Consider the following 142520-nt stretch of genomic DNA (forward strand, 5'->3'; position numbering starts at 1 on the left):
ACAGCAGGTTGCACAGGATGACCTCCAGGCGGGTTTTGAATGTCTCTGGGGTGGGAGACTCTACCGCCTCCCTGGGCAGCCTGTTCCAGCGCTCTGCCACCCTCAAAGTAAAGAAGTTCCTCCTCATGCTTTGATAGAAGTTCCTACGTTCCAGTTTGTACCCGTTACATCTTGTCCTGGATCATCAAAAATCATCTTTGATGATCCAGGACAAGAGGTAACGGGCACCAATTGGAACGTAGGAACTTGAACTTGAACTGGAAGGTAGGAACTTGAACTTGAACATAGGATTATCCTTGATGATTCAGGATAGCTGTGTGTCTGACCAGTCTGTCTTTCGAAGGAGGTCCTGGGCCAGCTCCAGCCATGCTGTGCTGAGCAGAGCCCCTGGCAGCAGCCCCACAGCTCACTCCCAGTGTGCCTGAATGGAAAAGGTACCAAAGTTGCTCCAACACTTTCTGAAAAACTCTATAGTGTTACCCCACAAGCGCAAAGCGACGGCAAAGCCCGTGAAATGACACCGGTGCTTCCAGAAAACGTCAAGCTTCCTGCCCAAGGGTGACATGCCATGCGGTGGGGTCAGGGCCACGCGCTGAGCACCCGGTGCGCTGGGGTTGCCCCAGCGGTTCCTGAGCAGCTCCTGCAGTGCTGCCACCGGTACCGTTCTGGCGGCTATAGTTGTTTAAAAAGCCGTTGTTGTTTCCGGCGTAATCTGACGGCAGTTTTCTCGGGCATTTGGGCCTCTTCTAATAAGTGTGCTGTGAGTACATCTGCAAGCATTCACCTGTCGAGGTCAAATGACTGGTGGTGCTCATCTGCCCCCGTGCTACTGCTTCTGCCTCCCGTGAATGCTCATGTGCCTGCGTGCCCCTGTACAGGCACAGATGCACGCGCGCAACACCTGATCCCGCATCCTAATTATTTTTCGCCCGGTTCTCGGAGTTGTTCTGCTTCCGGCTGATGAATGGGAAAGTGTAGTAGTGCTGTTTCATTTCACCAGCCTCTCAAGTGTGGAAATTATGGTAAATTTGAGAACAAGCCAGATTAGATTAATAGTTACACCTCCTCCTTTAATTAGCCAACCACAGGATCTGTGGAGGCAAAGGCCGGGGGGGTGTGTCGGTGTATATAAGGTGTATTGTCTATGTGAAAGATTAATCAAAAGGAGTTGCTTGAGGTGGGAAGGCTTTTCCGGAGAGGTTCCACATGTTGTCAGGTAGTCCCTCTGAATGGCAGCTTCCGGTTCGGTCCCTTAGCTTTCGGAAGTGACATTTAGTCTGATATGTGCCAGCCGTGCAATCTACCTAGCCCCGCAAAGTGCAAATATTAACATAAATGCATATTAAGATACTGTGTGTTAGCTCCTGAACTGAAATAGAGAGCGGGTGTTCCAGCGGAGGCAAGCAAATCGTGTTGATTTAGAGTGGCTTGCGGATTTGGCCCATTACCGCTTCTTTATACACTTTTAAAAAGAAATGCCAACTCGATAGTTTAGGCTTTAACTGGAACATGGCAAGTAATTGTATGTTTTGGCGGACCCCTAGTAATGTTGCAGAATCTTTCTCAGAAGTTGTTCCATGGGATAGCCGATTCCTCAGGTAAGAGCTACTTGTTTGTTCAATCCTCCATCTTAGGCCTGCTCCTCAGGTGCATCCTCCTTCTCGCAGCGATTTCCTACGAACAGATTTCGAAGAACAGCTCTGATCACAGAATCACAGATTGGTTAGGGTTGGAAAGGAGCTCTGGAGATCATCCAGCTAAACCCCCCTGCCAGAGCAGGGTCACCTACAGCAGGTTGCACAGGATGACCTCCAGGCGGGTTTTGAATGTTTCTGGGGTGGGAGACTCTACCGCCTCCCTGGGCAGCCTGTTCCAGCGCTCTGCCACCCTCAAAGTAAAGAAGTTCCTCCTCATGCTTTGATAGAAGTTCCTACGTTCCAGTTTGTACCCGTTACCTCTTGTCCTGGATCATCTTTGATGATCCAGGACAAGAGGTAACGGGCACCAATTGGAACGTAGGAACTTGAACTTGAACTGGAACGTAGGAACTTGAACATAGGATTATCCTTGATGATTCAGGATAGCTGTGTGTCTGACCAGTCTGTCTTTCGAAGGAGGTCCTGGGCCAGCTCCAGCCATGCTGTGCTGAGCAGAGCCCCTGGCAGCAGCCCCACACCTCACTCCCAGTGTGCCTGAATGGAAAAGGTACCAAAGTTGCTCCAACACTTTCTGAAAAACTCTATAGTGTTACCCCACAAGCGCAAAGCGACGGCAAAGCCCGTGAAATGACACCGGTGCTTCCAGAAAATGTCAAGCTTCCTGCCCAAGGGTGACATGCCATGCGGTGGGGTCAGGGCCACGCGCTGAGCACCCGGTGCGCTGGGGTTGCCCCAGCGGTTCCTGAGCAGCTCCTGCAGTGCTGCCGCCGGTACCGTTCTGGCGGCAGTAGTTGTTTAAAAAGCCGTTGTTGTTTCCGGCGTAATCTGACGGCAGTTTTCTCGGGCATTTGGGCCTCTTCTAATAAGTGTGCTGTGAGTACATCTGCAAGCATTCACCTGTCGAGGTCAAATGACTGGTGGTGCTCATCTGCCCCCGTGCTACTGCTGCTGCCTCCCGTGAATGCTCATGTGCCTGCGTGCCCCTGTACAGGCACAGATGCACGCGCGCAACACCTGATCCCGCATCCTAATTATTTTTCGCCCGGTTCTCGGAGTTGTTCTGCTTCCGGCTGATGAATGGGAAAGTGTAGTAGTGCTGTTTCATTTCACCAGCCTCTCAAGTGTGGAAATTATGGTAAATTTGAGAACAAGCCAGATTAGATTGATAGTTACACCTCCTCCTTTAATTAGCTAACCACAGGATCTGTGGAGGCAAAGGCCGGGGGGGTGTGTCGGTGTATATAACGTGTATTGTCTATGTGAAAGATTAATCAAAAGGAGTTGCTTGAGGTGGGAAGGCTTTTCCGGAGAGGTTCCACATGTTGTCAGGTAGTCCCTCTGAATGGCAGCTTCCGGTTCGGTCCCTTAGCTTTCGGAAGTGACATTTAGTCTGATATGTGCCAGCCGTGCAATCTACCTAGCCCCGCAAAGTGCAAATATTAACATAAATGCATATTAAGATACTGTGTGTTAGCTCCTGAACTGAAATAGAGAGCGGGTGTTCCAGCGGAGGCAAGCAAATCGTGTTGATTTACAGTGGCTTGCGGATTTGGCCCATTACCGCTTCTTTATACACTTTTAAAAAGAAATGCCAACTCGATAGTTTAGGCTTTAACTGGAACATGGCAAGTAATTGTATGTTTTGGCGGACCCCTAGTAATGTTGCAGAATCTTTCTCAGAAGTTGTTCCATGGGATAGCCGATTCCTCAGGTAAGAGCTACTTGTTTGTTCAATCCTCCATCTTAGGCCTGCTCCTCAGGTGCATCCTCCTTCTCGCAGCGATTTCCTAGGAACAGATTTCGAAGAACAGCTCTGATCACAGAATCACAGATTGGTTAGGGTTGGAAAGGAGCTCTGGATATCATCCAGCCCAACCCCCCTGCCAGAGCAGGGTCACCTACAGCAGGTTGCACAGGATGACCTCCAGGCGGGTTTTGAATGTCTCTGGGGTCGGAGACTCTACCGCCTCCCCGGGCAGCCTGTTCCAGCGCTCTGCCACCCTCAAAGTAAAGAAGTTCCTCCTCATGCTTTGATAGAAGTTCCTACGTTCCAGTTTGTACCCGTTACCTCTTGTCCTGGATCATCTTTGATGATCCAGGACAAGAGGTAACGGGCACCAATTGGAAGGTAGGAACTTGAACTTGAACTGGAAGGTAGGAACTTGAACTTGAACATAGGATTATCCTTGATGATTCAGGATAGCTGTGTGTCTGACCAGTCTGTCTTTCGAAGGAGGTCCTTGACCAGCTCCAGCCATGCTGTGCTGAGCAGAGCCCCTGGCAGCAGCCCCACAGCTCACTCCCAGTGTGCCTGAATGGAAAAGGTACCAAAGTTGCTCCAACACTTTCTGAAAAACTCTATAGTGTTACCCCACAAGCGCAAAGCGACGGCAAAGCCCGTGAAATGACACCGGTGCTTCCAGAAAATGTCAAGCTTCCTGCCCAAGGGTGACATGCCATGCGGTGGGGTCAGGGCCACGCGCTGAGCACCCGGTGCGCTGGGGTTGCCCCAGCGGTTCCTGAGCAGCTCCTGCAGTGCTGCCGCCGGTACTGTTCTGGCGGCTGTAGTTGTTTAAAAAGCCGTTGTTGTTTCCGGCGTAATCTGACGGCAGTTTTCTCGGGCATTTGGGCCTCTTCTAATAAGTGTGCTGTGAGTACATCTGCAAGCATTCACCTGTCGAGGTCAAATGACTGGTGGTGCTCATCTGCCCCCGTGCTGCTGCTGCTGCCTCCCGTGAATGCTCATGTGCCTGCGTGCCCCTGTACAGGCACAGATGCACGCGCGCAACACCTGATCCCGCATCCTAATTATTTTTCGCCCGGTTCTCGGAGTTGTTCTGCTTCCGGCTGATGAATGGGAAAGTGTAGTAGTGCTGTTTCATTTCACCAGCCTCTCAAGTGTGGAAATTATGGTGAATTTGAGAACAAGCCAGATTAGATTAATAGTTACACCTCCTCCTTTAATTAGCCAACCACAGGATCTGTGGAGGCAAAGGCCGGGGGGGTGTGTCGGTGTATATAAGGTGTATTGTCTATGTGAAAGATTAATCAAAAGGAGTTGCTTGAGGTGGGAAGGCTTTTCCGGAGAGGTTCCACATGTTGTCAGGTAGTCCCTCTGAATGGCAGCTTCCGGTTCGGTCCCTTAGCTTTCGGAAGTGACATTTAGTCTGATATGTGCCAGCCGTGCAATCTACCTAGCCCCACAAAGTGCAAATATTAACATAAATGCATATTAAGATACTGTGTGTTAGCTCCTGAACTGAAATAGAGAGCGGGTGTTCCAGCGGAGGCAAGCAAATCGTGTTGATTTACAGTGGCTTGCGGATTTGGCCCATTACCGCTTCTTTATACACTTTTAAAAAGAAATGCCAACTCGATAGTTTAGGCTTTAACTGGAACATGGCAAGTAATTGTATGTTTTGGTGGACCCCTAGTAATGTTGCAGAATCTTTCTCAGAAGTTGTTCCATGGGATAGCCGATTCCTCAGGTAAGAGCTACTTGTTTGTTCAATCCTCCATCTTAGGCCTGCTCCTCAGGTGCATCCTCCTTCTCGCAGCGATTTCCTACGAACAGATTTCGAAGAACAGCTCTGATCACAGAATCACAGATTGGTTAGGGTTGGAAAGGAGCTCTGGAGATCATCCAGCTAAACCCCCCTGCCAGAGCAGGGTCACCTACAGCAGGTTGCACAGGATGACCTCCAGGCGGGTTTTGAATGTCTCTGGGGTCGGAGACTCTACCGCCTCCCTGGGCAGCCTGTTCCAGCGCTCTGCCACCCTCAAAGTAAAGAAGTTCCTCCTCATGCTTTGATAGAAGTTCCTACGTTCCAGTTTGTACCCGTTACCTCTTGTCCTGGATCATCTTTGATGATCCAGGACAAGAGGTAACGGGCACCAATTGGAACGTAGGAACTTGAACTTGAACTGGAACGTAGGAACTTGAACATAGGATTATCCTTGATGATTCAGGATAGCTGTGTGTCTGACCAGTCTGTCTTTCGAAGGAGGTCCTGGGCCAGCTCCAGCCATGCTGTGCTGAGCAGAGCCCCTGGCAGCAGCCCCACAGCTCACTCCCAGTGTGCCTGAATGGAAAAGGTACCAAAGTTGCTCCAACACTTTCTGAAAAACTCTATAGTGTTACCCCACAAGCGCAAAGCGACGGCAAAGCCCGTGAAATGACACCGGTGCTTCCAGAAAATGTCAAGCTTCCTGCCCAAGGGTGACATGCCATGCGGTGGGGTCAGGGCCACGCGCTGAGCACCCGGTGCGCTGGGGTTGCCCCAGCGGTTCCTGAGCAGCTCCTGCAGTGCTGCCGCCGGTACCGTTCTGGCGGCTGTAGTTGTTTAAAAAGCCGTTGTTGTTTCCGGCGTAATCTGACGGCAGTTTTCTCGGGCATTTGGGCCTCTTCTAATAAGTGTGCTGTGAGTACATCTGCAAGCATTCACCTGTCGAGGTCAAATGACTGGTGGTGCTCATCTGCCCCCGTGCTACTGCTGCTGCCTCCCGTGAATGCTCATGTGCCTGCGTGCCCCTGTACAGGCACAGATGCACGCGCGCAACACCTTATCCCGCATCCTAATTATTTTTCGCCCGGTTCTCGGAGTTGTTCTGCTTCCGGCTGATGAATGGGAAAGTGTAGTGGTGCTGTTTCATTTCACCAGCCTCTCAAGTGTGGAAATTATGGTAAATTTGAGAACAAGCCAGATTAGATTGATAGTTACACCTCCTCCTTTAATTAGCCAACCACAGGATCTGTGGAGGCAAAGGCCGGGGGGGTGTGTCGGTGTATATAACGTGTATTGTCTATGTGAAAGATGAATCAAAAGGAGTTGCTTGAGGTGGGAAGGCTTTTCCGGAGAGGTTCCACATGTTGTCAGGTAGTCCCTCTGAATGGCAGCTTCCGGTTCGGTCCCTTAGCTTTCGGAAGTGACATTTAGTCTGATATGTGCCAGCCGTGCAATCTACCTAGCCCCGCAAAGTGCAAATATTAACATAAATGCATATTAAGATACTGTGTGTTAGCTCCTGAACTGAAATAGAGAGCGGGTGTTCCAGCGGAGGCAAGCAAATCGTGTTGATTTACAGTGGCTTGCGGATTTGGCCCATTACCGCTTCTTTATACACTTTTAAAAAGAAATGCCAACTCGATAGTTTAGGCTTTAACTGGAACATGGCAAGTAATTGTATGTTTTGGCGGACCCCTAGTAATGTTGCAGAATCTTTCTCAGAAGTTGTTCCATGGGATAGCCGATTCCTCAGGTAAGAGCTACTTGTTTGTTCAATCCTCCATCTTAGGCCTGCTCCTCAGGTGCATCCTCCTTCTCGCAGCGATTTCCTAGGAACAGATTTCGAAGAACAGCTCTGATCACAGAATCACAGATTGGTTAGGGTTGGAAAGGAGCTCTGGAGATCATCCAGCCCAACCCCCCTGCCAGAGCAGGGTCACCTACAGCAGGTTGCACAGGATGACCTCCAGGCGGGTTTTGAATGTCTCTGGGGTCGGAGACTCTACCGCCTCCCCGGGCAGCCTGTTCCAGCGCTCTGCCACCCTCAAAGTAAAGAAGTTCCTCCTCATGCTTTGATAGAAGTTCCTACGTTCCAGTTTGTACCCGTTACCTCTTGTCCTGGATCATCTTTGATGATCCAGGACAAGAGGTAACGGGCACCAATTGGAACGTAGGAACTTGAACTTCAATTGGAACGTAGGAACTTGAACATAGGATTATCCTTGATGATTCAGGATAGCTGTGTGTCTGACCAGTCTGTCTTTCGAAGGAGGTCCTGGGCCAGCTCCAGCCATGCTGTGCTGAGCAGAGCCCCTGGCAGCAGCCCCACAGCTCACTCCCAGTGTGCCTGAATGGAAAAGGTACCAAAGTTGCTCCAACACTTTCTGAAAAACTCTATAGTGTTACCCCACAAGCGCAAAGCGACGGCAAAGCCCGTGAAATGACACCGGTGCTTCCAGAAAACGTAGAGCTTCCTGCCCAAGGGTGACATGCCATGCGGTGGGGTCAGGGCCACGCGCTGAGCACCCGGTGCGCTGGGGTTGCCCCAGCGGTTCCTGAGCAGCTCCTGCAGTGCTGCCACCGGTACCGTTCTGGCGGCTGTAGTTGTTTAAAAAGCCGTTGTTGTTTCCGGCGTAATCTGACGGCAGTTTTCTCGGGCATTTGGGCCTCTTCTAATAAGTGTGCTGTGAGTACATCTGCAAGCATTCACCTGTCGAGGTCAAATGACTGGTGGTGCTCATCTGCCCCCGTGCTACTGCTGCTGCCTCCCGTGAATGCTCATGTGCCTGCGTGCCCCTGTACAGGCACAGATGCACGCGCGCAACACCTGATCCCGCATCCTAATTATTTTTCGCCCGGTTCTCGGAGTTGTTCTGCTTCCGGCTGATGAATGGGAAAGTGTAGTAGTGCTGTTTCATTTCACCAGCCTCTCAAGTGTGGAAATTATGGTAAATTTGAGAACAAGCCAGATTAGATTAATAGTTACACCTCCTCCTTTAATTAGCCAACCACAGGATCTGTGGAGGCAAAGGCCGGGGGGGTGTGTCGGTGTATATAAGGTGTATTGTCTATGTGAAAGATTAATCAAAAGGAGTTGCTTGAGGTGGGAAGGCTTTTCCGGAGAGGTTCCACATGTTGTCAGGTAGTCCCTCTGAATGGCAGCTTCCGGTTCGGTCCCTTAGCTTTCGGAAGTGACATTTAGTCTGATATGTGCCAGCCGTGCAATCTACCTAGCCCTGCAAAGTGCAAATATTAACCTAAATGCATATTAAGATACTGTGTGTTAGCTCCTGAACTGAAATAGAGAGCGGGTGTTCCAGCGGAGGCAAGCAAATCGTGTTGATTTACAGTGGCTTGCGGATTTGGCCCATTACCGCTTCTTTATACACTTTTAAAAAGAAATGCCAACTCGATAGTTTAGGCTTTAACTGGAACATGGCAAGTAATTGTATGTTTTGGCGGACCCCTAGTAATGTTGCAGAATCTTTCTCAGAAGTTGTTCCATGGGATAGCCGATTCCTCAGGTAAGAGCTACTTGTTTGTTCAATCCTCCATCTTAGGCCTGCTCCTCAGGTGCATCCTCCTTCTCGCAGCGATTTCCTAGGAACAGATTTCGAAGAACAGCTCTGATCACAGAATCACAGATTGGTTAGGGTTGGAAAGGAGCTCTGGAGATCATCCAGCCCAACCCCCCTGCCAGAGCAGGGTCACCTACAGCAGGTTGCACAGGATGACCTCCAGGCGGGTTTTGAATGTCTCTGGGGTGGGAGACTCTACCGCCTCCCTGGGCAGCCTGTTCCAGCGCTCTGCCACCCTCAAAGTAAAGAAGTTCCTCCTCATGCTTTGATAGAAGTTCCTACGTTCCAGTTTGTACCCGTTACCTCTTGTCCTGGATCATATTTGATGATCCAGGACAAGAGGTAACGGGCACCAATTGGAACGTAGGAACTTGAACTTCAATTGGAACGTAGGAACTTGAACATAGGATTATCCTTGATGATTCAGGATAGCTGTGTGTCTGACCAGTCTGTCTTTCGAAGGAGGTCCTGGGCCAGCTCCAGCCATGCTGTGCTGAGCAGAGCCCCTGGCAGCAGCCCCACAGCTCACTCCCAGTGTGCCTGAATGGAAAAGGTACCAAAGTTGCTCCAACACTTTCTGAAAAACTCTATAGTGTTACCCCACAAGCGCAAAGCGACGGCAAAGCCCGTGAAATGACACCGGTGCTTCCAGAAAATGTCAAGCTTCCTGCCCAAGGGTGACATGCCATGCGGTGGGGTCAGGGCCACGCGCTGAGCACCCGGTGCGCTGGGGTTGCCCCAGCGGTTCCTGAGCAGCTCCTGCAGTGCTGCCACCGGTACCGTTCTGGCGGCTGTAGTTGTTTAAAAAGCCGTTGTTGTTTCCGGCGTAATCTGACGGCAGTTTTCTCGGGCATTTGGGCCTCTTCTAATAAGTGTGCTGTGAGTACATCTGCAAGCATTCACCTGTCGAGGTCAAATGACTGGTGGTGCTCATCTGCCCCCGTGCTACTGCTGCTGCCTCCCGTGAATGCTCATGTGCCTGCGTGCCCCTGTACAGGCACAGATGCACGCGCGCAACACCTGATCCCGCATCCTAACTATTTTTCGCCCGGTTCTCGGAGTTGTTCTGCTTCCGGCTGATGAATGGGAAAGTGTAGTAGTGCTGTTTCATTTCACCAGCCTCTCAAGTGTGGAAATTATGGTAAATTTGAGAACAAGCCAGATTAGATTAATAGTTACACCTCCTCCTTTAATTAGCCAACCACAGGATCTGTGGAGGCAAAGGCCGGGGGGGTGTGTCGGTGTATATAAGGTGTATTGTCTATGTGAAAGATTAATCAAAAGGAGTTGCTTGAGGTGGGAAGGCTTTTCCGGAGAGGTTCCACATGTTGTCAGGTAGTCCCTCTGAATGGCAGCTTCCGGTTCGGTCCCTTAGCTTTCGGAAGTGACATTTAGTCTGATATGTGCCAGCCGTGCAATCTACCTAGCCCTGCAAAGTGCAAATATTAACCTAAATGCATATTAAGATACTGTGTGTTAGCTCCTGAACTGCAATAGAGAGCGGGTGTTCCAGCGGAGGCAAGCAAATCGTGTTGATTTACAGTGGCTTGCGGATTTGGCCCATTACCGCTTCTTTATACACTTTTAAAAAGAAATGCCAACTCGATAGTTTAGGCTTTAACTGGAACATGGCAAGTAATTGTATGTTTTGGCGGACCCCTAGTAATGTTGCAGAATCTTTCTCAGAAGTTGTTCCATGGGATAGCCGATTCCTCAGGTAAGAGCTACTTGTTTGTTCAATCCTCCATCTTAGGCCTGCTCCTCAGGTGCATCCTCCTTCTCGCAGCGATTTCCTAGGAACAGATTTCGAAGAACAGCTCTGATCACAGAATCACAGATTGGTTAGGGTTGGAAAGGAGCTCTGGAGATCATCCAGCACAACCCCCCTGCCAGAGCAGGGTCACCTACAGCAGGTTGCACAGGATGACCTCCAGGCGGGTTTTGAATGTCTCTGGGGTCGGAGACTCTACCGCCTCCCCGGGCAGCCTGTTCCAGCGCTCTGCCACCCTCAAAGTAAAGAAGTTCCTCCTCATGCTTTGATAGAAGTTCCTACGTTCCAGTTTGTACCCGTTACCTCTTGTCCTGGATCATCTTTGATGATCCAGGACAAGAGGTAACGGGCACCAATTGGAACGTAGGAACTTGAACTTGAACTGGAACGTAGGAACTTGAACATAGGATTATCCTTGATGATTCAGGATAGCTGTGTGTCTGACCAGTCTGTCTTTCGAAGGAGGTCCTGGGCCAGCTCCAGCCATGCTGTGCTGAGCAGAGCCCCTGGCAGCAGCCCCACAGCTCACTCCCAGTGTGCCTGAATGGAAAAGGTACCAAAGTTGCTCCAACACTTTCTGAAAAACTCTATAGTGTTACCCCACAAGCGCAAAGCGACGGCAAAGCCCGTGAAATGACACCGGTGCTTCCAGAAAATGTCAAGCTTCCTGCCCAAGGGTGACATGCCATGCGGTGGGGTCAGGGCCACGCGCTGAGCACCCGGTGCGCTGGGGTTGCCCCAGCGGTTCCTGAGCAGCTCCTGCAGTGCTGCCGCCGGTACCGTTCTGGCGGCTGTAGTTGTTTAAAAAGCCGTTGTTGTTTCCGGCGTAATCTGACGGCAGTTTTCTCGGGCATTTGGGCCTCTTCTAATAAGTGTGCTGTGAGTACATCTGCAAGCATTCACCTGTCGAGGTCAAATGAGTGGTGGTGCTCATCTGCCCCCGTGCTACTGCTGCTGCCTCCCATGAATGCTCATGTGCCTGCGTGCCCCTGTACAGGCACAGATGCACGCGCGCAACACCTGATCCCGCATCCTAATTATTTTTCGCCCGGTTCTCGGAGTTGTTCTGCTTCCGGCTGATGAATGGGAAAGTGTAGTAGTGCTGTTTCATTTCACCAGCCTCTCAAGTGTGGAAATTATGGTAAATTTGAGAACAAGCGAGATTAGATTGATAGTTACACCTCCTCCTTTAATTAGCCAACCACAGGATCTGTGGAGGCAAAGGCCGGGGGGGTGTGTCGGTGTATATAAGGTGTATTGTCTATGTGAAAGATTAATCAAAAGGAGTTGCTTGAGGTGTGAAGGCTTTTCCGGAGAGGTTCCACATGTTGTCAGGTAGTCCCTCTGAATGGCAGCTTCCGGTTCGGTCCCTTAGCTTTCGGAAGTGACATTTAGTCTGATATGTGCCAGCCGTGCAATCTACCTAGCCCTGCAAAGTGCAAATATTAACCTAAATGCATATTAAGATACTGTGTGTTAGCTCCTGAACTGCAATAGAGAGCGGGTGTTCCAGCGGAGGCAAGCAAATCGTGTTGATTTACAGTGGCTTGAGGATTTGGCCCATTACCGCTTCTTTATACACTTTTAAAAAGAAATGCCAACTCGATAGTTTAGGCTTTAACTGGAACATGGCAAGTAATTGTATGTTTTGGCGGACCCCTAGTAATGTTGCAGAATCTTTCTCAGAAGTTGTTCCATGGGATAGCCGATTCCTCAGGTAAGAGCTACTTGTTTGTTCAATCCTCCATCTTAGGCCTGCTCCTCAGGTGCATCCTCCTTCTCGCAGCGATTTCCTAGGAACAGATTTCGAAGAACAGCTCTGATCACAGAATCACAGATTGGTTAGGGTTGGAAAGGAGCTCTGGAGATCATCCAGCCCAACCCCCCTGCCAGAGCAGGGTCACCTACAGCAGGTTGCACAGGATGACCTCCAGGCGGGTTTTGAATGTCTCTGGGGTCGGAGACTCTACCGCCTCCCCGGGCAGCCTGTTCCAGCGCTCTGCCACCCTCAAAGTAAAGAAGTTCCTCCTCATGCTTTGATAGAAGTTCCTACGTTCCAGTTTGTACCCGTTACCTCTTGTCCTGGATCATATTTGATGATCCAGGACAAGAGGTAACGGGCACCAATTTGAACGTAGGAACTTGAACTTGAACTGGAACGTAGGAACTTGAACATAGGATTATCCTTGATGATTCAGGATAGCTGTGTGTCTGACCAGTCTGTCTTTCGAAGGAGGTCCTGGGCCAGCTCCAGCCATGCTGTGCTGAGCAGAGCCCCTGGCAGCAGCCCCACACCTCACTCCCAGTGTGCCTGAATGGAAAAGGTACCAAAGTTGCTCCAACACTTTCTGAAAAACTCTATAGTGTTACCCCACAAGCGCAAAGCGACGGCAAAGCCCGTGAAATGACACCGGTGCTTCCAGAAAATGTCAAGCTTCCTGCCCAAGGGTGACATGCCATGCGGTGGGGTCAGGGCCACGCGCTGAGCACCCGGTGCGCTGGGGTTGCCCCAGCGGTTCCTGAGCAGCTCCTGCAGTGCTGCCGCCGGTACCGTTCTGGCGGCTGTAGTTGTTTAAAAAGCCGTTGTTGTTTCCGGCGTAATCTGACGGCAGTTTTCTCAGGCATTTGGGCCTCTTCTAATAAGTGTGCTGTGAGTACATCTGCAAGCATTCACCTGTCGAGGTCAAATGACTGGTGGTGCTCATCTGCCCCCGTGCTACTGCTGCTGCCTCCCGTGAATGCTCATGTGCCTGCGTGCCCCTGTACAGGCACAGATGCACGCGCGCAACACCTGATCCCGCATCCTAATTATTTTTCGCCCGGTTCTCGGAGTTGTTCTGCTTCCGGCTGATGAATGGGAAAGTGTAGTAGTGCTGTTTCATTTCACCAGCCTCTCAAGTGTGGAAATTATGGTAAATTTGAGAACAAGCCAGATTAGATTAGTAGTTACACCTCCTCCTTTAATTAGCCAACCACAGGATCTGTGGAGGCAAAGGCCGGGGGGGTGTGTCGGTGTATATAAGGTGTATTGTCTATGTGAAAGATTAATCAAAAGGAGTTGCTTGAGGTGGGAAGGCTTTTCCGGAGAGGTTCCACATGTTGTCAGGTAGTCCCTCTGAATGGCAGCTTCCGGTTCGGTCCCTTAGCTTTCGGAAGTGACATTTAGTCTGATATGTGCCAGCCGTGCAATCTACCTAGCCCTGCAAAGTGCAAATATTAACCTAAATGCATATTAAGATACTGTGTGTTAGCTCCTGAACTGAAATAGAGAGCGGGTGTTCCAGCGGAGGCAAGCAAATCGTGTTGATTTACAGTGGCTTGCGGATTTGGCCCATTACCGCTTCTTTATACACTTTTAAAAAGAAATGCCAACTCGATAGTTTAGGCTTTAACTGGAACATGGCAAGTAATTGTATGTTTTGGCGGACCCCTAGTAATGTTGCAGAATCTTTCTCAGAAGTTGTTCCATGGGATAGCCGATTCCTCAGGTAAGAGCTACTTGTTTGTTCAATCCTCCATCTTAGGCCTGCTCCTCAGGTGCGTCCTCCTTCTCGCAGCGATTTCCTAGGAACAGATTTCGAAGAACAGCTCTGATCACAGAATCACAGATTGCTTTGGGTTGGAAAGGAGGTCTGGAGATCATCCAGCCCAACCCCCCTGCCAGAGCAGGGTCACCTACAGCAGGTTGCACAGGATGACCTCCAGGCGGGTTTTGAATGTCTCTGGGGTGGGAGACTCTACTGCCTCCCTGGGCAGCCTGTTCCAGCGCTCTGCCACCCTCAAAGTAAAGAAGTTCCTCCTCATGCTTTGATAGAAGTTCCTACGTTCCAGTTTGTACCCGTTACCTCTTGTCCTGGATCATCTTTGATGATCCAGGACAAGAGGTAACGGGCACCAATTGGAACGTAGGAACTTAAACTTGAACTGGAAGGTAGGAACTTGAACTTGAACATAGGATTATCCTTGATGATTCAGGATAGCTGTGTGTCTGACCAGTCTGTCTTTCGAAGGAGGTCCCGGACCAGCTCCAGCCATGCTATGCTGAGCAGAGCCCCTGGCAGTAGCCCCACAGCTCACTCCCAGTGTGCCTGAATGGAAAAGGTACCAAAGTTGCTCCAACACTTTCTGAAAAACTCTATAGTGTTACCCCACAAGCGCAAAGCGACGGCAAAGCCCGTGAAATGACACCGGTGCTTCCAGAAAATGTCAAGCTTCCTGCCCAAGGGTGACATGCCATGCGGTGGGGTCAGGGCCACACGCTGAGCACCCGGTGCGCTGGGGTTGCCCCAGCGGTTCCTGAGCAGCTCCTGCAGTGCTGCCGCCGGTACCGTTCTGGCGGCTGTAGTTGTTTAAAAAGCCGTTGTTGTTTCCGGCGTAATCTGACGGCAGTTTTCTCGGGCATTTGGGCCTCTTCTAATAAGTGTGCTGTGAGTACATCTGCAAGCATTCACCTGTCGAGGTCAAATGACTGGTGGTGCTCATCTGCCCCCGTGCTACTGCTGCTGCCTCCCGTGAATGCTCATGTGCCTGCGTGCCCCTGTACAGGCACAGATGCACGCGCGCAACACCTGATCCCGCATCCTAATTATTTTTCGCCCGGTTCTCGGAGTTGTTCTGCTTCCGGCTGATGAATGGGAAAGTGTAGTAGTGCTGTTTCATTTCACCAGCCTCTCAAGTGTGGAAATTATGGTAAATTTGAGAACAAGCCAGATTAGATTGATAGTTACACCTCCTCCTTTAATTAGCCAACCACAGGATCTGTGGAGGCAAAGGCCGGGGGGGTGTGTCGGTGTATATAACGTGTATTGTCTATGTGAAAGATTAATCAAAAGGAGTTGCTTGAGGTGGGAAGGCTTTTCCGGAGAGGTTCCACATGTTGTCAGGTAGTCCCTCTGAATGGCAGCTTCCGGTTCGGTCCCTTAGCTTTCGGAAGTGACATTTAGTCTGATATGTGCCAGCCATGCAATCTACCTAGCCCTGCAAAGTGCAAATATTAACCTAAATGCATATTAAGATACTGTGTGTTAGCTCCTGAACTGCAATAGAGAGCGGGTGTTCCAGCGGAGGCAAGCAAATCGTGTTGACTTACAGTGGCTTGAGGATTTGGCCCATTACCGCTTCTTTATACACTTTTAAAAAGAAATGCCAACTTGATAGTTTAGGCTTTAACTGGAACATGGCAAGTAATTGTATGTTTTGGCGGACCCCTAGTAATGTTGCAGAATCTTTCTCAGAAGTTGTTCCATGGGATAGCCGATTCCTCAGGTAAGAGCTACTTGTTTGTTCAATCCTCCATCTTAGGCCTGCTCCTCAGGTGCATCCTCCTTCTCGCAGCGATTTCCTAGGAACAGATTTCGAAGAACAGCTCTGATCACAGAATCACAGATTGCTTTGGGTTGGAAAGGAGGTCTGGAGATCATCCAGTCCAACCACCCTGCCAGAGCAGGGTCACCTACAGCAGGTTGCACAGGATGACCTCCAGGCGGGTTTTGAATGTCTCTGGGGTGGGAGACTCTACTGCCTCCCTGGGCAGCCTGTTCCAGCGCTCTGCCACCCTCAAAGTAAAGAAGTTCCTCCTCATGATTTGATAGAAGTTCCTAGGTTCCAGTTTGTACCCGTTACCTCTTGTCCTGGATCATCTTTGATGATCCAGGACAAGAGGTAACGGGCACCAATTGGAACGTAGGAACTTGAACTTGAACTGGAACGTAGGAACTTGAACATAGGATTATCCTTGATGATTCAGGATAGCTGTGTGTCTGACCAGTCTGTCTTTCGAAGGAGGTCCTGGGCCAGCTCCAGCCATGCTGTGTTGAGCAGAGCCCCTGGCAGAAGCCCCACAGCTCACTCCCAGTGTGCCTGAATGGAAAAGGTACCAAAGTTGCTCCAACACTTTCTGAAAAACTCTATAGTGTTACCCCACAAGCGCAAAGCGACGGCAAAGCCCGTGAAATGACACCGGTGCTTCCAGAAAATGTCAAGCTTCCTGCCCAAGGGTGACATGCCATGCGGTGGGGTCAGGGCCACGCGCTGAGCACCCGGTGCGCTGGGGTTGCCCCAGCGGTTCCTGAGCAGCTCCTGCAGTGCTGCCGCCGGTACCGTTCTGGCGGCTGTAGTTGTTTAAAAAGCCGTTGTTGTTTCCGGCGTAATCTGACGGCAGTTTTCTCGGGCATTTGGGCCTCTTCTAATAAGTGTGCTGTGAGTACATCTGCAAGCATTCACCTGTCGAGGTCAAATGACTGGTGGTGCTCATCTGCCCCCGTGCTACTGCTGCTGCCTCCCGTGAATGCTCATGTGCCTGCGTGCCCCTGTACAGGCACAGATGCACGCGCGCAACACCTGATCCCGCATCCTAATTATTTTTCGCCCGGTTCTCTGAGTTGTTCTGCTTCCGGCTGATGAATGGGAAAGTGTAGTAGTGCTGTTTCATTTCACCAGCCTCTCAAGTGTGGAAATTATGGTAAATTTGAGAACAAGCCAGATTAGATTGATAGTTACACCTCCTCCTTTAATTAGCCAACCACAGGATCTGTGGAGGCAAAGGCCGGGGGGGTGTGTCGGTGTATATAACGTGTATTGTCTATGTGAAAGATTAATCAAAAGGAGTTGCTTGAGGTGGGAAGGCTTTTCCGGAGAGGTTCCACATGTTGTCAGGTAGTCCCTCTGAATGGCAGCTTCCGGTTCGGTCCCTTAGCTTTCGGAAGTGACATTTAGTCTGATATGTGCCAGCCATGCAATCTACCTAGCCCTGCAAAGTGCAAATATTAACCTAAATGCATATTAAGATACTGTGTGTTAGCTCCTGAACTGCAATAGAGAGCGGGTGTTCCAGCGGAGGCAAGCAAATCGTGTTGACTTACAGTGGCTTGAGGATTTGGCCCATTACCGCTTCTTTATACACTTTTAAAAAGAAATGCCAACTTGATAGTTTAGGCTTTAACTGGAACATGGCAAGTAATTGTATGTTTTGGCGGACCCCTAGTAATGTTGCAGAATCTTTCTCAGAAGTTGTTCCATGGGATAGCCGATTCCTCAGGTAAGAGCTACTTGTTTGTTCAATCCTCCATCTTAGGCCTGCTCCTCAGGTGCATCCTCCTTCTCGCAGCGATTTCCTAGGAACAGATTTCGAAGAACAGCTCTGATCACAGAATCACAGATTGCTTTGGGTTGGAAAGGAGGTCTGGAGATCATCCAGTCCAACCACCCTGCCAGAGCAGGGTCACCTACAGCAGGTTGCACAGGATGACCTCCAGGCGGGTTTTGAATGTCTCTGGGGTGGGAGACTCTACTGCCTCCCTGGGCAGCCTGTTCCAGCGCTCTGCCACCCTCAAAGTAAAGAAGTTCCTCCTCATGATTTGATAGAAGTTCCTACGTTCCAGTTTGTACCCGTTACCTCTTGTCCTGGATCATCTTTGATGATCCAGGACAAGAGGTAACGGGCACCAATTGGAACGTAGGAACTTGAACTTGAACTGGAACGTAGGAACTTGAACATAGGATTATCCTTGATGATTCAGGATAGCTGTGTGTCTGACCAGTCTGTCTTTCGAAGGAGGTCCTGGGCCAGCTCCAGCCATGCTGTGTTGAGCAGAGCCCCTGGCAGAAGCCCCACAGCTCACTCCCAGTGTGCCTGAATGGAAAAGGTACCAAAGTTGCTCCAACACTTTCTGAAAAACTCTATAGTGTTACCCCACAAGCGCAAAGCGACGGCAAAGCCCGTGAAATGACACCGGTGCTTCCAGAAAATGTCAAGCTTCCTGCCCAAGGGTGACATGCCATGCGGTGGGGTCAGGGCCACGCGCTGAGCACCCGGTGCGCTGGGGTTGCCCCAGCGGTTCCTGAGCAGCTCCTGCAGTGCTGCCGCCGGTACCGTTCTGGCGGCTGTAGTTGTTTAAAAAGCCGTTGTTGTTTCCGGCGTAATCTGACGGCAGTTTTCTCGGGCATTTGGGCCTCTTCTAATAAGTGTGCTGTGAGTACATCTGCAAGCATTCACCTGTCGAGGTCAAATGACTGGTGGTGCTCATCTGCCCCCGTGCTACTGCTGCTGCCTCCCGTGAATGCTCATGTGCCTGCGTGCCCCTGTACAGGCACAGATGCACGCGCGCAACATTTGATTCCGCATCCTAATTATTTTTCGCCCGGTTCTCTGAGTTGTTCTGCTTCCGGCTGATGAATGGGAAAGTGTAGTAGTGCTGTTTCATTTCACCAGCCTCTCAAGTGTGGAAATTATGGTAAATTTGAGAACAAGCCAGATTAGATTGATAGTTACACCTCCTCCTTTAATTAGCCAACCACAGGATCTGTGGAGGCAAAGGCCGGGGGGGTGTGTCGGTGTATATAACATGTATTGTCTATGTTAAAGATTAATCAAAAGGAGTTGCTTGAGGTGGGAAGGCTTTTCCGGAGAGGTTCCACATGTTGTCAGGTAGTCCCTCTGAATGGCAGCTTCCGGTTCGGTCCCTTAGCTTTCGGAAGTGACATTTAGTCTGATATGTGCCAGCCGTGCAATCTACCTAGCCCTGCAAAGTGCAAATATTAACCTAAATGCATATTAAGATACTGTGTGTTAGCTCCTGAACTGAAATAGAGAGCGGGTGTTCCAGCGGAGGCAAGCAAATCGTGTTGATTTACAGTGGCTTGAGGATTTGGCCCATTACCGCTTCTTTATACACTTTTAAAAAGAAATGCCAACTCGATAGTTTAGGCTTTAACTGGAACATGGCAAGTAATTGTATGTTTTGGCGGACCCCTAGTAATGTTGCAGAATCTTTCTCAGAAGTTGTTCCATGGGATAGCCGATTCCTCAGGTAAGAGCTACTTGTTTGTTCAATCCTCCATCTTAGGCCTGCTCCTCAGGTGCATCCTCCTTCTCGCAGCGATTTCCTAGGAACAGATTTCGAAGAACAGCTCTGATCACAGAATCACAGATTGGTTAGGGTTGGAAAGGACCTCTGGAGATCATCCAGCCCAACCCCCCTGCCAGAGCAGGGTCACCTACAGCAGGTTGCACAGGATGACCTCCAGGCGGGTTTTGAATGTCTCTGGGGTGGGAGACTCTACCGCCTCCCTGGGCAGCCTGTTCCAGCGCTCTGCCACCCTCAAAGTAAAGAAGTTCCTCCTCATGCTTTGATAGAAGTTCCTAGGTTCCAGTTTGTACCCGTTACCTCTTGTCCTGGATCATCTTTGATGATCCAGGACAAGAGGTAACGGGCACCAATTGGAACGTAGGAACTTGAACTTGAACTGGAACGTAGGAACTTGAACTTGAACATAGGATTATCCTTGATGATTCAGGATAGCTGTGTGTCTGACCAGTCTGTCTTTCGAAGGAGGTCCTGGGCCAGCTCCAGCCATGCTGTGCTGAGCAGAGCCCCTGGCAGCAGCCCCACACCTCACTCCCAGTGTGCCTGAATGGAAAAGGTACCAAAGTTGCTCCAACACTTTCTGAAAAACTCTATAGTGTTACCCCACAAGCGCAAAGCGACGGCAAAGCCCGTGAAATGACACCGGTGCTTCCAGAAAATGCCAAGCTTCCTGCCCAAGGGTGACATGCCATGCGGTGGGGTCAGGGCCACGCGCTGAGCACCCGGTGCGCTGGGGTTGCCCCAGCGGTTCCTGAGCAGCTCCTGCAGTGCTGCCGCCGGTACCGTTCTGGCGGCTGTAGTTGTTTAAAAAGCCGTTGTTGTTTCCGGCGTAATCTGACGGCAGTTTTCTCGGGCATTTGGGCCTCTTCTAATAAGTGTGCTGTGAGTACATCTGCAAGCATTCACCTGTCGAGGTCAAATGACTGGTGGTGCTCATCTGCCCCCGTGCTACTGCTGCTGCCTCCCGTGAATGCTCATGTGCCTGCGTGCCCCTGTACAGGCACAGATGCACGCGCGCAACACCTGATCCCGCATCCTAATTATTTTTCTCCCGGTTCTCGGAGTTGTTCTGCTTCCGGCTGATGAATGGGAAAGTGTAGTAGTGCTGTTTCATTTCACCAGCCTCTCAAGTGTGGAAATTATGGTAAATTTGAGAACAAGCCAGATTAGATTGATAGTTACACCTCCTCCTTTAATTAGCCAACCACAGGATCTGTGGAGGCAAAGGCCGGGGGTTGTGTCGGTGTATATAACGTGTATTGTCTATGTGAAAGATTAATCAAAAGGAGTTGCTTGAGGTGGGAAGGCTTTTCCGGAGAGGTTCCACATGTTGTCAGGTAGTCCCTCTGAATGGCAGCTTCCGGTTCGGTCCCTTAGCTTTCGGAAGTGACATTTAGTCTGATATGTGCCAGCCGTGCAATCTACCTAGCCCTGCAAAGTGCAAATATTAACCTAAATGCATATTAAGATAGTGTGTGTTAGCTCCTGAACTGAAATAGAGAGCGGGTGTTCCAGCGGAGGCAAGCAAATCGTGTTGATTTACAGTGGCTTGAGGATTTGGCCCATTACCGCTTCTTTATACACTTTTAAAAAGAAATGCCAACTCGATAGTTTTATAAATACTCCAAATTTTAATTGACTCTGTCTCACGTCAATTTTGTGAGATCAACTTATAACACAAATATTAACCTAAATGCATATTAAGATACTGTGTGTTAGCTCCTGAACTGAAATAGAGAGCGGGTGTTCCAGCGGAGGCAAGCAAATCGTGTTGATTTACAGTGGCTTGAGGATTTGGCCCATTACCGCTTCTTTATACACTTTTAAAAAGAAATGCCAACTCGATAGTTTAGGCTTTAACTGGAACATGGCAAGTAATTCTGTGTTTTGGCGGAACCCTAGTTATGTTGCAGAATCTTTCTCGGAAGTTGTTCCATGGGATAGCCGATTCCTCAGGTAAGAGCTACTTGTTTGTTCAATCCTCCATCTTAGGCCTGCTCCTCAGGTGCATCCTCCTTCTCGCAGCGATTTCCTAGGAACAGATTTCGAAGAACAGCTCTGATCACAGAATCACAGATTGGTTAGGGTTGGAAAGGAGCTCTGGAGATCATCCAGTCCAACCCCCCTGCCAGAGCAGGGTCACCTACAGCAGGTTGCACAGGATGACCTCCAGGCGGGTTTTGAATGTCTCTGGGGTGGGAGACTCTACCGCCTCCCTGGGCAGCCTGTTCCAGCGCTCTGCCACCCTCAAAGTAAAGAAGTTCCTCCTCATGATTTGATAGATGTTCTTAGGTTCCAGTTTGTACCCGTTACCTCTTGGCCTGGATCATCTTTGATGATCCAGGCCAAGAGGTAACGGGCACCAATTGGAACGTAGGAACTTGAACTTGAACTGGAAGGTAGGAACTTGAACTTGAACATAGGATTATCCTTGATGATTCAGGATAGCTATGTGTCTGACCAGTCTGTCTTTCGAAGGAGGTCCTGGGCCAGCTCCAGCCATGCTGTGCTGAGCAGCGCCCCTGGCAGCAGCCCCACAGCTCACTCCCAGTGTGCCTGAATGGAAAAGGTACCAAAGTTGCTCCAACACTTTCTGAAAAACTCTATAGTGTTACCCCACAAGCGCAAAGCGACGGCAAAGCCCGTGAAATGACACCGGTGCTTCCAGAAAATGTCAAGCTTCCTGCCCAAGGGTGACATGCCATGCGGTGGGGTCAGGGCCACGCGCTGAGCACCCGGTGCGCTGGGGTTGCCCCAGCGGTTCCTGAGCAGCTCCTGCAGTGCTGCCGCCGGTAGTGTTCTGGCGGCTGTAGTTGTTTAAAAAGCCGTTGTTGTTTCCGGCGTAATCTGACGGCAGTTTTCTCGGGCATTTGGGCCTCTTCTAATAAGTGTGCTGTGAGTACATCTGCAAGCATTCACCTGTCGAGGTCAAATGACTGGTGGTGCTCATCTCCCCCCGTGCTACTGCTGCTGCCTCCCGTGAATGCTCATGTGCCTGCGTGCCCCTGTACAGGCACAGATGCACGCGCGCAACACCTGATCCCGCATCCTAATTATTTTTCGCCCGGTTCTCTGAGTTGTTCTGCTTCCGGCTGATGAATGGGAAAGTGTAGTAGTGCTGTTTCATTTCACCAGCCTCTCAAGTGTGGAAATTATGGTAAATTTGAGAACAAGCCAGATTAGATTGATAGTTACACCTCCTCCTTTAATTAGCCAACCACAGGATCTGTGGAGGCAAAGGCCGGGGGGGTGTGTCGGTGTATATAAGGTGTATTGTCTATGTGAAAGATTAATCAAAAGGAGTTGCTTGAGGTGGGAAGGCTTTTCCGGAGAGGTTCCACATGTTGTCAGGTAGTCCCTCTGAATGGCAGCTTCCGGTTCGGTCCCTTAGCTTTCGGAAGTGACATTTAGTCTGATATGTGCCAGCCGTGCAATCTACCTAGCCCTGCAAAGTGCAAATATTAACCTAAATGCATATTAAGATACTGTGTGTTAGCTCCTGAACTGAAATAGAGAGCGGGTGTTCCAGCGGAGGCAAGCAAATCGTGTTGATTTACAGTGGCTTGAGGATTTGGCCCATTACCGCTTCTTTATACACTTTTAAAAAGAAATGCCAACTCGATAGTTTAGGCTTTAACTGGAACATGGCAAGTAATTGTATGTTTTGGCGGACCCCTAGTAATGTTGCAGAATCTTTCTCAGAAGTTGTTCCATGGGATAGCCGATTCCTCAGGTAAGAGCTACTTGTTTGTTCAATCCTCCATCTTAGGCCTGCTCCTCAGGTGCATCCTCCTTCTCGCAGCGATTTCCTAGGAACAGATTTCGAAGAACAGCTCTGATCACAGAATCACAGATTGGTTAGGGTTGGAAAGGAGCTCTGGAGATCATCCAGTCCAACCCCCCTGCCAGAGCAGGGTCACCTTCAGCAGGTTGCACAGGATGACCTCCAGGCGGGTTTTGAATGTCTCTGGGGTGGGAGACTCTACCGCCTCCCTGGGCAGCCTGTTCCAGCGCTCTGCCACCCTCAAAGTAAAGAAGTTCCTCCTCATGATTTGATAGATGTTCTTAGGTTCCAGTTTGTACCCGTTACCTCTTGGCCTGGATCATCTTTGATGATCCAGGCCAAGAGGTAACGGGCACCAATTGGAACGTAGGAACTTGAACTTGAACTGGAAGGTAGGAACTTGAACTTGAACATAGGATTATCCTTGATGATTCAGGATAGCTATGTGTCTGACCAGTCTGTCTTTCGAAGGAGGTCCTGGGCCAGCTCCAGCCATGCTGTGCTGAGCAGAGCCCCTGGCAGCAGCCCCACAGCTCACTCCCAGTGTGCCTGAATGGAAAAGGTACCAAAGTTGCTCCAACACTTTCTGAAAAACTCTATAGTGTTACCCCACAAGCGCAAAGCGACGGCAAAGCCCGTGAAATGACACCGGTGCTTCCAGAAAATGTCAAGCTTCCTGCCCAAGGGTGACATGCCATGCGGTGGGGTCAGGGCCACGCGCTGAGCACCCGGTGCGCTGGGGTTGCCCCAGCGGTTCCTGAGCAGCTCCTGCAGTGCTGCCGCCGGTACTGTTCTGGCGGCTGTAGTTGTTTAAAAAGCCGTTGTTGTTTCCGGCGTAATCTGACGGCAGTTTTCTCGGGCATTTGGGCCTCTTCTAATAAGTGTGCTGTGAGTACATCTGCAAGCATTCACCTGTCGAGGTCAAATGACTGGTGGTGCTCATCTCCCCCCGTGCTACTGCTGCTGCCTCCCGTGAATGCTCATGTGCCTGCGTGCCCCTGTACAGGCACAGATGCACGCGCGCAACACCTGATCCCGCATCCTAATTATTTTTCGCCCGGTTCTCTGAGTTGTTCTGCTTCCGGCTGATGAATGGGAAAGTGTAGTAGTGCTGTTTCATTTCACCAGCCTCTCAAGTGTGGAAATTATGGTAAATTTGAGAACAAGCCAGATTAGATTGATAGTTACACCTCCTCCTTTAATTAGCCAACCACAGGATCTGTGGAGGCAAAGGCCGGGGGGGTGTGTCGGTGTATATAAGGTGTATTGTCTATGTGAAAGATTAATCAAAAGGAGTTGCTTGAGGTGGGAAGGCTTTTCCGGAGAGGTTCCACATGTTGTCAGGTAGTCCCTCTGAATGGCAGCTTCCGGTTCGGTCCCTTAGCTTTCGGAAGTGACATTTAGTCTGATATGTGCCAGCCGTGCAATCTACCTAGCCCTGCAAAGTGCAAATATTAACCTAAATGCATATTAAGATAGTGTGTGTTAGCTCCTGAACTGAAATAGAGAGCGGGTGTTCCAGCGGAGGCAAGCAAATCGTGTTGATTTAGAGTGGCTTGAGGATTTGGCCCATTACCGCTTCTTTATACACTTTTAAAAAGAAATGCCAACTCGATAGTTTAGGCTTTAACTGGAACATGGCAAGTAATTGTATGTTTTGGCGGACCCCTAGTAATGTTGCAGAATCTTTCTCAGAAGTTGTTCCATGGGATAGCCGATTCCTCAGGTAAGAGCTACTTGTTTGTTCAATCCTCCATCTTAGGCCTGCTCCTCAGGTGCATCCTCCTTCTCGCAGCGATTTCCTAGGAACAGATTTCGAAGAACAGCTCTGATCACAGAATCACAGATTGGTTAGGGTTGGAAAGGAGCTCTGGAGATCATCCAGTCCAACCCCCCTGCCAGAGCAGGGTCACCTTCAGCAGGTTGCACAGGATGACCTCCAGGCGGGTTTTGAATGTCTCTGGGGTGGGAGACTCTACCGCCTCCCTGGGCAGCCTGTTCCAGCGCTCTGCCACCCTCAAAGTAAAGAAGTTCCTCCTCATGCTTTGATAGAAGTTCCTACGTTCCAGTTTGTACCCGTTACCTCTTGTCCTGGATCATCAAAAATCATCTTTGATGATCCAGGCCAAGAGGTAACGGGCACCAATTGGAACGTAGGAACTTGAACTTGAACTGGAAGGTAGGAACTTGAACTTGAACATAGGATTATCCTTGATGATTCAGGATAGCTGTGTGTCTGACCAGTCTGTCTTTCGAAGGAGGTCCTGGGCCAGCTCCAGCCATGCTGTGCTGAGCAGAGCCCCTGGCAGCAGCCCCACAGCTCACTCCCAGTGTGCCTGAATGGAAAAGGTACCAAAGTTGCTCCAACACTTTCTGAAAAACTCTATAGTGTTACCCCACAAGCGCAAAGCGACGGCAAAGCCCGTGAAATGACACCGGTGCTTCCAGAAAATGTCAAGCTTCCTGCCCAAGGGTGACATGCCATGTGGTGGGGTCAGGGCCACGTGCTGAGCACCCGGTGCGCTGGGATTGCCCCAGCGGTTCCTGAGCAGCTCCTGCAGTGCTGCCGCCGGTACCGTTCTGGCGGCTGTAGTTGTTTAAAAAGCCGTTGTTGTTTCCGGCGTAATCTGACGGCAGTTTTCTCGGGCATTTGGGCCTCTTCTAATAAGTGTGCTGTGAGTACATCTGCAAGCATTCACCTGTCGAGGTCAAATGACTGGTGGTGCTCATCTGCCCCCGTGCTACTGCTGCTGCCTCCCGTGAATGCTCATGTGCCTGCGTGCCCCTGTACAGGCACAGATGCAGGCGCGCAACACCTGATCCCGCATCCTAATTATTTTTCGCCCGGTTCTCGGAGTTGTTCTGCTTCCGGCTGATGAATGGGAAAGTGTAGTAGTGCTGTTTCATTTCACCAGCCTCTCAAGTGTGGAAATTATGGTAAATTTGAGAACAAGCGAGATTAGATTGATAGTTACACTTCCTCCTTTAATTAGCCAACCACAGGATCTGTGGAGGCAAAGGCCGGGGGGTGTGTCGGTGTATATAACGTGTATTGTCTATGTGAAAGATGAATCAAAAGGAGTTGCTTGAGGTGGGAAGGCTTTTCCGGAGAGGTTCCACATGTTGTCAGGTAGTCCCTCTGAATGGCAGCTTCCGGTTCGGTCCCTTAGCTTTCGGAAGTGACATTTAGTCTGATATGTGCCAGCCGTGCAATCTACCTAGCCCTGCAAAGTGCAAATATTAACCTAAATGCATATTAAGATACTGTGTGTTAGCTCCTGAACTGAAATAGAGAGCGGGTGTTCCAGCGGAGGCAAGCAAATCGTGTTGATTTAGAGTGGCTTGAGGATTTGGCCCATTACCGCTTCTTTATACACTTTTAAAAAGAAATGCCAACTCGATAGTTTAGGCTTTAACTGGAACATGGCAAGTAATTGTATGTTTTGGCGGACCCCTAGTAATGTTGCAGAATCTTTCTCAGAAGTTGTTCCATGGGATAGCCGATTCCTCAGGTAAGAGCTACTTGTTTGTTCAATCCTCCATCTTAGGCCTGCTCCTCAGGTGCATCCTCCTTCTCGCAGCGATTTCCTAGGAACAGATTTCGAAGAACAGCTCTGATCACAGAATCACAGATTGGTTAGGGTTGGAAAGGAGCTCTGGAGATCATCCAGCCCAACCCCCCTGCCAGAGCAGGGTCACCTACAGCAGGTTGCACAGGATGACCTCCAGGCGGGTTTTGAATGTCTCTGGGGTGGGAGACTCTACTGCCTCCCTGGGCAGCATGTTCCAGCGCTCTGCCACCCTCAAAGTAAAGAAGTTCCTCCTCATGCTTTGATAGAAGTTCCTAGGTTCCAGTTTGTACCCGTTACCTCTTGGCCTGGATCATCTTTGATGATCCAGGACAAGAGGTAACGGGCACCGATTGGAACGTAGGAACTTGAACTTGAACTGGAAGGTAGGAACTTGAACTTGAACATAGGATTATCCTTGATGATTCAGGATAGCTGTGTGTCTGACCAGTCTGTCTTTCGAAGGAGGTCCTGGGCCAGCTCCAGCCATGCTGTGCTTAGCAGAGCCCCTGGCAGCAGCCCCACAGCTCACTCCCAGTGTGCCTGAATGGAAAAGGTACCAAAGTTGCTCCAACACTTTCTGAAAAACTCTACAGTGTTACCCCACAAGCGCAAAGCGACGGCAAAGCCCGTGAAATGACACCGGTGCTTCCAGAAAATGTCAAGCTTCCTGCCCAAGGGTGACATGCCATGCGGTGGGGTCAGGGCCACGCGCTGAGCACCCGGTGCGCTGGGGTTGCCCCAGCGGTTCCTGAGCAGCTCCTGCAGTGCTGCCGCCGGTACTGTTCTGGCGGCTGTAGTTGTTTAAAAAGCCGTTGTTGTTTCCGGCGTAATCTGACGGCAGTTTTCTCGGGCATTTGGGCCTCTTCTAATAAGTGTGCTGTGAGTACATCTGCAAGCATTCACCTGTCGAGGTCAAATGACTGGTGGTGCTCATCTCCCCCCGTGCTACTGCTGCTGCCTCCCGTGAATGCTCATGTGCCTGCGTGCCCCTGTACAGGCACAGATGCACGCGCGCAACACCTGATCCCGCATCCTAATTATTTTTCGCCCGGTTCTCTGAGTTGTTCTGCTTCCGGCTGATGAATGGGAAAGTGTAGTAGTGCTGTTTCATTTCACCAGCCTCTCAAGTGTGGAAATTATGGTAAATTTGAGAACAAGCCAGATTAGATTGATAGTTACACCTCCTCCTTTAATTAGCCAACCACAGGATCTGTGGAGGCAAAGGCCGGGGGGGTGTGTCGGTGTATATAAGGTGTATTGTCTATGTGAAAGATTAATCAAAAGGAGTTGCTTGAGGTGGGAAGGCTTTTCCGGAGAGGTTCCACATGTTGTCAGGTAGTCCCTCTGAATGGCAGCTTCCGGTTCGGTCCCTTAGCTTTCGGAAGTGACATTTAGTCTGATATGTGCCAGCCGTGCAATCTACCTAGCCCTGCAAAGTGCAAATATTAACCTAAATGCATATTAAGATACTGTGTGTTAGCTCCTGAACTGAAATAGAGAGCGGGTGTTCCAGCGGAGGCAAGCAAATCGTGTTGATTTACAGTGGCTTGAGGATTTGGCCCATTACCGCTTCTTTATACACTTTTAAAAAGAAATGCCAACTCGATAGTTTAGGCTTTAACTGGAACATGGCAAGTAATTGTATGTTTTGGCGGACCCCTAGTAATGTTGCAGAATCTTTCTCAGAAGTTGTTCCATGGGATAGCCGATTCCTCAGGTAAGAGCTACTTGTTTGTTCAATCCTCCATCTTAGGCCTGCTCCTCAGGTGCATCCTCCTTCTCGCAGCGATTTCCTAGGAACAGATTTCGAAGAACAGCTCTGATCACAGAATCACAGATTGGTTAGGGTTGGAAAGGACCTCTGGAGATCATCCAGTCCAACCCCCCTGCCAGAGCAGGGTCACCTTCAGCAGGTTGCACAGGATGACCTCCAGGCGGGTTTTGAATGTCTCTGGGGTGGGAGACTCTACCGCCTCCCTGGGCAGCCTGTTCCAGCGCTCTGCCACCCTCAAAGTAAAGAAGTTCCTCCTCATGCTTTGATAGAAGTTCCTACGTTCCAGTTTGTACCCGTTACCTCTTGTCCTGGATCATCAAAAATCATCTTTGATGATCCAGGCCAAGAGGTAACGGGCACCAATTGGAACGTAGGAACTTGAACTTGAACTGGAAGGTAGGAACTTGAACTTGAACATAGGATTATCCTTGATGATTCAGGATAGCTGTGTGTCTGACCAGTCTGTCTTTCGAAGGAGGTCCTGGGCCAGCTCCAGCCATGCTGTGCTGAGCAGAGCCCCTGGCAGCAGCCCCACAGCTCACTCCCAGTGTGCCTGAATGGAAAAGGTACCAAAGTTGCTCCAACACTTTCTGAAAAACTCTATAGTGTTACCCCACAAGCGCAAAGCGACGGCAAAGCCCGTGAAATGACACCGGTGCTTCCAGAAAATGTCAAGCTTCCTGCCAAAGGGTGACATGCCATGCGGTGGGGTCAGGGCCACGCGCTGAGCACCCGGTGCGCTGGGGTTGCCCCAGCGGTTCCTGAGCAGCTCCTGCAGTGCTGCCGCCGGTACCGTTCTGGCGGCTGTAGTTGTTTAAAAAGCCGTTGTTGTTTCCGGCGTAATCTGACGGCAGTTTTCTCGGGCATTTGGGCCTCTTCTAATAAGTGTGCTGTGAGTACATCTGCAAGCATTCACCTGTCGAGGTCAAATGACTGGTGGTGCTCATCTGCCCCCGTGCTACTGCTGCTGCCTCCCGTGAATGCTCATGTGCCTGCGTGCCCCTGTACAGGCACAGATGCACGCGCGCAACACCTGATCCCGCATCCTAATTATTTTTCGCCCGGTTCTCGGAGTTGTTCTGCTTCCGGCTGATGAATGGGAAAGTGTAGTAGTGCTGTTTCATTTCACCAGCCTCTCAAGTGTGGAAATTATGGTAAATTTGAGAACAAGCGAGATTAGATTGATAGTTACACCTCCTCCTTTAATTAGCCAACCACAGGATCTGTGGAGGCAAAGGCCGGGGGGGTGTGTCGGTGTATATAACGTGTATTGTCTATGTGAAAGATTAATCAAAAGGAGTTGCTTGAGGTGGGAAGGCTTTTCCGGAGAGGTTCCACATGTTGTCAGGTAGTCCCTCTGAATGGCAGCTTCCGGTTCGGTCCCTTAGCTTTCGGAAGTGACATTTAGTCTGATATGTGCCAGCCGTGCAATCTACCTAGCCCTGCAAAGTGCAAATATTAACCTAAATGCATATTAAGATACTGTGTGTTAGCTCCTGAACTGAAATAGAGAGTGGGTGTTCCAGCGGAGGCAAGCCAATCGTGTTGATTTACAGTGGCTTGAGGATTTGGCCCATTACCGCTTCTTTATACACTTTTAAAAAGAAATGCCAACTCGATAGTTTAGGCTTTAACTGGAACATGGCAAGTAATTGTATGTTTTGGCGGACCCCTAGTAATGTTGCAGAATCTTTCTCAGAAGTTGTTCCATGGGATAGCCGATTCCTCAGGTAAGAGCTACTTGTTTGTTCAATCCTCCATCTTAGGCCTGCTCCTCAGGTGCATCCTCCTTCTCGCAGCGATTTCCTAGGAACAGATTTCGAAGAACAGCTCTGATCACAGAATCACAGATTGGTTAGGGTTGGAAAGGAGCTCTGGAGATCATCCAGTCCAACCCCCCTGCCAGAGCAGGGTCACCTTCAGCAGGTTGCACAGGATGACCTCCAGGCGGGTTTTGAATGTCTCTGGGGTGGGAGACTCTACCGCCTCCCTGGGCAGCCTGTTCCAGCACTCTGCCACCCTCAAAGTAAAGAAGTTCCTCCTCATGCTTTGATAGAAGTTCCTACGTTCCAGTTTGTACCCGTTACCTCTTGTCCTGGATCATCAAAAATCATCTTTGATGATCCAGGACAAGAGGTAACGGGCACCAATTGGAACGTAGGAACTTGAACTTGAACTGGAAGGTAGGAACTTTAACTTGAACATAGGATTATCCTTGATGATTCAGGATAGCTGTGTGTCTGACCAGTCTGTCTTTCGAAGGAGGTCCTGGGCCAGCTCCAGCCATGCTGTGCTGAGCAGAGCCCCTGGCAGCAGCCCCACAGCTCACTCCCAGTGTGCCTGAATGGAAAAGGTACCAAAGTTGCTCCAACACTTTCGGAAAAACTCTATAGTGTTACCCCACAAGCGCAAAGCGACGGCAAAGCCCGTGAAATGTCACCGGTGCTTCCAGAAAATGTCAAGCTTCCTGCCCAAGGGTGACACGCCATGCGGTGGGGTCAGGGCCACGCGCTGAGCACCCGGTGCGCTGGGGTTGCCCCAGCGGTTCCTGAGCAGCTCCTGCAGTGCTGCCGCCGGTACCGTTCTGGCGGCTGTAGTTGTTTAAAAAGCCGTTGTTGTTTCCGGCGTAGTCTGACGGCAGTTTTCTCGGGCATTTGGGCCTCTTCTAATAAGTGTGCTGTGAGTACATCTGCAAGCATTCACCTGTCGAGGTCAAATGACTGGTGGTGCTCATCTGCCCCCGTGCTAGTGCTGCTGCCTCCCGTGAATGCTCATGTGCCTGCGTGCCCCTGTACAGGCACAGATGCACGCGCGCAACACCTGATCCCGCATCCTAATTATTTTTCGCCCGGTTCTCTGAGTTGTTCTGCTTCCGGCTGATGAATGGGAAAGTGTAGTAGTGCTGTTTCATTTCACCAGCCTCTCAAGTGTGGAAATTATGGTAAATTTGAGAACAAGCCAGATTAGATTGATAGTTACACCTCCTCCTTTAATTAGCCAACCACAGGATCTGTGGAGGCAAAGGCCGGGGGGGTGTGTCGGTGTATATAACGTGTATTGTCTATGTGAAAGATGAATCAAAAGGAGTTGCTTGAGGTGGGAAGGCTTTTCCGGAGAGGTTCCACACGTTGTCAGGTAGTCCCTCTGAATGGCAGCTTCCGGTTCGGTCCCTTAGCTTTCGGAAGTGACATTTAGTCTGATATGTGCCAGCCGTGCAATCTACCTAGCCCTGCAAAGTGCAAATATTAACCTAAATGCATATTAAGATAGTGTGTGTTAGCTCCTGAACTGAAATAGAGAGTGGGTGTTCCAGCGGAGGCAAGCAAATCGTGTTGATTTAGAGTGGCTTGAGGATTTGGCCCATTACCGCTTCTTTATACACTTTTAAAAAGAAATGCCAACTCGATAGTTTAGGCTTTAACTGGAACATGGCAAGTAATTGTATGTTTTGGCGGACCCCTAGTAATGTTGCAGAATCTTTCTCAGAAGTTGTTCCATGGGATAGCCGATTCCTCAGGTAAGAGCTACTTGTTTGTTCAATCCTCCATCTTAGGCCTGCTCCTCAGGTGCGTCCTCCTTCTCGCAGCGATTTCCTAGGAACAGATTTCGAAGAACAGCTCTGATCACAGAATCACAGATTGGTTAGGGTTGGAAAGGAGCTCTGGAGATCATCCAGTCCAACCCCCCTGCCAGAGCAGGGTCACCTACAGCAGGTTGCACAGGATGACCTCCAGGCGGGTTTTGAATGTCTCTGGGGTGGGAGACTCTACCGCCTCCCTGGGCAGCCTGTTCCAGCGCTCTGCCACCCTCAAAGTAAAGAAGTTCCTCCTCATGCTTTGATAGAAGTTCCTAGGTTCCAGTTTGTACCCGTTGCCTCTTGTCCTGGATCATCTTTGATGATCCAGGACAAGAGGTAACGGGCACCAATTGGAACGTAGGAACTTGAACTTGAACTGGAAGGTAGGAACTTGAACTTGAACATAGGATTATCCTTGATGATTCAGGATAGCTGTGTGTCTGACCAGTCTGTCTTTCGAAGGAGGTCCTGGGCCAGCTCCAGCCATGCTGTGCTGAGCAGAGCCCCTGGCAGCAGCCCCACACCTCACTCCCAGTGTGCCTGAATGGAAAAGGTACCAAAGTTGCTCCAACACTTTCTGAAAAACTCTATAGTGTTACCCCACAAGCGCAAAGCGACGGCAAAGCCCGTGAAATGTCACCGGTGCTTCCAGAAAATGTCAAGCTTCCTGCCCAAGGGTGACACGCCATGCGGTGGGGTCAGGGCCACGCGCTGAGCACCCGGTGAGCTGGGGTTGCCCCAGCGGTTCCTGAGCAGCTCCTGCAGTGCTGCCGCCGGTACCGTTCTGGCGGCTGTAGTTGTTTAAAAAGCCGTTGTTGTTTCCGGCGTAATCTGACGGCAGTTTTCTCGGGCATTTGGGCCTCTTCTAATAAGTGTGCTGTGAGTACATCTGCAAGCATTCACCTGTCGAGGTCAAATGACTGGTGGTGCTCATCTGCCCCCGTGCTACTGCTGCTGCCTCCCGTGAATGCTCATGTGCCTGCGTGCCCCTGTACAGGCACAGATGCACGCGCGCAACACCTGATCCCGCATCCTAATTATTTTTCGCCCGGTTCTCGGAGTTGTTCTGCTTCCGGCTGATGAATGGGAAAGTGTAGTAGTGCTGTTTCATTTCACCAGCCTCTCAAGTGTGGAAATTATGGTAAATTTGAGAACAAGCCAGATTAGATTGATAGTTACACCTCCTCCTTTAATTAGCCAACCACAGGATCTGTGGAGGCAAAGGCCGGGGGGGTGTGTCGGTGTATATAGCGTGTATTGTCTATGTGAAAGATGAATCAAAAGGAGTTGCTTGAGGTGGGAAGGCTTTTCCGGAGAGGTTCCACATGTTGTCAGGTAGTCCCTCTGAATGGCAGCTTCCGGTTCGGTCCCTTAGCTTTCGGAAGTGACATTTAGTCTGATATGTGCCAGCCGTGCAATCTACCTAGCCCTGCAAAGTGCAAATATTAACCTAAATGCATATTAAGATACTGTGTGTTAGCTCCTGAACTGAAATAGAGAGCGGGTGTTCCAGCGGAGGCAAGCAAATCGTGTTGATTTACAGTGGCTTGAGGATTTGGCCCATTACCGCTTCTTTATACACTTTTAAAAAGAAATGCCAACTCGATAGTTTAGGCTTTAACTGGAACATGGCAAGTAATTGTATGTTTTGGCGGACCCCTAGTAATGTTGCAGAATCTTTCTCAGAAGTTGTTCCATGGGATAGCCGATTCCTCAGGTAAGAGCTACTTGTTTGTTCAATCCTCCATCTTAGGCCTGCTCCTCAGGTGCGTCCTCCTTCTCGCAGCGATTTCCTAGGAACAGATTTCGAAGAACAGCTCTGATCACAGAATCACAGATTGGTTAGGGTTGGAAAGGAGCTCTGGAGATCATCCAGTCCAACCCCCCTGCCAGAGCAGGGTCACCTACAGCAGGTTGCACAGGATGACCTCCAGGCGGGTTTTGAATGTCTCTGGGGTGGGAGACTCTACCGCCTCCCTGGGCAGCCTGTTCCAGCGCTCTGCCACCCTCAAAGTAAAGAAGTTCCTCCTCATGCTTTGATAGAAGTTCCTAGGTTCCAGTTTGTACCCGTTGCCTCTTGTCCTGGATCATCTTTGATGATCCAGGACAAGAGGTAACGGGCACCAATTGGAACGTAGGAACTTGAACTTGAACTGGAAGGTAGGAACTTGAACTTGAACATAGGATTATCCTTGATGATTCAGGATAGCTGTGTGTCTGACCAGTCTGTCTTTCGAAGGAGGTCCTGGGCCAGCTCCAGCCATGCTGTGCTGAGCAGAGCCCCTGGCAGCAGCCCCACACCTCACTCCCAGTGTGCCTGAATGGAAAAGGTACCAAAGTTGCTCCAACACTTTCTGAAAAACTCTATAGTGTTACCCCACAAGCGCAAAGCGACGGCAAAGCCCGTGAAATGTCACCGGTGCTTCCAGAAAATGTCAAGCTTCCTGCCCAAGGGTGACACGCCATGCGGTGGGGTCAGGGCCACGCGCTGAGCACCCGGTGAGCTGGGGTTGCCCCAGCGGTTCCTGAGCAGCTCCTGCAGTGCTGCCGCCGGTACCGTTCTGGCGGCTGTAGTTGTTTAAAAAGCCGTTGTTGTTTCCGGCGTAATCTGACGGCAGTTTTCTCGGGCATTTGGGCCTCTTCTAATAAGTGTGCTGTGAGTACATCTGCAAGCATTCACCTGTCGAGGTCAAATGACTGGTGGTGCTCATCTGCCCCCGTGCTACTGCTGCTGCCTCCCGTGAATGCTCATGTGCCTGCGTGCCCCTGTACAGGCACAGATGCACGCGCGCAACACCTGATCCCGCATCCTAATTATTTTTCGCCCGGTTCTCGGAGTTGTTCTGCTTCCGGCTGATGAATGGGAAAGTGTAGTAGTGCTGTTTCATTTCACCAGCCTCTCAAGTGTGGAAATTATGGTAAATTTGAGAACAAGCCAGATTAGATTGATAGTTACACCTCCTCCTTTAATTAGCCAACCACAGGATCTGTGGAGGCAAAGGCCGGGGGGGTGTGTCGGTGTATATAGCGTGTATTGTCTATGTGAAAGATGAATCAAAAGGAGTTGCTTGAGGTGGGAAGGCTTTTCCGGAGAGGTTCCACATGTTGTCAGGTAGTCCCTCTGAATGGCAGCTTCCGGTTCGGTCCCTTAGCTTTCGGAAGTGACATTTAGTCTGATATGTGCCAGCCGTGCAATCTACCTAGCCCTGCAAAGTGCAAATATTAACCTAAATGCATATTAAGATACTGTGTGTTAGCTCCTGAACTGAAATAGAGAGCGGGTGTTCCAGCGGAGGCAAGCAAATCGTGTTGATTTACAGTGGCTTGAGGATTTGGCCCATTACCGCTTCTTTATACACTTTTAAAAAGAAATGCCAACTCGATAGTTTAGGCTTTAACTGGAACATGGCAAGTAATTGTATGTTTTGGCGGACCCCTAGTAATGTTGCAGAATCTTTCTCAGAAGTTGTTCCATGGGATAGCCGATTCCTCAGGTAAGAGCTACTTGTTTGTTCAATCCTCCATCTTAGGCCTGCTCCTCAGGTGCGTCCTCCTTCTCGCAGCGATTTCCTAGGAACAGATTTCGAAGAACAGCTCTGATCACAGAATCACAGATTGGTTAGGGTTGGAAAGGAGCTCTGGAGATCATCCAGTCCAACCCCCCTGCCAGAGCAGGGTCACCTACAGCAGGTTGCACAGGATGACCTCCAGGCGGGTTTTGAATGTCTCTGGGGTGGGAGACTCTACCGCCTCCCTGGGCAGCCTGTTCCAGCGCTCTGCCACCCTCAAAGTAAAGAAGTTCCTCCTCATGATTTGATAGAAGTTCTTAGGTTCCAGTTTGTACCCGTTACCTCTTGTCCTGGATCATCTTTGATGATCCAGGACAAGAGGTAACGGGCACCAATTGGAACGTAGGAACTTGAACTTTAACTGGAAGGTAGGAACTTGAACTTGAACATAGGATTATCCTTGATGATTCAGGATAGCTGTGTGTCTGACCAGTCTGTCTTTCGAAGGAGGTCCTGGGCCAGCTCCAGCCATGCTGTGCTGAGCAGAGCCCCTGGCAGCAGCCCCACAGCTCACTCCCAGTGTGCCTGAATGGAAAAGGTACCAAAGTTGCTCCAACACTTTCTGAAAAACTCTATAGTGTTACCCCACAAGCGCAAAGCGATGGCAAAGCCCGTGAAATGTCACCGGTGCTTCCAGAAAATGTCAAGCTTCCTGCCCAAGGGTGACATGCCATGCGGTGGGGTCAGGGCCACGCGCTGAGCACCCGGTGCGCTGGGGTTGCCCCAGCGGTTCCTGAGCAGCTCCTGCAGTGCTGCTGCCGGTACCGTTCTGGCGGCTGTAGTTGTTTAAAAAGCCGTTGTTGTTTCCGGCGTAATGTGACGGCAGTTTTCTCGGGCATTTGGGCCTCTTCTAATAAGTGTGCTGTGAGTACATCTGCAAGCATTCACCTGTCGAGGTCAAATGACTGGTGGTGCTCATCTCCCCCCGTGCTACTGCTGCTGCCTCCCATGAATGCTCATGTGCCTGCGTGCCCCTGTACAGGCACAGATGCACGCGCGCAACACCTGATCCCGCATCCTAATTATTTTTCGCCCGGTTCTCGGAGTTGTTCTGCTTCCGGCTGATGAATGGGAAAGTGTAGTAGTGCTGTTTCATTTCACCAGCCTCTCAAGTGTGGAAATTATGGTAAATTTGAGAACGAGCGAGATTAGATTGATAGTTACACCTCCTCCTTTAATTAGCCAACCACAGGATCTGTGGAGGCAAAGGCCGGGGGGGTGTGTCGGTGTATATAAGGTGTATTGTCTATGTGAAAGATGAATCAAAAGGAGTTGCTTGAGGTGGGAAGGCTTTTCCGGAGAGGTTCCACATGTTGTCAGGTAGTCCCTCTGAATGGCAGCTTCCGGTTCGGTCCCTTAGCTTTCGGAAGTGACATTTAGTCTGATATGTGCCAGCCGTGCAATCTACCTAGCCCTGCAAAGTGCAAATATTAACCTAAATGCATATTAAGATAGTGTGTGTTAGCTCCTGAACTGAAATAGAGAGCGGGTGTTCCAGCGGAGGCAAGCAAATCGTGTTGATTTACAGTGGCTTGCGGATTTGGCCCATTACCGCTTCTTTATACACTTTTAAAAAGAAATGCCAACTCGATAGTTTAGGCTTTAACTGGAACATGGCAAGTAATTGTATGTTTTGGCGGACCCCTAGTAATGTTGCAGAATCTTTCTCAGAAGTTGTTACGTGGGATAGCCGATTCCTCAGGTAAGAGCTACTTGTTTGTTCAATCCTCCATCTTAGGCCTGCTCCTCAGGTGCATCCTCCTTCTCGCAGCGATTTCCTAGGAACAGATTTCGAAGAACAGCTCTGATCACAGAATCACAGATTGGTTAGGGTTGGAAAGGAGCTCTGGAGATCATCCAGTCCAACCCCCCTGCAAGAGCAGGGTCACCTTCAGCAGGTTGCACAGGATGACCTCCAGGCGGGTTTTGAATGTCTCTGGGGTGGGAGACTCTACCGCCTCCCTGGGCAGCCTGTTCCAGCGCTCTGCCACCCTCAAAGTAAAGAAGTTCCTCCTCATGATTTGATAGAAGTTCTTAGGTTCCAGTTTGTACCCGTTACCTCTTGTCCTGGATCATCTTTGATGATCCAGGACAAGAGGTAACAGGCACCAATTGGAACGTAGGAACTTGAACTGGAAGGTAGGAACTTGAACTTGAACATAGGATTATCCTTGATGATTCAGGATAGCTGTGTGTCTGACCAGTCTGTCTTTCGAAGGAGGTCCTGGGCCAGCTCCAGCCATGCTGTGCTGAGCAGAGCCCCTGGCAGCAGCCCCACACCTCACTCCCAGTGTGCCTGAATGGAAAAGGTACCAAAGTTGCTCCAACACTTTCTGAAAAACTCTATAGTGTTACCCCACAAGCGCAAAGCGACGGCAAAGCCCGTGAAATGACACCGGTGCTTCCAGAAAATGTCAAGCTTCCTGCCCAAGGGTGACATGCCATGCGGTGGGGTCAGGGCCACACGCTGAGCACCCGGTGCGCTGGGGTTGCCCCAGCGGTTCCTGAGCAGCTCCTGCAGTGCTGCCGCCGGTACCGTTCTGGCGGCTGTAGTTGTTTAAAAAGCCGTTGTTGTTTCCGGCGTAATCTGACGGCAGTTTTCTCGGGCATTTGGGCCTCTTCTAATAAGTGTGCTGTGAGTACATCTGCAAGCATTCACCTGTCGAGGTCAAATGACTGGTGGTGCTCATCTGCCCCCAGCTACTGCTGCTGCCTCCCGTGAATGCTCATGTGCCTGCGTGCCCCTGTACAGGCACAGATGCACGCGCGCAACACCTGATCCCGCATCCTAATTATTTTTCGCCCGGTTCTCGGAGTTGTTCTGCTTCCGGCTGATGAATGGGAAAGTGTAGTAGTGCTGTTTCATTTCACCAGCCTCTCAAGTGTGGAAATTATGGTAAATTTGAGAACAAGCCAGATTAGATTGATAGTTACACCTCCTCCTTTAATTAGCCAACCACAGGATCTGTGGAGGCAAAGGCCGGGGGGGTGTGTCGGTGTATATAACGTGTATTGTCTATGTGAAAGATGAATCAAAAGGAGTTGCTTGAGGTGGGAAGGCTTTTCCGGAGAGGTTCCACATGTTGTCAGGTAGTCCCTCTGAATGGCAGCTTCCGGTTCGGTCCCTTAGCTTTCGGAAGTGACATTTAGTCTGATATGTGCCAGCCGTGCAATCTACCTAGCCCTGCAAAGTGCAAATATTAACCTAAATGCATATTAAGATACTGTGTGTTAGCTCCTGAACTGAAATAGAGAGCGGGTGTTCCAGCGGAGGCAAGCAAATCGTGTTGATTTACAGTGGCTTGAGGATTTGGCCCATTACCACTTCTTTATACACTTTTAAAAAGAAATGCCAACTCGATAGTTTAGGCTTTAACTGGAACATGGCAAGTAATTGTATGTTTTGGCGGACCCCTAGTAATGTTGCAGAATCTTTCTCAGAAGTTGTTCCATGGGATAGCCGATTCCTCAGGTAAGAGCTACTTGTTTGTTCAATCCTCCATCTTAGGCCTGCTCCTCAGGTGCATCCTCCTTCTCGCAGCGATTTCCTAGGAACAGATTTCGAAGAACAGCTCTGATCACAGAATCACAGATTGGTTAGGGTTGGAAAGGAGCTCTGGAGATCATCCAGTCCAACCCCCCTGCCAGAGCAGGGTCACCTACAGCAGGTTGCACAGGATGACCTCCAGGCGGGTTTTGAATGTCTCTGGGGTGGGAGACTCTACCGCCTCCCTGGGCAGCCTGTTCCAGCGCTCTGCCACCCTCAAAGTAAAGAAGTTCCTCCTCATGCTTTGATAGAAGTTCCTACGTTCCAGTTTGTACCCGTTACCTCTTGTCCTGGATCATCTTTGATGATCCAGGACAAGAGGTAACGGGCACCAATTGGAACGTAGGAACTTGAACTTGAACTGGAACGTAGGAACTTGAACATAGGATTATCCTTGATGATTCAGGATAGCTGTGTGTCTGACCAGTCTGTCTTTCGAAGGAGGTCCTGGGCCAGCTCCAGCCATGCTGTGCTGAGCAGAGCCCCTGGCAGCAGCCCCACAGCTCACTCCCAGTGTGCCTGAATGGAAAAGGTACCAAAGTTGCTCCAACACTTTCCGAAAAACTCTATAGTGTTACCCCACAAGCGCAAAGCGACGGCAAAGCCCGTGAAATGACACCGGTGCTTCCAGAAAATGTCAAGCTTCCTGCCCAAGGGTGACATGCCATGCGGTGGGGTCAGGGCCACACGCTGAGCACCCGGTGCGCTGGGGTTGCCCCAGCGGTTCCTGAGCAGCTCCTGCAGTGCTGCCGCCGGTACCGTTCTGGCGGCTGTAGTTGTTTAAAAAGCCGTTGTTGTTTCCGGCGTAATCTGACGGCAGTTTTCTCGGGCATTTGGGCCTCTTCTAATAAGTGTGCTGTGAGTACATCTGCAAGCATTCACCTGTCGAGGTCAAATGACTGGTGGTGCTCATCTGCCCCCAGCTACTGCTGCTGCCTCCCGTGAATGCTCATGTGCCTGCGTGCCCCTGTACAGGCACAGATGCACGCGCGCAACACCTGATCCCGCATCCTAATTATTTTTCGCCCGGTTCTCTGAGTTGTTCTGCTTCCGGCTGATGAATGGGAAAGTGTAGTAGTGCTGTTTCATTTCACCAGCCTCTCAAGTGTGGAAATTATGGTAAATTTGAGAACAAGCCAGATTAGATTGATAGTTACACCTCCTCCTTTAATTAGCCAACCACAGGATCTGTGGAGGCAAAGGCCGGGGGGGTGTGTCGGTGTATATAACGTGTATTGTCTATGTGAAAGATTAATCAAAAGGAGTTGCTTGAGGTGGGAAGGCTTTTCCGGAGAGGTTCCACATGTTGTCAGGTAGTCCCTCTGAATGGCAGCTTCCGGTTCGGTCCCTTAGCTTTCGGAAGTGACGTTTAGTCTGATATGTGCCAGCCGTGCAATCTACCTAGCCCTGCAAAGTGCAAATATTAACCTAAATGCATATTAAGATACTGTGTGTTAGCTCCTGAACTGAAATAGAGAGCGGGTGTTCCAGCGGAGGCAAGCAAATCGTGTTGATTTACAGTGGCTTGAGGATTTGGCCCATTACCACTTCTTTATACACTTTTAAAAAGAAATGCCAACTCGATAGTTTAGGCTTTAACTGGAACATGGCAAGTAATTGTATGTTTTGGCGGACCCCTAGTAATGTTGCAGAATCTTTCTCAGAAGTTGTTCCATGGGATAGCCGATTCCTCAGGTAAGAGCTACTTGTTTGTTCAATCCTCCATCTTAGGCCTGCTCCTCAGGTGCATCCTCCTTCTCGCAGCGATTTCCTAGGAACAGATTTCGAAGAACAGCTCTGATCACAGAATCACAGATTGGTTAGGGTTGGAAAGGAGCTCCGGAGATCATCCAGTCCAACCCCCCTGCCAGAGCAGGGTCACCTACAGCAGGTTGCACAGGATGACCTCCAGGCAGGTTTTGAATGTCTCTGGGGTGGGAGACTCTACCGCCTCCCTGGGCAGCCTGTTCCAGCGCTCTGCCACCCTCAAAGTAAAGAAGTCCCTCCTCATGCTTTGATAGAAGTTCCTACGTTCCAGTTTGTACCCGTTACCTCTTGTCCTGGATCATCTTTGATGATCCAGGACAAGAGGTAACGGGCACCAATTGGAACGTAGGAACTTGAACTTGAACTGGAACGTAGGAACTTGAACATAGGATTATCCTTGATGATTCAGGATAGCTGTGTGTCTGACCAGTCTGTCTTTCGAAGGAGGTCCTGGACCAGCTCCAGCCATGCCGTGCTGAGCAGAGCCCCTGGCAGCAGCCCCACAGCTCACTCCCAGTGTGCCTGAATGGAAAAGGTACCAAAGTTGCTCCAACACTTTCTGAAAAACTCTATAGTGTTACCCCACAAGCGCAAAGCGACGGCAAAGCCCGTGAAATGACACCGGTGCTTCCAGAAAATGTCAAGCTTCCTGCCCAAGGGTGACATGCCATGCGGTGGGGTCAGGGCCACGCGCTGAGCACCCGGTGCGCTGGGGTTGCCCCAGCGGTTCCTGAGCAGCTCCTGCAGTGCTGCCGCCGGTACCGTTCTGGCGGCTGTAGTTGTTTAAAAAGCCGTTGTTGTTTCCGGCGTAATCTGACGGCAGTTTTCTCGGGCATTTGGGCCTCTTCTAATAAGTGTGCTGTGAGTACATCTGCAAGCATTCACCTGTCGAGGTCAAATGACTGGTGGTGCTCATCTGCCCCCGTGCTACTGCTGCTGCCTCCCGTGAATGCTCATGTGCCTGCGTGCCCCTGTACAGGCACAGATGCACGCGCGCAACACCTGATCCCGCATCCTAATTATTTTTCGCCCGGTTCTCGGAGTTGTTCTGCTTCCGGCTGATGAATGGGAAAGTGTAGTAGTGCTGTTTCATTTCACCAGCCTCTCAAGTGTGGAAATTATGGTAAATTTGAGAACAAGCCAGATTAGATTGATAGTTACACCTCCTCCTTTAATTAGCCAACCACAGGATCTGTGGAGGCAAAGGCCGGGGGTGTGTGTCGGTGTATATAAGGTGTATTGTCTATGTGAAAGATTAATCAAAAGGAGTTGCTTGAGGTGGGAAGGCTTTTCCGGAGAGGTTCCACATGTTGTCAGGTAGTCCCTCTGAATGGCAGCTTCCGGTTCGGTCCCTTAGCTTTCGGAAGTGACATTTAGTCTGATATGTGCCAGCCGTGCAATCTACCTAGCCCTGCAAAGTGCAAATATTAACCTAAATGCATATTAAGATACTGTGTGTTAGCTCCTGAACTGCAATAGAGAGCGGGTGTTCCAGCGGAGGCAAGCAAATCGTGTTGATTTACAGTGGCTTGCGGATTTGGCCCATTACCGCTTCTTTATACACTTTTAAAAAGAAATGCCAACTCGATAGTTTAGGCTTTAACTGGAACATGGCAAGTAATTCTGTGTTTTGGCTAACCCCTAGTAATGTTGCAGAATCTTTCTCAGAAGTTGTTCCATGGGATAGCCGATTCCTCAGGTAAGAGCTACTTGTTTGTTCAATCCTCCATCTTAGGCCTGCTCCTCAGGTGCATCCTCCTTCTCGCAGCGATTTCCTAGGAACAGATTTCGAAGAACAGCTCTGATCACAGAATCACAGATTGGTTAGGGTTGGAAAGGAGCTCTGGAGATCATCCAGTCCAACCCCCCTGCCAGAGCAGGGTCACCTACAGCAGGTTGCACAGGATGACCTCCAGGCGGGTTTTGAATGTCTCTGGGGTGGAAGACTCTACCGCCTCCCTGGGCAGCCTGTTCCAGCGCTCTGCCACCCTCAAAGTAAAGAAGTTCCTCCTCATGCTTTGATAGAAGTTCCTACGTTCCAGTTTGTACCCGTTACCTCTTGTCCTGGATCATCTTTGATGATCCAGGACAAGAGGTAACGGGCACCAATTGGAAGGTAGGAACTTGAACTTGAACTGGAAGGTAGGAACTTGAACTTGAACATAGGATTATCCTTGATGATTCAGGATAGCTGTGTGTCTGACCAGTCTGTCTTTCGAAGGAGGTCCTGGGCCAGCTCCAGCCATGCTGTGCTGAGCAGAGCCCCTGGCAGCAGCCCCACAGCTCACTCCCAGTGTGCCTGAATGGAAAAGGTACCAAAGTTGCTCCAACACTTTCTGAAAAACTCTATAGTGTTACCCCACAAGCGCAAAGCGACGGCAAAGCCCGTGACATGACACCGGTGCTTCCAGAAAATGTCAAGCTTCCTGCCCAAGGGTGACATGCCATGCGGTGGGGTCAGGGCCACGCGCTGAGCACCCGGTGCGCTGGGGTTGCCCCAGCGGTTCCTGAGCAGCTCCTGCAGTGCTGCCGCCGGTACCGTTCTGGCGGCTGTAGTTGTTTAAAAAGCCGTTGTTGTTTCCGGCGTAATCTGACGGCAGTTTTCTCGGGCATTTGGGCCTCTTCGAATAAGTGTGCTGTGAGTACATCTGCAAGCATTCACCTGTCGAGGTCAAATGACTGGTGGTGCTCATCTGCCCCCGTGCTACTGCTGCTGCCTCCCGTGAATGCTCATGTGCCTGCGTGCCCCTGTACAGGCACAGATGCACGCGCGCAACACCTGATCCCGCATCCTAATTATTTTTCGCCCGGTTCTCTGAGTTGTTCTGCTTCCGGCTGATGAATGGGAAAGTGTAGTAGTGCTGTTTCATTTCACCAGCCTCTCAAGTGTGGAAATTATGGTAAATTTGAGAACAAGCCAGATTAGATTGATAGTTACACCTCCTCCTTTAATTAGCCAACCACAGGATCTGTGGAGGCAAAGGCCGGGGGGGTGTGTCGGTGTATATAACGTGTATTGTCTATGTGAAAGATGAATCAAAAGGAGTTGCTTGAGGTGGGAAGGCTTTTCCGGAGAGGTTCCACATGTTGTCAGGTAGTCCCTCTGAATGGCAGCTTCCGGTTCGGTCCCTTAGCTTTCGGAAGTGACATTTAGTCTGATATGTGCCAGCCGTGCAATCTACCTAGCCCTGCAAAGTGCAAATATTAACCTAAATGCATATTAAGATACTGTGTGTTAGCTCCTGAACTGCAATAGAGAGCGGGTGTTCCAGCGGAGGCAAGCAAATCGTGTTGATTTACAGTGGCTTGCGGATTTGGCCCATTACCGCTTCTTTATACACTTTTAAAAAGAAATGCCAACTCGATAGTTTAGGCTTTAACTGGAACATGGCAAGTAATTGTATGTTTTGGCGGACCCCTAGTAATGTTGCAGAATCTTTCTCAGAAGTTGTTCCATGGGATAGCCGATTCCTCAGGTAAGAGCTACTTGTTTGTTCAATCCTCCATCTTAGGCCTGCTCCTCAGGTGCATCCTCCTTCTCGCAGCGATTTCCTAGGAACAGATTTCGAAGAACAGCTCTGATCACAGAATCACAGATTGGTTAGGGTTGGAAAGGACCTCTGGAGATCATCCAGCCCAACCCCCCTGCCAGAGCAGGGTCACCTACAGCAGGTTGCACAGGATGACCTCCAGGCAGGTTTTGAATGTCTCTGGGGTGGGAGACTCTACCGCCTCCCCGGGCAGCCTGTTCCAGCGCTCTGCCACCCTCAAAGTAAAGAAGTTCCTCCTCATGCTTTGATAGAAGTTCCTAGGTTCCAGTTTGTACCCGTTACCTCTTGTCCTGGATCATCTTTGATGATCCAGGACAAGAGGTAACGGGCACCAATTGGAACGTAGGAACTTGAACTTGAACTGGAAGGTAGGAACTTGAACATAGGATTGTCCTTGATGATTCAGGATAGCTGTGTGTCTGACCAGTCCGTCTTTCGAAGGAGGTCCTGGGCCAGCTCCAGCCATGCTGTGCTGAGCAGAGCCCCTGGCAGCAGCCCCACAGCTCACTCCCAGTGTGCCTGAATGGAAAAGGTACCAAAGTTGCTCCAACACTTTCTGAAAAACTCTATAGTGTTACCCCACAAGCGCAAAGCGACGGCAAAGCCCGTGAAATGACACCGGTGCTTCCAGAAAATGTCAAGCTTCCTGCCCAAGGGTGACATGCCATGCGGTGGGGTCAGGGCCACGCGCTGAGCACCCGGTGCGCTGGGGTTGCCCCAGCGGTTCCTGAGCAGCTCCTGCAGTGCTGCCGCCGGTACCGTTCTGGCGGCTGTAGTTGTTTAAAAAGCCGTTGTTGTTTCCGGCGTAAGCTGACGGCAGTTTTCTCGGGCATTTGGGCCTCTTCTAATAAGTGTGCTGTGAGTACATCTGCAAGCATTCACCTGTCGAGGTCAAATGACTGGTGGTGCTCATCTGCCCCCGTGCTACTGCTGCTGCCTCCCGTGAATGCTCATGTGCCTGCGTGCCCCTGTACAGGCACAGATGCACGCGCGCAACACCTGATCCCGCATCCTAATTATTTTTTGCCCGGTTCTCTGAGTTGTTCTGCTTCCGGCTGATGAATGGGAAAGTGTAGTAGTGCTGTTTCATTTCACCAGCCTCTCAAGTGTGGAAATTATGGTAAATTTGAGAACAAGCCAGATTAGATTGATAGTTACACCTCCTCCTTTAATTAGCCAACCACAGGATCTGTGGAGGCAAAGGCCGGGGGGGTGTGTCGGTGTATATAACGTGTATTGTCTATGTGAAAGATTAATCAAAAGGAGTTGCTTGAGGTGGGAAGGCTTTTCTGGAGAGGTTCCACATGTTGTCAGGTAGTCCCTCTGAATGGCAGCTTCCGGTTCGGTCCCTTAGCTTTCGGAAGTGACATTTAGTCTGATATGTGCCAGCCGTGCAATCTACCTAGCCCTGCAAAGTGCAAATATTAACCTAAATGCATATTAAGATAGTGTGTGTTAGCTCCTGAACTGAAATAGAGAGCGGGTGTTCCAGCGGAGGCAAGCAAATCGTGTTGATTTACAGTGGCTTGAGGATTTGGCCCATTACCGCTTCTTTATACACTTTTAAAAAGAAATGCCAACTCGATAGTTTAGGCTTTAACTGGAACATGGCAAGTAATTGTATGTTTTGGCGGACCCCTAGTAATGTTGCAGAATCTTTCTCAGAAGTTGTTCCATGGGATAGCCGATTCCTCAGGTAAGAGCTACTTGTTTGTTCAATCCTCCATCTTAGGCCTGCTCCTCAGGTGCATCCTCCTTCTCGCAGCGATTTCCTAGGAACAGATTTCGAAGAACAGCTCTGATCACAGAATCACAGATTGGTTAGGGTTGGAAAGGACCTCTGGAGATCATGTAGTGCAACCCCCCTGCCAGAGCAGGGTCACCTACAGCAGGTTGCACAGGATGACCTCCAGGCGGGTTTTGAATGTCTCTGGGGTGGGAGACTCTACCGCCTCCCTGGGCAGCCTGTTCCAGCGCTCTGCCAACCTCAAAGTAAAGAAGTTCCTCCTCATGCTTTGATAGAAGTTCCTAGGTTCCAGTTTGTACCCGTTACCTCTTGTCCTGGATCATCTTTGATGATCCAGGACAAGAGGTAACGGGCACCAATTGGAACGTAGGAACTTGAACTTGAACTTGAAGGTAGGAACTTGAACTTGAACATAGGATTATCCTTGATGATTCAGGATAGCTGTGTGTCTGACCAGTCTGTCCTTCGAAGGAGGTCCTGGGCCAGCTCCAGCCATGCTGTGCTGAGCAGAGCCCCTGGCAGCAGCCCCACAGCTCACTCCCAGTGTGCCTGAATGGAAAAGGTACCAAAGTTGCTCCAACACTTTCTGAAAAACTCTATAGTGTTACCCCACAAGCGCAAAGCGACGGCAAAGCCCGTGAAATGACACCGGTGCTTCCAGAAAATGTCAAGCTTCCTGCCCAAGGGTGACATGCCATGCGGTGGGGTCAGGGCCACGCGCTGAGCACCCGGTGCGCTGGGGTTGCCCCAGCGGTTCCTGAGCAGCTCCTGCAGTGCTGCCGCCGGTACCGTTCTGGCGGCTGTAGTTGTTTAAAAAGCCGTTGTTGTTTCCGGCGTAATCTGACGGCAGTTTTCTCGGGCATTTGGGCCTCTTCTAATAAGTGTGCTGTGAGTACATCTGCAAGCATTCACCTGTCGAGGTCAAATGACTGGTGGTGCTCATCTGCCCCCGTGCTACTGCTGCTGCCTCCCGTGAATGCTCATGTGCCTGCGTGCCCCTGTACAGGCACAGATGCACGCGCGCAACACCTGATCCCACATCCTAATTATTTTTCGCCCGGTTCTCGGAGTTGTTCTGCTTCCGGCTGATGAATGGGAAAGTGTAGTAGTGCTGTTTCATTTCACCAGCCTCTCAAGTGTGGAAATTATGGTAAATTTGAGAACAAGCCAGATTAGATTGATAGTTACACCTCCTCCTTTAATTAGCCAACCACAGGATCTGTGGAGGCAAAGGCCGGGGGGGTGTGTCGGTGTATATAACGTGTATTGTCTATGTGAAAGATTAATCAAAAGGAGTTGCTTGAGGTGGGAAGGCTTTTCCGGAGAGGTTCCACATGTTGTCAGGTAGTCCCTCTGAATGGCAGCTTCCGGTTCGGTCCCTTAGCTTTCGGAAGTGACATTTAGTCTGATATGTGCCAGCCGTGCAATCTACCTAGCCCTGCAAAGTGCAAATATTAACCTAAATGCATATTAAGATAGTGTGTGTTAGCTCCTGAACTGAAATAGAGAGCGGGTGTTCCAGCGGAGGCAAGCAAATCGTGTTGATTTACAGTGGCTTGAGGATTTGGCCCATTACCGCTTCTTTATACACTTTTAAAAAGAAATGCCAACTCGATAGTTTAGGCTTTAACTGGAACATGGCAAGTAGTTGTATGTTTTGGCGGACCCCTAGTAATGTTGCAGAATCTTTCTCAGAAGTTGTTCCATGGGATAGCCGATTCCTCAGGTAAGAGCTACTTGTTTGTTCAATCCTCCATCTTAGGCCTGCTCCTCAGGTGCATCCTCCTTCTCGCAGCGATTTCCTAGGAACAGATTTCGAAGGACAGCTCTGATCACAGAATCACAGATTGGTTAGGGTTGGAAAGGAGCTCTGGAGATCATCCAGTCCAACCCCCCTGCCAGAGCAGGGTCACCTACAGCAGGTTGCACAGGATGACCTCCAGGCGGGTTATGAATGTCTCTGGGGTCGGAGACTCTACTGCCTCCCTGGGCAGCCTGTTCCAGCGCTCTGCCACCCTCAAAGTAAAGAAGTTCCTCCTCATGCTTTGATAGAAGTTCCTAGGTTCCAGTTTGTACCCGTTACCTCTTGTCCTGGATCATCTTTGATGATCCAGGACAAGAGGTAACGGGCACCAATTGGAACGTAGGAACTTGAACTTGAACTGGAACGTAGGAACTTGAACATAGGATTATCCTTGATGATTCAGGATAGCTGTGTGTCTGACCAGTCTGTCTTTCGAAGGAGGTCCTGGACCAGCTCCAGCCATGCTGTGCTGAGCAGAGCCCCTGGCAGCAGCCCCACAGCTCACTCCCAGTGTGCCTGAATGGAAAAGGTACCAAAGTTGCTCCAACACTTTCTGAAAAACTCTATAGTGTTACCCCACAAGCGCAAAGCGACGGCAAAGCCCGTGAAATGACACCGGTGCTTCCAGAAAATGTCAAGCTTCCTGCCCAAGGGTGACATGCCATGCGGTGGGGTCAGGGCCACGCGCTGAGCACCCGGTGCGCTGGGGTTGCCCCAGCGGTTCCTGAGCAGCTCCTGCAGTGCTGCCGCCGGTACCGTTCTGGCGGCTGTAGTTGTTTAAAAAGCCGTTGTTGTTTCCGGCGTAATCTGACGGCAGTTTTCTCGGGCATTTGGGCCTCTTCTAATAAGTGTGCTGTGAGTACATCTGCAAGCATTCACCTGTCGAGGTCAAATGACTGGTGGTGCTCATCTGCCCCCGTGCTACTGCTGCTGCCTCCCGTGAATGCTCATGTGCCTGCGTGCCCCTGTACAGGCACAGATGCACGCGCGCAACACCTGATCCCGCATCCTAATTATTTTTCGCCCGGTTCTCTGAGTTGTTCTGCTTCCGGCTGATGAATGGGAAAGTGTAGTAGTGCTGTTTCATTTCACCAGCCTCTCAAGTGTGGAAATTATGGTAAATTTGAGAACAAGCCAGATTAGATTGATAGTTACACCTCCTCCTTTAATTAGCCAACCACAGGATCTGTGGAGGCAAAGGCCGGGGGGCGTGTCGGTGGGGGGGTATACGATTTTACCATGGCGAGATTGCTGGAGGTTCTTTCTTGTCTGTTCTTTCTTGTCTTGTAAATTGGTATGAGGTTCTGCCAGTCTTCCTCACGTAGCACAATCGCTCTTGATTTCTGGAGGTTGCTCACAGGGTAAGCTAATGTTTAACATCAATAAGGGTTACCGAATCTTGTCCTTGAGAAGCAGGAGTCTGGAAGCTGTTGTCAATCCAACTGCTGTATTCCTGACCAGCAAGCCCGCTCGATTCAGGGTTAATTAACTGATTACTTAGAACGGAAGTGTTGTGGAAGAGCCCGATCATTACCATTTCTATTCATTCTAATATGATGTATTTCAACTCCCCCTCCCTCACGCCTTCCAGAGAGTGATCTGGTGAAGGAGGATGACAAGTCTTTGTGAAACCATCTCGAGTTCTCCCAGATACTCGTAGTTGAAGTTGTCTAGCGGTGCGAGATTAGACACCGTGTGAAAGGCAATACTGCACAGATTCTTTATTCCAGACCATTTTGTAAGTTCGCATGATACAAAACCTCACGGTTACTGGGCAGCTCTCCCACTTTTCACGTCAACCTTTGCTACCTCGCCTGCTGCAACGTGCAGGAAAGAAACATTGATTTGAATTGCGCCGTGGTGCCGTGCATCTTAATGACACTCTGGAGTGACTGGCAGTGTGTCTGGGTCCTGGGGTTGGACCCGGTCTAGCTGCCAGGAGGCAACATTGCAGAGAGGGGCTACAGCTGTGGTCTCTGAAGGGACCTGGCTACTCTATGTAGGCCTTCTCTCCCTGCGTCTCAGAGTGCTTGAAGATGCTAATTGGTTCACATTTTCCTCTGTTCGTTAAGGTATTCTGTCCTTAAAAATTCAGCTTTTTAAAATAGTAACGTGTATTGTCTATGTGAAAGATTAATCAAAAGGAGTTGCTTGAGGTGGGAAGGCTTTTCCGGAGAGGTTCCACATGTTGTCAGGTAGTCCCTCTGAATGGCAGCTTCCGGTTCAGTCCCTTAGCTTTCGGAAGTGACATTTAGTCTGATATGTGCCAGCCGTGCAATCTACCTAGCCCCGCAAAGTGCAAATATTAACCTAAATGCATATTAAGATAGTGTGTGTTAGCTCCTGAACTGAAATAGAGAGCGGGTGTTCCAGCGGAGGCAAGCAAATCGTGTTGATTTACAGTGGCTTGCGGATTTGGCCCATTACCGCTTCTTTATACACTTTTAAAAAGAAATGCCAACTCGATAGTTTAGGCTTTAACTGGAACATGGCAAGTAATTGTATGTTTTGGCGGACCCCTAGTAATGTTGCAGAATCTTTCTCAGAAGTTGTTCCATGGGATAGCCGATTCCTCAGGTAAGAGCTACTTGTTTGTTCAATCCTCCATCTTAGGCCTGCTCCTCAGGTGCATCCTCCTTCTCGCAGCGATTTCCTAGGAACAGATTTCGAAGAACAGCTCTGATCACAGAATCACAGATTGGTTAGGGTTGGAAAGGACCTCTGGAGATCATCCAGCCACACCCCCCTGCCAGAGCAGGGTCACCTACAGCAGGTTGCACAGGATGACCTCCAGGCGGGTTTTGAATGTCTCTGGGGTGGGAGACTCTACCGCCTCCCTGGGCAGCCTGTTCCAGCGCTCTGCCACCCTCAAAGTAAAGAAGTTCCTCCTCATGCTTTGATAGAAGTTCCTAGGTTCCAGTTTGTACCCGTTACCTCTTGTCCTGGATCATCTTTGATGATCCAGGACAAGAGGTAACGGGCACCAATTGGAACGTAGGAACTTAAACTTGAACTGGAAGGTAGGAACTTGAACTTGAACATAGGATTATCCTTGATGATTCAGGATAGCTGTGTGTCTGACCAGTCTGTCTTTCGAAGGAGGTCCTGGGCCAGCTCCAGCCATGCTGTGCTGAGCAGAGCCCCTGGCAGCAGCCCCACAGCTCACTCCCAGTGTGCCTGAATGGAAAAGGTACCAAAGTTGCTCCAACACTTTCTGAAAAACTCTATAGTGTTACCCCACAAGCGCAAAGCGACGGCAAAGCCCGTGAAATGACACCGGTGCTTCCAGAAAATGTCAAGCTTCCTGCCCAAGGGTGACATGCCATGCGGTGGGGTCAGGGCCACACGCTGAGCACCCGGTGCGCTGGGATTGCCCCAGCGGTTCCTGAGCAGCTCCTGCAGTGCTGCCGCCGGTACCGTTCTGGCAGCTGTAGTTGTTTAAAAAGCCGTTGTTGTTTCCGGCGTAATCTGACGGCAGTTTTCTCGGGCATTTGGGCCTCTTCTAATAAGTGTGCTGTGAGTACATCTGCAAGCATTCACCTGTCGAGGTCAAATGACTGGTGGTGCTCATCTCCCCCCGTGCTACTGCTGCTGCTGCCTCCCGTGAATGCTCATGTGCCTGCGTGCCCCTGTACAGGCACAGAAGCATGCGTGCAACACCTGATCCCGCATCCTAATTATTTTTCGCCCGGTTCTCTGAGTTGTTCTGCTTCCGGCTGATGAATGGGAAAGTGTAGTAGTGCTGTTTCATTTCACCAGCCTCTCAAGTGTGGAAATTATGGTAAATTTGAGAACAAGCCAGATTAGATTGATAGTTACACCTCCTCCTTTAATTAGCCAACCACAGGATCTGTGGAGGCAAAGGCCGGGGGGGTGTGTCGGTGTATATAACGTGTATTGTCTATGTGAAAGATTAATCAAAAGGAGTTGCTTGAGGTGGGAAGGCTTTTCCGGAGAGGTTCCACATGTTGTCAGGTAGTCCCTCTGAATGGCAGCTTCCGGTTCGGTCCCTTAGCTTTCGGAAGTGACATTTAGTCTGATATGTGCCAGCCGTGCAATCTACCTAGCCCTGCAAAGTGCAAATATTAACCTAAATGCATATTAAGATACTGTGTGTTAGCTCCTGAACTGAAATAGAGAGCGGGTGTTCCAGCGGAGGCAAGCAAATCGTGTTGATTTACAGTGGCTTGAGGATTTGGCCCATTACCGCTTCTTTATACACTTTTAAAAAGAAATGCCAACTCGATAGTTTAGGCTTTAACTGGAACATGGCAAGTAATTGTATGTTTTGGCGGACCCCTAGTAATGTTGCAGAATCTTTCTCAGAAGTTGTTCCATGGGATAGCCGATTCCTCAGGTAAGAGCTACTTGTTTGTTCAATCCTCCATCTTAGGCCTGCTCCTCAGGTGCATCCTCCTTCTCGCAGCGATTTCCTAGGAACAGATTTCGAAGAACAGCTCTGATCACAGAATCACAGATTGGTTAGGGTTGGAAAGGACCTCTGGAGATCATGTAGTGCAACCCCCCTGCCAGAGCAGGGTCACCTACAGCAGGTTGCACAGGATGACCTCCAGGCGGGTTTTGAATGTTTCTGGAGTCGGAGACTCTACTGCCTCCCTGGGCAGCCTGTTCCAGCGCTCTGCCACCCTCAAAGTAAAGAAGTTCCTCCTCATGCTTTGATAGAAGTTCCTAGGTTCCAGTTTGTACCTGTTACCTCTTGTCCTGGATCATCTTTGATGATCCAGGACAAGAGGTAACGGGCACCAATTGGAACGTAGGAACTTGAACTTGAACTGGAAGGTAGGAACTTGAACATAGGATTATCCTTGATGATTCAGGATAGCTGTGTGTCTGACCAGTCTGTCCTTCGAAGGAGGTCCTGGACCAGCTCCAGCCATGCTGTGCTGAGCAGAGCCCCTGGCAGCAGCCCCACAGCTCACTCCCAGTGTGCCTGAATGGAAAAGGTACCAAAGTTGCTCCAACACTTTCTGAAAAACTCTATAGTGTTACCCCACAAGCGCAAAGCGACGGCAAAGCCCGTGAAATGACACCGGTGCTTCCAGACAACGTCAAGCTTCCTGCCCAAGGGTGACATGCCATGCGGTGGGGTCAGGGCCACGCGCTGAGCACCCGGTGCGCTGGGGTTGCCCCAGCGGTTCCTGAGCAGCTCCTGCAGTGCTGCCGCCGGTACCGTTCTGGCGGCTGTAGTTGTTTAAAAAGCCGTTGTTGTTTCCGGCGTAATCTGACGGCAGTTTTCTCGGGCATTTGGGCCTCTTCTAATAAGTGTGCTGTGAGTACATCTGCAAGCATTCACCTGTCGAGGTCAAATGACTGGTGGTGCTCATCTGCCCCCGTGCTACTGCTGCTGCCTCCCGTGAATGCTCATGTGCCTGCGTGCCCCTGTACAGGCACAGATGCACGCGCGCAACACCTGATCCCGCATCCTAATTATTTTTCGCCCGGTTCTCGGAGTTGTTCTGCTTCCGGCTGATGAATGGGAAAGTGTAGTAGTGCTGTTTCATTTCACCAGCCTCTCAAGTGTGGAAATTATGGTAAATTTGAGAACAAGCCAGATTAGATTGATAGTTACACCTCCTCCTTTAATTAGCCAACCACAGGATCTGTGGAGGCAAAGGCCGGGGGGGTGTGTCGGTGTATATAAGGTGTATTGTCTATGTGAAAGATTAATCAAAAGGAGTTGCTTGAGGTGGGAAGGCTTTTCCGGAGAGGTTCCACATGTTGTCAGGTAGTCCCTCTGAATGGCAGCTTCCGGTTCGGTCCCTTAGCTTTCGGAAGTGACATTTAGTCTGATATGTGCCAGCCGTGCAATCTACCTAGCCCTGCAAAGTGCAAATATTAACCTAAATGCATATTAAGATAGTGTGTGTTAGCTCCTGAACTGAAATAGAGAGCGGGTGTTCCAGCGGAGGCAAGCAAATCGTGTTGATTTACAGTGGCTTGAGGATTTGGCCCATTACCGCTTCTTTATACACTTTTAAAAAGAAATGCCAACTCGATAGTTTAGGCTTTAACTGGAACATGGCAAGTAATTGTATGTTTTGGCGGACCCCTAGTAATGTTGCAGAATCTTTCTCAGAAGTTGTTCCATGGGATAGCCGATTCCTCAGGTAAGAGCTACTTGTTTGTTCAATCCTCCATCTTAGGCCTGCTCCTCAGGTGCATCCTCCTTCTCGCAGCGATTTCCTAGGAACAGATTTCGAAGAACAGCTCTGATCACAGAATCACAGATTGGTTAGGGTTGGAAAGGACCTCTGGAGATCATGTAGTGCAACCCCCCTGCCAGAGCAGGGTCACCTACAGCAGGTTGCACAGGATGACCTCCAGGCGGGTTTTGAATGTTTCTGGAGTCGGAGACTCTACCGCCTCCCTGGGCAGCCTGTTCCAGCGCTCTGCCACCCTCAAAGTAAAGAAGTTCCTCCTCATGCTTTGATAGAAGTTCCTAGGTTCCAGTTTGTACCCGTTACCTCTTGTCCTGGATCATCTTTGATGATCCAGGACAAGACGTAACGGGCACCAATTGGAACGTAGGAACTTGAACTTGAACTGGAACGTAGGAACTTGAACATAGGATTATCCTTGATGATTCAGGATAGCTGTGTGTCTGACCAGTCTGTCTTTCGAAGGAGGTCCTGGAGCAGCTCCAGCCATGCTGTGCTGAGCAGAGCCCCTGGCAGCAGCCCCACAGCTCACTCCCAGTGTGCCTGAATGGAAAAGGTACCAAAGTTGCTCCAACACTTTCTGAAAAACTCTATAGTGTTACCCCACAAGCGCAAAGCGACGGCAAAGCCCGTGAAATGACACCGGTGCTTCCAGAAAACGTCAAGCTTCCTGCCCAAGGGTGACATGCCATGCGGTGGGGTCAGGGCCACGCGCTGAGCACCCGGTGCGCTGGGGTTGCCCCAGCGGTTCCTGAGCAGCTCCTGCAGTGCTGCCACCGGTACCGTTCTGGCGGCTGTAGTTGTTTAAAAAGCCGTTGTTGTTTCTGGCGTAATCTGACGGCAGTTTTCTCGGGCATTTGGGCCTCTTCTAATAAGTGTGCTGTGAGTACATCTGCAAGCATTCACCTGTCGAGGTCAAATGACTGGTGGTGCTCATCTCCCCCCGTGCTACTGCTGCTGCCTCCCGTGAATGCTCATGTGCCTGCGTGCCCCTGTACAGGCACAGATGCACGCGCGCAACACCTGATCCCGCATCCTAATTATTTTTCGCCCGGTTCTCGGAGTTGTTCTGCTTCCGGCTGATGAATGGGAAAGTGTAGTAGTGCTGTTTCATTTCACCAGCCTCTCAAGTGTGGAAATTATGGTAAATTTGAGAACAAGCCAGATTAGATTGATAGTTACACCTCCTCCTTTAATTAGCCAACCACAGGATCTGTGGAGGCAAAGGCCGGGGGGGTGTGTCGGTGTATATAACGTGTATTGTCTATGTGAAAGATTAATCAAAAGGAGTTGCTTGAGGTGGGAAGGCTTTTCCGGAGAGGTTCCACATGTTGTCAGGTAGTCCCTCTGAATGGCAGCTTCCGGTTCGGTCCCTTAGCTTTCGGAAGTGACATTTAGTCTGATATGTGCCAGCCGTGCAATCTACCTAGCCCTGCAAAGTGCAAATATTAACCTAAATGCATATTAAGATAGTGTGTGTTAGCTCCTGAACTGAAATAGAGAGCGGGTGTTCCAGCGGAGGCAAGCAAATCGTGTTGATTTACAGTGGCTTGAGGATTTGGCCCATTACCGCTTCTTTATACACTTTTAAAAAGAAATGCCAACTCGATAGTTTAGGCTTTAACTGGAACATGGCAAGTAATTGTATGTTTTGGCGGACCCCTAGTAATGTTGCAGAATCTTTCTCAGAAGTTGTTCCATGGGATAGCCGATTCCTCAGGTAAGAGCTACTTGTTTGTTCAATCCTCCATCTTAGGCCTGCTCCTCAGGTGCATCCTCCTTCTCGCAGCGATTTCCTAGGAACAGATTTCGAAGAACAGCTCTGATCACAGAATCACAGATTGGTTAGGGTTGGAAAGGAGCTCTGGAGATCATCCAGCCCAACCCCCCTGCCAGAGCAGGGTCACCTACAGCAGGTTGCACAGGATGACCTCCAGGCGGGTTTTGAATGTCTCTGGGGTCGGAGACTCTACCGCATCCCCGGGCAGCCTGTTCCAGCGCTCTGCCACCCTCAAAGTAAAGAAGTTCCTCCTCATGCTTTGATAGAAGTTCCTAGGTTCCAGTTTGTACCCGTTACCTCTTGTCCTGGATCATCTTTGATGATCCAGGACAAGAGGTAACGGGCACCAATTGGAACGTAGGAAATTGAACTTCAACTGGAACGTAGGAACTTGAACATAGGATTATCCTTGATGATTCAGGATAGCTGTGTGTCTGACCAGTCTGTCTTTCGAAGGAGGTCCTGGGCCAGCTCCAGCCATGCTGTGCTGAGCAGAGCCCCTGGCAGCAGCCCCACACCTCACTCCCAGTGTGCCTGAATGGAAAAGGTACCAAAGTTGCTCCAACACTTTCTGAAAAACTCTACAGTGTTACCCCACAAGCGCAAAGCGACGGCAAAGCCCGTGAAATGACACCGGTGCTTCCAGAAAATGTCAAGCTTCCTGCCCAAGGGTGACATGCCATGCGGTGGGGTCAGGGCCACGCGCTGAGCACCCGGTGCGCTGGGGTTGCCCCAGCGGTTCCTGAGCAGCTCCTGCAGTGCTGCCGCCGGTACCGTTCTGGCGGCTGTAGTTGTTTAAAAAGCCGTTGTTGTTTCCGGCGTAATCTGACGGCAGTTTTCTCGGGCATTTGGGCCTCTTCTAATAAGTGTGCTGTGAGTACATCTGCAAGCATTCACCTGTCGAGGTCAAATGACTGGTGGTGCTCATCTGCCCCCGTGCTACTGCTGCTGCCTCCCGTGAATGCTCATGTGCCTGCGTGCCCCTGTACAGGCACAGATGCACGCGCGCAACACCTGATCCCGCATCCTAATTATTTTTCGCCCGGTTCTCTGAGTTGTTCTGCTTCCGGCTGATGAATGGGAAAGTGTAGTAGTGCTGTTTCATTTCACCAGCCTCTCAAGTGTGGAAATTATGGTAAATTTGAGAACAAGCCAGATTAGATTGATAGTTACACCTCCTCCTTTAATTAGCCAACCACAGGATCTGTGGAGGCAAAGGCCGGGGGGCGTGTCGGTGGGGGGGCATACGATTTTACCATGGCGAGATTGCTGGAGGTTCTTTCTTGTCTGTTCTTTCTTGTCTTGTAAATTGGTATGAGGTTCTGCCAGTCTTCCTCACGTAGCACAATCGCTCTTGATTTCTGGAGGTTGCTCACAGGGTAAGCTAATGTTTAACATCAATAAGGGTTACCGAATCTTGTCCTTGAGAAGCAGGAGTCTGGAAGCTGTTGTCAATCCAACTGCTGTATTCCTGACCAGCAAGCCCGCTCGATTCAGGGTTAATTAACTGATTACTTAGAGCGGAAGTGTTGTGGAAGAGCCCGATCATTACCATTTCTATTCATTCTAATATGATGTATTTCAACTCCCCCTCCCTCACGCCTTCCAGAGAGTGATCTGGTGAAGGAGGATGACAAGTCTTTGTGAAACCATCTCGAGTTCTCCCAGATACTCGTAGTTGAAGTTGTCTAGCGGTGCGAGATTAGACACCGTGTGAAAGGCAATACTGCACAGATTCTTTATTCCAGACCATTTTGTAAGTTCGCATGATACAAAACCTCACGGTTACTGGGCAGCTCTCCCACTTTTCACGTCAACCTTTGCTACCTCGCCTGCTGCAACGTGCAGGAAAGAAACATTGATTTGAATTGCGCCGTGGTGCCGTGCATCTTAATGACACTCTGGAGTGACTGGCAGTGTGTCTGGGTCCTGGGGTTGGACCCGGTCTAGCTGCCAGGAGGCAACATTGCAGAGAGGGTCTACAGCTGTGGTCTCTGAAGGGAACTGGCTACTCTATGTAGGCCTTCTCTCCCTGCGTCTCAGAGTGCTTGAAGATGCTAATTGGTTCACATTTTCCTCTGTTCGTTAAGGTATTCTGTCCTTAAAAATTCAGCTTTTTAAAATAGTAACGTGTATTGTCTATGTGAAAGATTAATCAAAAGGAGTTGCTTGAGGTGGGAAGGCTTTTCCGGAGAGGTTCCACATGTTGTCAGGTAGTCCCTCTGAATGGCAGCTTCCGGTTCGGTCCCTTAGCTTTCGGAAGTGACATTTAGTCTGATATGTGCCAGCCGTGCAATCTACCTAGCCCCGCAAAGTGCAAATATTAACCTAAATGCATATTAAGATACTGTGTGTTAGCTCCTGAACTGAAATAGAGAGCGGGTGTTCCAGCGGAGGCAAGCAAATCGTGTTGATTTACAGTGGCTTGCGGATTTGGCCCATTACCGCTTCTTTATACACTTTTAAAAAGAAATGCCAACTCGATAGTTTAGGCTTTAACTGGAACATGGCAAGTAATTGTATGTTTTGGCGGACCCCTAGTAATGTTGCAGAATCTTTCTCAGAAGTTGTTCCATGGGATAGCCGATTCCTCAGGTAAGAGCTACTTGTTTGTTCAATCCTCCATCTTAGGCCTGCTCCTCAGGTGCATCCTCCTTCTCGCAGCGATTTCCTAGGAACAGATTTCGAAGAACAGCTCTGATCACAGAATCACAGATTGGTTAGGGTTGGAAAGGAGCTCTGGAGATCATCCAGCCCAACCCCCCTGCCAGAGCAGGGTCACCTACAGCAGGTTGCACAGGATGACCTCCAGGCGGGTTTTGAATGTCTCTGGGGTGGGAGACTCTACCGCCTCCCTGGGCAGCCTGTTCCAGCGCTCTGCCACCCTCAAAGTAAAGAAGTTCCTCCTCATGCTTTGATAGAAGTTCCTAGGTTCCAGTTTGTACCCGTTACCTCTTGTCCTGGATCATCTTTGATGTCCTGGATCTTTGATGATCCAGGACAAGAGGTAACGGGCACCAATTGGAACGTAGGAACTTGAACTTGAACTGGAAGGTAGGAACTTGAACTTGAACATAGGATTATCCTTGATGATTCAGGATAGCTGTGTGTCTGACCAGTCTGTCTTTCGAAGGAGGTCCTTGACCAGCTCCAGCCATGCTGTGCTGAGCAGAGCCCCTGGCAGCAGCCCCACAGCTCACTCCCAGTGTGCCTGAATGGAAAAGGTACCAAAGTTGCTCCAACACTTTCTGAAAAACTCTATAGTGTTACCCCACAAGCGCAAAGCGACGGCAAAGCCCGTGAAATGACACCGGTGCTTCCAGAAAATGTCAAGCTTCCTGCCCAAGGGTGACATGCCATGCGGTGGGGTCAGGGCCACGCGCTGAGCACCCGGTGCGCTGGGGTTGCCCCAGCGGTTCCTGAGCAGCTCCTGCAGTGCTGCCGCCGGTACCGTTCTGGCGGCTGTAGTTGTTTAAAAAGCCGTTGTTGTTTCCGGCGTAATCTGACGGCAGTTTTCTCGGGCATTTGGGCCTCTTCGAATAAGTGTGCTGTGAGTACATCTGCAAGCATTCACCTGTCGAGGTCAAATGACTGGTGGTGCTCATCTGCCCCCGTGCTACTGCTTCTGCCTCCCGTGAATGCTCATGTGCCTGCGTGCCCCTGTACAGGCACAGATGCACGCGCGCAACACCTGATCCCGCATCCTAATTATTTTTCGCCCGGTTCTCTGAGTTGTTCTGCTTCCGGCTGATGAATGGGAAAGTGTAGTAGTGCTGTTTCATTTCACCAGCCTCTCAAGTGTGGAAATTATGGTAAATTTGAGAACAAGCCAGATTAGATTGATAGTTACACCTCCTCCTTTAATTAGCCAACCACAGGATCTGTGGAGGCAAAGGCCGGGGGGCGTGTCGGTGGGGGGGCATACGATTTTACCATGGCGAGATTGCTGGAGGTTCTTTCTTGTCTGTTCTTTCTTGTCTTGTAAATTGGTATGAGGTTCTGCCAGTCTTCCTCACGTAGCACAATCGCTCTTGATTTCTGGAGGTTGCTCACAGGGTAAGCTAATGTTTAACATCAATAAGGGTTACCGAATCTTGTCCTTGAGAAGCAGGAGTCTGGAAGCTGTTGTCAATCCAACTGCTGTATTCCTGACCAGCAAGCCCGCTCGATTCAGGGTTAATTAACTGATTACTTAGAGCGGAAGTGTTGTGGAAGAGCCCGATCATTACCATTTCTATTCATTCTAATATGATGTATTTCAACTCCCCCTCCCTCACGCCTTCCAGAGAGTGATCTGGTGAAGGAGGATGACAAGTCTTTGTGAAACCATCTCGAGTTCTCCCAGATACTCGTAGTTGAAGTTGTCTAGCGGTGCGAGATTAGACACCGTGTGAAAGGCAATACTGCACAGATTCTTTATTCCAGACCATTTTGTAAGTTCGCATGATACAAAACCTCACGGTTACTGGGCAGCTCTCCCACTTTTCACGTCAACCTTTGCTACCTCGCCTGCTGCAACGTGCAGGAAAGAAACATTGATTTGAATTGCGCCGTGGTGCCGTGCATCTTAATGACACTCTGGAGTGACTGGCAGTGTGTCTGGGTCCTGGGGTTGGACCCGGTCTAGCTGCCAGGAGGCAACATTGCAGAGAGGGGCTACAGCTGTGGTCTCTGAAGGGACCTGGCTACTCTATGTAGGCCTTCTCTCCCTGCGTCTCAGAGTGCTTGAAGATGCTAATTGGTTCACATTTTCCTCTGTTCGTTAAGGTATTCTGTCCTTAAAAATTCAGCTTTTTAAAATAGTAACGTGTATTGTCTATGTGAAAGATTAATCAAAAGGAGTTGCTTGAGGTGGGAAGGCTTTTCCGGAGAGGTTCCACATGTTGTCAGGTAGTCCCTCTGAATGGCAGCTTCCGGTTCGGTCCCTTAGCTTTCGGAAGTGACATTTAGTCTGATATGTGCCAGCCGTGCAATCTACCTAGCCCCGCAAAGTGCAAATATTAACCTAAATGCATATTAAGATAGTGTGTGTTAGCTCCTGAACTGAAATAGAGAGCGGGTGTTCCAGCGGAGGCAAGCAAATCGTGTTGATTTACAGTGGCTTGCGGATTTGGCCCATTACCGCTTCTTTATACACTTTTAAAAAGAAATGCCAACTCGATAGTTTAGGCTTTAACTGGAACATGGCAAGTAATTGTATGTTTTGGCGGACCCCTAGTAATGTTGCAGAATCTTTCTCAGAAGTTGTTCCATGGGATAGCCGATTCCTCAGGTAAGAGCTACTTGTTTGTTCAATCCTCCATCTTAGGCCTGCTCCTCAGGTGCATCCTCCTTCTCGCAGCGATTTCCTAGGAACAGATTTCGAAGAACAGCTCTGATCACAGAATCACAGATTGGTTAGGGTTGGAAAGGAGCTCTGGAGATCATCCAGCCCAACCCCCCTGCCAGAGCAGGGTCACCTACAGCAGGTTGCACAGGATGACCTCCAGGCGGGTTTTGAATGTCTCTGGGGTGGGAGACTCTACCGCCTCCCCGGGCAGCCTGTTCCAGCGCTCTGCCACCCTCAAAGTAAAGAAGTTCCTCCTCATGCTTTGATAGAAGTTCCTACGTTCCAGTTTGTACCCGTTACCTCTTGTCCTGGATCATCTTTGATGATCCAGGACAAGAGGTAACGGGCACCAATTGGAACGTAGGAACTTGAACTTGAACTGGAAGGTAGGAACTTGAACTTGAACATAGGATTATCCTTGATGATTCAGGATAGCTGTGTGTCTGACCAGTCTGTCTTTCGAAGGAGGTCCTGGGCCAGCTCCAGCCATGCTGTGCTGAGCAGAGCCCCTGGCAGCAGCCCCACAGCTCACTCCCAGTGTGCCTGAATGGAAAAGGTACCAAAGTTGCTCCAACACTTTCTGAAAAACTCTATAGTGTTACCCCACAAGCGCAAAGCGACGGCAAAGCCCGTGAAATGACACCGGTGCTTCCAGAAAATGTCAAGCTTCCTGCCCAAGGGTGACATGCCATGCGGTGGGGTCAGGGCCACGCGCTGAGCACCCGGTGCGCTGGGGTTGCCCCAGCGGTTCCTGAGCAGCTCCTGCAGTGCTGCCGCCGGTACCGTTCTGGCGGCTGTAGTTGTTTAAAAAGCCGTTGTTGTTTCCGGCGTAATCTGACGGCAGTTTTCTCGGGCATTTGGGCCTCTTCTAATAAGTGTGCTGTGAGTACATCTGCAAGCATTCACCTGTCGAGGTCAAATGACTGGTGGTGCTCATCTGCCCCCGTGCTACTGCTGCTGCCTCCCGTGAATGCTCATGTGCCTGCGTGCCCCTGTACAGGCACAGATGCACGCGCGCAACACCTGATCCCGCATCCTAATTATTTTTCGCCCGGTTCTCGGAGTTGTTCTGCTTCCGGCTGATGAATGGGAAAGTGTAGTAGTGCTGTTTCATTTCACCAGCCTCTCAAGTGTGGAAATTATGGTAAATTTGAGAACAAGCCAGATTAGATTGATAGTTACACCTCCTCCTTTAATTAGCCAACCACAGGATCTGTGGAGGCAAAGGCCGGGGGGGTGTGTCGGTGTATATAACGTGTATTGTCTATGTGAAAGATTAATCAAAAGGAGTTGCTTGAGGTGGGAAGGCTTTTCCGGAGAGGTTCCACATGTTGTCAGGTAGTCCCTCTGAATGGCAGCTTCCGGTTCGGTCCCTTAGCTTTCGGAAGTGACATTTAGTCTGATATGTGCCAGCCGTGCAATCTACCTAGCCCTGCAAAGTGCAAATATTAACCTAAATGCATATTAAGATACTGTGTGTTAGCTCCTGAACTGAAATAGAGAGCGGGTGTTCCAGCGGAGGCAAGCAAATCGTGTTGATTTACAGTGGCTTGAGGATTTGGCCCATTACCGCTTCTTTATACACTTTTAAAAAGAAATGCCAACTCGATAGTTTAGGCTTTAACTGGAACATGGCAAGAAATTGTATGTTTTGGCGGACCCCTAGTAATGTTGCAGAAACTTTCTCAGAAGTTGTTCCATGGGATAGCCGATTCCTCAGGTAAGAGCTACTTGTTTGTTCAATCCTCCATCTTAGGCCTGATCCTCAGGTGCATCCTCCTTCTCGCAGCGATTTCCTACGAACAGATTTCGAAGAACAGCTCTGATCACAGAATCACAGATTGGTTAGGGTTGGAAAGGACCTCTGGAGATCATCCAGCCCAACCCCCCTGCCAGAGCAGGGTCACCTACAGCAGGTTGCACAGGATGACCTCCAGGCGGGTTTTGAATGTCTCTGGGGTCGGAGACTCTACCGCCTCCCTGGGCAGCCTGTTCCAGCGCTCTGCCACCCTCAAAGTAAAGAAGTTCCTCCTCATGCTTTGATAGAAGTTCCTACGTTCCAGTTTGTACCCGTTACCTCTTGTCCTGGATCATCTTTGATGATCCAGGACAAGAGGTAACGGGCACCAATTGGAACGTAGGAACTTGAACTTCAATTGGAACGTAGGAACTTGAACATAGGATTATCCTTGATGTTTCAGGATAGCTGTGTGTCTGACCAGTCTGTCTTTCGAAGGAGGTCCTGGGCCAGCTCCAGCCATGCTGTGCTGAGCAGAGCCCCTGGCAGCAGCCCCACAGCTCACTCCCAGTGTGCCTGAATGGAAAAGGTACCAAAGTTGCTCCAACACTTTGTGAAAAACTCTATAGTGTTACCCCACAAGCGCAAAGCGACGGCAAAGCCCGTGAAATGACACCGGTGCTTCCAGAAAATGTCAAGCTTCCTGCCCAAGGGTGACATGCCATGCGGTGGGGTCAGGGCCACGCGCTGAGCACCCGGTGCGCTGGGGTTGCCCCAGCGGTTCCTGAGCAGCTCCTGCAGTGCTGCCGCCGGTACCGTTCTGGCGGCTGTAGTTGTTTAAAAAGCCGTTGTTGTTTCCGGCGTAATCTGACGGCAGTTTTCTCGGGCATTTGGGCCTCTTCTAATAAGTGTGCTGTGAGTACATCTGCAAGCATTCACCTGTCGAGGTCAAATGACTGGTGGTGCTCATCTGCCCCCGTGCTACTGCTGCTGCCTCCCGTGAATGCTCATGTGCCTGCGTGCCCCTGTACAGGCACAGATGCACGCGCGCAACACCTGATCCCGCATCCTAATTATTTTTCGCCCGGTTCTCGGAGTTGTTCTGCTTCCGGCTGATGAATGGGAAAGTGTAGTAGTGCTGTTTCATTTCACCAGCCTCTCAAGTGTGGAAATTATGGTAAATTTGAGAACAAGCCAGATTAGATTGATAGTTACACCTCCTCCTTTAATTAGCCAACCACAGGATCTGTGGAGGCAAAGGCCGGGGGGGTGTGTCGGTGTATATAACGTGTATTGTCTATGTGAAAGATTAATCAAAAGGAGTTGCTTGAGGTGGGAAGGCTTTTCCGGAGAGGTTCCACATGTTGTCAGGTAGTCCCTCTGAATGGCAGCTTCCGGTTCGGTCCCTTAGCTTTCGGAAGTGACATTTAGTCTGATATGTGCCAGCCGTGCAATCTACCTAGCCCTGCAAAGTGCAAATATTAACCTAAATGCATATTAAGATACTGTGTGTTAGCTCCTGAACTGAAATAGAGAGCGGGTGTTCCAGCGGAGGCAAGCAAATCGTGTTGATTTACAGTGGCTTGAGGATTTGGCCCATTACCGCTTCTTTATACACTTTTAAAAAGAAATGCCAACTCGATAGTTTAGGCTTTAACTGGAACATGGCAAGAAATTGTATGTTTTGGCGGACCCCTAGTAATGTTGCAGAAACTTTCTCAGAAGTTGTTCCATGGGATAGCCGATTCCTCAGGTAAGAGCTACTTGTTTGTTCAATCCTCCATCTTAGGCCTGATCCTCAGGTGCATCCTCCTTCTCGCAGCGATTTCCTACGAACAGATTTCGAAGAACAGCTCTGATCACAGAATCACAGATTGGTTAGGGTTGGAAAGGACCTCTGGAGATCATCCAGCCCAACCCCCCTGCCAGAGCAGGGTCACCTACAGCAGGTTGCACAGGATGACCTCCAGGCGGGTTTTGAATGTCTCTGGGGTGGGAGACTCTACCGCCTCCCTGGGCAGCCTGTTCCAGCGCTCTGCCACCCTCAAAGTAAAGAAGTTCCTCCTCATGCTTTGATAGAAGTTCCTACGTTCCAGTTTGTACCCGTTACCTCTTGTCCTGGATCATCTTTGATGATCCAGGACAAGAGGTAACGGGCACCAATTGGAACGTAGGAACTTGAACTTGAACTGGAACGTAGGAACTTGAACATAGGATTATCCTTGATGATTCAGGATAGCTGTGTGTCTGACCAGTCTGTCTTTCGAAGGAGGTCCTGGACCAGCTCCAGCCATGCTGTGCTGAGCAGAGCCCCTGGCAGCAGCCCCACAGCTCACTCCCAGTGTGCCTGAATGGAAAAGGTACCAAAGTTGCTCCAACACTTTCTGAAAAACTCTATAGTGTTACCCCACAAGCGCAAAGCGACGGCAAAGCCCGTGAAATGACACCGGTGCTTCCAGAAAATGTCAAGCTTCCTGCCCAAGGGTGACATGCCATGCGGTGGGGTCAGGGCCACGCGCTGAGCACCCGGTGCGCTGGGGTTGCCCCAGCGGTTCCTGAGCAGCTCCTGCAGTGCTGCCGCCGGTACCGTTCTGGCGGCTGTAGTTGTTTAAAAAGCCGTTGTTGTTTCCGGCGTAATCTGACGGCAGTTTTCTCGGGCATTTGGGCCTCTTCTAATAAGTGTGCTGTGAGTACATCTGCAAGCATTCACCTGTCGAGGTCAAATGACTGGTGGTGCTCATCTGCCCCCGTGCTACTGCTGCTGCCTCCCGTGAATGCTCATGTGCCTGCGTGCCCCTGTACAGGCACAGATGCACGCGCGCAACACCTGATCCCGCATCCTAATTATTTTTCGCCCGGTTCTCGGAGTTGTTCTGCTTCCGGCTGATGAATGGGAAAGTGTAGTAGTGCTGTTTCATTTCACCAGCCTCTCAAGTGTGGAAATTATGGTAAATTTGAGAACAAGCCAGATTAGATTGATAGTTACACCTCCTCCTTTAATTAGCCAACCACAGGATCTGTGGAGGCAAAGGCCGGGGGGGTGTGTCGGTGTATATAACGTGTATTGTCTATGTGAAAGATTAATCAAAAGGAGTTGCTTGAGGTGGGAAGGCTTTTCCGGAGAGGTTCCACATGTTGTCAGGTAGTCCCTCTGAATGGCAGCTTCCGGTTCGGTCCCTTAGCTTTCGGAAGTGACATTTAGTCTGATATGTGCCAGCCGTGCAATCTACCTAGCCCTGCAAAGTGCAAATATTAACCTAAATGCATATTAAGATACTGTGTGTTAGCTCCTGAACTGAAATAGAGAGCGGGTGTTCCAGCGGAGGCAAGCAAATCGTGTTGATTTACAGTGGCTTGAGGATTTGGCCCATTACCGCTTCTTTATACACTTTTAAAAAGAAATGCCAACTCGATAGTTTAGGCTTTAACTGGAACATGGCAAGAAATTGTATGTTTTGGCGGACCCCTAGTAATGTTGCAGAAACTTTCTCAGAAGTTGTTCCATGGGATAGCCGATTCCTCAGGTAAGAGCTACTTGTTTGTTCAATCCTCCATCTTAGGCCTGATCCTCAGGTGCATCCTCCTTCTCGCAGCGATTTCCTAGGAACAGATTTCGAAGAACAGCTCTGATCACAGAATCACAGATTGGTTAGGGTTGGAAAGGACCTCTGGAGATCATCCAGCCCAACCCCCCTGCCAGAGCAGGGTCACCTACAGCAGGTTGCACAGGATGACCTCCAGGCGGGTTTTGAATGTTTCTGGGGTCGGAGACTCTACCGCCTCCCTGGGCAGCCTGTTCCAGCGCTCTGCCACCCTCAAAGTAAAGAAGTTCCTCCTCATGCTTTGATAGAAGTTCCTACGTTCCAGTTTGTACCCGTTACCTCTTGTCCTGGATCATCTTTGATGATCCAGGACAAGAGGTAACGGGCACCAATTGGAACGTAGGAACTTGAACTTGAACTGGAACGTAGGAACTTGAACATAGGATTATCCTTGATGATTCAGGATAGCTGTGTGTCTGACCAGTCTGTCTTTCGAAGGAGGTCCTGGACCAGCTCCAGCCATGCTGTGCTGAGCAGAGCCCCTGGCAGCAGCCCCACAGCTCACTCCCAGTGTGCCTGAATGGAAAAGGTACCAAAGTTGCTCCAACACTTTCTGAAAAACTCTATAGTGTTACCCCACAAGCGCAAAGCGACGGCAAAGCCCGTGAAATGACACCGGTGCTTCCAGAAAATGTCAAGCTTCCTGCCCAAGGGTGACATGCCATGCGGTGGGGTCAGGGCCACGCGCTGAGCACCCGGTGCGCTGGGGTTGCCCCAGCGGTTCCTGAGCAGCTCCTGCAGTGTTGCCGCCGGTACCGTTCTGGCGGCTGTAGTTGTTTAAAAAGCCGTTGTTGTTTCAGGCGTAATCTGACGGCAGTTTTCTCGGGCATTTGGGCCTCTTCTAATAAGTGTGCTGTGAGTACATCTGCAAGCATTCACCTGTCGAGGTCAAATGACTGGTGGTGCTCATCTCCCCCCGTGCTACTGCTGCTGCCTCCCGTGAATGCTCATGTGCCTGCGTGCCCCTGTACAGGCACAGATGCACGCGCGCAACACCTGATCCCGCATCCTAATTATTTTTCGCCCGGTTCTCGGAGTTGTTCTGCTTCCGGCTGATGAATGGGAAAGTGTAGTAGTGCTGTTTCATTTCACCAGCCTCTCAAGTGTGGAAATTATGGTAAATTTGAGAACAAGCCAGATTAGATTGATAGTTACACCTCCTCCTTTAATTAGCCAACCACAGGATCTGTGGAGGCAAAGGCCGGGGGGGTGTGTCGGTGTATATAACGTGTATTGTCTATGTGAAAGATTAATCAAAAGGAGTTGCTTGAGGTGGGAAGGCTTTTCCGGAGAGGTTCCACATGTTGTCAGGTAGTCCCTCTGAATGGCAGCTTCCGGTTCGGTCCCTTAGCTTTCGGAAGTGACATTTAGTCTGATATGTGCCAGCCATGCAATCTACCTAGCCCTGCAAAGTGCAAATATTAACCTAAATGCATATTAAGATACTGTGTGTTAGCTCCTGAACTGAAATAGAGAGCGGGTGTTCCAGCGGAGGCAAGCAAATCGTGTTGATTTAGAGTGGCTTGAGGATTTGGCCCATTACCGCTTCTTTATACACTTTTAAAAAGAAATGCCAACTCGATAGTTTAGGCTTTAACTGGAACATGGCAAGTAATTGTATGTTTTGGCGGACCCCTAGTAATGTTGCAGAATCTTTCTCAGAAGTTGTTCCATGGGATAGCCGATTCCTCAGTTAAGAGCTACTTGTTTGTTCAATCCTCCATCTTAGGCCTGCTCCTCAGGTGCATCCTCCTTCTCGCAGCGATTTCCTACGAACAGATTTCGAAGAACAGCTCTGATCACAGAATCACAGATTGCTTTGGGTTGGAAAGGAGGTTTGGAGATCATCCAGTACACCACCCTGCCAGAGCAGGGTCACCTACAGCAGGTTGCACAGGATGACCTCCAGGCGGGTTTTGAATGTCTCTGGGGTCGGAGACTCTACTGCCTCCCTGGGCAGCCTGTTCCAGCGCTCTGCCACCCTCAAAGTAAAGAAGTTCCTCCTCATGCTTTGATAGAAGTTCCTAGGTTCCAGTTTGTACCCGTTACCTCTTGTCCTGGATCATCTTTGATGATCCAGGACAAGAGGTAACGGGCACCAATTGGAACTTAGGAACTTAAACTTGAACTGGAAGGTAGGAACTTGAACATAGGATTATCCTTGATGATTCAGGATAGCTGTGTGTCTGACCAGTCTGTCTTTCGAAGGAGGTCCCGGACCAGCTCCAGCCATGCTGTGCTGAGCAGAGCCCCTGGCAGTAGCCCCACAGCTCACTCCCAGTGTGCCTGAATGGAAAAGGTACCAAAGTTGCTCCAACACTTTCTGAAAAACTCTATAGTGTTACCCCACAAGCGCAAAGCGACGGCAAAGCCCGTGAAATGACACCGGTGCTTCCAGAAAATGTCAAGCTTCCTGCCCAAGGGTGACATGCCATGCGGTGGGGTCAGGGCCACGCGCTGAGCACCCGGTGCGCTGGGGTTGCCCCAGCGGTTCCTGAGCAGCTCCTGCAGTGCTGCCGCCGGTACCGTTCTGGCGGCTGTAGTTGTTTAAAAAGCCGTTGTTGTTTCCGGCGTAATCTGACGGCAGTTTTCTCGGGCATTTGGGCCTCTTCTAATAAGTGTGCTGTGAGTACATCTGCAAGCATTCACCTGTCGAGGTCAAATGACTGGTGGTGCTCATCTGCCCCCGTGCTACTGCTGCTGCCTCCCGTGAATGCTCATGTGCCTGCGTGCCCCTGTACAGGCACAGATGCACGCGCGCAACACCTGATCCCGCATCCTAATTATTTTTCGCCCGGTTCTCGGAGTTGTTCTGCTTCCGGCTGATGAATGGGAAAGTGTAGTAGTGCTGTTTCATTTCACCAGCCTCTCAAGTGTGGAAATTATGGTAAATTTGAGAACAAGCCAGATTAGATTGATAGTTACACCTCCTCCTTTAATTAGCCAACCACAGGATCTGTGGAGGCAAAGGCCGGGAGGGTGTGTCGGTGTATATAACGTGTATTGTCTATGTGAAAGATTAATCAAAAGGAGTTGCTTGAGGTGGGAAGGCTTTTCCGGAGAGGTTCCACATGTTGTCAGGTAGTCCCTCTGAATGGCAGCTTCCGGTTCGGTCCCTTAGCTTTCGGAAGTGACATTTAGTCTGATATGTGCCAGCCGTGCAATCTACCTAGCCCTGCAAAGTGCAAATATTAACCTAAATGCATATTAAGATACTGTGTGTTAGCTCCTGAACTGAAATAGAGAGCGGGTGTTCCAGCGGAGGCAAGCAAATCGTGTTGATTTAGAGTGGCTTGAGGATTTGGCCCATTACCGCTTCTTTATACACTTTTAAAAAGAAATGCCAACTCGATAGTTTAGGCTTTAACTGGAACATGGCAAGTAATTGTATGTTTTGGCGGACCCCTAGTAATGTTGCAGAATCTTTCTCAGAAGTTGTTCCATGGGATAGCCGATTCCTCAGTTAAGAGCTACTTGTTTGTTCAATCCTCCATCTTAGGCCTGCTCCTCAGGTGCATCCTCCTTCTCGCAGCGATTTCCTACGAACAGATTTCGAAGAACAGCTCTGATCACAGAATCACAGATTGCTTTGGGTTGGAAAGGAGGTTTGGAGATCATCCAGTACACCACCCTGCCAGAGCAGGGTCACCTACAGCAGGTTGCACAGGATGACCTCCAGGCGGGTTTTGAATGTCTCTGGGGTCGGAGACTCTACTGCCTCCCTGGGCAGCCTGTTCCAGCGCTCTGCCACCCTCAAAGTAAAGAAGTTCCTCCTCATGCTTTGATAGAAGTTCCTAGGTTCCAGTTTGTACCCGTTACCTCTTGTCCTGGATCATCTTTGATGATCCAGGACAAGAGGTAACGGGCACCAATTGGAACTTAGGAACTTAAACTTGAACTGGAAGGTAGGAACTTGAACATAGGATTATCCTTGATGATTCAGGATAGCTGTGTGTCTGACCAGTCTGTCTTTCGAAGGAGGTCCCGGACCAGCTCCAGCCATGCTGTGCTGAGCAGAGCCCCTGGCAGTAGCCCCACAGCTCACTCCCAGTGTGCCTGAATGGAAAAGGTACCAAAGTTGCTCCAACACTTTCTGAAAAACTCTATAGTGTTACCCCACAAGCGCAAAGCGACGGCAAAGCCCGTGAAATGACACCGGTGCTTCCAGAAAATGTCAAGCTTCCTGCCCAAGGGTGACATGCCATGCGGTGGGGTCAGGGCCACGCGCTGAGCACCCGGTGCGCTGGGGTTGCCCCAGCGGTTCCTGAGCAGCTCCTGCAGTGCTGCCGCCGGTACCGTTCTGGCGGCTGTAGTTGTTTAAAAAGCCGTTGTTGTTTCCGGCGTAATCTGACGGCAGTTTTCTCGGGCATTTGGGCCTCTTCTAATAAGTGTGCTGTGAGTACATCTGCAAGCATTCACCTGTCGAGGTCAAATGACTGGTGGTGCTCATCTGCCCCCGTGCTACTGCTGCTGCCTCCCGTGAATGCTCATGTGCCTGCGTGCCCCTGTACAGGCACAGATGCACGCGCGCAACACCTGATCCCGCATCCTAATTATTTTTCGCCCGGTTCTCGGAGTTGTTCTGCTTCCGGCTGATGAATGGGAAAGTGTAGTAGTGCTGTTTCATTTCACCAGCCTCTCAAGTGTGGAAATTATGGTAAATTTGAGAACAAGCCAGATTAGATTGATAGTTACACCTCCTCCTTTAATTAGCCAACCACAGGATCTGTGGAGGCAAAGGCCGGGAGGGTGTGTCGGTGTATATAACGTGTATTGTCTATGTGAAAGATTAATCAAAAGGAGTTGCTTGAGGTGGGAAGGCTTTTCCGGAGAGGTTCCACATGTTGTCAGGTAGTCCCTCTGAATGGCAGCTTCCGGTTCGGTCCCTTAGCTTTCGGAAGTGACATTTAGTCTGATATGTGCCAGCCGTGCAATCTACCTAGCCCTGCAAAGTGCAAATATTAACCTAAATGCATATTAAGATACTGTGTGTTAGCTCCTGAACTGAAATAGAGAGCGGGTGTTCCAGCGGAGGCAAGCAAATCGTGTTGATTTAGAGTGGCTTGAGGATTTGGCCCATTACCGCTTCTTTATACACTTTTAAAAAGAAATGCCAACTCGATAGTTTAGGCTTTAACTGGAACATGGCAAGTAATTGTATGTTTTGGCGGACCCCTAGTAATGTTGCAGAATCTTTCTCAGAAGTTGTTCCATGGGATAGCCGATTCCTCAGGTAAGAGCTACTTGTTTGTTCAATCCTCCATCTTAGGCCTGCTCCTCAGGTGAATCCTCCTTCTCGCAGCGATTTCCTAGGAACAGATTTCGAAGAACAGCTCTGATCACAGAATCACAGATTGCTTTGGGTTGGAAAGGAGGTTTGGAGATCATCCAGTACACCACCCTGCCAGAGCAGGGTCACCTACAGCAGGTTGCACAGGATGACCTCCAGGCGGGTTTTGAATGTCTCTGGGGTCGGAGACTCTACTGCCTCCCTGGGCAGCCTGTTCCAGCGCTCTGCCACCCTCAAAGTAAAGAAGTTCCTCCTCATGCTTTGATAGAAGTTCCTAGGTTCCAGTTTGTACCCGTTACCTCTTGTCCTGGATCATCTTTGATGATCCAGGACAAGAGGTAACGGGCACCAATTGGAACGTAGGAACTTGAACTTGAACTGGAAGGTAGGAACTTGAACTTGAACATAGGATTATCCTTGATGATTCAGGATAGCTGTGTGTCTGACCAGTCTGTCTTTCGAAGGAGGTCCTGGGCCAGCTCCAGCCATGCTGTGCTGAGCAGAGCCCCTGGCAGCAGCCCCACAGCTCACTCCCAGTGTGCCTGAATGGAAAAGGTACCAAAGTTGCTCCAACACTTTCTGAAAAACTCTATAGTGTTACCCCACAAGCGCAAAGCGACGGCAAAGCCCGTGAAATGACACCGGTGCTTCCAGAAAATGTCAAGCTTCCTGCCCAAGGGTGACATGCCATGCGGTGGGGTCAGGGCCACGCGCTGAGCACCCGGTGCGCTGGGGTTGCCCCAGCGGTTCCTGAGCAGCTCCTGCAGTGCTGCCGCCGGTACCGTTCTGGCGGCTGTAGTTGTTTAAAAAGCCGTTGTTGTTTCCGGCGTAATCTGACGGCAGTTTTCTCGGGCATTTGGGCCTCTTCTAATAAGTGTGCTGTGAGTACATCTGCAAGCATTCACCTGTCGAGGTCAAATGACTGGTGGTGCTCATCTGCCCCCGTGCTACTGCTGCTGCCTCCCGTGAATGCTCATGTGCCTGCGTGCCCCTGTACAGGCACAGATGCACGCGCGCAACACCTGATCCCGCATCCTAATTATTTTTCGCCCGGTTCTCGGAGTTGTTCTGCTTCCGGCTGATGAATGGGAAAGTGTAGTAGTGCTGTTTCATTTCACCAGCCTCTCAAGTGTGGAAATTATGGTAAATTTGAGAACAAGCCAGATTAGATTGATAGTTACACCTCCTCCTTTAATTAGCCAACCACAGGATCTGTGGAGGCAAAGGCCGGGGGGGTGTGTCGGTGTATATAAGGTGTATTGTCTATGTGAAAGATGAATCAAAAGGAGTTGCTTGAGGTGGGAAGGCTTTTCCGGAGAGGTTCCACATGTTGTCAGGTAGTCCCTCTGAATGGCAGCTTCCGGTTCGGTCCCTTAGCTTTCGGACGTGACATTTAGTCTGATATGTGCCAGCCGTGCAATCTACCTAGCCCTGCAAAGTGCAAATATTAACCTAAATGCATATTAAGATACTGTGTGTTAGCTCCTGAACTGAAATAGAGAGCGGGTGTTCCAGCGGAGGCAAGCAAATCGTGTTGATTTACAGTGGCTTGAGGATTTGGCCCATTACCGCTTCTTTATACACTTTTAAAAAGAAATGCCAACTCGATAGTTTAGGCTTTAACTGGAACATGGCAAGTAATTGTATGTTTTGGCGGACCCCTAGTAATGTTGCAGAATCTTTCTCAGAAGTTGTTCCATGGGATAGCCGATTCCTCAGGTAAGAGCTACTTGTTTGTTCAATCCTCCATCTTAGGCCTGCTCCTCAGGTGCATCCTCCTTCTCGCAGCGATTTCCTAGGAACAGATTTCGAAGAACAGCTCTGATCACAGAATCACAGATTGGTTAGGGTTGGAAAGGAGCTCTGGAGATCATCCAGTCCAACCCCCTGCCAGAGCAGGGTCACCTACAGCAGGTTGCACAGGATGACCTCCAGGCGGGTTATGAATGTCTCTGGGGTGGGAGACTCTACCGCCTCCCTGGGCAGCCTGTTCCAGCGCTCTGCCACCCTCAAAGTAAAGAAGTTCCTCCTCATGCTTTGATAGAAGTTCCTAGGTTCCAGTTTGTACCCGTTACCTCTTGTCCTGGATCATCTTTGATGATCCAGGACAAGAGGTAACGGGCACCAATTGGAACGTAGGAACTTGAACTTGAACTGGAAGGTAGGAACTTGAACTTGAACATAGGATTATCCTTGATGATTCAGGATAGCTGTGTGTCTGACCAGTCTGTCTTTCGAAGGAGGTCCTGGGCCAGCTCCAGCCATGCTGTGCTGAGCAGAGCCCCTGGCAGCAGCCCCACAGCTCACTCCCAGTGTGCCTGAATGGAAAAGGTACCAAAGTTGCTCCAACACTTTCTGAAAAACTCTATAGTGTTACCCCACAAGCGCAAAGCGACGGCAAAGCCCGTGAAATGACACCGGTGCTTCCAGAAAATGTCAAGCTTCCTGCCCAAGGGTGACATGCCATGCGGTGGGGTCAGGGCCACGCGCTGAGCACCCGGTGCGCTGGGGTTGCCCCAGCGGTTCCTGAGCAGCTCCTGCAGTGCTGCCGCCGGTACCGTTCTGGCGGCTGTAGTTGTTTAAAAAGCCGTTGTTGTTTCCGGCGTAATCTGACGGCAGTTTTCTCGGGCATTTGGGCCTCTTCTAATAAGTGTGCTGTGAGTACATCTGCAAGCATTCACCTGTCGAGGTCAAATGACTGGTGGTGCTCATCTGCCCCCGTGCTACTGCTGCTGCCTCCCGTGAATGCTCATGTGCCTGCGTGCCCCTGTACAGGCACAGATGCACGCGCGCAACACCTGATCCCGCATCCTAATTATTTTTCGCCCGGTTCTCTGAGTTGTTCTGCTTCCGGCTGATGAATGGGAAAGTGTAGTAGTGCTGTTTCATTTCACCAGCCTCTCAAGTGTGGAAATTATGGTAAATTTGAGAACAAGCCAGATTAGATTGATAGTTACACCTCCTCCTTTAATTAGCCAACCACAGGATCTGTGGAGGCAAAGGCCGGGGGGGTGTGTCGGTGTATATAAGGTGTATTGTCTATGTGAAAGATTAATCAAAAGGAGTTGCTTGAGGTGGGAAGGCTTTTCCGGAGAGGTTCCACATGTTGTCAGGTAGTCCCTCTGAATGGCAGCTTCCGGTTCGGTCCCTTAGCTTTCGGAAGTGACATTTAGTCTGATATGTGCCAGCCGTGCAATCTACGTAGCCCTGCAAAGTGCAAATATTAACCTAAATGCATATTAAGATAGTGTGTGTTAGCTCCTGAACTGAAATAGAGAGCGGGTGTTCCAGCGGAGGCAAGCAAATCGTGTTGATTTAGAGTGGCTTGAGGATTTGGCCCATTACCGCTTCTTTATACACTTTTAAAAAGAAATGCCAACTCGATAGTTTAGGCTTTAACTGGAACATGGCAAGTAATTGTATGTTTTGGCGGACCCCTAGTAATGTTGCAGAATCTTTCTCAGAAGTTGTTCCATGGGATAGCCGATTCCTCAGGTAAGAGCTACTTGTTTGTTCAATCCTCCATCTTAGGCCTGCTCCTCAGGTGCATCCTCCTTCTCGCAGCGATTTCCTAGGAACAGATTTCGAAGAACAGCTCTGATCACAGAATCACAGATTGGTTAGGGTTGGAAAGGAGCTCTGGAGATCATCCAGTCCAACCCCCTGCCAGAGCAGGGTCACCTACAGCAGGTTGCACAGGATGACCTCCAGGCGGGTTATGAATGTCTCTGGGGTGGGAGACTCTACCGCCTCCCTGGGCAGCCTGTTCCAGCGCTCTGCCACCCTCAAAGTAAAGAAGTTCCTCCTCATGCTTTGATAGAAGTTCCTAGGTTCCAGTTTGTACCCGTTACCTCTTGTCCTGGATCATCTTTGATGATCCAGGACAAGAGGTAACGGGCACCAATTGGAACGTAGGAACTTGAACTTGAACTGGAAGGTAGGAACTTGAACTTGAACATAGGATTATCCTTGATGATTCAGGATAGCTGTGTGTCTGACCAGTCTGTCTTTCGAAGGAGGTCCTGGGCCAGCTCCAGCCATGCTGTGCTGAGCAGAGCCCCTGGCAGCAGCCCCACACCTCACTCCCAGTGTGCCTGAATGGAAAAGGTACCAAAGTTGCTCCAACACTTTCTGAAAAACTCTATAGTGTTACCCCACAAGCGCAAAGCGACGGCAAAGCCCGTGAAATGACACCGGTGCTTCCAGAAAATGTCAAGCTTCCTGCCCAAGGGTGACATGCCATGCGGTGGGGTCAGGGCCACGCGCTGAGCACCCGGTGCGCTGGGGTTGCCCCAGCGGTTCCTGAGCAGCTCCTGCAGTGCTGCCGCCGGTACCGTTCTGGCGGCTGTAGTTGTTTAAAAAGCCGTTGTTGTTTCCGGCGTAATCTGACGGCAGTTTTCTCGGGCATTTGGGCCTCTTCTAATAAGTGTGCTGTGAGTACATCTGCAAGCATTCACCTGTCGAGGTCAAATGACTGGTGGTGCTCATCTGCCCCCGTGCTACTGCTGCTGCCTCCCGTGAATGCTCATGTGCCTGCGTGCCCCTGTACAGGCACAGATGCACGCGCGCAACACCTGATCCCGCATCCTAATTATTTTTCGCCCGGTTCTCTGAGTTGTTCTGCTTCCGGCTGATGAATGGGAAAGTGTAGTAGTGCTGTTTCATTTCACCAGCCTCTCAAGTGTGGAAATTATGGTAAATTTGAGAACAAGCCAGATTAGATTGATAGTTACACCTCCTCCTTTAATTAGCCAACCACAGGATCTGTGGAGGCAAAGGCCGGGGGGGTGTGTCGGTGTATATAACGTGTATTGTCTATGTGAAAGATTAATCAAAAGGAGTTGCTTGAGGTGGGAAGGCTTTTCCGGAGAGGTTCCACATGTTGTCAGGTAGTCCCTCTGAATGGCAGCTTCCGGTTCGGTCCCTTAGCTTTCGGAAGTGACATTTAGTCTGATATGTGCCAGCCGTGCAATCTACCTAGCCCTGCAAAGTGCAAATATTAACCTAAATGCATATTAAGATACTGTGTGTTAGCTCCTGAACTGAAATAGAGAGCGGGTGTTCCAGCGGAGGCAAGCAAATCGTGTTTATTTAGAGTGGCTTGAGGATTTGGCCCATTACCGCTTCTTTATACACTTTTAAAAAGAAATGCCAACTCGATAGTTTAGGCTTTAACTGGAACATGGCAAGTAATTGTATGTTTTGGCGGACCCGTAGTAATGTTGCAGAATCTTTCTCAGAAGTTGTTCCATGGGATAGCCGATTCCTCAGGTAAGAGCTACTTGTTTGTTCAATCCTCCATCTTAGGCCTGCTCCTCAGGTGCATCCTCCTTCTCGCAGCGATTTCCTACGAACAGATTTCGAAGAACAGCTCTGATCACAGAATCACAGATTGGTTAGGGTTGGAAAGGAGCTCTGGAGATCATCCAGTCCAACCCCCTGCCAGAGCAGGGTCACCTACAGCAGGTTGCACAGGATGACCTCCAGGCGGGTTATGAATGTCTCTGGGGTGGGAGACTCTACCGCCTCCCTGGGCAGCCTGTTCCAGCGCTCTGCCACCCTCAAAGTAAAGAAGTTCCTCCTCATGCTTTGATAGAAGTTCCTAGGTTCCAGTTTGTACCCGTTACCTCTTGTCCTGGATCATCTTTGATGATCCAGGACAAGAGGTAACGGGCACCAATTGGAACGTAGGAACTTGAACTTGAACTGGAACGTAGGAACTTGAACATAGGATTATCCTTGATGATTCAGGATAGCTGTGTGTCTGACCAGTCTGTCTTTCGAAGGAGGTCCTGGGCCAGCTCCAGCCATGCTGTGCTGAGCAGAGCCCCTGGCAGCAGCCCCACACCTCACTCCCAGTGTGCCTGAATGGAAAAGGTACCAAAGTTGCTCCAACACTTTCTGAAAAACTCTATAGTGTTACCCCACAAGCGCAAAGCGACGGCAAAGCCCGTGAAATGACACCGGTGCTTCCAGAAAATGTCAAGCTTCCTGCCCAAGGGTGACATGCCATGCGGTGGGGTCAGGGCCACGCGCTGAGCACCCGGTGCGCTGGGGTTGCCCCAGCGGTTCCTGAGCAGCTCCTGCAGTGCTGCCGCCGGTACCGTTCTGGCGGCTGTAGTTGTTTAAAAAGCCGTTGTTGTTTCCGGCGTAATCTGACGGCAGTTTTCTCGGGCATTTGGGCCTCTTCTAATAAGTGTGCTGTGAGTACATCTGCAAGCATTCACCTGTCGAGGTCAAATGACTGGTGGTGCTCATCTGCCCCCGTGCTACTGCTGCTGCCTCCCGTGAATGCTCATGTGCCTGCGTGCCCCTGTACAGGCACAGATGCACGCGCGCAACACCTGATCCCGCATCCTAATTATTTTTCGCCCGGTTCTCTGAGTTGTTCTGCTTCCGGCTGATGAATGGGAAAGTGTAGTAGTGCTGTTTCATTTCACCAGCCTCTCAAGTGTGGAAATTATGGTAAATTTGAGAACAAGCCAGATTAGATTGATAGTTACACCTCCTCCTTTAATTAGCCAACCACAGGATCTGTGGAGGCAAAGGCCGGGGGGGTGTGTCGGTGTATATAAGGTGTATTGTCTATGTGAAAGATTAATCAAAAGGAGTTGCTTGAGGTGGGAAGGCTTTTCCGGAGAGGTTCCACATGTTGTCAGGTAGTCCCTCTGAATGGCAGCTTCCGGTTCGGTCCCTTAGCTTTCGGAAGTGACATTTAGTCTGATATGTGCCAGCCGTGCAATCTACGTAGCCCTGCAAAGTGCAAATATTAACCTAAATGCATATTAAGATAGTGTGTGTTAGCTCCTGAACTGAAATAGAGAGCGGGTGTTCCAGCGGAGGCAAGCAAATCGTGTTGATTTAGAGTGGCTTGAGGATTTGGCCCATTACCGCTTCTTTATACACTTTTAAAAAGAAATGCCAACTCGATAGTTTAGGCTTTAACTGGAACATGGCAAGTAATTGTATGTTTTGGCGGACCCCTAGTAATGTTGCAGAATCTTTCTCAGAAGTTGTTCCATGGGATAGCCGATTCCTCAGGTAAGAGCTACTTGTTTGTTCAATCCTCCATCTTAGGCCTGCTCCTCAGGTGCATCCTCCTTCTCGCAGCGATTTCCTAGGAACAGATTTCGAAGAACAGCTCTGATCACAGAATCACAGATTGGTTAGGGTTGGAAAGGAGCTCTGGAGATCATCCAGTCCAACCCCCTGCCAGAGCAGGGTCACCTACAGCAGGTTGCACAGGATGACCTCCAGGCGGGTTATGAATGTCTCTGGGGTGGGAGACTCTACCGCCTCCCTGGGCAGCCTGTTCCAGCGCTCTGCCACCCTCAAAGTAAAGAAGTTCCTCCTCATGCTTTGATAGAAGTTCCTAGGTTCCAGTTTGTACCCGTTACCTCTTGTCCTGGATCATCTTTGATGATCCAGGACAAGAGGTAACGGGCACCAATTGGAACGTAGGAACTTGAACTTGAACTGGAAGGTAGGAACTTGAACTTGAACATAGGATTATCCTTGATGATTCAGGATAGCTGTGTGTCTGACCAGTCTGTCTTTCGAAGGAGGTCCTGGGCCAGCTCCAGCCATGCTGTGCTGAGCAGAGCCCCTGGCAGCAGCCCCACAGCTCACTCCCAGTGTGCCTGAATGGAAAAGGTACCAAAGTTGCTCCAACACTTTCTGAAAAACTCTATAGTGTTACCCCACAAGCGCAAAGCGACGGCAAAGCCCGTGAAATGACACCGGTGCTTCCAGAAAATGTCAAGCTTCCTGCCCAAGGGTGACATGCCATGCGGTGGGGTCAGGGCCACGCGCTGAGCACCCGGTGCGCTGGGGTTGCCCCAGCGGTTCCTGAGCAGCTCCTGCAGTGCTTCCGCCGGTACCGTTCTGGCGGCTGTAGTTGTTTAAAAAGCCGTTGTTGTTTCCGGCGTAATCTGACGGCAGTTTTCTCGGGCATTTGGGCCTCTTCTAATAAGTGTGCTGTGAGTACATCTGCAAGCATTCACCTGTCGAGGTCAAATGACTGGTGGTGCTCATCTGCCCCCGTGCTACTGCTGCTGCCTCCCGTGAATGCTCATGTGCCTGCGTGCCCCTGTACAGGCACAGATGCACGCGCGCAACACCTGATCCCGCATCCTAATTATTTTTCGCCCGGTTCTCTGAGTTGTTCTGCTTCCGGCTGATGAATGGGAAAGTGTAGTAGTGCTGTTTCATTTCACCAGCCTCTCAAGTGTGGAAATTATGGTAAATTTGAGAACAAGCCAGATTAGATTGATAGTTACACCTCCTCCTTTAATTAGCCAACCACAGGATCTGTGGAGGCAAAGGCCGGGGGGGTGTGTCGGTGTATATAACGTGTATTGTCTATGTGAAAGATTAATCAAAAGGAGTTGCTTGAGGTGGGAAGGCTTTTCCGGAGAGGTTCCACATGTTGTCAGGTAGTCCCTCTGAATGGCAGCTTCCGGTTCGGTCCCTTAGCTTTCGGAAGTGACATTTAGTCTGATATGTGCCAGCCGTGCAATCTACCTAGCCCTGCAAAGTGCAAATATTAACCTAAATGCATATTAAGATACTGTGTGTTAGCTCCTGAACTGAAATAGAGAGCGGGTGTTCCAGCGGAGGCAAGCAAATCGTGTTTATTTAGAGTGGCTTGAGGATTTGGCCCATTACCGCTTCTTTATACACTTTTAAAAAGAAATGCCAACTCGATAGTTTAGGCTTTAACTGGAACATGGCAAGTAATTGTATGTTTTGGCGGACCCGTAGTAATGTTGCAGAATCTTTCTCAGAAGTTGTTCCATGGGATAGCCGATTCCTCAGGTAAGAGCTACTTGTTTGTTCAATCCTCCATCTTAGGCCTGCTCCTCAGGTGCATCCTCCTTCTCGCAGCGATTTCCTACGAACAGATTTCGAAGAACAGCTCTGATCACAGAATCACAGATTGGTTAGGGTTGGAAAGGAGCTCTGGAGATCATCCAGTCCAACCCCCTGCCAGAGCAGGGTCACCTACAGCAGGTTGCACAGGATGACCTCCAGGCGGGTTATGAATGTCTCTGGGGTGGGAGACTCTACCGCCTCCCTGGGCAGCCTGTTCCAGCGCTCTGCCACCCTCAAAGTAAAGAAGTTCCTCCTCATGCTTTGATAGAAGTTCCTAGGTTCCAGTTTGTACCCGTTACCTCTTGTCCTGGATCATCTTTGATGATCCAGGACAAGAGGTAACGGGCACCAATTGGAACGTAGGAACTTGAACTTGAACTGGAACGTAGGAACTTGAACATAGGATTATCCTTGATGATTCAGGATAGCTGTGTGTCTGACCAGTCTGTCTTTCGAAGGAGGTCCTGGGCCAGCTCCAGCCATGCTGTGCTGAGCAGAGCCCCTGGCAGCAGCCCCACAGCTCACTCCCAGTGTGCCTGAATGGAAAAGGTACCAAAGTTGCTCCAACACTTTCTGAAAAACTCTATAGTGTTACCCCACAAGCGCAAAGCGACGGCAAAGCCCGTGAAATGACACCGGTGCTTCCAGAAAATGTCAAGCTTCCTGCCCAAGGGTGACATGCCATGCGGTGGGGTCAGGGCCACGCGCTGAGCACCCGGTGCGCTGGGGTTGCCCCAGCGGTTCCTGAGCAGCTCCTGCAGTGCTGCCGCCGGTACCGTTCTGGCGGCTGTAGTTGTTTAAAAAGCCGTTGTTGTTTCCGGCGTAATCTGACGGCAGTTTTCTCGGGCATTTGGGCCTCTTCTAATAAGTGTGCTGTGAGTACATCTGCAAGCATTCACCTGTCGAGGTCAAATGACTGGTGGTGCTCATCTGCCCCCGTGCTACTGCTGCTGCCTCCCGTGAATGCTCATGTGCCTGCGTGCCCCTGTACAGGCACAGATGCACGCGCGCAACACCTGATCCCGCATCCTAATTATTTTTCGCCCGGTTCTCTGAGTTGTTCTGCTTCCGGCTGATGAATGGGAAAGTGTAGTAGTGCTGTTTCATTTCACCAGCCTCTCAAGTGTGGAAATTATGGTAAATTTGAGAACAAGCCAGATTAGATTGATAGTTACACCTCCTCCTTTAATTAGCCAACCACAGGATCTGTGGAGGCAAAGGCCGGGGGGGTGTGTCGGTGTATATAACGTGTATTGTCTATGTGAAAGATTAATCAAAAGGAGTTGCTTGAGGTGGGAAGGCTTTTCCGGAGAGGTTCCACATGTTGTCAGGTAGTCCCTCTGAATGGCAGCTTCCGGTTCGGTCCCTTAGCTTTCGGAAGTGACATTTAGTCTGATATGTGCCAGCCGTGCAATCTACCTAGCCCTGCAAAGTGCAAATATTAACCTAAATGCATATTAAGATACTGTGTGTTAGCTCCTGAACTGAAATAGAGAGCGGGTGTTCCAGCGGAGGCAAGCAAATCGTGTTTATTTAGAGTGGCTTGAGGATTTGGCCCATTACCGCTTCTTTATACACTTTTAAAAAGAAATGCCAACTCGATAGTTTAGGCTTTAACTGGAACATGGCAAGTAATTGTATGTTTTGGCGGACCCGTAGTAATGTTGCAGAATCTTTCTCAGAAGTTGTTCCATGGGATAGCCGATTCCTCAGGTAAGAGCTACTTGTTTGTTCAATCCTCCATCTTAGGCCTGCTCCTCAGGTGCATCCTCCTTCTCGCAGCGATTTCCTACGAACAGATTTCGAAGAACAGCTCTGATCACAGAATCACAGATTGGTTAGGGTTGGAAAGGAGCTCTGGAGATCATCCAGTCCAACCCCCTGCCAGAGCAGGGTCACCTACAGCAGGTTGCACAGGATGACCTCCAGGCGGGTTATGAATGTCTCTGGGGTGGGAGACTCTACCGCCTCCCTGGGCAGCCTGTTCCAGCGCTCTGCCACCCTCAAAGTAAAGAAGTTCCTCCTCATGCTTTGATAGAAGTTCCTAGGTTCCAGTTTGTACCCGTTACCTCTTGTCCTGGATCATCTTTGATGATCCAGGACAAGAGGTAACGGGCACCAATTGGAACGTAGGAACTTGAACTTGAACTGGAACGTAGGAACTTGAACATAGGATTATCCTTGATGATTCAGGATAGCTGTGTGTCTGACCAGTCTGTCTTTCGAAGGAGGTCCTGGGCCAGCTCCAGCCATGCTGTGCTGAGCAGAGCCCCTGGCAGCAGCCCCACACCTCACTCCCAGTGTGCCTGAATGGAAAAGGTACCAAAGTTGCTCCAACACTTTCTGAAAAACTCTATAGTGTTACCCCACAAGCGCAAAGCGACGGCAAAGCCCGTGAAATGACACCGGTGCTTCCAGAAAATGTCAAGCTTCCTGCCCAAGGGTGACATGCCATGCGGTGGGGTCAGGGCCACGCGCTGAGCACCCGGTGCGCTGGGGTTGCCCCAGCGGTTCCTGAGCAGCTCCTGCAGTGCTGCCGCCGGTACCGTTCTGGCGGCTGTAGTTGTTTAAAAAGCCGTTGTTGTTTCCGGCGTAATCTGACGGCAGTTTTCTCGGGCATTTGGGCCTCTTCTAATAAGTGTGCTGTGAGTACATCTGCAAGCATTCACCTGTCGAGGTCAAATGACTGGTGGTGCTCATCTGCCCCCGTGCTACTGCTGCTGCCTCCCGTGAATGCTCATGTGCCTGCGTGCCCCTGTACAGGCACAGATGCACGCGCGCAACACCTGATCCCGCATCCTAATTATTTTTCGCCCGGTTCTCTGAGTTGTTCTGCTTCCGGCTGATGAATGGGAAAGTGTAGTAGTGCTGTTTCATTTCACCAGCCTCTCAAGTGTGGAAATTATGGTAAATTTGAGAACAAGCCAGATTAGATTGATAGTTACACCTCCTCCTTTAATTAGCCAACCACAGGATCTGTGGAGGCAAAGGCCGGGGGGGTGTGTCGGTGTATATAAGGTGTATTGTCTATGTGAAAGATTAATCAAAAGGAGTTGCTTGAGGTGGGAAGGCTTTTCCGGAGAGGTTCCACATGTTGTCAGGTAGTCCCTCTGAATGGCAGCTTCCGGTTCGGTCCCTTAGCTTTCGGAAGTGACATTTAGTCTGATATGTGCCAGCCGTGCAATCTACCTAGCCCTGCAAAGTGCAAATATTAACCTAAATGCATATTAAGATACTGTGTGTTAGCTCCTGAACTGAAATAGAGAGCGGGTGTTCCAGCGGAGGCAAGCAAATCGTGTTGATTTACAGTGGCTTGAGGATTTGGCCCATTACCGCTTCTTTATACACTTTTAAAAAGAAATGCCAACTCGATAGTTTAGGCTTTAACTGGAACATGGCAAGTAATTCTGTGTTTTGGCGGACCCCTAGTAATGTTGCAGAATCTTTCTCAGAAGTTGTTCCATGGGATAGCCGATTCCTCAGGTAAGAGCTACTTGTTTGTTCAATCCTCCATCTTAGGCCTGCTCCTCAGGTGCATCCTCCTTCTCGCAGCGATTTCCTAGGAACAGATTTCGAAGAACAGCTCTGATCACAGAATCACAGATTGGTTAGGGTTGGAAAGGAGCTCTGGAGATCATCCAGTCCAACCCCCTGCCAGAGCAGGGTCACCTACAGCAGGTTGCACAGGATGACCTCCAGGCGGGTTTTGAATGTCTCTGGGGTGGGAGACTCTACCGCCTCCCTGGGCAGCCTGTTCCAGCGCTCTGCCACCCTCAAAGTAAAGAAGTTCCTCCTCATGCTTTGATAGAAGTTCCTAGGTTCCAGTTTGTACCCGTTACCTCTTGTCCTGGATCATCTTTGATGATCCAGGACAAGAGGTAACGGGCACCAATTGGAACGTAGGAACTTGAACTTGAACTGGAAGGTAGGAACTTGAACTTGAACATAGGATTATCCTTGATGATTCAGGATAGCTGTGTGTCTGACCAGTCTGTCTTTCGAAGGAGGTCCTGGGCCAGCTCCAGCCATGCTGTGCTGAGCAGAGCCCCTGACAGCAGCCCCACACCTCACTCCCAGTGTGCCTGAATGGAAAAGGTACCAAAGTTGCTCCAACACTTTCTGAAAAACTCTATAGTGTTACCCCACAAGCGCAAAGCGACGGCAAAGCCCGTGAAATGACACCGGTGCTTCCAGAAAATGTCAAGCTTCCTGCCCAAGGGTGACATGCCATGCGGTGGGGTCAGGGCCACGCGCTGAGCACCCGGTGCGCTGGGGTTGCCCCAGCGGTTCCTGAGCAGCTCCTGCAGTGCTGCTGCCGGTACCGTTCTGGCGGCTGTAGTTGTTTAAAAAGCCGTTGTTGTTTCCGGCGTAATCTGACGGCAGTTTTCTCGGGCGTTTGGGCCTCTTCTAATAAGTGTGCTGTGAGTACATCTGCAAGCATTCACCTGTCGAGGTCAAATGACTGGTGGTGCTCATCTGCCCCCGTGCTACTGCTGCTGCCTCCCGTGAATGCTCATGTGCCTGCGTGCCCCTGTACAGGCACAGATGCACGCGCGCAACACCTGATCCCACATCCTAATTATTTTTCGCCCGGTTCTCGGAGTTGTTCTGCTTCCGGCTGATGAATGTGAAAGTGTAGTAGTGCTGTTTCATTTCACCAGCCTCTCAAGTGTGGAAATTATGGTAAATTTGAGAACAAGCCAGATTAGATTGATAGTTACACCTCCTCCTTTAATTAGCCAACCACAGGATCTGTGGAGGCAAAGGCCGGGGGGGTGTGTCGGTGTATATAACGTGTATTGTCTATGTGAAAGATTAATCAAAAGGAGTTGCTTGAGGTGGGAAGGCTTTTCCGGAGAGGTTCCACATGTTGTCAGGTAGTCCCTCTGAATGGCAGCTTCCGGTTCGGTCCCTTAGCTTTCGGAAGTGACATTTAGTCTGATATGTGCCAGCCGTGCAATCTACCTAGCCCTGCAAAGTGCAAATATTAACCTAAATGCATATTAAGATACTGTGTGTTAGCTCCTGAACTGAAATAGAGAGCGGGTGTTCCAGCGGAGGCAAGCAAATCCTGTTGATTTACAGTGGCTTGAGGATTTGGCCCATTACCGCTTCTTTATACACTTTTAAAAAGAAATGCCAACTCGATAGTTTAGGCTTTAACTGGAACATGGCAAGTAATTGTATGTTTTGGCGGACCCCTAGTAATGTTGCAGAATCTTTCTCAGAAGTTGTTCCATGGGATAGCCGATTCCTCAGGTAAGAGCTACTTGTTTGTTCAATCCTCCATCTTAGGCCTGCTCCTCAGGTGCATCCTCCTTCTCGCAGCGATTTCCTAGGAACAGATTTCGAAGAACAGCTCTGATCACAGAATCACAGATTGGTTAGGGTTGGAAAGGAGCTCTGGAGATCATCCAGTCCAACCCCCTGCCAGAGCAGGGTCACCTACAGCAGGTTGCACAGGATGACCTCCAGGCGGGTTATGAATGTCTCTGGGGTGGGAGACTCTACCGCCTCCCTGGGCAGCCTGTTCCAGCGCTCTGCCACCCTCAAAGTAAAGAAGTTCCTCCTCATGCTTTGATAGAAGTTCCTAGGTTCCAGTTTGTACGCGTTACCTCTTGTCCTGGATCATCTTTGATGATCCAGGACAAGAGGTAACGGGCACCAATTGGAACGTAGGAACTTGAACTTGAACTGGAAGGTAGGAACTTGAACTTGAACATAGGATTATCCTTGATGATTCAGGATAGCTGTGTGTCTGACCAGTCTGTCTTTCGAAGGAGGTCCTGGGCCAGCTCCAGCCATGCTGTGCTGAGCAGAGCCCCTGGCAGCAGCCCCACACCTCACTCCCAGTGTGCCTGAATGGAAAAGGTACCAAAGTTGCTCCAACACTTTCTGAAAAACTCTATAGTGTTACCCCACAAGCGCAAAGCGACGGCAAAGCCCGTGAAATGACACCGGTGCTTCCAGAAAATGTCAAGCTTCCTGCCCAAGGGTGACACGCCATGCGGTGGGGTCAGGGCCACGCGCTGAGCACCCGGTGCGCTGGGGTTGCCCCAGCGGTTCCTGAGCAGCTCCTGCAGTGCTGCCGCCAGTACCGTTCTGGCGGCTGTAGTTGTTTAAAAAGCCGTTGTTGTTTCGGGCGTAATCTGACGGCAGTTTTCTCGGGCATTTGGGCCTCTTCTAATAAGTGTGCTGTGAGTACATCTGCAAGCATTCACCTGTCGAGGTCAAATGACTGGTGGTGCTCATCTGCCCCCGTGCTACTGCTGCTGCCTCCCGTGAATGCTCATGTGCCTGCGTGCCCCTGTACAGGCACAGATGCACGCGCGCAACACCTGATCCCGCATCCTAATTATTTTTCGCCCGGTTCTCTGAGTTGTTCTGCTTCCGGCTGATGAATGGGAAAGTGTAGTAGTGCTGTTTCATTTCACCAGCCTCTCAAGTGTGGAAATTATGGTAAATTTGAGAACAAGCGAGATTAGATTGATAGTTACACCTCCTCCTTTAATTAGCCAACCACAGGATCTGTGGAGGCAAAGGCCGGGGGTGTGTGTCGGTGTATATAACGTGTATTGTCTATGTGAAAGATTAATCAAAAGGAGTTGCTTGAGGTGGGAAGGCTTTTCCGGAGAGGTTCCACACGTTGTCAGGTAGTCCCTCTGAATGGCAGCTTCCGGTTCGGTCCCTTAGCTTTCGGAAGTGACATTTAGTCTGATATGTGCCAGCCGTGCAATCTACCTAGCCCTGCAAAGTGCAAATATTAACCTAAATGCATATTAAGATAGTGTGTGTTAGCTCCTGAACTGAAATAGAGAGCGGGTGTTCCAGCGGAGGCAAGCAAATCGTGTTTATTTAGAGTGGCTTGAGGATTTGGCCCATTACCGCTTCTTTATACACTTTTAAAAAGAAATGCCAACTCGATAGTTTAGGCTTTAACTGGAACATGGCAAGTAATTGTATGTTTTGGCGGACCCGTAGTAATGTTGCAGAATCTTTCTCAGAAGTTGTTCCATGGGATAGCCGATTCCTCAGGTAAGAGCTACTTGTTTGTTCAATCCTCCATCTTAGGCCTGCTCCTCAGGTGCATCCTCCTTCTCGCAGCGATTTCCTACGAACAGATTTCGAAGAACAGCTCTGATCACAGAATCACAGATTGGTTAGGGTTGGAAAGGAGCTCTGGAGATCATCCAGTCCAACCCCCTGCCAGAGCAGGGTCACCTACAGCAGGTTGCACAGGATGACCTCCAGGCGGGTTATGAATGTCTCTGGGGTGGGAGACTCTACCGCCTCCCTGGGCAGCCTGTTCCAGCGCTCTGCCACCCTCAAAGTAAAGAAGTTCCTCCTCATGCTTTGATAGAAGTTCCTAGGTTCCAGTTTGTACCCGTTACCTCTTGTCCTGGATCATCTTTGATGATCCAGGACAAGAGGTAACGGGCACCAATTGGAACGTAGGAACTTGAACTTGAACTGGAACGTAGGAACTTGAACATAGGATTATCCTTGATGATTCAGGATAGCTGTGTGTCTGACCAGTCTGTCTTTCGAAGGAGGTCCTGGGCCAGCTCCAGCCATGCTGTGCTGAGCAGAGCCCCTGGCAGCAGCCCCACAGCTCACTCCCAGTGTGCCTGAATGGAAAAGGTACCAAAGTTGCTCCAACACTTTCTGAAAAACTCTATAGTGTTACCCCACAAGCGCAAAGCGACGGCAAAGCCCGTGAAATGACACCGGTGCTTCCAGAAAATGTCAAGCTTCCTGCCCAAGGGTGACATGCCATGCGGTGGGGTCAGGGCCACGCGCTGAGCACCCGGTGCGCTGGGGTTGCCCCAGCGGTTCCTGAGCAGCTCCTGCAGTGCTGCCGCCGGTACCGTTCTGGCGGCTGTAGTTGTTTAAAAAGCCGTTGTTGTTTCCGGCGTAATCTGACGGCAGTTTTCTCGGGCATTTGGGCCTCTTCTAATAAGTGTGCTGTGAGTACATCTGCAAGCATTCACCTGTCGAGGTCAAATGACTGGTGGTGCTCATCTGCCCCCGTGCTACTGCTGCTGCCTCCCGTGAATGCTCATGTGCCTGCGTGCCCCTGTACAGGCACAGATGCACGCGCGCAACACCTGATCCCGCATCCTAATTATTTTTCGCCCGGTTCTCTGAGTTGTTCTGCTTCCGGCTGATGAATGGGAAAGTGTAGTAGTGCTGTTTCATTTCACCAGCCTCTCAAGTGTGGAAATTATGGTAAATTTGAGAACAAGCCAGATTAGATTGATAGTTACACCTCCTCCTTTAATTAGCCAACCACAGGATCTGTGGAGGCAAAGGCCGGGGGGGTGTGTCGGTGTATATAACGTGTATTGTCTATGTGAAAGATTAATCAAAAGGAGTTGCTTGAGGTGGGAAGGCTTTTCCGGAGAGGTTCCACACGTTGTCAGGTAGTCCCTCTGAATGGCAGCTTCCGGTTCGGTCCCTTAGCTTTCGGAAGTGACATTTAGTCTGATATGTGCCAGCCGTGCAATCTACCTAGCCCTGCAAAGTGCAAATATTAACCTAAATGCATATTAAGATAGTGTGTGTTAGCTCCTGAACTGAAATAGAGAGCGGGTGTTCCAGCGGAGGCAAGCAAATCGTGTTGACTTACAGTGGCTTGAGGATTTGGCCCATTACCGCTTCTTTATACACTTTTAAAAAGAAATGCCAACTCGATAGTTTAGGCTTTAACTGGAACATGGCAAGTAATTGTATGTTTTGGCGGACCCCTAGTAATGTTGCAGAATCTTTCTCAGAAGTTGTTCCATGGGATAGCCGATTCCTCAGGTAAGAGCTACTTGTTTGTTCAATCCTCCATCTTAGGCCTGCTCCTCAGGTGCATCCTCCTTCTCGCAGCGATTTCCTAGGAACAGATTTCGAAGAACAGCTCTGATCACAGAATCACAGATTGGTTAGGGTTGGAAAGGAGCTCTGGAGATCATCCAGTCCAACCCCCCTGCCAGAGCAGGGTCACCTACAGCAGGTTGCACAGGATGACCTCCAGGCGGGTTTTGAATGTCTCTGGGGTGGGAGACTCTACCGCCTCCCTGGGCAGCCTGTTCCAGCGCTCTGCCACCCTCAAAGTAAAGAAGTTCCTCCTCATGCTTTGATAGAAGTTCCTAGGTTCCAGTTTGTACCCGTTACCTCTTGTCCTGGATCATCTTTGATGATCCAGGACAAGAGGTAACGGGCACCAATTGGAACGTAGGAACTTGAACTTGAACTGGAAGGTAGGAACTTGAACTTGAACATAGGATTATCCTTGATGATTCAGGATAGCTGTGTGTCTGACCAGTCTGTCTTTCGAAGGAGGTCCTGGGCCAGCTCCAGCCATGCTGTGCTGAGCAGAGCCCCTGGCAGCAGCCCCACAGCTCACTCCCAGTGTGCCTGAATGGAAAAGGTACCAAAGTTGCTCCAACACTTTCTGAAAAACTCTATAGTGTTACCCCACAAGCGCAAAGCGACGGCAAAGCCCGTGAAATGACACCGGTGCTTCCAGAAAATGTCAAGCTTCCTGCCCAAGGGTGACATGCCATGCGGTGGGGTCAGGGCCACGCGCTGAGCACCCGGTGCGCTGGGGTTGCCCCAGCGGTTCCTGAGCAGCTCCTGCAGTGCTGCCGCCGGTACCGTTCTGGCGGCTGTAGTTGTTTAAAAAGCCGTTGTTGTTTCCGGCGTAATCTGACGGCAGTTTTCTCGGGCATTTGGGCCTCTTCTAATAAGTGTGCTGTGAGTACATCTGCAAGCATTCACCTGTCGAGGTCAAATGACTGGTGGTGCTCATCTGCCCCCGTGCTACTGCTGCTGCCTCCCGTGAATGCTCATGTGCCTGCGTGCCCCTGTACAGGCACAGATGCACGCGCGCAACACCTGATCCCGCATCCTAATTATTTTTCGCCCGGTTCTCTGAGTTGTTCTGCTTCCGGCTGATGAATGGGAAAGTGTAGTAGTGCTGTTTCATTTCACCAGCCTCTCAAGTGTGGAAATTATGGTAAATTTGAGAACAAGCCAGATTAGATTGATAGTTACACCTCCTCCTTTAATTAGCCAACCACAGGATCTGTGGAGGCAAAGGCCGGGGGGGTGTGTCGGTGTATATAACGTGTATTGTCTATGTGAAAGATTAATCAAAAGGAGTTGCTTGAGGTGGGAAGGCTTTTCCGGAGAGGTTCCACATGTTGTCAGGTAGTCCCTCTGAATGGCAGCTTCCGGTTCGGTCCCTTAGCTTTCGGAAGTGACATTTAGTCTGATATGTGCCAGCCGTGCAATCTACCTAGCCCTGCAAAGTGCAAATATTAACCTAAATGCATATTAAGATACTGTGTGTTAGCTCCTGAACTGAAATAGAGAGCGGGTGTTCCAGCGGAGGCAAGCAAATCGTGTTTATTTAGAGTGGCTTGAGGATTTGGCCCATTACCGCTTCTTTATACACTTTTAAAAAGAAATGCCAACTCGATAGTTTAGGCTTTAACTGGAACATGGCAAGTAATTGTATGTTTTGGCGGACCCGTAGTAATGTTGCAGAATCTTTCTCAGAAGTTGTTCCATGGGATAGCCGATTCCTCAGGTAAGAGCTACTTGTTTGTTCAATCCTCCATCTTAGGCCTGCTCCTCAGGTGCATCCTCCTTCTCGCAGCGATTTCCTAGGAACAGATTTCGAAGAACAGCTCTGATCACAGAATCACAGATTGGTTAGGGTTGGAAAGGAGCTCTGGAGATCATCCAGTCCAACCCCCTGCCAGAGCAGGGTCACCTACAGCAGGTTGCACAGGATGACCTCCAGGCGGGTTTTGAATGTCTCTGGGGTGGGAGACTCTACCGCCTCCCTGGGCAGCCTGTTCCAGCGCTCTGCCACCCTCAAAGTAAAGAAGTTCCTCCTCATGCTTTGATAGAAGTTCCTAGGTTCCAGTTTGTACCCGTTACCTCTTGTCCTGGATCATCTTTGATGATCCAGGACAAGAGGTAACGGGCACCGATTGGAACGTAGGAACTTGAACTTGAACTGGAAGGTAGGAACTTGAACTTGAACATAGGATTATCCTTGATGATTCAGGATAGCTGTGTGTCTGACCAGTCTGTCTTTCGAAGGAGGTCCTGGGCCAGCTCCAGCCATGCTGTGCTGAGCAGAGCCCCTGACAGCAGCCCCACAGCTCACTCCCAGTGTGCCTGAATGGAAAAGGTACCAAAGTTGCTCCAACACTTTCTGAAAAACTCTATAGTGTTACCCCACAAGCGCAAAGCGACGGCAAAGCCCGTGAAATGACACCGGTGCTTCCAGAAAATGTCAAGCTTCCTGCCCAAGGGTGACATGCCATGCGGTGGGGTCAGGGCCACGCGCTGAGCACCCGGTGCGCTGGGGTTGCCCCAGCGGTTCCTGAGCAGCTCCTGCAGTGCTGCTGCCGGTACCGTTCTGGCGGCTGTAGTTGTTTAAAAAGCCGTTGTTGTTTCCGGCGTAATCTGACGGCAGTTTTCTCGGGCGTTTGGGCCTCTTCTAATAAGTGTGCTGTGAGTACATCTGCAAGCATTCACCTGTCGAGGTCAAATGACTGGTGGTGCTCATCTGCCCCCGTGCTACTGCTGCTGCCTCCCGTGAATGCTCATGTGCCTGCGTGCCCCTGTACAGGCACAGATGCACGCGCGCAACACCTGATCCCACATCCTAATTATTTTTCGCCCGGTTCTCGGAGTTGTTCTGCTTCCGGCTGATGAATGTGAAAGTGTAGTAGTGCTGTTTCATTTCACCAGCCTCTCAAGTGTGGAAATTATGGTAAATTTGAGAACAAGCCAGATTAGATTGATAGTTACACCTCCTCCTTTAATTAGCCAACCACAGGATCTGTGGAGGCAAAGGCCGGGGGGGTGTGTCGGTGTATATAACGTGTATTGTCTATGTGAAAGATTAATCAAAAGGAGTTGCTTGAGGTGGGAAGGCTTTTCCGGAGAGGTTCCACATGTTGTCAGGTAGTCCCTCTGAATGGCAGCTTCCGGTTCGGTCCCTTAGCTTTCGGAAGTGACATTTAGTCTGATATGTGCCAGCCGTGCAATCTACCTAGCCCTGCAAAGTGCAAATATTAACCTAAATGCATATTAAGATACTGTGTGTTAGCTCCTGAACTGAAATAGAGAGCGGGTGTTCCAGCGGAGGCAAGCAAATCCTGTTGATTTACAGTGGCTTGAGGATTTGGCCCATTACCGCTTCTTTATACACTTTTAAAAAGAAATGCCAACTCGATAGTTTAGGCTTTAACTGGAACATGGCAAGTAATTCTGTGTTTTGGCGGACCCCTAGTTATGTTGCAGAATCTTTCTCAAAAGTTGTTCCATGGGATAGCCGATTCCTCAGGTAAGAGCTACTTGTTTGTTCAATCCTCCATCTTAGGCCTGCTCCTCAGGTGCATCCTCCTTCTCGCAGCGATTTCCTAGGAACAGATTTTGAAGAAGAGCTCTGATCACAGAATCACAGATTGGTTAGGGTTGGAAAGGAGCTCTGGAGATCATCCAGTCCAACCCCCTGCCAGAGCAGGGTCACCTACAGCAGGTTGCACAGGATGACCTCCAGGCGGGTTTTGAATGTCTCTGGGGTGGGAGACTCTACCGCCTCCCTGGGCAGCCTGTTCCAGTGCTCTGCCACCCTCAAAGTAAAGAAGTTCCTCCTCATGCTTTGATAGAAGTTCCTAGGTTCCAGTTTGTACCCGTTACCTCTTGTCCTGGATCATCTTTGATGATCCAGGACAAGAGGTAACGGGCACCAATTGGAACGTAGGAACTTGAACTTGAACTGGAAGGTAGGAACTTGAACTTGAACATAGGATTATCCTTGATGATTCAGGATAGCTGTGTGTCTGACCAGTCTGTCTTTCGAAGGAGGTCCTGGGCCAGCTCCAGCCATGCTGTGCTGAGCAGAGCCCCTGGCAGCAGCCCCACAGCTCACTCCCAGTGTGCCTGAATGGAAAAGGTACCAAAGTTGCTCCAACACTTTCTGAAAAACTCTATAGTGTTACCCCACAAGCGCAAAGCGACGGCAAAGCCCGTGAAATGACACCGGTGCTTCCAGAAAATGTCAAGCTTCCTGCCCAAGGGTGACACGCCATGCGGTGGGGTCAGGGCCACGCGCTGAGCACCCGGTGCGCTGGGGTTGCCCCAGCGGTTCCTGAGCAGCTCCTGCAGTGCTGCCGCCAGTACCGTTCTGGCGGCTGTAGTTGTTTAAAAAGCCGTTGTTGTTTCCGGCGTAATCTGACGGCAGTTTTCTCGGGCATTTGGGCCTCTTCTAATAAGTGTGCTGTGAGTACATCTGCAAGCATTCACCTGTCGAGGTCAAATGACTGGTGGTGCTCATCTGCCCCCGTGCTACTGCTGCTGCCTCCCGTGAATGCTCATGTGCCTGCGTGCCCCTGTACAGGCACAGATGCACGCGCGCAACACCTGATCCCGCATCCTAATTATTTTTCGCCCGGTTCTCTGAGTTGTTCTGCTTCCGGCTGATGAATGGGAAAGTGTAGTAGTGCTGTTTCATTTCACCAGCCTCTCAAGTGTGGAAATTATGGTAAATTTGAGAACAAGCCAGATTAGATTGATAGTTACACCTCCTCCTTTAATTAGCCAACCACAGGATCTGTGGAGGCAAAGGCCGGGGGTGTGTGTCGGTGTATATAACGTGTATTGTCTATGTGAAAGATTAATCAAAAGGAGTTGCTTGAGGTGGGAAGGCTTTTCCGGAGAGGTTCCACACGTTGTCAGGTAGTCCCTCTGAATGGCAGCTTCCGGTTCGGTCCCTTAGCTTTCGGAAGTGACATTTAGTCTGATATGTGCCAGCCGTGCAATCTACCTAGCCCTGCAAAGTGCAAATATTAACCTAAATGCATATTAAGATACTGTGTGTTAGCTCCTGAACTGAAATAGAGAGCGGGTGTTCCAGCGGAGGCAAGCAAATCGTGTTTATTTAGAGTGGCTTGAGGATTTGGCCCATTACCGCTTCTTTATACACTTTTAAAAAGAAATGCCAACTCGATAGTTTAGGCTTTAACTGGAACATGGCAAGTAATTGTATGTTTTGGCGGACCCGTAGTAATGTTGCAGAATCTTTCTCAGAAGTTGTTCCATGGGATAGCCGATTCCTCAGGTAAGAGCTACTTGTTTGTTCAATCCTCCATCTTAGGCCTGCTCCTCAGGTGCATCCTCCTTCTCGCAGCGATTTCCTACGAACAGATTTCGAAGAACAGCTCTGATCACAGAATCACAGATTGGTTAGGGTTGGAAAGGAGCTCTGGAGATCATCCAGTCCAACCCCCTGCCAGAGCAGGGTCACCTACAGCAGGTTGCACAGGATGACCTCCAGGCGGGTTATGAATGTCTCTGGGGTGGGAGACTCTACCGCCTCCCTGGGCAGCCTGTTCCAGCGCTCTGCCACCCTCAAAGTAAAGAAGTTCCTCCTCATGCTTTGATAGAAGTTCCTAGGTTCCAGTTTGTACCCGTTACCTCTTGTCCTGGATCATCTTTGATGATCCAGGACAAGAGGTAACGGGCACCAATTGGAACGTAGGAACTTGAACTTGAACTGGAACGTAGGAACTTGAACATAGGATTATCCTTGATGATTCAGGATAGCTGTGTGTCTGACCAGTCTGTCTTTCGAAGGAGGTCCTGGGCCAGCTCCAGCCATGCTGTGCTGAGCAGAGCCCCTGACAGCAGCCCCACACCTCACTCCCAGTGTGCCTGAATGGAAAAGGTACCAAAGTTGCTCCAACACTTTCTGAAAAACTCTATAGTGTTACCCCACAAGCGCAAAGCGACGGCAAAGCCCGTGAAATGACACCGGTGCTTCCAGAAAATGTCAAGCTTCCTGCCCAAGGGTGACATGCCATGCGGTGGGGTCAGGGCCACGCGCTGAGCACCCGGTGCGCTGGGGTTGCCCCAGCGGTTCCTGAGCAGCTCCTGCAGTGCTGCTGCCGGTACCGTTCTGGCGGCTGTAGTTGTTTAAAAAGCCGTTGTTGTTTCCGGCGTAATCTGACGGCAGTTTTCTCGGGCGTTTGGGCCTCTTCTAATAAGTGTGCTGTGAGTACATCTGCAAGCATTCACCTGTCGAGGTCAAATGACTGGTGGTGCTCATCTGCCCCCGTGCTACTGCTGCTGCCTCCCGTGAATGCTCATGTGCCTGCGTGCCCCTGTACAGGCACAGATGCACGCGCGCAACACCTGATCCCACATCCTAATTATTTTTCGCCCGGTTCTCGGAGTTGTTCTGCTTCCGGCTGATGAATGTGAAAGTGTAGTAGTGCTGTTTCATTTCACCAGCCTCTCAAGTGTGGAAATTATGGTAAATTTGAGAACAAGCCAGATTAGATTGATAGTTACACCTCCTCCTTTAATTAGCCAACCACAGGATCTGTGGAGGCAAAGGCCGGGGGGGTGTGTCGGTGTATATAACGTGTATTGTCTATGTGAAAGATTAATCAAAAGGAGTTGCTTGAGGTGGGAAGGCTTTTCCGGAGAGGTTCCACATGTTGTCAGGTAGTCCCTCTGAATGGCAGCTTCCGGTTCGGTCCCTTAGCTTTCGGAAGTGACATTTAGTCTGATATGTGCCAGCCGTGCAATCTACCTAGCCCTGCAAAGTGCAAATATTAACCTAAATGCATATTAAGATAGTGTGTGTTAGCTCCTGAACTGAAATAGAGAGCGGGTGTTCCAGCGGAGGCAAGCAAATCGTGTTGACTTACAGTGGCTTGAGGATTTGGCCCATTACCGCTTCTTTATACACTTTTAAAAAGAAATGCCAACTCGATAGTTTAGGCTTTAACTGGAACATGGCAAGTAATTGTATGTTTTGGCGGACCCCTAGTAATGTTGCAGAATCTTTCTCAGAAGTTGTTCCATGGGATAGCCGATTCCTCAGGTAAGAGCTACTTGTTTGTTCAATCCTCCGTCTTAGGCCTGCTCCTCAGGTGCATCCTCCTTCTCGCAGCGATTTCCTAGGAACAGATTTCGAAGAACAGCTCTGATCACAGAATCACAGATTGGTTAGGGTTGGAAAGGAGCTCTGGAGATCATCCAGTCCAACCCCCTGCCAGAGCAGGGTCACCTACAGCAGGTTGCACAGGATGACCTCCAGGCGGGTTATGAATGTCTCTGGGGTGGGAGACTCTACCGCCTCCCTGGGCAGCCTGTTCCAGCGCTCTGCCACCCTCAAAGTAAAGAAGTTCCTCCTCATGCTTTGATAGAAGTTCCTAGGTTCCAGTTTGTACCCGTTACCTCTTGTCCTGGATCATCTTTGATGATCCAGGACAAGAGGTAACGGGCACCAATTGGAACGTAGGAACTTGAACTTGAACTGGAAGGTAGGAACTTGAACTTGAACATAGGATTATCCTTGATGATTCAGGATAGCTGTGTGTCTGACCAGTCTGTCTTTCGAAGGAGGTCCTGGGCCAGCTCCAGCCATGCTGTGCTGAGCAGAGCCCCTGGCAGCAGCCCCACACCTCACTCCCAGTGTGCCTGAATGGAAAAGGTACCAAAGTTGCTCCAACACTTTCTGAAAAACTCTATAGTGTTACCCCACAAGCGCAAAGCGACGGCAAAGCCCGTGAAATGACACCGGTGCTTCCAGAAAATGTCAAGCTTCCTGCCCAAGGGTGACATGCCATGCGGTGGGGTCAGGGCCACGCGCTGAGCACCCGGTGCGCTGGGGTTGCCCCAGCGGTTCCTGAGCAGCTCCTGCAGTGCTGCTGCCGGTACCGTTCTGGCGGCTGTAGTTGTTTAAAAAGCCGTTGTTGTTTCCGGCGTAATCTGACGGCAGTTTTCTCGGGCGTTTGGGCCTCTTCTAATAAGTGTGCTGTGAGTACATCTGCAAGCATTCACCTGTCGAGGTCAAATGACTGGTGGTGCTCATCTGCCCCCGTGCTACTGCTGCTGCCTCCCGTGAATGCTCATGTGCCTGCGTGCCCCTGTACAGGCACAGATGCACGCGCGCAACACCTGATCCCACATCCTAATTATTTTTCGCCCGGTTCTCGGAGTTGTTCTGCTTCCGGCTGATGAATGGGAAAGTGTAGTAGTGCTGTTTCATTTCACCAGCCTCTCAAGTGTGGAAATTATGGTAAATTTGAGAACAAGCCAGATTAGATTGATAGTTACACCTCCTCCTTTAATTAGCCAACCACAGGATCTGTGGAGGCAAAGGCCGGGGGGGTGTGTCGGTGTATATAACGTGTATTGTCTATGTGAAAGATTAATCAAAAGGAGTTGCTTGAGGTGGGAAGGCTTTTCCGGAGAGGTTCCACATGTTGTCAGGTAGTCCCTCTGAATGGCAGCTTCCGGTTCGGTCCCTTAGCTTTCGGAAGTGACATTTAGTCTGATATGTGCCAGCCGTGCAATCTACCTAGCCCTGCAAAGTGCAAATATTAACCTAAATGCATATTAAGATACTGTGTGTTAGCTCCTGAACTGAAATAGAGAGCGGGTGTTCCAGCGGAGGCAAGCAAATCCTGTTGATTTACAGTGGCTTGAGGATTTGGCCCATTACCGCTTCTTTATACACTTTTAAAAAGAAATGCCAACTCGATAGTTTAGGCTTTAACTGGAACATGGCAAGTAATTCTGTGTTTTGGCGGACCCCTAGTTATGTTGCAGAATCTTTCTCAAAAGTTGTTCCATGGGATAGCCGATTCCTCAGGTAAGAGCTACTTGTTTGTTCAATCCTCCATCTTAGGCCTGCTCCTCAGGTGCATCCTCCTTCTCGCAGCGATTTCCTAGGAACAGATTTTGAAGAAGAGCTCTGATCACAGAATCACAGATTGGTTAGGGTTGGAAAGGAGCTCTGGAGATCATCCAGTCCAACCCCCTGCCAGAGCAGGGTCACCTACAGCAGGTTGCACAGGATGACCTCCAGGCGGGTTTTGAATGTCTCTGGGGTGGGAGACTCTACCGCCTCCCTGGGCAGCCTGTTCCAGTGCTCTGCCACCCTCAAAGTAAAGAAGTTCCTCCTCATGCTTTGATAGAAGTTCCTAGGTTCCAGTTTGTACCCGTTACCTCTTGTCCTGGATCATCTTTGATGATCCAGGACAAGAGGTAACGGGCACCAATTGGAACGTAGGAACTTGAACTTGAACTGGAAGGTAGGAACTTGAACATAGGATTATCCTTGATGATTCAGGATAGCTGTGTGTCTGACCAGTCTGTCTTTCGAAGGAGGTCCTGGGCCAGCTCCAGCCATGCTGTGCTGAGCAGAGCCCCTGGCAGCAGCCCCACACCTCACTCCCAGTGTGCCTGAATGGAAAAGGTACCAAAGTTGCTCCAACACTTTCTGAAAAACTCTATAGTGTTACCCCACAAGCGCAAAGCGACGGCAAAGCCCGTGAAATGACACCGGTGCTTCCAGAAAATGTCAAGCTTCCTGCCCAAGGGTGACATGCCATGCGGTGGGGTCAGGGCCACGCGCTGAGCACCCGGTGCGCTGGGGTTGCCCCAGCGGTTCCTGAGCAGCTCCTGCAGTGCTGCCGCCGGTACCGTTCTGGCGGCTGTAGTTGTTTAAAAAGCCGTTGTTGTTTCCGGCGTAATCTGACGGCAGTTTTCTCGGGCATTTGGGCCTCTTCTAATAAGTGTGCTGTGAGTACATCTGCAAGCATTCACCTGTCGAGGTCAAATGACTGGTGGTGCTCATCTGCCCCCGTGCTACTGCTGCTGCCTCCCGTGAATGCTCATGTGCCTGCGTGCCCCTGTACAGGCACAGATGCACGCGCGCAACACCTGATCCCGCATCCTAATTATTTTTCGCCCGGTTCTCGGAGTTGTTCTGCTTCCGGCTGATGAATGGGAAAGTGTAGTAGTGCTGTTTCATTTCACCAGCCTCTCAAGTGTGGAAATTATGGTAAATTTGAGAACAAGCGAGATTAGATTGATAGTTACACCTCCTCCTTTAATTAGCCAACCACAGGATCTGTGGAGGCAAAGGCCGGGGGGGTGTGTCGGTGTATATAACGTGTATTGTCTATGTGAAAGATTAATCAAAAGGAGTTGCTTGAGGTGGGAAGGCTTTTCCGGAGAGGTTCCACATGTTGTCAGGTAGTCCCTCTGAATGGCAGCTTCCGGTTCGGTCCCTTAGCTTTCGGAAGTGACATTTAGTCTGATATGTGCCAGCCGTGCAATCTACCTAGCCCTGCAAAGTGCAAATATTAACCTAAATGCATATTAAGATACTGTGTGTTAGCTCCTGAACTGAAATAGAGAGCGGGTGTTCCAGCGGAGGCAAGCAAATCGTGTTGATTTACAGTGGCTTGAGGATTTGGCCCATTACCGCTTCTTTATACACTTCTAAAAAGAAATGCCAACTCGATAGTTTAGGCTTTAACTGGAACATGGCAAGTAATTGTATGTTTTGGCGGACCCCTAGTAATGTTGCAGAATCTTTCTCAGAAGTTGTTCCATGGGATAGCCGATTCCTCAGGTAAGAGCTACTTGTTTGTTCAATCCTCCGTCTTAGGCCTGCTCCTCAGGTGCATCCTCCTTCTCGCAGCGATTTCCTAGGAACAGATTTCGAAGAACAGCTCTGATCACAGAATCACAGATTGGTTAGGGTTGGAAAGGAGCTCTGGAGATCATCCAGCCCAAGCCCCCTGCCAGAGCAGGGTCACCTACAGCAGGTTGCACAGGATGACCTCCAGGCGGGTTTTGAATGTCTCTGGGGTGGGAGACTCTACCGCCTCCCTGGGCAGCCTGTTCCAGCGCTCTGCCACCCTCAAAGTAAAGAAGTTCCTCCTCATGCTTTGATAGAAGTTCCTACGTTCCAGTTTGTACCCGTTACATCTTGTCCTGGATCATCAAAAATCATCTTTGATGATCCAGGACAAGAGGTAACGGGCACCAATTGGAACGTAGGAACTTGAACTTGAACTGGAAGGTAGGAACTTGAACTTGAACATAGGATTATCCTTGATGATTCAGGATAGCTGTGTGTCTGACCAGTCTGTCTTTCGAAGGAGGTCCTGGGCCAGCTCCAGCCATGCTGTGCTGAGCAGAGCCCCTGGCAGCAGCCCCACACCTCACTCCCAGTGTGCCTGAATGGAAAAGGTACCAAAGTTGCTGCAACACTTTCTGAAAAACTCTATAGTGTTACCCCACAAGCGCAAAGCGACGGCAAAGCCCGTGAAATGACACCGGTGCTTCCAGAAAATGCCAAGCTTCCTGCCCAAGGGTGACATGCCATGCGGTGGGGTCAGGGCCACGCGCTGAGCACCCGGTGCGCTGGGGTTGCCCCAGCGGTTCCTGAGCAGCTCCTGCAGTGCTGCCGCCGGTACCGTTCTGGCGGCTGTAGTTGTTTAAAAAGCCGTTGTTGTTTCCGGCGTAATCTGACGGCAGTTTTCTCGGGCATTTGGGCCTCTTCTAATAAGTGTGCTGTGAGTACATCTGCAAGCATTCACCTGTCGAGGTCAAATGACTGGTGGTGCTCATCTGCCCCCGTGCTACTGCTGCTGCCTCCCGTGAATGCTCATGTGCCTGCGTGCCCCTGTACAGGCACAGATGCACGCGCGCAACACCTGATCCCGCATCCTAATTATTTTTCGCCCGGTTCTCGGAGTTGTTCTGCTTCCGGCTGATGAATGGGAAAGTGTAGTAGTGCTGTTTCATTTCACCAGCCTCTCAAGTGTGGAAATTATGGTAAATTTGAGAACAAGCGAGATTAGATTGATAGTTACACCTCCTCCTTTAATTAGCCAACCACAGGATCTGTGGAGGCAAAGGCCGGGGGGGTGTGTCGGTGTATATAACGTGTATTGTCTATGTGAAAGATTAATCAAAAGGAGTTGCTTGAGGTGGGAAGGCTTTTCCGGAGAGGTTCCACACGTTGTCAGGTAGTCCCTCTGAATGGCAGCTTCCGGTTCGGTCCCTTAGCTTTCGGAAGTGACATTTAGTCTGATATGTGCCAGCCGTGCAATCTACCTAGCCCTGCAAAGTGCAAATATTAACCTAAATGCATATTAAGATACTGTGTGTTAGCTCCTGAACTGAAATAGAGAGCGGGTGTTCCAGCGGAGGCAAGCAAATCCTGTTGATTTACAGTGGCTTGAGGATTTGGCCCATTACCGCTTCTTTATACACTTTTAAAAAGAAATGCCAACTCGATAGTTTAGGCTTTAACTGGAACATGGCAAGTAATTGTATGTTTTGGCGGACCCCTAGTAATGTTGCAGAATCTTTCTCAGAAGTTGTTACGTGGGATAGCCGATTCCTCAGGTAAGAGCTACTTGTTTGTTCAATCCTCCATCTTAGGCCTGCTCCTCAGGTGCATCCTCCTTCTCGCAGCGATTTCCTAGGAACAGATTTCGAAGAACAGCTCTGATCACAGAATCACAGATTGGTTAGGGTTGGAAAGGAGCTCTGGAGATCATCCAGTCCAACCCCCCTGCCAGAGCAGGGTCACCTACAGCAGGTTGCACAGGATGACCTCCAGGCGGGTTTTGAATGTCTCTGGGGTCGGAGACTCTACCGCCTCCCTGGGCAGCCTGTTCCAGCGCTCTGCCAACCTCAAAGTAAAGAAGTTCCTCCTCATGCTTTGATAGAAGTTCCTAGGTTCCAGTTTGTACCCGTTACCTCTTGTCCTGGATCATCTTTGATGATCCAGGACAAGAGGTAACGGGCACCAATTGGAACGTAGGAACTTGAACTTGAACTGGAACGTAGGAACTTGAACTTGAACATAGGATTATCCTTGATGATTCAGGATAGCTGTGTGTCTGACCAGTCTGTCTTTCGAAGGAGGTCCTGGGCCAGCTCCAGCCATGCTGTGCTGAGCAGAGCCCCTGGCAGCAGCCCCACACCTCACTCCCAGTGTGCCTGAATGGAAAAGGTACCAAAGTTGCTGCAACACTTTCTGAAAAACTCTATAGTGTTACCCCACAAGCGCAAAGCGACGGCAAAGCCCGTGAAATGACACCGGTGCTTCCAGAAAATGTCAAGCTTCCTGCCCAAGGGTGACACGCCATGCGGTGGGGTCAGGGCCACGCGCTGAGCACCCGGTGCGCTGGGGTTGCCCCAGCGGTTCCTGAGCAGCTCCTGCAGTGCTGCCGCCGGTACCGTTCTGGCGGCTGTAGTTGTTTAAAAAGCCGTTGTTGTTTCCGGCGTAATCTGACGGCAGTTTTCTCGGGCATTTGGGCCTCTTCTAATAAGTGTGCTGTGAGTACATCTGCAAGCATTCACCTGTCGAGGTCAAATGACTGGTGGTGCTCATCTGCCCCCGTGCTACTGCTGCTGCCTCCCGTGAATGCTCATGTGCCTGCGTGCCCCTGTACAGGCACAGATGCACGCGCGCAACACCTGATCCCGCATCCTAATTATTTTTCGCCCGGTTCTCGGAGTTGTTCTGCTTCCGGCTGATGAATGGGAAAGTGTAGTAGTGCTGTTTCATTTCACCAGCCTCTCAAGTGTGGAAATTATAGTAAATTTGAGAACAAGCCAGATTAGATTGATAGTTACACCTCCTCCTTTAATTAGCCAACCACAGGATCTGTGGAGGCAAAGGCCGGGGGGGTGTGTCGGTGTATATAACGTGTATTGTCTATGTGAAAGATTAATCAAAAGGAGTTGCTTGAGGTGGGAAGGCTTTTCCGGAGAGGTTCCACACGTTGTCAGATAGTCCCTCTGAATGACAGCTTCCGGTTCGGTCCCTTAGCTTTCGGAAGTGACATTTAGTCTGATATGTGCCAGCCGTGCAATCTACCTAGCCCTGCAAAGTGCAAATATTAACCTAAATGCATATTAAGATACTGTGTGTTAGCTCCTGAACTGAAATAGAGAGCGGGTGTTCCAGCGGAGGCAAGCAAATCGTGTTGATTTACAGTGGCTTGAGGATTTGGCCCATTACCGCTTCTTTATACACTTTTAAAAAGAAATGCCAACTCGATAGTTTAGGCTTTAACTGGAACATGGCAAGTAATTGTATGTTTTGGCGGACCCCTAGTAATGTTGCAGAATCTTTCTCAAAAGTTGTTACGTGGGATAGCCGATTCCTCAGGTAAGAGCTACTTGTTTGTTCAATCCTCCATCTTAGGCCTGCTCCTCAGGTGCATCCTCCTTCTCGCAGCGATTTCCTAGGAACAGATTTCGAAGAACAGCTCTGATCACAGAATCACAGATTGGTTAGGGTTGGAAAGGAGCTCTGGAGATCATCCAGTCCAACCCCCCTGCCAGAGCAGGGTCACCTACAGCAGGTTGCACAGGATGACCTCCAGGCGGGTTTTGAATGTCTCTGGGGTCGGAGACTCTACCGCCTCCCTGGGCAGCCTGTTCCAGCGCTCTGCCACCCTCAAAGTAAAGAAGTTCCTCCTCATGCTTTGATAGAAGTTCCTAGGTTCCAGTTTGTACCCGTTACCTCTTGTCCTGGATCATCTTTGATGATCCAGGACAAGAGGTAACGGGCACCAATTGGAACGTAGGAACTTGAACTTGAACTGGAACGTAGGAACTTGAACTTGAACATAGGATTATCCTTGATGATTCAGGATAGCTGTGTGTCTGACCAGTCTGTCTTTCGAAGGAGGTCCTGGGCCAGCTCCAGCCATGCTGTGCTGAGCAGAGCCCCTGGCAGCAGCCCCACAGCTCACTCCCAGTGTGCCTGAATGGAAAAGGTACCAAAGTTGCTCCAACACTTTCTGAAAAACTCTACAGTGTTACCCCACAAGCGCAAAGCGACGGCAAAGCCCGTGAAATGACACCGGTGCTTCCAGAAAATGTCAAGCTTCCTGCCCAAGGGTGACATGCCATGCGGTGGGGTCAGGGCCACGCGCTGAGCACCCGGTGCGCTGGGGTTGCCCCAGCGGTTCCTGAGCAGCTCCTGCAGTGCTGCCGCCGGTACCGTTCTGGCGGCTGTAGTTGTTTAAAAAGCCGTTGTTGTTTCCGGCGTAATCTGACGGCAGTTTTCTCGGGCATTTGGGCCTCTTCTAATAAGTGTGCTGTGAGTACATCTGCAAGCATTCACCTGTCGAGGTCAAATGACTGGTGGTGCTCATCTGCCCCCGTGCTACTGCTGCTGCCTCCCGTGAATGCTCATGTGCCTGCGTGCCCCTGTACAGGCACAGATGCACGCGCGCAACACCTGATCCCGCATCCTAATTATTTTTCGCCCGGTTCTCTGAGTTATTCTGCTTCCGGCTGATGAATGGGAAAGTGTAGTAGTGCTGTTTCATTTCACCAGCCTCTCAAGTGTGGAAATTATGGTAAATTTGAGAACAAGCCAGATTAGATTGATAGTTACACCTCCTCCTTTAATTAGCCAACCACAGGATCTGTGGAGGCAAAGGCCGGGGGGGTGTGTCGGTGTATATAACGTGTATTGTCTATGTGAAAGATTAATCAAAAGGAGTTGCTTGAGGTGGGAAGGCTTTTCCGGAGAGGTTCCACATGTTGTCAGGTAGTCCTTCTGAATGGCAGCTTCCGGTTCGGTCCCTTAGCTTTCGGAAGTGACATTTAGTCTGATATGTGCCAGCCGTGCAATCTACCTAGCCCTGCAAAGTGCAAATATTAACATAAATGCATATTAAGATACTGTGTGTTAGCTCCTGAACTGAAATAGAGAGCGGGTGTTCCAGCGGAGGCAAGCAAATCGTGTTGATTTACAGTGGCTTGAGGATTTGGCCCATTACCACTTCTTTATACACTTTTAAAAAGAAATGCCAACTCGATAGTTTAGGCTTTAACTGGAACATGGCAAGTAATTGTATGTTTTGGCGGACCCCTAGTAATGTTGCAGAATCTTTCTCAGAAGTTGTTCCATGGGATAGCCGATTCCTCAGGTAAGAGCTACTTGTTTGTTCAATCCTCCATCTTCGGCCTGCTCCTCAGGTGCATCCTCCTTCTCGCAGCGATTTCCTAGGAACAGATTTCGAAGAACAGCTCTGATCACAGAATCACAGATTGGTTAGGGTTGGAAAGGAGCTCTGGAGATCATCCAGTCCAACCCCCCTGCCAGAGCAGGGTCACCTACAGCAGGTTGCACAGGATGACCTCCAGGCGGGTTTTGAATGTTTCTGGGGTGGGAGACTCTACCGCCTCCCTGGGCAGCCTGTTCCAGCGCTCTGCCACCCTCAAAGTAAAGAAGTTCCTCCTCATGCTTTGATAGAATTTCCTAGGTTCCAGTTTGTACCCGTTACCTCTTGTCCTGGATCATCTTTGATGATCCAGGACAAGAGGTAACGGGCACCAATTGGAACGTAGGAACTTGAACTTGAACTGGAACGTAGGAGCTTGAACATAGGATTATCCTTGATGATTCAGGATAGCTGTGTGTCTGACCAGTCTATCTTTCGAAGGAGGTCCTGGGCCAGCTCCAGCCATGCTGTGCTGAGCAGAGCCCCTGGCAGCAGCCCCACAGCTCACTCCCAGTGTGCCTGAATGGAAAAGGTACCAAAGTTGCTCCAACACTTTCTGAAAAACTCTACAGTGTTACCCCACAAGCGCAAAGCGACGGCAAAGCCCGTGAAATGACACCGGTGCTTCCAGAAAATGTCAAGCTTCCTGCCCAAGGGTGACATGCCATGCGGTGGGGTCAGGGCCACGCGCTGAGCACCCGGTGCGCTGGGGTTGCCCCAGCGGTTCCTGAGCAGCTCCTGCAGTGCTGCCGCCGGTACCGTTCTGGCGGCTGTAGTTGTTTAAAAAGCCGTTGTTGTTTCCGGCGTAATCTGACGGCAGTTTTCTCGGGCATTTGGGCCTCTTCTAATAAGTGTGCTGTGAGTACATCTGCAAGCATTCACCTGTCGAGGTCAAATGACTGGTGGTGCTCATCTGCCCCCGTGCTACTGCTGCTGCCTCCCGTGAATGCTCATGTGCCTGCGTGCCCCTGTACAGGCACAGATGCACGCGCGCAACACCTGATCCCGCATCCTAATTATTTTTCGCCCGGTTCTCGGAGTTGTTCTGCTTCCGGCTGATGAATGGGAAAGTGTAGTAGTGCTGTTTCATTTCACCAGCCTCTCAAGTGTGGAAATTATGGTAAATTTGAGAACAAGCCAGATTAGATTGATAGTTACACCTCCTCCTTTAATTAGCCAACCACAGGATCTGTGGAGGCAAAGGCCGGGGGGGTGTGTCGGTGTATATAACGTGTATTGTCTATGTGAAAGATTAATCAAAAGGAGTTGCTTGAGGTGGGAAGGCTTTTCCGAAGAGGTTCCACATATTGTCAGGTAGTCCCTCTGAATGGCAGCTTCCGGTTCGGTCCCTTAGCTTTCGGAAGTGACATTTAGTCTGATATGTGCCAGCCGTGCAATCTACCTAGCCCTGCAAAGTGCAAATATTAACCTAAATGCATATTAAGATACTGTGTGTTAGCTCCTGAACTGAAATAGAGAGCGGGTGTTCCAGCGGAGGCAAGCAAATCCTGTTGATTTACAGTGGCTTGAGGATTTGGCCCATTACCGCTTCTTTATACACTTTTAAAAAGAAATGCCAACTCGATAGTTTAGGCTTTAACTGGAACATGGCAAGTAATTGTATGTTTTGGCGGACCCCTAGTAATGTTGCAGAATCTTTCTCAGAAGTTGTTCCATGGGATAGCCGATTCCTCAGGTAAGAGCTACTTGTTTGTTCAATCCTCCGTCTTAGGCCTGCTCCTCAGGTGCATCCTCCTTCTCGCAGCGATTTCCTAGGAACAGATTTCGAAGAACAGCTCTGATCACAGAATCACAGATTGGTTAGGGTTGGAAAGGAGCTCTGGAGATCATCCAGTCCAACCCCCCTGCCAGAGCAGGGTCACCTACAGCAGGTTGCACAGGATGACCTCCAGGCGGGTTTTGAATGTTTCTGGGGTGGGAGACTCTACCGCCTCCCTGGGCAGCCTGTTCCAGCGCTCTGCCACCCTCAAAGTAAAGAAGTTCCTCCTCATGCTTTGATAGAAGTTCCTAGGTTCCAGTTTGTACCCGTTACCTCTTGTCCTGGATCATCTTTGATGATCCAGGACAAGAGGTAACGGGCACCAATTGGAACGTAGGAACTTGAACTTGAACTGGAACGTAGGAGCTTGAACATAGGATTATCTTTGATGATTCAGGATAGCTGTGTGTCTGACCAGTCTATCTTTCGAAGGAGGTCCTGGGCCAGCTCCAGCCATGCTGTGCTGAGCAGAGCCCCTGGCAGCAGCCCCACAGCTCACTCCCAGTGTGCCTGAATGGAAAAGGTACCAAAGTTGCTCCAACACTTTCTGAAAAACTCTACAGTGTTACCCCACAAGCGCAAAGCGACGGCAAAGCCCGTGAAATGACACCGGTGCTTCCAGAAAATGTCAAGCTTCCTGCCCAAGGGTGACATGCCATGCGGTGGGGTCAGGGCCACGCGCTGAGCACCCGGTGCGCTGGGGTTGCCCCAGCGGTTCCTGAGCAGCTCCTGCAGTGCTGCCGCCGGTACCGTTCTGGCGGCTGTAGTTGTTTAAAAAGCCGTTGTTGTTTCCGGCGTAATCTGACGGCAGTTTTCTCGGGCATTTGGGCCTCTTCTAATAAGTGTGCTGTGAGTACATCTGCAAGCATTCACCTGTCGAGGTCAAATGACTGGTGGTGCTCATCTGCCCCCGTGCTACTGCTGCTGCCTCCCGTGAATGCTCATGTGCCTGCGTGCCCCTGTACAGGCACAGATGCACGCGCGCAACACCTGATCCCGCATCCTAATTATTTTTCGCCCGGTTCTCTGAGTTGTTCTGCTTCCGGCTGATGAATGGGAAAGTGTAGTAGTGCTGTTTCATTTCACCAGCCTCTCAAGTGTGGAAATTATGGTAAATTTGAGAACAAGCCAGATTAGATTGATAGTTACACCTCCTCCTTTAATTAGCCAACCACAGGATCTGTGGAGGCAAAGGCCGGGGGGGTGTGTCGGTGTATATAACGTGTATTGTCTATGTGAAAGATGAATCAAAAGGAGTTGCTTGAGGTGGGAAGGCTTTTCCGGAGAGGTTCCACATGTTGTCAGGTAGTCCCTCTGAATGGCAGCTTCCGGTTCGGTCCCTTAGCTTTCGGAAGTGACATTTAGTCTGATATGTGCCAGCCGTGCAATCTACCTAGCCCTGCAAAGTGCAAATATTAACCTAAATGCATATTAAGATACTGTGTGTTAGCTCCTGAACTGAAATAGAGAGCGGGTGTTCCAGCGGAGGCAAGCAAATCGTGTTGATTTACAGTGGCTTGCGGATTTGGCCCATTACCGCTTCTTTATACACTTTTAAAAAGAAATGCCAACTCGATAGTTTAGGCTTTAACTGGAACATGGCAAGTAATTGTATGTTTTGGCGGACCCCTAGTAATGTTGCAGAATCTTTCTCAGAAGTTGTTCCATGGGATAGCCGATTCCTCAGGTAAGAGCTACTTGTTTGTTCAATCCTCCATCTTAGGCCTGCTCCTCAGGTGCATCCTCCTTCTCGCAGCGATTTCCTAGGAACAGATTTCGAAGAACAGCTCTGATCACAGAATCACAGATTGGTTAGGGTTGGAAAGGAGCTCTGGAGATCATCCAGTCCAACCCCCCTGCCAGAGCAGGGTCACCTTCAGCAGGTTGCACAGGATGACCTCCAGGCGGGTTTTGAATGTCTCTGGGGTGGGAGACTCTACCGCCTCCCTGGGCAGCCTGTTCCAGCGCTCTGCCACCCTCAAAGTAAAGAAGTTCCTCCTCATGCTTTGATAGAAGTTCCTACGTTCCAGTTTGTACCCGTTACCTCTTGTCCTGGATCATCAAAAATCATCTTTGATGATCCAGGACAAGAGGTAACGGGCACCAATTGGAACGTAGGAACTTGAACTTGAACTGGAAGGTAGGAACTTGAACTTGAACATAGGATTATCCTTGATGATTCAGGATAGCTGTGTGTCTGACCAGTCTATCTTTCGAAGGAGGTCCTGGGCCAGCTCCAGCCATGCTGTGCTGAGCAGAGCCCCTGGCAGCAGCCCCACACCTCACTCCCAGTGTGCCTGAATGGAAAAGGTACCAAAGTTGCTGCAACACTTTCTGAAAAACTCTATAGTGTTACCCCACAAGCGCAAAGCGACGGCAAAGCCCGTGAAATGACACCGGTGCTTCCAGAAAATGCCAAGCTTCCTGCCCAAGGGTGACATGCCATGCGGTGGGGTCAGGGCCACGCGCTGAGCACCCGGTGCGCTGGGGTTGCCCCAGCGGTTCCTGAGCAGCTCCTGCAGTGCTGCCGCCGGTACCGTTCTGGCGGCTGTAGTTGTTTAAAAAGCCGTTGTTGTTTCCGGCGTAATCTGACGGCAGTTTTCTCGGGCATTTGGGCCTCTTCTAATAAGTGTGCTGTGAGTACATCTGCAAGCATTCACCTGTCGAGGTCAAATGACTGGTGGTGCTCATCTGCCCCCGTGCTACTGCTGCTGCCTCCCGTGAATGCTCATGTGCCTGCGTGCCCCTGTACAGGCACAGATGCACGCGCGCAACACCTGATCCCGCATCCTAATTATTTTTCGCCCGGTTCTCGGAGTTGTTCTGCTTCCGGCTGATGAATGGGAAAGTGTAGTAGTGCTGTTTCATTTCACCAGCCTCTCAAGTGTGGAAATTATGGTAAATTTGAGAACAAGCGAGATTAGATTGATAGTTACACCTCCTCCTTTAATTAGCCAACCACAGGATCTGTGGAGACAAAGGCCGGGGGGGTGTGTCGGTGTATATAACGTGTATTGTCTATGTGAAAGATTAATCAAAAGGAGTTGCTTGAGGTGGGAAGGCTTTTCCGGAGAGGTTCCACACGTTGTCAGGTAGTCCCTCTGAATGGCAGCTTCCGGTTCGGTCCCTTAGCTTTCGGAAGTGACATTTAGTCTGATATGTGCCAGCCGTGCAATCTACCTAGCCCTGCAAAGTGCAAATATTAACATAAATGCATATTAAGATACTGTGTGTTAGCTCCTGAACTGAAATAGAGAGCGGGTGTTCCAGCGGAGGCAAGCAAATCGTGTTGATTTACAGTGGCTTGCGGATTTGGCCCATTACCGCTTCTTTATACACTTTTAAAAAGAAATGCCAACTCGATAGTTTAGGCTTTAACTGGAACATGGCAAGTAATTGTATGTTTTGGCGGACCCCTAGTAATGTTGCAGAATCTTTCTCAGAAGTTGTTCCATGGGATAGCCGATTCCTCAGGTAAGAGCTACTTGTTTGTTCAATCCTCCATCTTAGGCCTGCTCCTCAGGTGCATCCTCCTTCTCGCAGCGATTTCCTAGGAACAGATTTCGAAGAACAGCTCTGATCACAGAATCACAGATTGGTTAGGGTTGGAAAGGAGCTCTGGAGATCATCCAGTCCAACCCCCCTGCCAGAGCAGGGTCACCTACAGCAGGTTGCACAGGATGACCTCCAGGCGGGTTTTGAATGTCTCTGGGGTCGGAGACTCTACCGCCTCCCTGGGAAGCCTGTTCCAGCGCTCTGCCAACCTCAAAGTAAAGAAGTTCCTCCTCATGCTTTGATAGAAGTTCCTAGGTTCCAGTTTGTACCCGTTACCTCTTGTCCTGGATCATCTTTGATGATCCAGGACAAGAGGTAACGGGCACCAATTGGAACGTAGGAACTTGAACTTGAACTGGAAGGTAGGAACTTGAACTTGAACATAGGATTATCCTTGATGATTCAGGATAGCTGTGTGTCTGACCAGTCTGTCTTTCGAAGGAGGTCCTGGGCCAGCTCCAGCCATGCTGTGCTGAGCAGAGCCCCTGGCAGCAGCCCCACACCTCACTCCCAGTGTGCCTGAATGGAAAAGGTACCAAAGTTGCTGCAACACTTTCTGAAAAACTCTATAGTGTTACCCCACAAGCGCAAAGCGACGGCAAAGCCCGTGAAATGACACCGGTGCTTCCAGAAAATGTCAAGCTTCCTGCCCAAGGGTGACACGCCATGCGGTGGGGTCAGGGCCACGCGCTGAGCACCCGGTGCGCTGGGGTTGCCCCAGCGGTTCCTGAGCAGCTCCTGCAGTGCTGCCGCCGGTACCGTTCTGGCGGCTGTAGTTGTTTAAAAAGCCGTTGTTGTTTCCGGCGTAATCTGACGGCAGTTTTCTCGGGCATTTGGGCCTCTTCTAATAAGTGTGCTGTGAGTACATCTGCAAGCATTCACCTGTCGAGGTCAAATGACTGGTGGTGCTCATCTGCCCCCGTGCTACTGCTGCTGCCTCCCGTGAATGCTCATGTGCCTGCGTGCCCCTGTACAGGCACAGATGCACGCGCGCAACACCTGATCCCGCATCCTAATTATTTTTCGCCCGGTTCTCGGAGTTGTTCTGCTTCCGGCTGATGAATGGGAAAGTGTAGTAGTGCTGTTTCATTTCACCAGCCTCTCAAGTGTGGAAATTATGGTAAATTTGAGAACAAGCGAGATTAGATTGATAGTTACACCTCCTCCTTTAATTAGCCAACCACAGGATCTGTGGAGGCAAAGGCCGGGGGGGTGTGTCGGTGTATATAACGTGTATTGTCTATGTGAAAGATTAATCAAAAGGAGTTGCTTGAGGTGGGAAGGCTTTTCCGGAGAGGTTCCACACGTTGTCAGGTAGTCCCTCTGAATGGCAGCTTCCGGTTCGGTCCCTTAGCTTTCGGAAGTGACATTTAGTCTGATATGTGCCAGCCGTGCAATCTACCTAGCCCTGCAAAGTGCAAATATTAACCTAAATGCATATTAAGATACTGTGTGTTAGCTCCTGAACTGAAATAGAGAGCGGGTGTTCCAGCGGAGGCAAGCAAATCGTGTTGATTTACAGTGGCTTGAGGATTTGGCCCATTACCGCTTCTTTATACACTTTTAAAAAGAAATGCCAACTCGATAGTTTAGGCTTTAACTGGAACATGGCAAGTAATTGTATGTTTTGGCGGACCCCTAGTAATGTTGCAGAATCTTTCTCAGAAGTTGTTACGTGGGATAGCCGATTCCTCAGGTAAGAGCTACTTGTTTGTTCAATCCTCCATCTTAGGCCTGCTCCTCAGGTGCATCCTCCTTCTCGCAGCGATTTCCTAGGAACAGATTTCGAAGAACAGCTCTGATCACAGAATCACAGATTGGTTAGGGTTGGAAAGGAGCTCTGGAGATCATCCAGTCCAACCCCCCTGCCAGAGCAGGGTCACCTACAGCAGGTTGCACAGGATGACCTCCAGGCGGGTTTTGAATGTCTCTGGGGTGGGAGACTCTACCGCCTCCCTGGGCAGCCTGTTCCAGCGCTCTGCCAACCTCAAAGTAAAGAAGTTCCTCCTCATGCTTTGATAGAAGTTCCTAGGTTCCAGTTTGTACCCGTTACCTCTTGTCCTGGATCATCTTTGATGATCCAGGACAAGAGGTAACGGGCACCAATTGGAACGTAGGAACTTGAACTTGAACTGGAAGGTAGGAACTTGAACTTGAACATAGGATTATCCTTGATGATTCAGGATAGCTGTGTGTCTGACCAGTCTGTCTTTCGAAGTAGGTCCTGGGCCAGCTCCAGCCATGCTGTGCTGAGCAGAGCCCCTGGCAGCAGCCCCACACCTCACTCCCAGTGTGCCTGAATGGAAAAGGTACCAAAGTTGCTCCAACACTTTCTGAAAAACTCTATAGTGTTACCCCACAAGCGCAAAGCGACGGCAAAGCCCGTGAAATGACACCGGTGCTTCCAGAAAATGTCAAGCTTCCTGCCCAAGGGTGACATGCCATGCGGTGGGGTCAAGGTCACGCGCTGAGCACCCGGTGCGCTGGGGTTGCCCCAGCGGTTCCTGAGCAGCTCCTGCAGTGCTGCCGCCGGTACCGTTCTGGCGGCTGTAGTTGTTTAAAAAGCCGTTGTTGTTTCCGGCGTAATCTGACGGCAGTTTTCTCGGGCATTTGGGCCTCTTCTAATAAGTGTGCTGTGAGTACATCTGCAAGCATTCACCTGTCGAGGTCAAATGACTGGTGGTGCTCATCTGCCCCCGTGCTACTGCTGCTGCCTCCCGTGAATGCTCATGTGCCTGCGTGCCCCTGTACAGGCACAGATGCACGCGCGCAACACCTGATCCCGCATCCTAATTATTTTTCGCCCGGTTCTCGGAGTTGTTCTGCTTCCGGCTGATGAATGGGAAAGTGTAGTAGTGCTGTTTCATTTCACCAGCCTCTCAAGTGTGGAAATTATGGTAAATTTGAGAACAAGCCAGATTAGATTGATAGTTACACCTCCTCCTTTAATTAGCCAACCACAGGATCTGTGGAGGCAAAGGCCGGGGGGGTGTGTCGGTGTATATAACGTGTATTGTCTATGTGAAAGATTAATCAAAAGGAGTTGCTTGAGGTGGGAAGGCTTTTCCGGAGAGGTTCCACACGTTGTCAGGTAGTCCCTCTGAATGGCAGCTTCCGGTTTGGTCCCTTAGCTTTCGGAAGTGACATTTAGTCTGATATGTGCCAGCCGTGCAATCTACCTAGCCCTGCAAAGTGCAAATATTAACCTAAATGCATATTAAGATAGTGTGTGTTAGCTCCTGAACTGAAATAGAGAGCGGGTGTTCCAGCGGAGGCAAGCAAATCGTGTTGATTTACAGTGGCTTGCGGATTTGGCCCATTACCGCTTCTTTATACACTTTTAAAAAGAAATGCCAACTCGATAGTTTAGGCTTTAACTGGAACATGGCAAGTAATTGTATGTTTTGGCGGACCCCTAGTAATGTTGCAGAATCTTTCTCAGAAGTTGTTCCATGGGATAGCCGATTCCTCAGGTAAGAGCTACTTGTTTGTTCAATCCTCCATCTTAGGCCTGCTCCTCAGGTGCATCCTCCTTCTCGCAGCGATTTCCTAGGAACAGATTTCGAAGAACAGCTCTGATCACAGAATCACAGATTGGTTAGGGTTGGAAAGGAGCTCTGGAGATCATCCAGTCCAACCCCCCTGCCAGAGCAGGGTCACCTACAGCAGGTTGCACAGGATGACCTCCAGGCGGGTTTTGAATGTCTCTGGGGTGGGAGACTCTACCGCCTCCCTGGGCAGCCTGTTCCAGCGCTCTGCCACCCTCAAAGTAAAGAAGTTCCTCCTCATGCTTTGATAGAAGTTCCTAGGTTCCAGTTTGTACCCGTTACCTCTTGTCCTGGATCATCTTTGATGATCCAGGCCAAGAGGTAACGGGCACCAATTGGAACGTAGGAACTTGAACTTGAACTGGAAGGTAGGAACTTGAACTTGAACATAGGATTATCCTTGATGATTCAGGATAGCTGTGTGTCTGACCAGTCTGTCTTTCGAAGTAGGTCCTGGGCCAGCTCCAGCCATGCTGTGCTGAGCAGAGCCCCTGGCAGCAGCCCCACAGCTCACTCCCAGTGTGCCTGAATGGAAAAGGTACCAAAGTTGCTCCAACACTTTCTGAAAAACTCTATAGTGTTACCCCACAAGCGCAAAGCGACGGCAAAGCCCGTGAAATGACACCGGTGCTTCCAGAAAATGTCAAGCTTCCTGCCCAAGGGTGACATGCCATGCGGTGGGGTCAGGGCCACGCGCTGAGCACCCGGTGCGCTGGGGTTGCCCCAGCGGTTCCTGAGCAGCTCCTGCAGTGCTGCCGCCGGTACCGTTCTGGCGGCTGTAGTTGTTTAAAAAGCCGTTGTTGTTTCCGGCGTAATCTGACGGCAGTTTTCTCGGGCATTTGGGCCTCTTCTAATAAGTGTGCTGTGAGTACATCTGCAAGCATTCACCTGTCGAGGTCAAATGACTGGTGGTGCTCATCTGCCCCCGTGCTACTGCTGCTGCCTCCCATGAATGCTCATGTGCCTGCGTGCCCCTGTACAGGCACAGATGCACGCGCGCAACACCTGATCCCGCATCCTAATTATTTTTCGCCCGGTTCTCGGAGTTGTTCTGCTTCCGGCTGATGAATGGGAAAGTGTAGTAGTGCTGTTTCATTTCACCAGCCTCTCAAGTGTGGAAATTATGGTAAATTTGAGAACAAGCCAGATTAGATTGATAGTTACACCTCCTCCTTTAATTAGCCAACCACAGGATCTGTGGAGGCAAAGGCCGGGGGGGTGTGTCGGTGTATATAACGTGTATTGTCTATGTGAAAGATGAATCAAAAGGAGTTGCTTGAGGTGGGAAGGCTTTTCCGGAGAGGTTCCACATGTTGTCAGGTAGTCCCTCTGAATGGCAGCTTCCGGTTCGGTCCCTTAGCTTTCGGAAGTGACATTTAGTCTGATATGTGCCAGCCGTGCAATCTACCTAGCCCTGCAAAGTGCAAATATTAACCTAAATGCATATTAAGATAGTGTGTGTTAGCTCCTGAACTGAAATAGAGAGCGGGTGTTCCAGCGGAGGCAAGCAAATCGTGTTGATTTACAGTGGCTTGAGGATTTGGCCCATTACCGCTTCTTTATACACTTTTAAAAAGAAATGCCAACTCGATAGTTTAGGCTTTAACTGGAACATGGCAAGTAATTGTATGTTTTGGCGGACCCCTAGTAATGTTGCAGAATCTTTCTCAGAAGTTGTTCCATGGGATAGCCGATTCCTCAGGTAAGAGCTACTTGTTTGTTCAATCCTCCATCTTAGGCCTGCTCCTCAGGTGCATCCTCCTTCTCGCAGCGATTTCCTAGGAACAGATTTCGAAGAACAGCTCTGATCACAGAATCACAGATTGGTTAGGGTTGGAAAGGAGCTCTGGAGATCATCCAGTCCAACCCCCCTGCCAGAGCAGGGTCACCTACAGCAGGTTGCACAGGATGACCTCCAGGCGGGTTTTGAATGTCTCTGGGGTGGGAGACTCTACCGCCTCCCTGGGCAGCCTGTTCCAGCGCTCTGCCACCCTCAAAGTAAAGAAGTTCCTCCTCATGCTTTGATAGAAGTTCCTAGGTTCCAGTTTGTACCCGTTACCTCTTGTCCTGGATCATCTTTGATGATCCAGGACAAGAGGTAACGGGCACCAATTGGAACGTAGGAACTTGAACTTGAACTGGAACGTAGGAACTTGAACATAGGATTATCCTTGATGATTCAGGATAGCTGTGTGTCTGACCAGTCTGTCTTTCGAAGGAGGTCCTGGGCCAGCTCCAGCCATGCTGTGCTGAGCAGAGCCCCTGGCAGCAGCCCCACAGCTCACTCCCAGTGTGCCTGAATGGAAAAGGTACCAAAGTTGCTCCAACACTTTCTGAAAAACTCTATAGTGTTACCCCACAAGCGCAAAGCGACGGCAAAGCCCGTGAAATGACACCGGTGCTTCCAGAAAATGTCAAGCTTCCTGCCCAAGGGTGACATGCCATGCGGTGGGGTCAGGGCCACACGCTGAGCACCCGGTGCGCTGGGGTTGCCCCAGCGGTTCCTGAGCAGCTCCTGCAGTTCTGCCGCCGGTACCGTTCTGGCGGCTGTAGTTGTTTAAAAAGCCGTTGTTGTTTCCGGCGTAATCTGACGGCAGTTTTCTCGGGCATTTGGGCCTCTTCTAATAAGTGTGCTGTGAGTACATCTGCAAGCATTCACCTGTCGAGGTCAAATGACTGGTGGTGCTCATCTGCCCCCAGCTACTGCTGCTGCCTCCCGTGAATGCTCATGTGCCTGCGTGCCCCTGTACAGGCACAGATGCACGCGCGCAACACCTGATCCCGCATCCTAATTATTTTTCGCCCGGTTCTCGGAGTTGTTCTGCTTCCGGCTGATGAATGGGAAAGTGTAGTAGTGCTGTTTCATTTCACCAGCCTCTCAAGTGTGGAAATTATGGTAAATTTGAGAACAAGCGAGATTAGATTGATAGTTACACCTCCTCCTTTAATTAGCCAACCACAGGATCTGTGGAGGCAAAGGCCGGGGGGGTGTGTCGGTGTATATAACGTGTATTGTCTATGTGAAAGATTAATCAAAAGGAGTTGCTTGAGGTGGGAAGGCTTTTCCGGAGAGGTTCCACATGTTGTCAGGTAGTCCTTCTGAATGGCAGCTTCCGGTTCGGTCCCTTAGCTTTCGGAAGTGACATTTAGTCTGATATGTGCCAGCCGTGCAATCTACCTAGCCCTGCAAAGTGCAAATATTAACCTAAATGCATATTAAGATACTGTGTGTTAGCTCCTGAACTGAAATAGAGAGCGGGTGTTCCAGCGGAGGCAAGCAAATCCTGTTGATTTACAGTGGCTTGAGGATTTGGCCCATTACCGCTTCTTTATACACTTTTAAAAAGAAATGCCAACTCGATAGTTTAGGCTTTAACTGGAACATGGCAAGTAATTGTATGTTTTGGCGGACCCCTAGTAATGTTGCAGAATCTTTCTCAGAAGTTGTTCCATGGGATAGCCGATTCCTCAGGTAAGAGCTACTTGTTTGTTCAATCCTCCATCTTAGGCCTGCTCCTCAGGTGCATCCTCCTTCTCGCAGCGATTTCCTAGGAACAGATTTCGAAGAACAGCTCTGATCACAGAATCACAGATTGGTTAGGGTTGGAAAGGAGCTCTGGAGATCATCCAGTCCAACCCCCCTGCCAGAGCAGGGTCACCTACAGCAGGTTGCATAGGATGACCTCCAGGCGGGTTTTGAATGTTTCTGGGGTGGGAGACTCTACCGCCTCCCTGGGCAGCCTGTTCCAGCGCTCTGCCACCCTCAAAGTAAAGAAGTTCCTCCTCATGCTTTGATAGAAGTTCCTACGTTCCAGTTTGTACCCGTTACCTCTTGTCCTGGATCATCTTTGATGATCCAGGACAAGAGGTAACGGGCACCAATTGGAACGTAGGAACTTGAACTTCAACTGGAAGGTAGGAACTTGAACTTGAACATAGGATTATCCTTGATGATTCAGGACAGCTGTGTGTCTGTCCAGTCTGTCTTTCGAGGGAGGTCCTGGGCCAGCTCCAGCCATGCTGTGCTGAGCAGAGCCCCTGGCAGCAGCCCCACAGCTCACTCCCAGTGTGCCTGAATGGAAAAGGTACCAAAGTTGCTCCAACACTTTCTGAAAAACTCTATAGTGTTACCCCACAAGCGCAAAGCGACGGCAAAGCCCGTGAAATGACACCGGTGCTTCCAGAAAATGTCAAGCTTCCTGCCCAAGGGTGACATGCCATGCGGTGGGGTCAGGGCCACGCGCTGAGCACCCGGTGCGCTGGGGTTGCCCCAGCGGTTCCTGAGCAGCTCCTGCAGTGCTGCCGCCGGTACCGTTCTGGCGGCTGTAGTTGTTTAAAAAGCCGTTGTTGTTTCCGGCGTAATCTGACGGCAGTTTTCTCGGGCATTTGGGCCTCTTCTAATAAGTGTGCTGTGAGTACATCTGCAAGCATTCACCTGTCGAGGTCAAATGACTGGTGGTGCTCATCTGCCCCCGTGCTACTGCTGCTGCCTCCCGTGAATGCTCATGTGCCTGCGTGCCCCTGTACAGGCACAGATGCACGCGCGCAACACCTGATCCCGCATCCTAATTATTTTTCGCCCGGTTCTCGGAGTTGTTCTGCTTCCGGCTGATGAATGGGAAAGTGTAGTAGTGCTGTTTCATTTCACCAGCCTCTCAAGTGTGGAAATTATGGTAAATTTGAGAACAAGCCAGATTAGATTGATAGTTACACCTCCTCCTTTAATTAGCCAACCACAGGATCTGTGGAGGCAAAGGCCGGGGGGGTGTGTCGGTGTATATAACGTGTATTGTCTATGTGAAAGATTAATCAAAAGGAGTTGCTTGAGGTGGGAAGGCTTTTCCGGAGAGGTTCCACATGTTGTCAGGTAGTCCCTCTGAATGGCAGCTTCCGGTTCGGTCCCTTAGCTTTCGGAAGTGACATTTAGTCTGATATGTGCCAGCCGTGCAATCTACCTAGCCCTGCAAAGTGCAAATATTAACCTAAATGCATATTAAGATACTGTGTGTTAGCTCCTGAACTGAAATAGAGAGCGGGTGTTCCAGCGGAGGCAAGCAAATCGTGTTGATTTACAGTGGCTTGAGGATTTGGCCCATTACCGCTTCTTTATACACTTTTAAAAAGAAATGCCAACTCGATAGTTTAGGCTTTAACTGGAACATGGCAAGTAATTGTATGTTTTGGCGGACCCCTAGTAATGTTGCAGAATCTTTCTCAGAAGTTGTTCCATGGGATAGCCGATTCCTCAGGTAAGAGCTACTTGTTTGTTCAATCCTCCATCTTAGGCCTGCTCCTCAGGTGCATCCTCCTTCTCGCAGCGATTTCCTAGGAACAGATTTCGAAGAACAGCTCTGATCACAGAATCACAGATTGGTTAGGGTTGGAAAGGAGCTCTGGAGATCATCCAGTCCAACCCCCCTGCCAGAGCAGGGTCACCTACAGCAGGTTGCATAGGATGACCTCCAGGCGGGTTTTGAATGTTTCTGGGGTGGGAGACTCTACCGCCTCCCTGGGCAGCCTGTTCCAGCGCTCTGCCACCCTCAAAGTAAAGAAGTTCCTCCTCATGCTTTGATAGAAGTTCCTACGTTCCAGTTTGTACCCGTTACCTCTTGTCCTGGATCATCTTTGATGATCCAGGACAAGAGGTAACGGGCACCAATTGGAACGTAGGAACTTGAACTTGAACTGGAAGGTAGGAACTTGAACATAGGATTATCCTTGATGATTCAGGATAGCTGTGTGTCTGACCAGTCTGTCTTTCGAAGGAGGTCCTGGGCCAGCTCCAGCTATGCTGTGCTGAGCAGAGCCCCTGGCAGCAGCCCCACAGCTCACTCCCAGTGTGCCTGAATGGAAAAGGTACCAAAGTTGCTCCAACACTTTCTGAAAAACTCTATAGTGTTACCCCACAAGCGCAAAGCGACGGCAAAGCCCGTGACATGACACCGGTGCTTCCAGAAAATGTCAAGCTTCCTGCCCAAGGGTGACATGCCATGCGGTGGGGTCAGGGCCACGCGCTGAGCACCCGGTGCGCTGGGGTTGCCCCAGCGGTTCCTGAGCAGCTCCTGCAGTGCTGCCGCCGGTACCGTTCTGGCGGCTGTAGTTGTTTAAAAAGCCGTTGTTGTTTCCGGCGTAATCTGACGGCAGTTTTCTCGGGCATTTGGGCCTCTTCTAATAAGTGTGCTGTGAGTACATCTGCAAGCATTCACCTGTCGAGGTCAAATGACTGGTGGTGCTCATCTGCCCCCGTGCTACTGCTGCTGCCTCCCGTGAATGCTCATGTGCCTGCGTGCCCCTGTACAGGCACAGATGCACGCGCGCAACACCTGATCCCGCATCCTAATTATTTTTCGCCCGGTTCTCGGAGTTGTTCTGCTTCCGGCTGATGAATGGGAAAGTGTAGTAGTGCTGTTTCATTTCACCAGCCTCTCAAGTGTGGAAATTATGGTAAATTTGAGAACAAGCCAGATTAGATTGATAGTTACACCTCCTCCTTTAATTAGCCAACCACAGGATCTGTGGAGGCAAAGGCCGGGGGGGTGTGTCGGTGTATATAACGTGTATTGTCCATGTGAAAGATTAATCAAAAGGAGTTGCTTGAGGTGGGAAGGCTTTTCCGGAGAGGTTCCACATGTTGTCAGGTAGTCCCTCTGAATGGCAGCTTCCGGTTCGGTCCCTTAGCTTTCGGAAGTGACATTTAGTCTGATATGTGCCAGCCGTGCAATCTACCTAGCCCTGCAAAGTGCAAATATTAACCTAAATGCATATTAAGATAGTGTGTGTTAGCTCCTGAACTGAAATAGAGAGCGGGTGTTCCAGCGGAGGCAAGCAAATCGTGTTGATTTACAGTGGCTTGAGGATTTGGCCCATTACCGCTTCTTTATACACTTTTAAAAAGAAATGCCAACTCGATAGTTTAGGCTTTAACTGGAACATGGCAAGTAATTGTATGTTTTGGCGGACCCCTAGTAATGTTGCAGAATCTTTCTCAGAAGTTGTTCCATGGGATAGCCGATTCCTCAGGTAAGAGCTACTTGTTTGTTCAATCCTCCATCTTAGGCCTGCTCCTCAGGTGCATCCTCCTTCTCGCAGCGATTTCCTAGGAACAGATTTCGAAGAACAGCTCTGATCACAGAATCACAGATTGGTTAGGGTTGGAAAGGAGCTCTGGAGATCATCCAGTCCAACCCCCCTGCCAGAGCAGGGTCACCTACAGCAGGTTGCACAGGATGACCTCCAGGCGGGTTTTGAATGTCTCTGGGGTGGAAGACTCTACCGCCTCCCTGGGCAGCCTGTTCCAGCGCTCTGCCACCCTCAAAGTAAAGAAGTTCCTCCTCATGCTTTGATAGAAGTTCCTACGTTCCAGTTTGTACCCGTTACCTCTTGTCCTGGATCATCTTTGATGATCCAGGACAAGAGGTAACGGGCACCAATTGGAACGTAGGAACTTGAACTTGAACTGGAAGGTAGGAACTTGAACATAGGATTATCCTTGATGATTCAGGATAGCTGTGTGTCTGACCAGTCTGTCTTTCGAAGGAGGTCCTGGGCCAGCTCCAGCCATGCTGTGCTGAGCAGAACCCCTGGCAGCAGCCCCACAGCTCACTCCCAGTGTGCCTGAATGGAAAAGGTACCAAAGTTGCTGCAACACTTTCTGAAAAACTCTATAGTGTTACCCCACAAGCGCAAAGCGACGGCAAAGCCCGTGAAATGACACCGGTGCTTCCAGAAAATGTCAAGCTTCCTGCCCAAGGGTGACATGCCATGCGGTGGGGTCAGGGCCACGCGCTGAGCACCCGGTGCGCTGGGGTTGCCCCAGCGGTTCCTGAGCAGCTCCTGCAGTGCTGCCGCCGGTACCGTTCTGGCGGCTGTAGTTGTTTAAAAAGCCGTTGTTGTTTCCGGCGTAATCTGACGGCAGTTTTCTCGGGCATTTGGGCCTCTTCTAATAAGTGTGCTGTGAGTACATCTGCAAGCATTCACCTGTCGAGGTCAAATGACTGGTGGTGCTCATCTGCCCCCGTGCTACTGCTGCTGCCTCCCGTGAATGCTCATGTGCCTGCGTGCCCCTGTACAGGCACAGATGCACGCGCGCAACACCTGATCCCGCATCCTAATTATTTTTCGCCCGGTTCTCGGAGTTGTTCTGCTTCCGGCTGATGAATGGGAAAGTGTAGTAGTGCTGTTTCATTTCACCAGCCTCTCAAGTGTGGAAATTATGGTAAATTTGAGAACAAGCCAGATTAGATTGATAGTTACACCTCCTCCTTTAATTAGCCAACCACAGGATCTGTGGAGGCAAAGGCCGGGGGGGTGTGTCGGTGTATATAACGTGTATTGTCTATGTGAAAGATTAATCAAAAGGAGTTGCTTGAGGTGGGAAGGCTTTTCCGGAGAGGTTCCACATGTTGTCAGGTAGTCCCTCTGAATGGCAGCTTCCGGTTCGGTCCCTTAGCTTTCGGAAGTGACATTTAGTCTGATATGTGCCAGCCGTGCAATCTACCTAGCCCTGCAAAGTGCAAATATTAACCTAAATGCATATTAAGATAGTGTGTGTTAGCTCCTGAACTGAAATAGAGAGCGGGTGTTCCAGCGGAGGCAAGCAAATCGTGTTGATTTACAGTGGCTTGCGGATTTGGCCCATTACCGCTTCTTTATACACTTTTAAAAAGAAATGCCAACTCGATAGTTTAGGCTTTAACTGGAACATGGCAAGTAATTGTATGTTTTGGCGGACCCCTAGTAATGTTGCAGAATCTTTCTCAGAAGTTGTTCCATGGGATAGCCGATTCCTCAGGTAAGAGCTACTTGTTTGTTCAATCCTCCATCTTAGGCCTGCTCCTCAGGTGCATCCTCCTTCTCGCAGCGATTTCCTAGGAACAGATTTCGAAGAACAGCTCTGATCACAGAATCACAGATTGGTTAGGGTTGGAAAGGAGCTCTGGAGATCATCCAGTCCAACCCCCCTGCCAGAGCAGGGTCACCTACAGCAGGTTGCACAGGATGACCTCCAGGCGGGTTTTGAATGTCTCTGGGGTGGAAGACTCTACCGCCTCCCTGGGCAGCCTGTTCCAGCGCTCTGCCACCCTCAAAGTAAAGAAGTTCCTCCTCATGCTTTGATAGAAGTTCCTACGTTCCAGTTTGTACCCGTTACCTCTTGTCCTGGATCATCTTTGATGATCCAGGACAAGAGGTAACGGGCACCAATTGGAACGTAGGAACTTGAACTTGAACTGGAAGGTAGGAACTTGAACATAGGATTATCCTTGATGATTCAGGATAGCTGTGTGTCTGACCAGTCTGTCTTTCGAAGGAGGTCCTGGGCCAGCTCCAGCCATGCTGTGCTGAGCAGAACCCCTGGCAGCAGCCCCACAGCTCACTCCCAGTGTGCCTGAATGGAAAAGGTACCAAAGTTGCTGCAACACTTTCTGAAAAACTCTATAGTGTTACCCCACAAGCGCAAAGCGACGGCAAAGCCCGTGAAATGACACCGGTGCTTCCAGAAAATGTCAAGCTTCCTGCCCAAGGGTGACATGCCATGCGGTGGGGTCAGGGCCACGCGCTGAGCACCCGGTGCGCTGGGGTTGCCCCAGCAGTTCCTGAGCAGCTCCTGCAGTGCTGCCGCCGGTACCGTTCTGGCGGCTGTAGTTGTTTAAAAAGCCGTTGTTGTTTCCGGCGTAATCTGACGGCAGTTTTCTCGGGCATTTGGGCCTCTTCTAATAAGTGTGCTGTGAGTACATCTGCAAGCATTCACCTGTCGAGGTCAAATGACTGGTGGTGCTCATCTGCCCCCGTGCTACTGCTGCTGCCTCCCGTGAATGCTCATGTGCCTGCGTGCCCCTGTACAGGCACAGATGCACGCGCGCAACACCTGATCCCGCATCCTAATTATTTTTCGCCCGGTTCTCGGAGTTGTTCTGCTTCCGGCTGATGAATGGGAAAGTGTAGTAGTGCTGTTTCATTTCACCAGCCTCTCAAGTGTGGAAATTATGGTAAATTTGAGAACAAGCCAGATTAGATTGATAGTTACACCTCCTCCTTTAATTAGCCAACCACAGGATCTGTGGAGGCAAAGGCCGGGGGGGTGTGTCGGTGTATATAACGTGTATTGTCTATGTGAAAGATTAATCAAAAGGAGTTGCTTGAGGTGGGAAGGCTTTTCCGGAGAGGTTCCACATGTTGTCAGGTAGTCCCTCTGAATGGCAGCTTCCGGTTCGGTCCCTTAGCTTTCGGAAGTGACATTTAGTCTGATATGTGCCAGCCGTGCAATCTACCTAGCCCTGCAAAGTGCAAATATTAACCTAAATGCATATTAAGATACTGTGTGTTAGCTCCTGAACTGAAATAGAGAGCGGGTGTTCCAGCGGAGGCAAGCAAATCGTGTTGATTTACAGTGGCTTGAGGATTTGGCCCATTACCGCTTCTTTATACACTTTTAAAAAGAAATGCCAACTCGATAGTTTAGGCTTTAACTGGAACATGGCAAGTAATTGTATGTTTTGGCGGACCCCTAGTAATGTTGCAGAATCTTTCTCAGAAGTTGTTCCATGGGATAGCCGATTCCTCAGGTAAGAGCTACTTGTTTGTTCAATCCTCCATCTTAGGCCTGCTCCTCAGGTGCATCCTCCTTCTCGCAGCGATTTCCTAGGAACAGATTTCGAAGAACAGCTCTGATCACAGAATCACAGATTGGTTAGGGTTGGAAAGGAGCTCTGGAGATCATCCAGTCCAACCCCCCTGCCAGAGCAGGGTCACCTACAGCAGGTTGCACAGGATGACCTCCAGGCGGGTTTTGAATGTCTCTGGGGTGGAAGACTCTACCGCCTCCCTGGGCAGCCTGTTCCAGCGCTCTGCCACCCTCAAAGTAAAGAAGTTCCTCCTCATGCTTTGATAGAAGTTCCTACGTTCCAGTTTGTACCCGTTACCTCTTGTCCTGGATCATCTTTGATGATCCAGGACAAGAGGTAACGGGCACCAATTGGAACGTAGGAACTTGAACTTGAACTGGAACGTAGGAACTTGAACATAGGATTATCCTTGATGATTCAGGATAGCTGTGTGTCTGACCAGTCTGTCTTTCGAAGGAGGTCCTGGGCCAGCTCCAGCCATGCTGTGCTGAGCAGAACCCCTGGCAGCAGCCCCACAGCTCACTCCCAGTGTGCCTGAATGGAAAAGGTACCAAAGTTGCTCCAACACTTTCTGAAAAACTCTATAGTGTTACCCCACAAGCGCAAAGCGACGGCAAAGCCCGTGAAATGACACCGGTGCTTCCAGAAAATGTCAAGCTTCCTGCCCAAGGGTGACATGCCATGCGGTGGGGTCAGGGCCACGCGCTGAGCACCCGGTGCGCTGGGGTTGCCCCAGCGGTTCCTGAGCAGCTCCTGCAGTGCTGCCGCCGGTACCGTTCTGGCGGCTGTAGTTGTTTAAAAAGCCGTTGTTGTTTCCGGCGTAATCTGACGGCAGTTTTCTCGGGCATTTGGGCCTCTTCTAATAAGTGTGCTGTGAGTACATCTGCAAGCATTCACCTGTCGAGGTCAAATGACTGGTGGTGCTCATCTCCCCCCGTGCTACTGCTGCTGCCTCCCGTGAATGCTCATGTGCCTGCATGCCCCTGTACAGGCACAGATGCACGCGCGCAACACCTGATCCCGCATCCTAATTATTTTTCGCCCGGTTCTCGGAGTTGTTCTGCTTCCGGCTGATGAATGGGAAAGTGTAGTAGTGCTGTTTCATTTCACCAGCCTCTCAAGTGTGGAAATTATGGTAAATTTGAGAACAAGCCAGATTAGATTGATAGTTACACCTCCTCCTTTAATTAGCCAACCACAGGATCTGTGGAGGCAAAGGCCGGGGGGGTGTGTCGGTGTATATAAGGTGTATTGTCTATGTGAAAGATTAATCAAAAGGAGTTGCTTGAGGTGGGAAGGCTTTTCCGGAGAGGTTCCACATGTTGTCAGGTAGTCCCTCTGAATGGCAGCTTCCGGTTCGGTCCCTTAGCTTTCGGAAGTGACATTTAGTCTGATATGTGCCAGCCGTGCAATCTACCTAGCCCTGCAAAGTGCAAATATTAACATAAATGCATATTAAGATACTGTGTGTTAGCTCCTGAACTGAAATAGAGAGCGGGTGTTCCAGCGGAGGCAAGCAAATCGTGTTGATTTACAGTGGCTTGCGGATTTGGCCCATTACCGCTTCTTTATACACTTTTAAAAAGAAATGCCAACTCGATAGTTTAGGCTTTAACTGGAACATGGCAAGTAATTCTGTGTTTTGGCGGACCCCTAGTAATGTTGCAGAATCTTTCTCAGAAGTTGTTCCATGGGATAGCCGATTCCTCAGGTAAGAGCTACTTGTTTGTTCAATCCTCCATCTTAGGCCTGCTCCTCAGGTGCATCCTCCTTCTCGCAGCGATTTCCTAGGAACAGATTTCGAAGAACAGCTCTGATCACAGAATCACAGATTGGTTAGGGTTGGAAAGGAGCTCTGGAGATCATCCAGTCCAACCCCCCTGCCAGAGCAGGGTCACCTACAGCAGGTTGCACAGGATGACCTCCAGGCGGGTTTTGAATGTCTCTGGGGTGGAAGACTCTACCGCCTCCCTGGGCAGCCTGTTCCAGCGCTCTGCCACCCTCAAAGTAAAGAAGTTCCTCCTCATGCTTTGATAGAAGTTCCTACGTTCCAGTTTGTACCCGTTACCTCTTGTCCTGGATCATCTTTGATGATCCAGGACAAGAGGTAACGGGCACCAATTGGAACGTAGGAACTTGAACTTGAACTGGAAGGTAGGAACTTGAACATAGGATTATCCTTGATGATTCAGGATAGCTGTGTGTCTGACCAGTCTGTCTTTCGAAGGAGGTCCTGGGCCAGCTCCAGCCATGCTGTGCTGAGCAGAACCCCTGGCAGCAGCCCCACAGCTCACTCCCAGTGTGCCTGAATGGAAAAGGTACCAAAGTTGCTCCAACACTTTCTGAAAAACTCTATAGTGTTACCCCACAAGCGCAAAGCGATGGCAAAGCCCGTGAAATGACACCGGTGCTTCCAGAAAATGTCAAGCTTCCTGCCCAAGGGTGACATGCCATGCGGTGGGGTCAGGGCCACGCGCTGAGCACCCGGTGCGCTGGGGTTGCCCCAGCGGTTCCTGAGCAGCTCCTGCAGTGCTGCCGCCGGTACCGTTCTGGCGGCTGTAGTTGTTTAAAAAGCCGTTGTTGTTTCCGGCGTAATCTGACGGCAGTTTTCTCGGGCATTTGGGCCTCTTCTAATAAGTGTGCTGTGAGTACATCTGCAAGCATTCACCTGTCGAGGTCAAATGACTGGTGGTGCTCATCTCCCCCCGTGCTACTGCTGCTGCCTCCCGTGAATGCTCATGTGCCTGCGTGCCCCTGTACAGGCACAGATGCACGCGCGCAACACCTGATCCCGCATCCTAATTATTTTTCGCCCGGTTCTCGGAGTTGTTCTGCTTCCGGCTGATGAATGGGAAAGTGTAGTAGTGCTGTTTCATTTCACCAGCCTCTCAAGTGTGGAAATTATGGTAAATTTGAGAACAAGCCAGATTAGATTGATAGTTACACCTCCTCCTTTAATTAGCCAACCACAGGATCTGTGGAGGCAAAGGCCGGGGGGGTGTGTCGGTGTATATAAGGTGTATTGTCTATGTGAAAGATTAATCAAAAGGAGTTGCTTGAGGTGGGAAGGCTTTTCCGGAGAGGTTCCACATGTTGTCAGGTAGTCCCTCTGAATGGCAGCTTCCGGTTCGGTCCCTTAGCTTTCGGAAGTGACATTTAGTCTGATATGTGCCAGCCGTGCAATCTACCTAGCCCTGCAAAGTGCAAATATTAACATAAATGCATATTAAGATACTGTGTGTTAGCTCCTGAACTGAAATAGAGAGCGGGTGTTCCAGCGGAGGCAAGCAAATCGTGTTGATTTACAGTGGCTTGCGGATTTGGCCCATTACCGCTTCTTTATACACTTTTAAAAAGAAATGCCAACTCGATAGTTTAGGCTTTAACTGGAACATGGCAAGTAATTCTGTGTTTTGGCGGACCCCTAGTAATGTTGCAGAATCTTTCTCAGAAGTTGTTCCATGGGATAGCCGATTCCTCAGGTAAGAGCTACTTGTTTGTTCAATCCTCCATCTTAGGCCTGCTCCTCAGGTGCATCCTCCTTCTCGCAGCGATTTCCTAGGAACAGATTTCGAAGAACAGCTCTGATCACAGAATCACAGATTGGTTAGGGTTGGAAAGGAGCTCTGGAGATCATCCAGTCCAACCCCCCTGCCAGAGCAGGGTCACCTACAGCAGGTTGCACAGGATGACCTCCAGGCGGGTTTTGAATGTCTCTGGGGTGGAAGACTCTACCGCCTCCCTGGGCAGCCTGTTCCAGCGCTCTGCCACCCTCAAAGTAAAGAAGTTCCTCCTCATGCTTTGATAGAAGTTCCTACGTTCCAGTTTGTACCCGTTACCTCTTGTCCTGGATCATCTTTGATGATCCAGGCCAAGAGGTAACGGGCACCAATTGGAACGTAGGAACTTGAACTTGAACTGGAACGTAGGAACTTGAACATAGGATTATCCTTGATGATTCAGGATAGCTGTGTGTCTGACCAGTCTGTCTTTCGAGGGAGGTCCTGGACCAGCTCCAGCCATGCTGTGCTGAGCAGAGCCCCTGGCAGCAGCCCCACAGCTCACTCCCAGTGTGCCTGAATGGAAAAGGTACCAAAGTTGCTCCAACACTTTCTGAAAAACTCTATAGTGTTACCCCACAAGCGCAAAGCGACGGCAAAGCCCGTGACATGACACCGGTGCTTCCAGAAAATGTCAAGCTTCCTGCCCAAGGGTGACATGCCATGCGGTGGGGTCAGGGCCACGCGCTGAGCACCCGGTGCGCTGGGGTTGCCCCAGCGGTTCCTGAGCAGCTCCTGCAGTGCTGCCGCCGGTACCGTTCTGGCGGCTGTAGTTGTTTAAAAAGCCGTTGTTGTTTCCGGCGTAATCTGACGGCAGTTTTCTCGGGCATTTGGGCCTCTTCTAATAAGTGTGCTGTGAGTACATCTGCAAGCATTCACCTGTCGAGGTCAAATGACTGGTGGTGCTCATCTGCCCCCGTGCTACTGCTGCTGCCTCCCGTGAATGCTCATGTGCCTGCGTGCCCCTGTACAGGCACAGATGCACGCGCGCAACACCTGATCCCGCATCCTAATTATTTTTCGCCCGGTTCTCTGAGTTGTTCTGCTTCCGGCTGATGAATGGGAAAGTGTAGTAGTGCTGTTTCATTTCACCAGCCTCTCAAGTGTGGAAATTATGGTAAATTTGAGAACAAGCCAGATTAGATTGATAGTTACACCTCCTCCTTTAATTAGCCAACCACAGGATCTGTGGAGGCAAAGGCCGGGGGGGTGTGTCGGTGTATATAAGGTGTATTGTCTATGTGAAAGATTAATCAAAAGGAGTTGCTTGAGGTGGGAAGGCTTTTCCGGAGAGGTTCCACATGTTGTCAGGTAGTCCCTCTGAATGGCAGCTTCCGGTTCGGTCCCTTAGCTTTCGGAAGTGACATTTAGTCTGATATGTGCCAGCCGTGCAATCTACCTAGCCCTGCAAAGTGCAAATATTAACATAAATGCATATTAAGATACTGTGTGTTAGCTCCTGAACTGAAATAGAGAGCGGGTGTTCCAGCGGAGGCAAGCAAATCGTGTTGATTTACAGTGGCTTGCGGATTTGGCCCATTACCGCTTCTTTATACACTTTTAAAAAGAAATGCCAACTCGATAGTTTAGGCTTTAACTGGAACATGGCAAGTAATTCTGTGTTTTGGCGGACCCCTAGTAATGTTGCAGAATCTTTCTCAGAAGTTGTTCCATGGGATAGCCGATTCCTCAGGTAAGAGCTACTTGTTTGTTCAATCCTCCATCTTAGGCCTGCTCCTCAGGTGCATCCTCCTTCTCGCAGCGATTTCCTAGGAACAGATTTCGAAGAACAGCTCTGATCACAGAATCACAGATTGGTTAGGGTTGGAAAGGAGCTCTGGAGATCATCCAGTCCAACCCCCCTGCCAGAGCAGGGTCACCTACAGCAGGTTGCACAGGATGACCTCCAGGCGGGTTTTGAATGTCTCTGGGGTGGAAGACTCTACCGCCTCCCTGGGCAGCCTGTTCCAGCGCTCTGCCACCCTCAAAGTAAAGAAGTTCCTCCTCATGCTTTGATAGAAGTTCCTACGTTCCAGTTTGTACCCGTTACCTCTTGTCCTGGATCATCTTTGATGATCCAGGCCAAGAGGTAACGGGCACCAATTGGAACGTAGGAACTTGAACTTGAACTGGAACGTAGGAACTTGAACATAGGATTATCCTTGATGATTCAGGATAGCTGTGTGTCTGACCAGTCTGTCTTTCGAGGGAGGTCCTGGACCAGCTCCAGCCATGCTGTGCTGAGCAGAGCCCCTGGCAGCAGCCCCACAGCTCACTCCCAGTGTGCCTGAATGGAAAAGGTACCAAAGTTGCTCCAACACTTTCTGAAAAACTCTATAGTGTTACCCCACAAGCGCAAAGCGACGGCAAAGCCCGTGACATGACACCGGTGCTTCCAGAAAATGTCAAGCTTCCTGCCCAAGGGTGACATGCCATGCGGTGGGGTCAGGGCCACGCGCTGAGCACCCGGTGCGCTGGGGTTGCCCCAGCGGTTCCTGAGCAGCTCCTGCAGTGCTGCCGCCGGTACCGTTCTGGCGGCTGTAGTTGTTTAAAAAGCCGTTGTTGTTTCCGGCGTAATCTGACGGCAGTTTTCTCGGGCATTTGGGCCTCTTCTAATAAGTGTGCTGTGAGTACATCTGCAAGCATTCACCTGTCGAGGTCAAATGACTGGTGGTGCTCATCTGCCCCCGTGCTACTGCTGCTGCCTCCCGTGAATGCTCATGTGCCTGCGTGCCCCTGTACAGGCACAGATGCACGCGCGCAACACCTGATCCCGCATCCTAATTATTTTTCGCCCGGTTCTCTGAGTTGTTCTGCTTCCGGCTGATGAATGGGAAAGTGTAGTAGTGCTGTTTCATTTCACCAGCCTCTCAAGTGTGGAAATTATGGTAAATTTGAGAACAAGCCAGATTAGATTGATAGTTACACCTCCTCCTTTAATTAGCCAACCACAGGATCTGTGGAGGCAAAGGCCGGGGGGGTGTGTCGGTGTATATAACGTGTATTGTCTATGTGAAAGATTAATCAAAAGGAGTTGCTTGAGGTGGGAAGGCTTTTCCGGAGAGGTTCCACATGTTGTCAGGTAGTCCCTCTGAATGGCAGCTTCCGGTTCGGTCCCTTAGCTTTCGGAAGTGACATTTAGTCTGATATGTGCCAGCCGTGCAATCTACCTAGCCCCGCAAAGTGCAAATATTAACCTAAATGCATATTAAGATACTGTGTGTTAGCTCCTGAACTGAAATAGAGAGCGGGTGTTCCAGCGGAGGCAAGCAAATCGTGTTGATTTACAGTGGCTTGCGGATTTGGCCCATTACCGCTTCTTTATACACTTTTAAAAAGAAATGCCAACTCGATAGTTTAGGCTTTAACTGGAACATGGCAAGTAATTCTGTGTTTTGGCGGACCCCTAGTAATGTTGCAGAATCTTTCTCAGAAGTTGTTCCATGGGATAGCCGATTCCTCAGGTAAGAGCTACTTGTTTGTTCAATCCTCCATCTTAGGCCTGCTCCTCAGGTGCATCCTCCTTCTCGCAGCGATTTCCTAGGAACAGATTTCGAAGAACAGCTCTGATCACAGAATCACAGATTGGTTAGGGTTGGAAAGGAGCTCTGGAGATCATCCAGTCCAACCCCCCTGCCAGAGCAGGGTCACCTACAGCAGGTTGCATAGGATGACCTCCAGGCGGGTTTTGAATGTCTCTGGGGTGGAAGACTCTACCGCCTCCCTGGGCAGCCTGTTCCAGCGCTCTGCCACCCTCAAAGTAAAGAAGTTCCTCCTCATGCTTTGATAGAAGTTCCTACGTTCCAGTTTGTACCCGTTACCTCTTGTCCTGGATCATCTTTGATGATCCAGGACAAGAGGTAACGGGCACCAATTGGAACGTAGGAACTTGAACTTGAACTGGAAGGTAGGAACTTGAACATAGGATTATCCTTGATGATTCAGGATAGCTGTGTGTCTGACCAGTCTGTCTTTCGAGGGAGGTCCTGGACCAGCTCCAGCCATGCTGTGCTGAGCAGAGCCCCTGGCAGCAGCCCCACAGCTCACTCCCAGTGTGCCTGAATGGAAAAGGTACCAAAGTTGCTGCAACACTTTCTGAAAAACTCTATAGTGTTACCCCACAAGCGCAAAGCGACGGCAAAGCCCGTGACATGACACCGGTGCTTCCAGAAAATGTCAAGCTTCCTGCCCAAGGGTGACATGCCATGCGGTGGGGTCAGGGCCACGCGCTGAGCACCCGGTGCGCTGGGGTTGCCCCAGCGGTTCCTGAGCAGCTCCTGCAGTGCTGCCGCCGGTACCGTTCTGGCGGCTGTAGTTGTTTAAAAAGCCGTTGTTGTTTCCGGCGTAATCTGACGGCAGTTTTCTCGGGCATTTGGGCCTCTTCTAATAAGTGTGCTGTGAGTACATCTGCAAGCATTCACCTGTCGAGGTCAAATGACTGGTGGTGCTCATCTGCCCCCGTGCTACTGCTGCTGCCTCCCGTGAATGCTCATGTGCCTGCGTGCCCCTGTACAGGCACAGATGCACGCGCGCAACACCTGATCCCGCATCCTAATTATTTTTCGCCCGGTTCTCTGAGTTGTTCTGCTTCCGGCTGATGAATGGGAAAGTGTAGTAGTGCTGTTTCATTTCACCAGCCTCTCAAGTGTGGAAATTATGGTAAATTTGAGAACAAGCCAGATTAGATTGATAGTTACACCTCCTCCTTTAATTAGCCAACCACAGGATCTGTGGAGGCAAAGGCCGGGGGGGTGTGTCGGTGTATATAACGTGTATTGTCTATGTGAAAGATTAATCAAAAGGAGTTGCTTGAGGTGGGAAGGCTTTTCCGGAGAGGTTCCACATGTTGTCAGGTAGTCCCTCTGAATGGCAGCTTCCGGTTCGGTCCCTTAGCTTTCGGAAGTGACATTTAGTCTGATATGTGCCAGCCGTGCAATCTACCTAGCCCCGCAAAGTGCAAATATTAACCTAAATGCATATTAAGATACTGTGTGTTAGCTCCTGAACTGAAATAGAGAGCGGGTGTTCCAGCGGAGGCAAGCAAATCGTGTTGATTTACAGTGGCTTGCGGATTTGGCCCATTACCGCTTCTTTATACACTTTTAAAAAGAAATGCCAACTCGATAGTTTAGGCTTTAACTGGAACATGGCAAGTAATTCTGTGTTTTGGCGGACCCCTAGTAATGTTGCAGAATCTTTCTCAGAAGTTGTTCCATGGGATAGCCGATTCCTCAGGTAAGAGCTACTTGTTTGTTCAATCCTCCATCTTAGGCCTGCTCCTCAGGTGCATCCTCCTTCTCGCAGCGATTTCCTAGGAACAGATTTCGAAGAACAGCTCTGATCACAGAATCACAGATTGGTTAGGGTTGGAAAGGAGCTCTGGAGATCATCCAGTCCAACCCCCCTGCCAGAGCAGGGTCACCTACAGCAGGTTGCACAGGATGACCTCCAGGCGGGTTTTGAATGTCTCTGGGGTGGAAGACTCTACCGCCTCCCTGGGCAGCCTGTTCCAGCGCTCTGCCACCCTCAAAGTAAAGAAGTTCCTCCTCATGCTTTGATAGAAGTTCCTAGGTTCCAGTTTGTACCCGTTACCTCTTGTCCTGGATCATCTTTGATGATCCAGGACAAGAGGTAACGGGCACCAATTGGAACGTAGGAACTTGAACTTGAACTGGAAGGTAGGAACTTGAACATAGGATTATCCTTGATGATTCAGGATAGCTGTGTGTCTGACCAGTCTGTCTTTCGAGGGAGGTCCTGGGCCAGCTCCAGCCATGCTGTGCTGAGCAGAGCCCCTGGCAGCAGCCCCACAGCTCACTCCCAGTGTGCCTGAATGGAAAAGGTACCAAAGTTGCTGCAACACTTTCTGAAAAACTCTATAGTGTTACCCCACAAGCGCAAAGCGACGGCAAAGCCCGTGACATGACACCGGTGCTTCCAGAAAATGTCAAGCTTCCTGCCCAAGGGTGACATGCCATGCGGTGGGGTCAGGGCCACGCGCTGAGCACCCGGTGCGCTGGGGTTGCCCCAGCGGTTCCTGAGCAGCTCCTGCAGTGCTGCCGCCGGTACCGTTCTGGCGGCTGTAGTTGTTTAAAAAGCCGTTGTTGTTTCCGGCGTAATCTGACGGCAGTTTTCTCGGGCATTTGGGCCTCTTCTAATAAGTGTGCTGTGAGTACATCTGCAAGCATTCACCTGTCGAGGTCAAATGACTGGTGGTGCTCATCTGCCCCCGTGCTACTGCTGCTGCCTCCCGTGAATGCTCATGTGCCTGCGTGCCCCTGTACAGGCACAGATGCACGCGCGCAACACCTGATCCCGCATCCTAATTATTTTTCTCCCGGTTCTCGGAGTTGTTCTGCTTCCGGCTGATGAATGGGAAAGTGTAGTAGTGCTGTTTCATTTCACCAGCCTCTCAAGTGTGGAAATTATGGTAAATTTGAGAACAAGCGAGATTAGATTGATAGTTACACCTCCTCCTTTAATTAGCCAACCACAGGATCTGTGGAGGCAAAGGCCGGGGGGGTGTGTCGGTGTATATAACGTGTATTGTCTATGTGAAAGATTAATCAAAAGGAGTTGCTTGAGGTGGGAAGGCTTTTCCGGAGAGGTTCCACATGTTGTCAGGTAGTCCCTCTGAATGGCAGCTTCCGGTTCGGTCCCTTAGCTTTCGGAAGTGACATTTAGTCTGATATGTGCCAGCCGTGCAATCTACCTAGCCCTGCAAAGTGCAAATATTAACCTAAACGCATATTAAGATACTGTGTGTTAGCTCCTGAACTGAAATAGAGAGCGGGTGTTCCAGCGGAGGCAAGCAAATCGTGTTGATTTAGAGTGGCTTGAGGATTTGGCCCATTACCGCTTCTTTATACACTTTTAAAAAGAAATGCCAACTCGATAGTTTAGGCTTTAACTGGAACATGGCAAGTAATTGTATGTTTTGGCGGACCCCTAGTAATGTTGCAGAATCTTTCTCAGAAGTTGTTCCATGGGATAGCCGATTCCTCAGGTAAGAGCTACTTGTTTGTTCAATCCTCCATCTTAGGCCTGCTCCTCAGGTGCATCCTCCTTCTCGCAGCGATTTCCTAGGAACAGATTTCGAAGAACAGCTCTGATCACAGAATCACAGATTGGTTAGGGTTGGAAAGGACCTCTGGAGATCATCCAGCCCAACCCCCCTGCCAGAGCAGGGTCACCTACAGCAGGTTGCACAGGATGACCTCCAGGCGGGTTTTGAATGTCTCTGGGGTGGGAGACTCTACCACCTCCCTGGGCAGCCTGTTCCAGCGCTCTGCCACCCTCAAAGTAAAGAAGTTCCTCCTCATGCTTTGATAGAAGTTCCTAGGTTCCAGTTTGTACCCGTTACCTCTTGTCCTGGATCATCTTTGATGATCCAGGACAAGAGGTAACGGGCACCAATTGGAACGTAGGAACTTGAACTTGAACTGGAAGGTAGGAACTTGAACTTGAACATAGGATTATCCTTGATGATTCAGGATAGCTGTGTGTCTGACCAGTCTGTCTTTCGAAGGAGGTCCTGGGCCAGCTCCAGCCATGCTGTGCTGAGCAGAGCCCCTGGCAGCAGCCCCACAGCTCACTCCCAGTGTGCCTGAATGGAAAAGGTACCAAAGTTGCTCCAACACTTTCTGAAAAACTCTATAGTGTTACCCCACAAGCGCAAAGCGACGGCAAAGCCCGTGAAATGACACCGGTGCTTCCAGAAAATGTCAAGCTTCCTGCCCAAGGGTGACATGCCATGCGGTGGGGTCAGGGCCACGCGCTGAGCACCCGGTGCGCTGGGGTTGCCCCAGCGGTTCCTGAGCAGCTCCTGCAGTGCTGCCGCCGGTACCGTTCTGGCGGCTGTAGTTGTTTAAAAAGCCGTTGTTGTTTCCGGCGTAATCTGACGGCAGTTTTCTCGGGCATTTGGGCCTCTTCTAATAAGTGTGCTGTGAGTACATCTGCAAGCATTCACCTGTCGAGGTCAAATGACTGGTGGTGCTCATCTGCCCCCGTGCTACTGCTGCTGCCTCCCGTGAATGCTCATGTGCCTGCGTGCCCCTGTACAGGCACAGATGCACGCGCGCAACACCTGATCCCGCATCCTAATTACTTTTCGCCCGGTTCTCGGAGTTGTTCTGCTTCCGGCTGATGAATGGGAAAGTGTAGTAGTGCTGTTTCATTTCACCAGCCTCTCAAGTGTGGAAATTATGGTAAATTTGAGAACAAGCCAGATTAGATTGATAGTTACACCTCCTCCTTTAATTAGCCAACCACAGGATCTGTGGAGGCAAAGGCCGGGGGGGTGTGTCGGTGTATATAACGTGTATTGTCTATGTGAAAGATTAATCAAAAGGAGTTGCTTGAGGTGGGAAGGCTTTTCCGGAGAGGTTCCACATGTTGTCAGGTAGTCCCTCTGAATGGCAGCTTCCGGTTCGGTCCCTTAGCTTTCGGAAGTGACATTTAGTCTGATATGTGCCAGCCGTGCAATCTACCTAGCCCTGCAAAGTGCAAATATTAACCTAAATGCATATTAAGATAGTGTGTGTTAGCTCCTGAACTGAAATAGAGAGCGGGTGTTCCAGCGGAGGCAAGCAAATCGTGTTGATTTAGAGTGGCTTGAGGATTTGGCCCATTACCGCTTCTTTATACACTTTTAAAAAGAAATGCCAACTCGATAGTTTAGGCTTTAACTGGAACATGGCAAGTAATTCTGTGTTTTGGCGGACCCCTAGTAATGTTGCAGAATCTTTCTCAGAAGTTGTTCCATGGGATAGCCGATTCCTCAGGTAAGAGCTACTTGTTTGTTCAATCCTCCATCTTAGGCCTGCTCCTCAGGTGCATCCTCCTTCTCGCAGCGATTTCCTAGGAACAGATTTCGAAGAACAGCTCTGATCACAGAATCACAGATTGGTTAGGGTTGGAAAGGAGCTCTGGAGATCATCCAGTCCAACCCCCCTGCCAGAGCAGGGTCACCTACAGCAGGTTGCACAGGATGACCTCCAGGCGGGTTTTGAATGTCTCTGGGGTGGGAGACTCTACCGCCTCCCTGGGCAGCCTGTTCCAGCGCTCTGCCACCCTCAAAGTAAAGAAGTTCCTCCTCATGCTTTGATAGAAGTTCCTACGTTCCAGTTTGTACCCGTTACCTCTTGTCCTGGATCATCTTTGATGATCCAGGACAAGAGGTAACGGGCACCAATTGGAACGTAGGAACCTGAACTTGAACTGGAAGGTAGGAACTTGAACATAGGATTATCCTTGATGATTCAGGATAGCTGTGTGTCTGACCAGTCTGTCTTTCGAAGGAGGTCCTGGGCCAGCTCCAGCCATGCTGTGCTGAGCAGAGCCCCTGGCAGCAGCCCCACAGCTCACTCCCAGTGTGCCTGAATGGAAAAGGTACCAAAGTTGCTGCAACACTTTCTGAAAAACTCTATAGTGTTACCCCACAAGCGCAAAGCGACGGCAAAGCCCGTGAAATGACACCGGTGCTTCCAGAAAATGTCAAGCTTCCTGCCCAAGGGTGACATGCCATGCGGTGGGGTCAGGGCCACGCGCTGAGCACCCGGTGCGCTGGGGTTGCCCCAGCGGTTCCTGAGCAGCTCCTGCAGTGCTGCCGCCGGTACCGTTCTGGCGGCTGTAGTTGTTTAAAAAGCCGTTGTTGTTTCCGGCGTAATCTGACGGCAGTTTTCTCGGGCATTTGGGCCTCTTCTAATAAGTGTGCTGTGAGTACATCTGCAAGCATTCACCTGTCGAGGTCAAATGACTGGTGGTGCTCATCTGCCCCCGTGCTACTGCTGCTGCCTCCCGTGAATGCTCATGTGCCTGCGTGCCCCTGTACAGGCACAGATGCACGCGCGCAACACCTGATCCCGCATCCTAATTACTTTTCACCCGGTTCTCGGAGTTGTTCTGCTTCCGGCTGATGAATGGGAAAGTGTAGTAGTGCTGTTTCATTTCACCAGCCTCTCAAGTGTGGAAATTATGGTAAATTTGAGAACAAGCGAGATTAGATTGATAGTTACACCTCCTCCTTTAATTAGCCAACCACAGGATCTGTGGAGGCAAAGGCCGGGGGGGTGTGTCGGTGTATATAACGTGTATTGTCTATGTGAAAGATTAATCAAAAGGAGTTGCTTGAGGTGGGAAGGCTTTTCCGGAGAGGTTCCACATGTTGTCAGGTAGTCCCTCTGAATGGCAGCTTCCGGTTCGGTCCCTTAGCTTTCGGAAGTGACATTTAGTCTGATATGTGCCAGCCGTGCAATCTACCTAGCCCTGCAAAGTGCAAATATTAACCTAAATGCATATTAAGATAGTGTGTGTTAGCTCCTGAACTGAAATAGAGAGCGGGTGTTCCAGCGGAGGCAAGCAAATCGTGTTGATTTAGAGTGGCTTGAGGATTTGGCCCATTACCGCTTCTTTATACACTTTTAAAAAGAAATGCCAACTCGATAGTTTAGGCTTTAACTGGAACATGGCAAGTAATTCTGTGTTTTGGCGGACCCCTAGTAATGTTGCAGAATCTTTCTCAGAACTTGTTCCATGGGATAGCCGATTCCTCAGGTAAGAGCTACTTGTTTGTTCAATCCTCCATCTTAGGCCTGCTCCTCAGGTGCATCCTCCTTCTCGCAGCGATTTCCTAGGAACAGATTTCGAAGAACAGCTCTGATCACAGAATCACAGATTGGTTAGGGTTGGAAAGGAGCTCTGGAGATCATCCAGTCCAACCCCCTGCCAGAGCAGGGTCACCTACAGCAGGTTGCACAGGATGACCTCCAGGCGGGTTATGAATGTCTCTGGGGTCGGAGACTCTACTGCCTCCCTGGGCAGCCTGTTCCAGCGCTCTGCCACCCTCAAAGTAAAGAAGTTCCTCCTCATGCTTTGATAGAAGTTCCTACGTTCCAGTTTGTACCCGTTACCTCTTGTCCTGGATCATCTTTGATGATCCAGGACAAGAGGTAACGGGCACCAATTGGAACGTAGGAACTTGAACTTGAACTGGAACGTAGGAACTTGAACATAGGATTATCCTTGATGATTCAGGATAGCTGTGTGTCTGACCAGTCTGTCTTTCGAAGGAGGTCCTGGACCAGCTCCAGCCATGCTGTGCTGAGCAGAGCCCCTGGCAGCAGCCCCACACCTCACTCCCAGTGTGCCTGAATGGAAAAGGTACCAAAGTTGCTCCAACACTTTCTGAAAAACTCTATAGTGTTACCCCACAAGCGCAAAGCGACGGCAAAGCCCGTGAAATGACACCGGTGCTTCCAGAAAATGTCAAGCTTCCTGCCCAAGGGTGACATGCCATGCGGTGGGGTCAGGGCCACGCGCTGAGCACCCGGTGCGCTGGGGTTGCCCCAGCGGTTCCTGAGCAGCTCCTGCAGTGCTGCCGCCGGTACCGTTCTGGCGGCTGTAGTTGTTTAAAAAGCCGTTGTTGTTTCCGGCGTAATCTGACGGCAGTTTTCTCGGGCATTTGGGCCTCTTCTAATAAGTGTGCTGTGAGTACATCTGCAAGCATTCACCTGTCGAGGTCAAATGACTGGTGGTGCTCATCTGCCCCCGTGCTACTGCTGCTGCCTCCCGTGAATGCTCATGTGCCTGCGTGCCCCTGTACAGGCACAGATGCACGCGCGCAACACCTGATCCCGCATCCTAATTACTTTTCGCCCGGTTCTCGGAGTTGTTCTGCTTCCGGCTGATGAATGGGAAAGTGTAGTAGTGCTGTTTCATTTCACCAGCCTCTCAAGTGTGGAAATTATGGTAAATTTGAGAACAAGCGAGATTAGATTGATAGTTACACCTCCTCCTTTAATTAGCCAACCACAGGATCTGTGGAGGCAAAGGCCGGGGGGGTGTGTCGGTGTATATAACGTGTATTGTCTATGTGAAAGATTAATCAAAAGGAGTTGCTTGAGGTGGGAAGGCTTTTCCGGAGAGGTTCCACATGTTGTCAGGTAGTCCCTCTGAATGGCAGCTTCCGGTTCGGTCCCTTAGCTTTCGGAAGTGACATTTAGTCTGATATGTGCCAGCCGTGCAATCTACCTAGCCCTGCAAAGTGCAAATATTAACCTAAATGCATATTAAGATAGTGTGTGTTAGCTCCTGAACTGAAATAGAGAGCGGGTGTTCCAGCGGAGGCAAGCAAATCGTGTTGATTTAGAGTGGCTTGAGGATTTGGCCCATTACCGCTTCTTTATACACTTTTAAAAAGAAATGCCAACTCGATAGTTTAGGCTTTAACTGGAACATGGCAAGTAATTGTATGTTTTGGCGGACCCCTAGTAATGTTGCAGAATCTTTCTCAGAAGTTGTTCCATGGGATAGCCGATTCCTCAGGTAAGAGCTACTTGTTTGTTCAATCCTCCATCTTAGGCCTGCTCCTCAGGTGCATCCTCCTTCTCGCAGCGATTTCCTAGGAACAGATTTCGAAGAACAGCTCTGATCACAGAATCACAGATTGGTTAGGGTTGGAAAGGAGCTCTGGAGATCATCCAGTCCAACCCCCTGCCAGAGCAGGGTCACCTACAGCAGGTTGCACAGGATGACCTCCAGGCGGGTTATGAATGTCTCTGGGGTCGGAGACTCTACTGCCTCCCTGGGCAGCCTGTTCCAGCGCTCTGCCACCCTCAAAGTAAAGAAGTTCCTCCTCATGCTTTGATAGAAGTTCCTAGGTTCCAGTTTGTACCCGTTACCTCTTGTCCTGGATCATCTTTGATGATCCAGGACAAGAGGTAACGGGCACCAATTGGAACGTAGGAACTTGAACTTGAACTGGAACGTAGGAACTTGAACATAGGATTATCCTTGATGATTCAGGATAGCTGTGTGTCTGACCAGTCTGTCTTTCGAAGGAGGTCCTGGACCAGCTCCAGCCATGCTGTGCTGAGCAGAGCCCCTGGCAGCAGCCCCACAGCTCACTCCCAGTGTGCCTGAATGGAAAAGGTACCAAAGTTGCTCCAACACTTTCTGAAAAACTCTATAGTGTTACCCCACAAGCGCAAAGCGACGGCAAAGCCCGTGAAATGACACCGGTGCTTCCAGAAAATGTCAAGCTTCCTGCCCAAGGGTGACATGCCATGCGGTGGGGTCAGGGCCACGCGCTGAGCACCCGGTGCGCTGGGGTTGCCCCAGCGGTTCCTGAGCAGCTCCTGCAGTGCTACCGCCGGTACCGTTCTGGCGGCTGTAGTTGTTTAAAAAGCCGTTGTTGTTTCCGGCGTAATCTGACGGCAGTTTTCTCGGGCATTTGGGCCTCTTCTAATAAGTGTGCTGTGAGTACATCTGCAAGCATTCACCTGTCGAGGTCAAATGACTGGTGGTGCTCATCTGCCCCCGTGCTACTGCTGCTGCCTCCCGTGAATGCTCATGTGCCTGCGTGCCCCTGTACAGGCACAGATGCACGCGCGCAACACCTGATCCCGCATCCTAATTATTTTTCGCCCGGTTCTCGGAGTTGTTCTGCTTCCGGCTGATGAATGGGAAAGTGTAGTAGTGCTGTTTCATTTCACCAGCCTCTCAAGTGTGGAAATTATGGTAAATTTGAGAACAAGCGAGATTAGATTGATAGTTACACCTCCTCCTTTAATTAGCCAACCACAGGATCTGTGGAGGCAAAGGCCGGGGGGGTGTGTCGGTGTATATAACGTGTATTGTCTATGTGAAAGATTAATCAAAAGGAGTTGCTTGAGGTGGGAAGGCTTTTCCGGAGAGGTTCCACATGTTGTCAGGTAGTCCCTCTGAATG

This window comes from Vanellus vanellus (assembly GCF_965231255.1).
Source record: "Vanellus vanellus genome assembly, chromosome: 10".
NCBI classification, from domain to species: domain Eukaryota; kingdom Metazoa; phylum Chordata; class Aves; order Charadriiformes; family Charadriidae; genus Vanellus; species Vanellus vanellus.